A 127,948-nucleotide genomic window follows, 5' to 3' on the forward strand; every position below is an offset into this window, starting at 1 on the left:
CTAGATAGGGATGAGCTTCGTGTTCGAGTCGAACATACGTTCGACTCGAACATCGGCTGTTCGCCCGTTCGGCGAATTCCGAACGTTATGGGCCATTCGCGCCAAATTCGTGTGGCGCTCACGGCCCACAATGCACTGCGTCATCGCAGTGCATTGCTGGCTCATGATTGGCCAAGCATGCACTTAGACCCCGCATGCTTGGCCAATCACAGCGCCAGCAGCGAGGAGAGCCATGATTGGCCACAGGCAGGATGCCTGTGGCCAATCATAGCTCAGGCTGTGTAGTACACGCCCCACACTATATAAGGCCGCCAGCGTGGCGGCCTAGTGTAGTGTGTTGGCGTCTGAAGCAGTTAGTGGGTGTTCTGTGTACCTTCAACACAGTACACACCGATCGTTATCGGCCGATTTTCGATCTTGCTCTTCTGTAGTGGTTGTTGTCTGCTTGCCCTGACCGCAGTATACACCGCTATATTCACCTCACCTATATAGCTAGTGATCTATCTTTTATAATAGAGCTTGCAGTCAGTAGTGTTAGGAGCTTGTGCGTGCTGTCTGCGTGCTCTGTACCCAGTACACACCGCTATATCCACCTACCTAGCTCTTCTCTATTTGAGCCCACTTGCCATCTGCAGGAGTTATTGGAAGTTGTGTGTGCCTCCAGCACAGCACAGTATACATCTGTATATACCCCTTTATCTCTGGTGTTCTATAAAAAAGGCATCTGCAGGAGTTAGTGGGTTTTTTGTGCCTCCAGCACAATATACACCTGTATCTACCCTTTATTGCTGTTCTCTAATAGAGGCATCTGCAGGGCTTAGTGGGTGTTGTGTGACTCAATTACAGTATACCCCTTTATCTCTGGTGTTCTATAATAAAGGCATCTGCAGGAGTTAGTGGGTGTTGTGTGACTCCAGCACAATATACACCTGTATCTACCGTTTATTGCTGTTCTCTAATAGAGCCATCTGCAGGGCTTAGTGGGTGTTGTGTGACTCCATTACACTGCTGTTTTACCCAACTCCCTTCAGGCCATTACCATGTCTGGAAGGCCAGCAAGGAGAGGCAGACAGGCGCGAGCCGATAAAAGAGGGCAAGCAGGCTCTGTGTCTAGAGACAACAGTGCTGGTCGTGGACGCGGTGCATTGTCATCAGCACGTGGCCATGGGACACGCTTGTCCTTCTTTTCGGCAGCTGGACATGTTGAACCGCAACATGCCAACGACTTGGTAGAGTGGATGACCAGGCCCTTTTCATCCTCCTCATCCTCTCTCACCCAGTCTCAGGGTACTAGCAAAGCAGCTGCCAACGCATCGTCTTCCCTCCTCTCAATGTCATCATCAGTGACTCCTTCTCTAGACCCACCACGTCCTACTGAGGAGTCTCCTGAACTCTTTGAGCACAGTGTTGCGTACATGCTCCAGGAGGATGCCCAGTGTTTTGTAGGCTCTGATGATGACACTCAGCTAGAGGAAGGCAGTAGCGTGAGCGCAGAGAGAGGGGATGCTCAAGAAGGACAGCAATCTGGCAGTCATGTTCCACAAGCTGCAGCATACTGCCAGGTTTGCTACAGCGATGAAGAGGGAGGGGATGATGAGGGCACTGACTCCACGTGGGTGCCTGGTAGGAGAGAGGAGGAGGAGGAGGAGGCACATGTCCAACGAGGCAGGATGCCCTCCGGGGGCCAGCTTAGGGGCAGCACACCGACTGAATCACACCGCAGAGCTCCGCCTGTGCAGGGCGCTGCCTCTGCGCGTTATTCTAAAAGTTCTTTGGTGTGGGCCTTTTTTGAGACGAGTGCATCAGATCGCACCGTTGCTATTTGCAACATATGTCTCAAGCGTATCTCGCGTGGCAAAAACATCAGCCGCTTGGGCACCACATGCTTGACCAGACATATGTTGACCTGCCATGCAGCTCGTTGGCAAGCGTACCTCAAAGACCCACACCAAAGAACAAAGAACCAACCTCCTCTCCGCCCTCCGACAGGGACAACTGACCCATGTGCCCTGTGTAGCTCACGTCCTTAACCTGGTGGTGCAGCGGTTCTTGGGCAGGTACCCCGGCTTACAGGATGTCCTGAAGCAGGCCAGGAAAGTCTGTGTGCATTTCCGCCGATCATTTAATGCCTGTGCTCGGCTGGCTGAGCTCCAAAAGGAGTTGAACCTGCCCAAGAACCGCCTTATATGTGACATGCCCACCAGGTGGAACTCAACGTTGGCCATGCTGCAGCGGCTGCACACGCAGCAGAGGGCCATCAATGAGTACCTGTGCGACTATGGCACCAGAACAGGGTCAGGGGAGCTCGGTTTTTTCTCACCACGCCAGTGGGGCATGATCAGGGATGCATGCACTGTCCTGTCACTGTTTGAGGAGGCCACAAGGATGGTGAGCAGTGACAGTGCATGCATCAGTGACACTGTACCTCTTGTCCACCTCTTGGAGCATACGCTGCGTGGAATAATGGACAGGGCACTTGAGGCAGAACAGAGGCAGGAAGAGGAGGACTTCCTTGCCTCTCAAGGCCCCCTTTATCCAGACAGTGTTCCTGCTGTGCCACCCATCACACAGGAAGAGGATGAGGAGGAGGAAGAGGAGGAGGAGGATGATTGTGTCAGCATGGAGGTGGAGGCTGGCACTCAGCATCAGCAGCAGCAGTCTTGTAGGGATGATTTACAGTCCCAAGAAACACGTGGACTTGTACGTGGCTGGGAGGAGGTAGCTGCGGATCATGTTGCCCTTAGTGACCCAGAGGACTCCGGACCGAATGCCTCAGCTAACCTACGCTGCATGGCCTCCCTGATCCTGCAAAGCCTGCGGAAGGATCCTCGTATTCTTCGGATCAAGGAGAGGGACCATTACTGGCTGGCCACTCTCCTTGATCCACGGTACAAGGGTAAGGTTGCTGACCTTATCTTGCCATCGCAGAGGGAGCAGAGGATAAAACATCTCCGGGAGGCCTTGCAGAAAGGTCTGTGCAACGTGTTCCCAGAGACTGGGAGGTTACAAACTCCTGGTCCTGGACAACGTGTTGCTGAGGCATCGGTCAGAAGGAGCGGTGGAGAAGGTGGCCGTCTGACTGATGCTTTCAGACAATTTTTTAGTCCGCAGCCCCAAGGTATGATCGGTTCCAGCAACCATCGCCAGCGTCTGATTTACATGGTGCAGGAATACCTAGGGGCAAGGTCAGACTTGGACACCTTTCCCACCGAAAATCCTCTGGCTTACTGGGTCTTGAGGATGGATCACTGGCCAGAGCTTGCACAGTATGCAATTGAGCTACTGGCCTGTCCTGCATCCAGCGTTCTTTCGGAACGCACCTTCAGTGCTGCTGGTGGCTTTGTTACCGATCACAGGGTGCGCCTGTCCACCGAATCAGTTGATCGACTGACCTTCATCAAGATGAATCAGTCTTGGATCACCCACAGCTACCAAGCACCTGAAGCTGATGTAACCGAATAATTTTTTTTGAAATATCACATCCCTTCAAGACTGCCTATGCTGAGTGACTGTCCTGTTATGTTGATTGTCTATCCTCTTCCTCCTCCGCTGATATGTTGGAAGAATTCTGGCTCTGGGTGATGCCATCAGCCCATTTTTTCTGCCCCCGTTTAACAGGGGCGTTTAATTACAATTTTTGATGCAATGCTTTGCAGCAGGGCTAATTCCTGCAATAAAACAAGAGTATATGGGAGAGGTTGCAGTGTCGTGGCACCAGCACCAGTGCCTAAGGCCCAATTTTTTCTGCCCCTGTTTAACAGGGACTAGTAATTACAATTCTTGATATAATATTTCACAGGAGGGCCCGTTCCTGTGCCCACCCAGAGTAACTGTGAGGACTTATAGTGTTGTGGCACCAGCACCACAACCACCAAAGGTCAATTTTTCTACCACTGTTTAACAATGGCATGTAATTACAATTCTTGATATAATCGTTCACAGCAGGGCGCTCCAGCGCCCACCAAGAGTCACTTTCAGGGCTTACAATGATGTGGCAAAACCAACACCTTGTTCCGCCAGTTCTACAGAGCATATAGGGCAGGCCCCTACTTTCAAACATCCAACTTACAAACATCTCCTACTTGCAAACGGAAGGAGACAACAGCAAGTGAGATGAAAAGAGATGTACGACAAAACAAATTATATAGGGGTGATAACCCTTCCCTATGTTTTCCAAAAAGCTTAAAAATAGTTTTTTTGACTGGAGCTACACTTTAAAAATGTACCAGTTGAAAATTACAAACAGATTTAACTTAACACAACAAACCTACACAGTCCCTGTCTTGTTTGCACCGCCTGTATACTGCTGTTCTGAGTATATAGGGCCTGGGGGCCACACGCATTTCCTTTTTTTAATATGGGTACAGGGTTCCCCTTAATATGCGTACAAGACCCAAATAGCCTGGTAATGGGCAGGGAGGGCTACCCATGCCATTTTTCTCAATGATTTTCAACCATATTGCAGGAACCAGATATAACATTAAAACCGCAAGCAGTTTTTAATGGTGTTATTTCCGTTTAATGTCATTTTGTGCAGGGACTGTTCTAAACACGGGAAACACGTGGCACTTCACAGGCATACTACAGACACCCCCCAGGCACCATATTTAAAGGAATATTTCACTTTTTTTTTCACTTTAATCGTCATTAAAATCAGTGCTCCCGCCAAAACGGCCATTTTTAAAAACATTTTAGGCATTGACCCATGTCCCCTGGGGCAGGAGCCAGGTCCCCAAACCCTTTTTAGGGCAGTATCTTGCATATTAGCCGTTAAAATTAGCACTTTTAATTTTGAACGTTCTAGTCCCATAGACTTCAATAGGGTTCTAAAGTTCGTTCGAATTTGGGGTCCGTTCGAAAGTTCTGGCGCGAACCGAACCGGGGGGTGTTTGGCTCATCCCTATTCCTGGACCTGTTCGTGTGCCAAAAAAATCTACTCCACATTAGTCTTACTATTTTAAGTTTATTTTCTGTGTACTCAGGTGCAGATTCCACAGGTGACATGGATACTGGAAAATGAGACATCCAAACTGGGGTGAAGATCTTTCCAGTGACATGAATACTGGGAGGTAAGCTGTGTGTACTGGGTGCAGATTTCACAGATTTTATAAATACTGTTGGGGAGCATATCTCTCTAGTGACATAGATACCAGATAATAAGCTGTGTGTTCTGGGTGCAGATCTCATTTGTGATATAGATACTGAAAATGGTGCTTTTTGTGCTGAATTGCAGATCTTACCGATATAGCTGTGCATTCTATAGTTAATATATTAATAGGGAATGAGCAAAGTGTGTCCTAACATTTGGATACTGGGGTGAGACCTATGTGTGTCCTTGAAGCTAGATACTGAAATGAGCGAAAAGTGTGTCTTTGGATGTGGATACTGGTAGAGACCAATGTTTGTTTGTCTCTTGTAGCTGGATACTCGAGTGGACCAAAGTGTGTCATTGGAGCCATAATTAAAGCCTAACAGCTTAAACGCATTGGCGCGTCTTGGTTATTTTTCACCTGTATTTAATAAAGCTGCATGCATTTTTAGCCAATTCAGTAGTGCTCACCTTTTCCCTTTTCAAAGTGTGTCCTTGGAGCTGGATCCTCGAGTGAGATCTATGTGTGTCCTTGGAGCTGGATACGAAGGTTCGACCAATGTGTATCCTTGATGTTGGATACTGGTTTGAGACCAAAGTGTGTCCTTGGAGCTGGATATTCGAGTAAGACCTATGTGTGTCCTTGAAGCTGGATACTGAGGTTCAACCAATGTGTATCCTTGATGTTGGAAACTGGCGTGAGACCAAAGTGTGTCCTTGGAGCTTGATACTCAAATGAGACTTATGTGTGGCCTTTCAGCTGGATACTGGGGTAAGACCAAAGTTTGTCCTTGGAGCTGGATACTATGGTGAGACAAAAGTGTGCCATTGCAGCTGGATATTGGGGCTAAATCTATGTATGTCCTTGGAGCTGGATACTGGGGTGAAACCAAAGTCTGTCCTTGAACATGGACACTTAAATAAGACCTAGGTGTATTGAAGTTGGATACTTGCATGAGACCAAAGTGTGTCCTTGGAGCTGGATAATTGAGTGAGACCAAAGTGTGTCCTTGGAGATGGATACTCGAATGAGACCAAAGTGTGTCCTTGGACATGGATACTCGAGTGAGACCAAAGTGTATCCTTGGAGATTGATACTGAGATGTGACCAAGGTGTGTCCTTGATGTTGGATAATAGGGGGGCTACAAAGTGTGTCCTTGAAGATGGATACTCAAGGTGAAACCTATGTGTATTGTTGGAGCTGGATACCGAGGTGAGACCAAAGTGTGTCCTTGGAGCTGGTTACTGTGGTGGGTCTTTGGTGATGGATAATGGGGTAAGACCAAAGTGGGTCCTTTGGAGATGGAGTAGGATACTGGGTGGAAACCAATATGTGTGGCAGGAACATTATGCTGGATTTCTTTTAATACTATATATAAAACAAGGCACACGGTAGACCTCATAAAGTGTATTGGCGAGTTTTATATATGCTGCTCAATTTTCTAAAGCTTCATAGTAGAAATTCTTGTACATAGCAGATAGTAGAAGTAATAGAGGACTGTGTGAGATACCCTCTGGTGACCAGCTACAGTAAGTACATACAATACATTGAGATTCTATTTTTACATGTGTTTATTTGGCTTTACCTAGGTAATTCTCCTTGGGTAAATTGCAAGAAAGGGAAAACTACAGGATCCAACATGTTCAGCTTTAGGCAACTGTATTCTGAATTTAGGCCTTAGCTTATTGTTTCATAAAAATGTCTGTTAAACTACCCAACGTTACCTCCACCCACTCCCACCCCAGACTCATCACTGTTTAAACCTGTACATATGTTTAAATTAACCTCAGGAAATCTGCATAAATGTCTGTGTTTACTTTAGTAACACGGAAACTGATTCAAACCAGATGCATTGGGCAAGCACAGCTTTGCATCCAAGCCAACACTTTGAAATGAGATAGAGGGACACTTTTTTACGCCAAGCTTGTAACATAGGACACACCTCTGCAACACCGCCGATTAGGCAAACTAATAAATATTAATACACAAAAAATGGTTGGGTAAACCCCACAAGTGCCATTTTCACTGCTTCTTTTCCTTTATATTATTTAAAAAAAAATACTACGATTTTGAGGTGGATAAAGGGTTTATATATCATAAAGGTCTGTATATCAGAACAAAAAAAAAAGAGGGACAACTGAAAAGGAAAAGAAGAGCCACGGTGTATATTTAGCTTCTACCCAGCGACCAGTGCTTTGCCAAATACTGTACTTGTGAACTGTTCTGCCATTTTTTAATTAAATGCACCACATACAGTGCCTTGAAAAAGTATTCACACCCCTTGAAATTTTCCACATTTTGTCATGTTACAACCAAAAACGTAAATGTATTTTATTGGGATTTTATGTGATAGACCAACACAAAGTGGCACATAATTGTGAAGTGGAAGGAAAATGATAAATGATTTTCAGCATTTTTTTTACAAATACATATGTGAAAAGTGTAGCATGCATTTGTATTCAGCCCACTTTACTATGATACCCAGAGTAGATACCAACTAAAATCTAGTGGAACCAATTGCCTACAGAATTCACTTAATTGGTAAATAGAGGCCACCTGTGTGTAACTCAATCTCAGTATGAATGCAGCTGATCTGTGAAGCCCTCAGAGGTTTGTTAGTGAACAAAAAGCATCATAAAGACCAAGGAACGCATGAGACAGGTCAGGGATAAAGTTGTGGAGAACTTTAAAGCAGGGTTAGGTTATAAAAAAAATATTCCAAGCTTTGAACATTGCACGGAGCTCTGTTCAATCCATCATCCAAAAATGGAAAGAGTATGGCACAACTGCAAACCTACCAAGACATGGCCGTCCACCTAAACTGAGAGGCCGGGCAAGGAGAGCATTAATCAGAGAAGCAGCCAAGAGGCCCATGGTAACTCTGGAGGAGCTTCAGAGATCCACAGCTCATTAGTCATGCACTCCACAAATCTGGCCTTTATGGAAGAGTGGCAAGAAGAAAGCCATAAGAAGTCCAGTTTGTGAGAAGCCATGTGGGGGACACAGCAAACATGTAAAAGAAGGTGCTCTAGTCAGATGAGACCAAAATTAAACTTTTTAGCCTAAAAGCAAAACGCTATGTGTGACAGAAAACCAACACTGCACATCACCCTGAACACACCATCCCCACCGTGAAACATGGTGGTGGCAGCATCATGTTGTGGGTTTGCTTTTCTTCAGCAGGGACAGGGAAGCTGGTCAGAGTTGATGGGAAGATGGATGGAGCCAAATACAGGGCAATCTTAGAAGAAAACCTGTTAGAGTCTGCAAAAGACTTGAGACTGGGGTGGAGGTTCACCTTCCAACAGGACAACGACACCTAAACATACAGCCAGAGCTACAATGGAATGGTTTCAAAGCATATTCATGTGTTAGAATGGCTCAGTCAAGGTCCAGACCTAAATACAATTGAGAATCTGTGGCAAGACTTGAAAATTGCTGTTCACCGACACTCTCCATCCAATTTGACAGAGCTTAAGTTATTTTGCAAAGTAGAATGGGCAAACGTTTCACTCTCTAGATGAGCAAAGCTGGTAGAGACATACCCAAAAAGTCTTGCAGTTGTAATTGCAGTGAAAGGGGGTTCTATAAAGTATTGACTCCAGGGGGCTGAATACAAATGCTCCCCACACTTTTCACATATTTATTTGTAAAAAAAAAAAATGAGAACTATTTATCATTTTCCTTCCACTTCACAATTATGTGCCACTTTGTGTTGGTCTATCACATAAAATCCCGATGATATACATTAATGTTTTTGGTTGTAACAAGACAAAATGTGGATAATTTCAAGGGGTATAAATACTTTTTCAAGGCACTGTAAAGTGCCATGTGTAAACACGTGTTACAGTATGCACAGGAAAACATGCAGTTTACCATGGATTACTCAATACATAGGTGTGAAGCCAGTTTGTAACAAATGACACATTTGCTTTATGTAAGTCTTAATGTCACACAACATGCTAAGCAGCTGTATCATTTTTTATTGTTTTATTATAAATAGTGTACAAAATGGGAAAAAAAATAAAAAGACAAAATAGTTTACAAAAACACTATTAAGGCATAACTGTTACCATGTACCAATTGAACTTGTTTTCTTCTTGAATAATAAAAAATACAAAATGTCTAAAATAATTTTTGCACGAAAAAAAGGTGAAGATTACACACATAATACGATGGTGAGAATGTCAAGTTTTTATCGCTGTCTGAGTCCCTGTTGGGGGAGGGAGATTCGTCCTTTCTGACCCCTTTAGGTAATATCCCAAATGATTTCCCTCCCATGTGGACCCGAAGCTTTCACAAGACATTTTATCTGTAGTGCCACCTTCTGCTGAAATAGGGTATTGCAGCATGAATATTTAATAGCGCTCACTCTGACCTGAAATCACCAAGGACTGCTGTTGCACCAAGGAAGTGATGACCCAAGTGGCTCTTGCGCACAGGAAATTTAGATTTTCCTGGAAAGACATTCATTTTGTATATTAATGATCATAAAGCATATTAAACTTGGTGCTTGGGTACAAATTGTACCTTTTTTATTTTAGTACATTTGAGACCGAGTCCCTTGCAGAAGGTTGTACACAACAGTCCTAGAATTCCTAGATAAAGAGAGATGAGTTTATAATCCAATAGAAGAATAGTATGTACAACTATCACAGCTTTGTTCCTGGCTGCGGAGTCATCCTTTACTGTCCAAATATGGCAAAGAGAAACCAAATTGTCATCTTCTCGTAGATGATTAGTACGGTTGATTGTCTTTATCCCTGGATTAAAACGCCAGACGTTACACATCCAATACATTCCCATACGACATGGAAATCATTGACATCCAATTATACTATAAGGAAAGACCGTTAAGAGCTCACATATTTCCAGTACTCTGTTGTCTATAAAAGTTTACATCATATTTCTGCCAGCAAGCAGAGTCCTTTGCTGTCCTTTCAATAAGTTACATAGAATGTTCCTTTGAGATTCCAGAAATGTCTGTAGAAGACCTCCCATTGATGATAAATAAAAGTCATGTTGCACCAATAAACACGGTGCTAAAGGATGAGGAGGACCCACATGAATAATAGCAATGTAGGTAGGAGTGCTGTGACCCTGTGGGCATCTGATTTCCGATGTGAGTGTAGGACATTGAAGATGGCGTTTGTGTGGTTTGTTGGAACATCCACATTACAGATCATACCTTCACAACAGGCTATGCATTCCTACAAGCAGAAGAAAAGACATTAGATAGGATTATAGAGATGCTAGTAAAATCAAAACAATTTTTTAATACATTTTTTAAGTAGATATATATACACTATATTGTCACAAGTATTGGGATTCCTGCGTTTACACACACAACCTTTAATGGCATCCCAGTCTTAGTCCGTGGGGTTCAGTATTGAGTTGGCCCACCCTTTACAGCTATACCAGCTTCAACTCTTCTGTGAAGGCTGTCCACAAGGTTTAGGAGTGTGTCTATTTGCCTATTATGCCTACTTAGTCCGTCATACAATCCGACGGACAGTCCGTCATACTTTCGAATGAACGGACTTGACCACACACGGATGCACAAACAGTCCGTCGAAAGCTTGCGCGATGACGTGTACAGCACGTACGACGGGACTAGAAATAGGAAGTCCAATACACAGCAATGCACCCTTCGGCCGTGTAAATCCTTTCTGAGCATGCGCCATTCTTAGTCCGTCGAACTAGCCTATTGACGAGCGGATTGTCCGCTGAAACCAAAGTATGACGGACAGAATTACGGAAATTCCGAAATACTTAGTACGCCAGACTGCACGCTGAAAAAGTCAGCTGAAGCCCACACACGAGCGGACTGTCTGCTGAAATGTGTTTCGATGGACTAAGTAGGCCATACAGTCCGCCCGTGTGTACGCGGCCTATGGGAATGTTTGACCATTCTTCCAGAAGAGCATTTGTGAGGTCAGGCACTGATATTGGACTGTGCAGGCCAGTCAAGTTCCTCCACCCCAAACTCCATGTCTTTATGGATTTTGTTTTAGGTGGAGGAAATTGACTGGCCTGCACAGAGTCCAGACCAGTGGTGGCTGGTGGGCTTTTCTTCTGGGAAGGCGACAAGCAACCAGTACTACCACCCTCCCTCAGGGTGGCGTGGCACTAATGAACACCCCCCCACTGGCACCAGGGAAAGCCACGGGGCTCGCTGCACTGTCAGCCAGCATCCTCCTACCCCCCCCCCCCCCCCCAAGGAGGTCTGGCACTTACTATGCGGCGGGCTGTATCCTCCTCTCCTCTCCTGCTGTTTGCTCCTCTCCTCATGTGTCCTCTGGGCAGCGTCGGGTCCAGCGTGTTTCCGCTTCCACAGCACTAGGCATCCAATAGCATCACCTGGTGCTTGGCCAATCGGGAAACAGGTCTCACTGACCTGCATTCCTGATTGGCGAGGAGTAACTGTAGCGTGAAAATAGCGAAAATCTATTTGCTATGGTCACACAATTGGGTGGGATAGGGGCGCACTCTCTGCTCCCCAAGCCCATCCTATTTTGAAGCCTATTAGAGCCTCTGGGTCTAATCAGCTGCTTCAAAAAAACACACATAGGAATTCATGTGTCTGGCATCCTGAAAGCCACCCTTGGTCCGGACCTCAACTCAATAGAACACTTTTGGGATAAATTAGAGCGGAGACTGCAAGCCAGGCCTTCTCGTCCAACTTCAATGCCTGACCTCACAAATGCGCTTCTGGAAGAATGGTCAAACACTCCCAATAGATACACTCCTACATCTTGTGGACAGCCTTCCCAGAAGAGTTCAGACTGTTATAGATGCAAAGGGTGGGCCAACTCAATACTGAACCCTACGGACTAACACTGGAAAGACATTACAGTTCATGAGTGTGTAAAGGCAGGCGACCCAATACTTTTGACAATATAGTGTATGTTGACTCTGCACAACCATGCGTGTCTATGTGCTGGGCTGACACCTCCAGCATTATTCCTGGTAACAATGGTGAGCAGCTGGGAAAATTCCATTTGCCTAATAGACCTTGCCTTTAATGATCAGCCAGGTATGTCCGATGCAGTTGGAAAGTGCCCAAGGACATCACATTGTTTCTTTCCTTCTCTATCCTTCAGAAATAGGTGAAAAATTGCCTAGTACCTTAGCAGCACCCAGTATTAACATTTTACAAACTGCAACCATTTTTTTACTTTTTTTTTTGGGACATCGCTGTACAAGAGTGTTTTTATAACTCTTGGACTTGCATTGTTAACGCAAACCCTTACAATACCTAACAAGCAATATTTGAGCACAAGACCTATCAATGAGTATTCTGTGTGAGGGCCTTGTGTACCCACGGGTGTTCCATGCATCCCCATACAGTAGTCCCATTGATGTAATTTGGGATGCAGTGGCTGCACACACAGGCCCCCTGTTCTACCATATTGGGAGCAGCGGCCTTCTCTGCGCAGCCGCTGTGTCCCAGTTGATATCAATGGGACTGCCTACACGGAGGAACATCTGTACATCCCTGTGCAGGTAAACAGGGCCCTCACATGGTGTACACATTGATACCCCCCATGAAAACCTAAAGAACATGATAAACATAAAAATGATACAACTGAGGAAACAATTTACTGCAACTGGTAGAATGTCTAATATCAAAACTAATGGCAAAGTATCTTTTTTTAGTAAAATGTTCAAATGATCACCAGCTTGCTCTTCCATATTTTTGTCAATGTACAATGTCTTTACAGCATAGCCACTAGAGGGAGCTCTTGGTAGGGTAATGCAATTCTCTCTTCTAACAACAGTTAAGATAAGTTGTCAGAAAAACATAGGGGTTGATTTACTAAAACTGGAGAGTATAAAACCTGGTGCAGCTTTGCATAGAATCCAATCTGCTTCCTCTTTTTTTTTGTCAAAGCTTAAAGTGGTTATAAACCTCAATCATGAAATCTGAACAAAGCACATACTGTATATCTGAAGTGTTTACTTGTCTCTCTTCAAAGCTCTGAAGCTGGCCTTACATGATTCAAATCGCTAATGGGCAGGATGAATATACCAATCGATCGATCAACTTGGGTACAACCAGCCTGCCAGATTCTCTTGTGATTATCGCTAGCGGCTACTATAGCCGCTAGAGATAATCACTGTCTTCTCCCGGGGGGGGGGGGGGGGGGGGACGACAACTTCCCTCTCCAGGAACAAGCTATTGCAGGAGGGATTTTCCTGTTAGCACTGTCTGTGTTGATGGAGGAATCGTGCAAATTGAAAGTGTCCCAACACCAGAGATAAAATGGTGACGGGGGAGGAGAGCTCAGCACACAGCTTGTCTATTCACAACACAGCTCTGCATCGTTCCTTCATTCCTGTACAGTGTGTGGAGGGGGGCGTGTTTCTCTCCTCCAATCAGCTCTCACACACTGTACAAGAGCTCTAACTGCAGCACCCTGCCCCCTCCTCTGTGCTACGGATTGATGCAGAAGGATTTTATCTAAATTCAGCACTTTGAAGGGATGTAGAAAAGAGAAGACTGCAGATAAAAAAGTAAAATTTCCGTAGGAAGATTTGTTTCCCCTATACTTTTGGTCATAAAGCATATCTACAAAAATTTAATAGAATGTGTTCTTTTAATAAAAATATCTAAAAAGAAGAAATGCTTCAGTTCATGACATCCTCACCGTATGTCCTGAGTCCCGATGATGGTGACATCCCACGTTGTGACACTCTTCCCGACTGGCACATTTTTTGGCGACGGATTTACTTTTGCCATGGCTTGTGAAGTGGTGCACTGTTTTACAGTAATGTGTATCTGTAATATAAAACAAAGAATTGCTTGCATTAATGTGGTTGTAATCCTCTGTAATGAAAAACGAACAAAGCCTATCCCTTTAAAGTGTGTACTTGGCTCTATCCAAAGCAACAAGTGTGATTTCTGTCGCCTCTCTCATTTCTCTGCTATCTGCAGGGGTCAATTCTGGCAGTCTATGCAGACACCAGACAATCCTGGGAGACGGCCTGGCCCCTCTTCAGCACACAGCAGGTGATTGACAGCCTAGGCTGTGCATGTTTAGAGAGGGGGGGAGTCCATTTCCTCCACTCAGGTCTCAGTTTACACTCAGCTCTTTCCTCTATGCTGGGCTGTGTGTGAGATCAGATCCCCGCTCCCTGCCTTCTGAAATGCGGTGTAAATTCTGGACTTTGAATAGATGCAGCGTAAAAAGAGGAGCAGATAAACAGGTATAACTTATCTCTATGTATTGCCTGAGACCAGTAACTTCACTGGGCATATGTAAGGATTTACAATCACTAAGTATAACTTGGATTATTTAACTGCAGTTTTAGTCTTCGTTCTTCCTTTATTAGGTCCAGTGTTAATTTTGACATCAAATTTTGATTTAGTTTTAGTTATAGTCTTTTGACTAAAATGCCATTTTAGTTTTAGTTGTATTTTAGGCATCTGAATTGTTTTAGTTTTAGTCGTATTTTAGGCCACTAAAATCTCCAGTACATTTTAGTCAACTTAAATCAAATGGGGTTAGTTAAATTTTAATGCATTATTTAAGCATTTCTTTAGAATTGCCAAACTCCTTATATACTCCTGGAGTAAAAATCGAATAGAATATTACTATTTATGTATTAAGGTTTGAACACGCACTACAGATACAGATTCAGCTATTTTGATATACAGTGGAACCTCGGATTGCGAGTAACGCGGTTAACAAGCGTTTGGCAATATGAGCTATTATTTCTTATCGCACATCACAGGGCACAGAGCCATAGTAGTTACTATGTGGGTTATAGGCCACCTTCAGGTGACGGACGCTGGCACACCCTAAGACAAGAAGCCCACTCCCTATATAACCCCTCCCACTAAGGCGAGTACCTCAGTTTTTTCGCCAGTGTCTAAGGTGTTGGTCACGAGTAAAGATGTGCTGTGCTCCACTGGAGAAATCCTTGCTGGGGCTAGCCATGCAGCCGGATTCATTCAAAGTGTCTTTTAGGCTGAATTGAATGGTACCCGGGCCACGTGTCCAAAGAAACTAGTTTTTGGCTGCAAATGCTTCTCTTTTTAGAGAGCTGGACCCTGGGATCCAGTACTTTTGGTATTAAGGCCATAAAGTTTTACTGGCGGGATGCTATTACAAGTCCAGGATTGTGGGTTCCCCCAGGGCCCCCCTCGGCTCCTGAAGGTTTGTTAACAGAACCCATCGTGAAGGGTGAAGATTGGGTCTGTTGGTTTTACCACAGAAAACCCTGCAACAGGAAAGGTAAGTGGAGTTTTCTAAGAAATTTTTGAATTTTCTTATGAAATGTATCCTTTAATTCAGTGGTCCCCAACCTTTTTGGCACCGGGGACCGGCTGCATGGAAGAAAATTGTGCCAAGGCCCGGCGAGGGACTGGGGGTGATGTACGCACACGCGTAGGGGGGGGGGTTGGGGGGGTAAGCAAATTTTTCCGGCAATTTATCGGGCAATAGCTGGTGTTCGGCTGTTGGTACTTCAATCATCATGGCACCATGGTTGGTATGGTGTCAGAATGATTGAAGTGCATTTTTTCTTATATTACATTGTAATATAAATGAAATAGTTCAACTCACCATAATGCAGAATCAGTGGGAGCCCTGAGTGTGTCACTTTCCATGTCGCCTGCCACCAGATGAGAAATGCCACTTGTCACGCTGCCTTCCACCAGTTGAGGAATGCCACTTGCCACATCACCCGCCAGTGCCACCAGATGAGGATTGTCACTGCATTGGCTACACTGGTTCAGTGGTCTTTCTTAAATGAGGGCAGGAGAGCAGAGATGCAGGGCGGGCAATGAAAGATGATGTAATCTCTCTGCTCCCCGCCACACCTCCGACATTCCGCACATTGTGAGGGCAGAAGAGCGGGGATGCTAGGCGGGCGGAGAGAGATGTCATCTCTGCTTGCCAGCCCGCTTCTCTTATTTGTCCCCCCGGTTTCCTCTCTGATCCACCGGTGCCTTACAGCCTGCCGCGGCCCGGCTGCAAAGACGCTACGGCCCGGTAGTGGGCCGCGGACCGGGGGTTGATGACCCCTGCTTTAATTAGTAAATGTTGTCATGGCTATGTGTCACCACTGGGGGCTGTATGCAGCACATACCTTCTCATGCTTCCTCAAAAGAACATGCAGTGTCTGGAGCAGCAGGCTTCCTTTTTTCTCCAGCCAGCAGCAGACCTCCGGTAAGTCTGGGGGGGGGGGGTTTCCTCTTCACCAGACACCCCCCACCTGTGCTGTATTCTCCCCCTCTTCACGTGGAAGAGCGACAGGAGAAAAACGGGAAAAACAAACAGGAAAAACGATCAGCACGCCGCCCTACTCGGTGGCTTCCAGGCTCTCTCCTCGCCATTTCTTCCCCTCACAGAACGACCCTGTAGGATCAGAGTCCCGCTCGCGCGGGAAAGCTCTTTTTTTAAAAAAAGAGGAGGGGGCCAAAGGCGACTGAGGGGGGCAAGGCTTAGCATGGCATTGGCATCCTCCAACGTCCAGTGTGGGAATGTGTGTTTTTAAAAGCACCATTATTGCTGCTGCAAGCGGACGGAGGGACACAAGAGCAAAGAGCGGCATGAAAGAGGTTTGGTGACACAGGCATTCCTTTTGACACATTTACTATTGCATTAGGCTGAGCATTAATAGCAGCGGAAGGGCTGGACTATTGCTCAAGCAGTGGATGCGTTCCTTCTGGTAGTACCTCTGCTTTGTGCATCGGGCTATGGTAGGAGGGGGGTAAAAACACCTCAAAAAAGGGCTATAAAAATACTTCTACAGCCACAAGAAAGCCTAGAACCATCTCAAAAAAAGATGGCATCCTCCCCTGAGAGTGATATGGCTGGTCAGTGTGAGCCATCAGGGACGTTGTTTCTTGCAGCTGTTCTTAAAGTGGTTGTAAACCCGTTACAACCAATTTTACCTACTACAGGTAAGCCTAGATTAAGGCTTACCTGTAGGTGCTCGAAATATCTCCTTAAACCTCTACGGTTTAAGAGATATTTAGAAAAGAGACGAGCACCAATGTCTACGGCGCATGCGCCTTAGACAACGGTGCATGCTCCGTAGACAATGGCGCAGGTGCCCTGTAGACTCCTTTAGAAACGGACAGCGTGCCATTTCTAAAGGAGATCGTGTCGTGACTGCCAGCTCCCACTCGCATGCGTGGGAGTGACTTCATCGCGGCTCCAGCCAATCAGCCCCGATGCCGCGATACCCAGAAGAAAGATGGATGTATTGTGGAAGAGGGGACAGCATAGGCTTCGGTTTCAGGTAAGTGACACATAATGGGCTACTATGGGATGCATAGTAGCCCATTATGCTTTACCTTTGAAGGGAAACAAAGAGGAAGTAAAAGCCATCAAGGTTTACTTGACATATTTCTCTCAGGGGACCAGGAAGAGGCTGATGACTCCTCTTCTGAAGAGTCTAATACGGAAGGATTAGGTTCACAAGAAAGGTTGTTGGTACAATCTCTCACTGAATTGGTCCGCTCGCCTTTTTGCTGCCAGTAGTGGAGTCAGTCCATGTGCCCACTTCTTTATCAGGTTCGCTAAAGCCTCCCCAAGCTATTCATGTTTTTCCTATGCATTCATTACTAAAGAAGCTTATGCATTATGAGTAAGAACACCCAGATAAACAGTTTTTTCCTTCAAAAAAGTTTTCAATACTCTATCCTATGGAGGAAGAATTTAATAAGAAATGGGGGATTCCAGCAAATGACACTGCTATATCCTCTGTGAACAAAAACTTGACTTGTCCAGTAGACTATGCTCAAATGCTGAAGGATCCAACAGATAAGAAGTTGGAATTCCTATTTAAAAACAATATTTCTGAGATTAGCAGATTCAGCATAGCAACAGGGTGTTCCAGGTCAGGCTGGGGCGGATGAGTGACGAGAGGGCGTAACGTCCGCCCGAGGGGAGGGGCCGCCAGCGCTACAGCACACCGCACCGACGAACAAGAAGCAGGACATGGCTTGGAGCGGGGAGGTGAGAGACCCCAGCCCAGCCATGCGGGAGCCCACGGGGCAGTAGCTCGGAGCGGTGTAGCAGTATTCCACAGCCCTTGGAACAGAACACTACCTGACCCTCACAGCTCTCCGGATGGCCCCCCCCTCGTTCCCCCGCACAGCTGATTCCCTCGTCTAAGCATCAGGACTTCGGAGGTATCCGGGGATGTTTCTAGCAGGAGATACAGCAGAGAAAAGGACGGTAACTTCATTAACATCACAATGTCTCGGCAGAGTAATATATATGTATATAGGGGAAAGCAATCAATGTGAAAATGGAGACAGCTTAAGCTGGTAAGGGGAGTCTTGCATACATAGATGGTTAAAGCGTTTGATGTAAGGTGTGCACTAATGTGGCTGGGTGTTCCCGCTGAGTAGAGTTGAACCTCAAGTGTCCTAAAGGGAAGTTTTTTTTTGCATGGCCGGATAAACCATAAACAGGACTGCAGTTTTTTCACATATGCCTATATCGAAAGCTGCTTGATTTATTTTGAGTCAGGAACCTAGAAGGCAATGTCCTAAGACAGTGGTAGATCCGCTGGGTTGACACATTATTATCCCCGCAAGATAAAACTGATTAATACATCACAGACTATCCCAAAAATCGCATATGACAATTACACATGTGAAACAACACGCTGGAAAAGTCGCATGGTTCTAAAAATTATGGCGATAAACACATATTGACAAGGAGAGTCGCATATAGATATGTGGAGGAAGCCTCTGAGGGTCCACTTTTATCCTGTTGAGATTGCACCTGCTGAGAGAAGTATCCCCACCTGTGAGCAACATTGATTGCAAAATCAGTTTATACATATTAGAGCACGGACATAACGGAATGAGTTAGAAAAAGCATTTTTTTTTCCGCTCTTTTTTTCTCTGGCATGCTTGGAGGTGATCAGAGAAGCAAATCTGATTTAAAGAATCCTAGAAGAAGATATAGCAAGGATGAATAAACTGTAACGGGATGTATTCGCTACCACACATTTTTAGGCCCAAACGCATGGCTGGATATATCTGGGGCAGGAAATTTAAAGGTGCAGCCCCAAGATATTGATGGCTCTATGGGATAGATGCGTATTGTCTCTGCAGCAGACAAACTGAACAAAACAAGACAGACTACCTCAATTATACATGACATTGTACATCTTAAACAGCACGGTGAAAAGTCGCATGAGTTGATTCCGGGACCTGTTCTCAGATCAACGCGCATTTTCCCCCGGACCTCTTATATATCTAATTTTTTTTTTTTTTTTTCCTTTCTCTCCTTCCTGTGGGGTATACGTTTGAAATAAGGCTTGGGGGCCAATTCTTACAGCCTGTCTGTCAATTCTCCTTGTACTGGGCCTGGTACATCAAGATGGCACGTTGCTAAAGACACTCGATAACATATTCGGACGACTCTGCGCTCCCCAGGTTCCACAGGCCTATGCCTAGGGGAGGGTTGGCACAACACGAGGTCGCCCTTAGTCTAAGCAAAACATCCCCCCAGGATATATATTTATACCATTTAGAGGGGGTAATAACTTGGGGAAGCTGTTAAAGTAATAATAACGGGGTGCAGTATTAATCTACTGAGAGAGGAAGTCAACTGTGAGGGACCCCCGGGCAGTCAGCCAGTGGAACACAGGCATATGGTAGGAGGTAGGTTGGTAACCCCTAAGCAAAATTGGGGAGCAAAGAGATAAATAGGATTAATTAGCCACATAGAAGGCGAATCGCAGGAGGAAGCGACTTCAATGAGGATTCAAGACTAAAAGGAAAGAGTTACTGGGGTGCTCGGTTTCATATAAGTTTGAAATATAGTGAAATATGAGTAAATCAGCGAACAAGATGGCGAAAAGTGGAGCCTCACGAAATTTAAAAGATAAGAGCTATGATACGACTATTCAACAATATATGACACAAGGAGCAAGCCCCAAAGAATCGGGATCGGATAAAAGGCAACCAACCATCTCAGATTACAAGAAGGGAACAGGAAAACATAAGGGCGGAGGAGCACACCAGGACAGGGAGGACACAATAACACATAGCGAATGGGAGAGTAGTAAAATGGAAGAATCAAGGACAGAAGATCTCCCCCCCTCAAAAGGAGAAATGGCGGAGATGCTCTTAAAACTGGAGAATGCAATTAAAACAGATATTAGGGGACTTCGAGAAGATTTAGGAGGACTACTAGAGAGAGTAGAAGCTACAGAAAATCGCATCGACCTCCAAGCCTTAGAGTTAAACAAAGTGTCAGATCAATTAAAAATATTACAACTAACACAAAGGAATATGCTCTATAAATTGGAAGACCAGGAGAATAGAAGCAGAAGGCAAAACTTGAAGCTCCGCTCGATTCCGGAAACTAAAGGGGAAGATTTAAGATCAATACTAAATAGCATTCTATCCCCCTGCTGGGGAAATGAGACGGGAGCCCCCCTAAGGATCGATAGAATTCATAGAATCGGTAAAGCAAGAACTGGAGATTTGGATAGACCGAGAGATATAATTGTGCGGTTCACATTTTTTGATGAAAAAGAGGAAATATGGAAAAAGTTAAGGGGAAAAACCCCACTTGTGTATGAAGGTAGAGAAATACAGATATTTCCGGACATTGCACCCGAGACGCTTTTAAGGAAAAAACTTTTGAAACCCCTGTTAGTCGAACTGCAAGCCCATAACATTAAATACAGATGGGGTTTTCCTGCTTGCTTAATAGGGAACAAAGATGGTAAATCAGCAAAGCTGAGTTTCCCGGAAGATTTGGAAAAGTTCTGCGAGAAATTGGGAATATGCCCGCCTGCACTTCCAGGCTGGCAAGATGAAATAATTGGCTCAATGTAGGGGGAGGGGGGAAAGGGTTTGGGGAAAGGAAGAGGGGTGAAGGAGAAGGAAAGAAGGGAAGATATAAATCAAAACAAGGATGTGGAATTTAATACCTCCCGTCTCAGGGGAAGAGGCGGGAGAGGCGCAGGCGAAAAAGCCCCAAACCCTCATAACAAATAGATTAGGAGATGGTAGGGGTATGTACGACCATTAACCTAACAAGGGCCGATAATAGGCCATTGGGGTTGGGAGGAGGGGGGAGGGGGAGGGTTGGCGCGGGGAGTCAGGGGGGGGGGGGGGGGAGGAGGGAGGCGGGAGGGTGTAAGGTGGGGGAAGGAAAGTAAAGTGGAAAGAGGGGTTAGGGAGGAAAGAGAAAGAAAAATAATGTGGACCACCCAAATAAACATGAGACAAAGTACCTTTGCAGGGCTGGGGAGCACTAGGACAAATAGATGGGTAACAGCAAAATAGACGGCTTGAAATTTATGTCCTATAATGTTAAGGGCATGAATACCCCAACAAAACGCCATAAGATCCTAGCAGAGCTAAAACGGTATGAGGCCGACGTTGTATCCCTCCAGGAGACTCATATCTCCCTCACATCAAACATAAGGCTGTACTCTAGCAACTATCCGGTCTGGTATTATAGCGATACCATATCGGCTAGAAGTAGAGGGGTAGCGATAGGGTTCTCTAAAAGTACAAGATTTCAATTAAGTGAAAAAATGTGCGATGCAGAGGGAAGATATCTGTTTCTAAAGGGTACTCTAGAGGAACTGGAGTGTACTTTGGTAAATATATATGCACCCAATAGCAATCCAATCAGTTTTTTAAATAAGACATTAAATAAACTTATGAATTTTAAAACAGGTTATGTAATTATGATGGGGGATATGAACTTCGGCCTCAATCCGGAAGTAGATAGTTCATCGGATGTAAAGAAGATGAGAAGCTCTGCACATAAAAATTTACTACAAAAGCTGTACAAAAATCAATTAGTAGATATATGGAGAGTAAAGAATCCTCTGGTACGTGACTATTCCTTCTATTCTACAGTCCATGGGACGTATTCACGTATCGACTATATTTTCATAGACCATGGGCTATTGGAATATGTGACGGACACGGGGATAGAAGTTATGACCCTCTCGGACCATGCTCCGGTAAAACTATGCTTGAATATTTCAAGGATAGGAAGGAAAACCTCTACATGGCGGTTGAATGAAGAGTTGCTGCTTGGGGAGGAGGACAGAATAAAAATTGCGAGTGCGATCGAACAATATTTTATACATAACGACACAGAGGAAATCAAAAGCCATACGTTGTGGGATGCACATAAGGCCTATATAAGGGGGATACTGATATCTATGGGATCTAAAAAGAAAAAAATGAGAGCCGAAAAAATCAACAATTTAATGAGAGAGATACACCAGTTGGAACAGGTTCATAAAAAAAGTAGGTTACAAAAAGATCTGGTACTTAAAAAGATATTAACGGCAAGGATGGAGCTGAAGGACCTTCTAGACCAAGAAGCTAGGATGGTGTTTAAAGGATTGGCCAAGGAACAATATATATGGGGAGATAAACCAAGTAAGTTTCTAGCTAGAATGTTAAAAAAGAAAAAAGGGAAAAATTTTATTGGGGTAATTAAGAATAAAAATGGGAAAATGTTCCATACCACCAAAGATATAGCAGAAATCTTCAGATCATACTTTGAGGGGATATTCTCAGATAGTAAGGTAGGTGCAAATAACGGGGAGAAAGAGAAGAAGATTAGGGAATTCTTGGGAAAAACTATACTCACTAAAATTACCCCCACTGAAAGGGAGATGCTCGAAAGGCCAATCTCGGAAGAAGAAATAGTGAGAGCACTATTAAAATCAGCTATAGGAAAATCCCCGGGACCAGATGGTTTTACAACATTTTATTACAAAACATTCAGAGAAGCCCTTGTCCCCCAAATGTGCCGGTACATGAATGGTTTGGGAGAAGAATATGGAATGAGTAGGGAAGATTTAATGGCAACAATTACATTAATCCAGAAAGAAGGCAAGGATCCCACGCAGTGCACCAGCTACAGGCCGATCTCGCTGTTAAACGCAGATACAAAACTCTATGCTAAAGTACTTGCAGAGCGAATGAAGGATTTAATGACAACACTGGTTCACCCAGATCAGACAGGATTCATAGGGGGTCGGGAAGGGAAGGACAACGGAATAAAGACACTCCTCCTACTCCAGAAGATGCGACAGGGTGGAACCCCCAGTCTGCTTCTGTCGCTGGACGCACAGAAAGCCTTCGACAGAGTAGACTGGGGGTTTATGTTTAAGACACTGGAGAAGATGGGGTTAGGATCAAAGATGATACAGAGGGTGAAGGTATTGTACGAACACCCAAAGACATGTATAAAAGTTAATGGGTGTGAGTCAGAGTCCTTTGAGATGGAGAGGGGTACAAGGCAAGGTTGCCCGCTTTCGCCCCTCCTATTTGTGCTCTCTTTGGAACCACTTTTAGCGGCAATAAGGGGAGACCCTGGAATAGAGGGGGTGAAAGTGGGAAAAGTTGAATACAAATACTCCGCTTTTGCGGACGATATATTATTGTATTTAAACAACCCCAAGACATCTATGCCAGAATTATTAAATCTACTAGACCAATATGGGGAAGTGTCAAACTTTAAAATTAATAGGTCAAAATCGGAGATAATGAATATTAATATTAGCAAGCGAGAGGCACAAAGTATGCAGCAGAATTGGAAAATCCAGTGGAGGAGCGAACTGAAATATTTAGGGATAAAACTATCAAAAACAGAAAGGAAAATGTACCGCTGTAACTACATTCCGTTATTAGATGAGATACAGGCAGAATGTAAAAGGTGTAGTTATAGACCACTATCGTGGTTGGGGAGAATAAACTCATTAAAGATGATAATATTCCCTAAGATCCTATATAGGTTTCAGATGCTCCCAATACCTTTGTCCAATGTATACCTATCGAAATTAAAAACCATCCTAATGAAATTTATCTGGAAAAATAAAAAAGCTAGGGTGGCCTTCGCGACACTTCGACAACCAAAAAATAGGGGTGGAGTGGCAATGCCAGACGTGCAGACTTATTATGAAGCAGTTGTAGTGTCCAGAGTGAGTGAATGGAGTAGAAGGGATAACACAGAGAAAAGATGGGTGAGATTGGAACACGAATTATGCAGAACAAAATTGGAGAAGCAAATTTGGAACCCACCACATGAGAGAAGTGTATTTTTGGAAGGGAACAACATTACACGAAACACGTTGCGGATTTGGGATAAGATATATAGGCAATTTAATGGGAAATACAATTCACCACTTATAGCGTTAAAGCACAATAATTTTTTTTTACCAGGGTGTCAGGAGATAGGAGGAAACTGGGTCAAGGAAGAGGTAAAATTAAAAGATGTAATGAAAGGGGAAGGGATAGCACCATATCACGAGTTGGCACAAAAAAAAGAGATGATGATAATTGATGAGTGGAGGTACGCACAGCTTTCAAGTTTTATTAAAAAACTCCCCCCACAGATTAGAACAGCGGAAGATTTAACTCCTTTGGAACAATTATGTTCATTAAAGACATCAAAGAAAATTGTTTCGAGATGGTATAGAACGCTGGTGGAGGGAGTAGAGCTGGGGGTACCTGTGTACATCAAAAAATGGGGGAGGGAACTAGGAACACAACCAGATAACACAATATTAAGGAAAATATTTAAATTAGTGCATGGCTCAGCGGTAGATGCTGGAACTGCGGAAATGAGTTTCAAATGTATGACGAGATGGTACTACACCCCAGAGAGGAAAAGTAAATTTCAGCGGGATGGTGTTAGGGAGTGTTGGCGGGGATGTAAAGAGTTGGGCACGATGACACATCTGTGGTGGAGTTGTCCAAAAATAGAACTGTACTGGAACCAAATCCTAGCCTTCATTAAAGAGATTACTAACAAAGAGGTGAAAGCTGATCCCTGGGTAGTGTTATTCCATGGGACAAAAATTGGGCTCAGACAATATAAGGAATCGGTGATTCCCCATTTGCTGAATGCAGGTAAAAAACTAATACCGAAAAAATGGCAAGAGAAGGAGGCCCCGTCAATGTGGGAATGGGTGGATGCGGTAGAAAAGACCTATAAGATGGAGTGTTTGAGAGTCAGCTTGGAAGAGCGGAGTAATACACCAATCATAGAGAAATGGAAGTGTTGGGCAGATTTTAGGAAGAAATGGCTCATCTCAGAGGGGTTGAGAAAGCCCTAAAATAGGTGTAGACAAGATACAATAAGGTACAAACTAGATAGAAATTAAAACTCTCACAGGGAAAACAAGATAAGGTGGTCCACAGATAGGAAGGAGGGGGGGGGGGGGGGGGGGTCGAGGTAAGAACTAGAAGGGGGATAAGATGGGAGTGTGATACCGGAGGGATGATATGGTTATTATGAAGGTTGTTAGCCTGGCATTAACACTCTCAAAAAAAAAAAAAAAAAAAAAAAAAAAAAAAAAAAAAAAAAAAACTTGCCACTATGATGTGACTGCATGGAAGGGACGCTGAGCTGTAAGCTGAGGTGGTCCCATGGTTATTAAATTGATTTCACTGAGTGGTTATAAAAAAAAAATAAAAAAAAAAAAAAATAAAAAAAAAAAAAAAATAAAAACAATATTTCTCTGGCAGGTTCAGTGGTTCAGCCTGCGCTGGCAGTGATCGGGGTATGTCAGTCCTTAAAAGACCAGTTTAAGAAGGTGCTCAAGATTATTCCTGATCAGCAGGCCCAGGATTTGGCCGGGATATCAGAGGCGTGCCTTCAGTTGGTACTGCTATGGGGCATCTCACATAGTAACTACTTTGGCTCTGTGTCCTGTGATGTATGATAAGAAAATAGGATTTTTAAAACAGCTTACCTGTAAAATCCTTTTCTTTGAAGTACATCACGGGACACAGAGGCCCCTCCCTTCTTTTTCGTATACACATGTATTGTTTTGCTACAAATCTGAGATACTCCCAGTAGTGGGAGGGGTTATATTGGGAGTGGACTTCTTGTCTTAGGGTATGCTAGTGTCCATCACCTGAAGGTGGCCTATAACCCACATAGTAATTACTATGGCTCTGTGTCCCGTGATGTACTTCAAAGAAAAGGATTTTACAGGAAAGCGGTTTTAAAAATCCTATTTTTTTTTTTAAATCCTGACTCAGTTTGCGAGTGTTGTCATGCAAAACGAGCAGGATTCCAGACTCTGCAGTGTGCACTACCACATTTGGTCAGAGGTGCAGGGGCACTGGTGACACTCTGAGCCGTTCGGAAACACTCGGAAATACCTTCCGAGGGTTTCCAAGTGCGGCCGAGTGGCCTGCAAGTATTTCCGAATCTCTCTGGTGCCCCCCCCCCCACCTCTGGCCACATGCAGTATTACATGCAATAGAAGTCGATGTGGAACAAATTATCTTTGTTTCCATTGCGTTCTATGGGGAAACTCGCTTTGATATGCGAGTGCTTTGGATTACAAGCATTCTCCCAGAACGGATTATGCTCATAATCCAATATTCCACTGTATAACATCTTTATAAATAAAACCAAGTTTCATAAACAAACAAAAATATTGCTTTTTCACAAACAGAAGTGCAACTTGAAAATATCTAAAAAAACAAAACAAAAAACAAAAAAAACTTTATTGGCGGTAATGCCATTGCACATATTACCTGAATATATCACCAACATTAAATATTAAAGTGGTTGTAAACCCTTACAACCAACTCTGACCTACAGGTAAGCCTAGATTAAGGCTTACCTATAGGTCAAAGAAATATCTCCTAAACCTACACGGTTTAGGAGATATTTGCCAAAAGACAGGCACCGCTGTCTACGGCGCATGCGCCGTAGACAGCGGCGCGCAGGCGCACTGAGCGCGCCGCGGTCAACGGCGATATGCCATGAGTGGCGGCTCCCGTGCGCGGGAGTGACGTCATCGCGGCTTCGCCGAATGACAGTGGCAGAGCAGCGAGGCCCACCGAGATGGATGCGCCGGACTACAGAGGACAGCGGTGACTTCGCTGGCTCCTGTGTCAGGTAAGTGACACATAATGGACTACTATGCGATGCATAGTAGTCCATTATGCTTTACCTTTGCAGGGAATGAAAGCTTAGTAGATGTCCCTTACATATTCTTATGTGGTAGTGCAGTGTTAATTTTGATGTCAAATTTAAATTTAGTTTTAGTCATAGTCTTTTAGCCAAAATGCCATTTTAGTTTTGGTCATATGTTAGTCATCTCAATTGTTTTAGTTGTTTTTTAGTCTACTAAAATAGTATTAATTCAGTCGGCGGAAATATTTTAGTCTACAAATTTAACACTGATTAGGTCATAATGAAGTTTTAACTCTTACAACTATACTTCACAGTTAATTGTGGGGGGGGGGTCTGAAATCTGAAGTAAAGGGGTTTTGGCGGAGATTTTACCATAATGTAGAAATATGCATATTCTCATATTATGGCACATTTACCTTGTAAAGGTCCCCTCTCCAGCGCTGCATCGTCCATGATCTCCCTTATCACTCCATTGCCGGTGCCTCCATCTCCTCCCTGTTTTCTTTGGGTTTTGAAGTCTTCAGCCACCTTGATTGGCCAGGTTAAGATTATGCAATTGCCGCATTGTATGCAATGTAAATGTAAAATACTGCTAGAGGGCATGGGGAAATATTTTATGGCAGAAAAGACGGAGGGTCTCTTCTACCATAAATATCTTTTAGCAGTTTTTTCACATTGCAGGTCTAATACTGATGGCAATACCTTACCAATATCAGTGGATCCATAATATCTAAGATTAAATGTGAACTATCCAAAGTCAGCATTTCAAAATGCAGAAAATGGAAAATATAAGTTTTGAGTGACTATTACATTTAACTGGGATGTTGAATTGAATTTTAGAACTGTAAAGTTTGGGGTCCACGTTTTTTTAAAAAGCCCAAATTTTGTGGGGTAAGGTCCATTCCCAAATATAAATTGTCCCTAAACCTCTGACTCTCAGGCAGGTCTCCACCACTCAATCCATAGATACAATTTCCAGTGTTATTGCTATGCAGATAATAGAGAGGAGCACCTAGACGCAGTTGGCACCAGCTTATAAGGGCGGTGGGGGGGACAAGAAAGACTGGACAAAAATTCCTAACTGGTCCACATGACTGTTATAAGTAAGAGCATTGGTCTGTAGTATAGACACTAGTATATTTATTTATTTATTGCAAATAGTTCAATAGCACCTTCAATCTATGCAGAGCTTTACATACTGTTTATTTACATCAGTCCCTGTGCCCAAGGAGCTTACTATCTATGTCTTGGCCAGGATTTTAGGACCCCAGTGATGCAAGCAGTGCTAACCACTGAGCCACTATGCTGCACATGTTGATTATCTATCTGCCCTCTGCCATCTCTTGTCTTACTCTGATTTACAAGGTAACCATTTACAAGAGTAGCACTTTTCATCTAAAAGATGGTTTTCAAGAGAAAAGTGCAGCAAGAAAATTCTGAGAGTCCATTTAAAGAGGAAGTAAACCCTGATGGGTTTACTTCCTCTTTGATTCCCTGCAAAGGTAAAGCGTAATGAACTACTATGCATCGCATAGTAGTTCATTATGTGTCACTTACCTGACACAGGAGCCAGCGAAGTCACCGCTGTCCCCTGTAGTACCAAGCGTCCATCTTCTTGGTGGGTCTTGCTGCCTCTGCACTGTGATTCGCCGGAGCAGCAATGACGTCACTCCCGCGCATGCGCACGGGAGCCAACACTCGCGGCATATCGGCGCGATCTGCGGCTTGCCCAGTGTGCCTGTGCGCCGCTGTCTACGGCGCATGCGACGTAGACAGCGGTGGCTGTCTACAGGTAAATATCTCCTAAACAGTATAGGTTTAGGAGATATTTCTTGGACCTACAGGTAAGCCTTAATCTAGGCTTACCTGTAGGTCAAAGTGGTTTGTAAGGGTTTACAACCACTTTAAGGTTTCTCTTCCTTTCTCCAACCTCATCCTAGCAACATTCTCTTGAGGATGTTGTGAATAAAGAGAATAGCAGCTCTGTGTCTCTTTCATCCTACACTAAGGAAATGTCAGCTTTGTAAATTTGGCTATTGCCCTATAAAACTAATAACATCAGTAGTCACAGGTGTGAAAATGGCACTCACTTGGTGGACACCACTTGTCCTCCGCCCATCTGTTGCAGTTGTAATTGTCACTCGATTTCTCACACGTAAAACACTTGAAACTGTTTGGAAATGGGGAAGCTATAAAAAAAAAATATGCTTGTATATTAATAAATCTAAATAATAAACCTCAAAGTAGAAAAACTATCAATTGTTAAAAGGACATTACATACAACACTGAATTTGGGGTTTTTGGTAGATGCTTGAGGACTACACCTTCACTTTATGTCCCTTGGGGATGCTATTGGCGAGTTTCCAGATCTGCACACCAGTGGTGGCCTTTATGAAGGTCTCCCACTCTCTCTGCTGGATTTTTTTATTTATTTAAAGTTGAACTCCAGGTATGGTTGTTATGCATAGTTACATTAGTCCAGCATGAACCAATGGAAGCATACATTTCTTAGTCATACACCACGGTACACAGAGCAGCTTTACTATTCCTTAATAACAGGGTTATGTGCCACCTACAGGTGATTGGGCACTGGCAAAAAGACAGGAAATCCCCTCCTAGATATAACCCTTCCACTGTAGGCAGGGCCTCCAGTGTCTGAGGGTGATGGTTAATGATGTGTAGTTCTCTGCATTACTCTACAAGATTCTCAAATGTTTCAACGGGGATCAGGAGACTGGTTTTATCCAGATTCATTCCTAGAGCTATAATCGATCAGAAGAATGGTACCCGGAGCACACACTGAACAAAGCCTGGGCATAATGCAAGTCCTCCAATGTTGCCATCTGGCACTGGACCCCAAGGATGCACTGCCAAGGTGTATCCAATAGGGTGCTATACAGGTCCAGGGCAGTGAGCCTGAGCTGGAGGATCGAGTCCCTAAAGGCCCTCTGGGCGAAGTATGTCATGATGGGTGTAGATCCCCCCTGGAAAAAGTAGAGGTCCTGCAGCTGGAATGTCGAGTACCCAGGTAGCCCTGCTGTATCACCCGCATAGCTAGTAGGAATAGTAGGAATGCTATTCCTACTATTCAGGGGGTGAGTCTATCTTCCATGTCATACTCTCCCCCTGCCTGCTGCTTGAACATTGAAAGTACATAATTACGAGGATGAGATCTCTGCTCTGCCCACTCTGCTCTCTTCCAATCGGCAGACTCCAATTGTCAGACTGGCAGCACTAAGTGTAACCTATCTGGCTCAGGCTGGTGGCGTTCTGTCTCTCAATCTAAATAGCGCTGTGCTGGAGTTCACTGGAAGCCAATAGTAAAACAGATTCAGCTACTGAGAATGGCTTTGTTTAAAAATACATTTAAAGCCCAACTCTCAGCAAAGAAAAAAATGATCCCTTGCAGTGGGACTGTGCCCGCACTGCAAGGGTTAATTACTTATTTAGGTCTAGGGGAACAATAAAAAGGAAATATAGCGTATAACACGCACCTTTTTCCTTAAAATCAGGGGAAATTCGTGGGTGCGTGATGTACACCGATCCCTGATGTCTCTGAGGGAAGAGGAGCGAGCGCCGCTGAATTACATAGAGGCGCAATCTCCTTTGTACCCGGTACTCCGTCACTCACAGCCACGCCTCCTGGCCCCGCATTGGGCCACTGTTCTGTCGATCATATGAGCAGGGCCAGGAGGTGTGGCTGTGAGTGATGCAGCGCCGGGTACACAGGAGATCGCGGCTGTTTAATTCAGTGGCGCTCGCTCCTTCTCCAACACTGGTGAGGCTGCAATGATGGGAAAGGTGAGGCTGCAGATGGGCACTAAACAGGCTGCATTGTTGGTCAATTTATAGGCTGCAGATGGGCATAGAGCAGGGTGCATTGATGAGCTGATACCCTAATTTTGCTTCAAAGTTCTTTATATAAAATGGAAGTTTTTTCCGTTAAACTTCCCTTCTAAATTCGGGGTGTGTGTTATACAGCGATAAATACGGTATTTACATGATCCTCCGCTTCTGCCTGCAGCTAGACTGGGCCATGAAGCTTCTGCACCATCGCGCTTCTGTAGTCTAGAGCAGGGATCTCCAAACTACGGCCCTCTAGCTGTTGCGGAACTACACGTACTATGAGGCATTGTAAAATTCTGACATTCACAGACCTGACTAGGCATGATAAGAATTGTAGTTCCTCAATGACTGGAGGGCCATAGTTTAAAGACCCCAGGTCTAGAGTCTGACATAATCTAGACCAGTGAAGGGTCCATAGCCCTGCCCTGGATGTGAGGACAATGAGAGACAGTCCACCGCCCAGATTTTGGGGGAACATCTATAGCAGTGATGGCGAACCTTGGCACCCCAGATGTTTTGGAACTACATTTCCCATGATTCTCATGCACTCTGCAGTGTAGTTGAGCATCATGGGAAATGTAGTTTCAAAACATCTGGGGTGCCAAGGTTCGCCATCACTGATCTATAGTGAAGGGAGTAGAGGATCAGAGAAGTAAAAACGGTTTCTCCTCTCCACTGGATGAGCTATTAACCCTTGTAGTGTGGGCAAGGCTGGTGTAAGGAATTTTGACACCCTAGGCGAAACCTACTTTTGCCGCCCCCATTGGTTCCGCCCCTGACCCCACCCCCTTTGCCCTGCCCATGTGACAGAAAACAGAGCTATAGCAGAAGCATCGGCTCTGCTTCCTCTATCTCTGGCTCCAGTGCTGCACCTCTAATTACACTACCGGTCAGACAAAGCAGCTGCCTGAGACTGAGTTAGTTACAAGCTGCAGCCTACAGAGCATGCAGACGTGGAGGGAAACCAGCAACCGGGCGCCCTTAGGCAGCAGTGCACCCTAGTCGGCTGCCTATTTTGCCTAGTGGTAGCACCGGCCCTGAGTGTGGGCATAGTCCCCACTGCAAAGGATCATTTTTTATCTGCCCAGAGTTGGGCTTAAATAATATTTTTTTTTAAGACTATATAACAGAACAAAATGATGACCATTTAGGTCTGCCTACAGTGCAGCTTTACAGATCTTCTTTAAGGCAAGATCAAGGTGCTTCCTTTGAAAATTTTATGGAAAATATCAATTTCTGCATATTTTTAACAGTGATCTTGGTAAATTTGATTTTAGACAAGGGCAAATATCTCGCCAGGATCTCCCAGCATCCTCCGAGAACACCGGCACAGCTCAGCTCTTGTAACAAATCCCAGAACTGACAGATAACCAGTCTGAGTGGCTGGTGTTGTAGACAGGCTTTTTATCTCAGAGAATAGGTGCAGGTACGCCCCCCCCCCCTTCCAAGTCATCCCTTGTCTCCACCCCCTACCCACCTCCGAGCATTGTCCCTGGGTACTACCCCCTACCTACCTCCCAGTACCACCCCTTTTAGAGAATACAGAATCATGCATCATTGTAATTTGTAATTGTAATTTTTAGGAATGTGTTAATAACAAGTTAGGCAGTACAATAGCTCTCCTGAAACCAGCAACAATAGACCCCCCCACAACAAAATATCCCCCAAATACAACAACAGATCCCTCCATCAACACTAGAGCCGTAGCAATAAATTCCCCTGCAGCAACAATAGATCTCCTAGCAGCCTGCATCAACCTGCATCAGTAGACTCTTCCCTCAACAGTATATCCTGCCCAGAAACAATTGATCCCCCAATAACATAAGCCCCCCCCCCCCCCCCCAGTAACAATTGATCTCCCACCAACAACAATAGACTCGCCCAGCAACAATAGATCTCCCAGCAACTTGCAACAGTAGACTACTCCCTCAACGTTAGATCCCTCCCAGCAACAATTGACCCCTCAACATCATAAGACCCCCCAGCAACAATAGATCCGCCACTAATAGACCCCCCCCCCCCAATAACAATAGATCCTCCCCCAGCAACAATCGATCCCCCAGCAGCCAGCATCAATAGACCATCTAGCACACCCTAGCACCCAGTGCCATTACATACATTACATACCCGTTCACACCTATGCGAATTAGATGTGCGTTGTCCCGCATCTAATTCGCATAGTAGGAGAATGTGACTGGCTCCCTATGGAGCCAGTTCACATATTTCCGGGGCGGCTGCGGAGCGCACTGCAGAAAAAACGTGTGTGTCTTTGGCTCCACTTCAGGGCCGAATTCAGTCATGAAACGGGGAACAGGGATGCACAGCGCTCCTGTGCGTTCCGCGGCGGGTTATAGTGTGAACCCGGGCTTAATACTGGAGGTGCCAGAACTGCGTCTCCCCCCCCCCACATTCCTGCTGAAAAAAAGTCCTAAATTTTGCGCAACCAATCGGAATGGCCAGAAACAACAAAATTGACCATAAAATGTATATGTAACTATATTAATCTAAAAGTAGACTGGCAATAGCCAATAAAAAAGGCTACTTACGATCTGCAGGTGGTCTCACATTATGGAAATTGACATTTCTGGCAAAAGTGCTGGGTTTCAGTGTGATGAAGAAGTGGATGAGGCAGAGGATTAGGAAATTCAGTATAGGCATCCTGCCTTGTGGAATCTTCAGCTCCTGCGAATTGCCGACTTCTCACACCTGTATAAAACACAAGTGGACATCAATCGTTTATCAATACAAATTGACAAACTCAAATATTTCTGTGTCTGTAGATCTGCCCATCTATGGCAAGGTCTCATACTGCAAATAATTTTCTCTGATGTCACCAAGAACAGCCAAGTGGCTACCACCCTTGGTAAAAGGCTGTATCTGTGCTATGAAGCAGACAAGTATGGATGCACTATTGACACACAAAAGGAAAGATATCAACTAAACCTTACTCCCAATTGAACTTTCAATTTAAATAAGCTATAAACCGCAGTGTAGTGGAGCATCATGGGAAATGTAGTTCCAAAACATCTGGGGTGCCAAGGTTCGCCATCACTGTTCTAGGTGCTTCAAAACAAGGTGGTGTTCAATGTCTTATGCCGCGTACACACGACCGGACTTTCCGGCAGACTAGGTTCCGACGGACTTTTGGGGGAGTTCCGATGGACTTTCCGAATGAATGGGCTTGGCCACACAAGGACTAAATCCGTTCGTAAGTCCGTCCGTTATGAACATGATGACGTAAACTGGACTAAACAAGGAAGTTCAATAGCCAGTAGCCAATAGCTTCCCTTGCGTCGTATTTGGTCCATCGGACCAGCACACAGACAAACGTTTTTTCCGATTTTAGTCCGTCGGAATTGAGTCTGTCGGATAGAATTGAAACATGTTCTATTTCTAGGTCCGTCTGATTTATTTATTTATTTTTGGGAAAACGATCAGACTAGCCCACACATGATCGAATTGTCCGACGGACTAATCCCTTCGGACCTAGTCTGCCGGAAAGTCCGTTCGTGTGTACGCGGCATTACAGTTCCATTTTCTTTCTAAAGAAATTACAGCCTGAGTAGAGAAGCCTGTCCCCTGACAACAACTACAGAGTGGGACCCTTCCTCTTTGTGGGGAAGCGGTGGTCTCTTTTGCAGAGGTCTAATTACTAATGTAACCTCTGCCAAGTCAGAGCCAGAGTTCTCCAATACGCTGTCTGCTTGCCGCCTTCTCACTGTACCCTTACGGTGGACGAGTGTGGGGTGTAGCAAGATGGTGGGGACAGAACTTCCTTTACAAATTCTGACGGGTCGCCTAATCTGATGAAAAACACCTGCATGCTTGAGCTAAGGACAGATAGATTCCAGGAAGTAAATACTACAAAAATCATTTGCCCTTACTCAAGATGGCCATGGTCAGAAATGCTAGGGGGTTGTTTATCAAAGTGATTTCTCAACAAAATAAAGCATTGAGACATGGATGGATGGGGGAGTTTGCTTTGAATATAAAAAAATTAAACGTTGCTTTTGGTTTGTGGTGCTCAGATGCAGTGAAGATCCACTTTAAAGCGGAGTTCCAGGCTTTTTATGTTTATTAAGTCAGCAGCTACAAAAAGTCTAGTTGCTGACTTTTAATATACAGACACTTACCTGTTTCATGGTCCAGCGATGTGCCCGAACGGGGTGCCGCTCCCCCTCCTCTCCACCAGCGCCTACATTACCACTCTGGGCACCCAACCGTGACAGTTTCCGGCTTCACAGTCGGGCCCGTACGGCGCATGCGCGAGTCGCGCTGCGCTCCCGGAGTGGACAGGTGATCTCCTGGGACCTGTCACAGGAGATCGCCTAGAGGGAGGGGCCGTCTAAGGCGAAAGGAGGAGTGGCCTTGGCGGTCCCTGGGTGGAAGGAGGAAGTGGGACAGGAAGTCCCCCTCCTAATGAAGCCCCCACTCCTCCCCCCCAAAAAAATTACATGTGGCAAATGTGGCATGTAAGGGGGCAAAGAGTGCTTAAAGCGGTTGTAAACCCTTACAACCAACTTTGACCAACAGGTAAGCCTATATTAAGACTTACCTGTAGATCCAAGAAATATTTTCCGAAAGACAGGCACTGCTGTCTACGGCGCATGCGCTGTAGACAGCGGCGTGCAGGCGCACTGAGTGCGCCGCTGTCAACGGCAATATGCCATGAGTGGCGGCTCCCGTGTGCATGCGCGGGAGTGACGTCATCGCGGCTTCGCCGAATGACAGCGGCGGAGCAGCGAGACCCACCAAGAAGATGGATGCTCCAGACTACAGGGGACAGCGGTGACTTCGCTGGCTCCTGTGTCAGGTAAGTGACACATAATGGACTATTATGCGATGCATAGTAGTCCATTATGCTTTACCTTTGCAGGGAATCAAAGAGAAAGTAAACTCATCAGGGTTTACTTCCTCTTTAAAAGCAGAAGTTCCATTTTTGGCAGCTTTAAGGTAACTCTTTGATAATGTGCTAGTATGCGATGTGTACTAGCACATTATGCCTTTACCGTGCAGGGTGAAACTTTTTTTTTTAATTTAGATTTTTCACTTTAATAAAGAACAAACCCCTTTTTGGGATTTGTTCTGAATAGATGGAGCCATTGAGCTTTTCTGTATAAGGAACAGGATGCTATAAAACAATATATGGCCTTTGTGAATGTGAATACCCGATGCAGCAAGAAGAGTAAAAACACAGTAAATTATTTTGAGCAATAATTCAGGATGACTCTCCGATAAATACACAATCGCTCGGCTTCTCATCGTATCTTTTTGGGATGTTACAAATCTGTATCACACTTTCAGTATCCAGTAGCCGGTCACATAATCCCACATTCCTCCCCTCGGCTGGTCAGGCATAGCGTGGCTTTTGTTTGGACTGACATTGTTCGATTTTCTGCTCGCTGAACCCAGACAGCAGATCTCCAGCAAATATTCTGGGCGTTTCATTGTTTGGTCAGTGGGGGGCATTTCAGGAAGTCCACGATACCTTGGCACAGAACCCGTTTACTCAGCAGGAATTCGCAGGCCATTGAGACAATATCGCTGTGTACCCAACTGTATCCAACACGGTACACACCACCTGCCAATACCAGTGTGACTTAAAGGGGATGTATTGTCCTTGTACATGTCTTACATAAACATGCTATATGGTCAACTAAAGGAAATGAAGTGCTGACAATGTTGTCGTTTTTAAAACCTTGTTTGGTTTTGCGGAGCTGGTAATTAATATACATATTACCAAAAGTATTGGGACGCCTGCCTTTACATGCTCATGAAATTTAATGGAATCCCAGTCTTAGTCCGTAGGGTTCAATATTGAGTTGGCCCACCCTTTGCAGCTATAACAGCTTCAACTCTTCTGGGAAGGCCGTCCACAAGGTTTAGGAGTGTGTCTATGGGAACGTTCGATCAATCTTCCAGAAGCGCATTTGTGAGGTCAGGCACAGATGTTGGATGAGAAGGCCTGGCTCACAGTCTTCGCTCTAATTCATCCTGTGATAGATAAGAACTACAATCTAGTTCAAGGTTATCTGCTGCTGTTTCTAATTAGAAAGTATAGATATGCATGCACTTTTAGAAGTAAGCACACTCTGAGACACGTTCAGTTTGGTTACTTCTACACTTTTGGTTTATTCCTGGGCGGTGTTAATGTTTATACACAAATATACGTCATTGCTATGTCAGTCTAATGCCGGCTGTACACACAGCTGGAGCTTCCGATGGGAGCTTTTCATCGGATTTTCCGACTTTGTGTATGCCCATCGGTCTTTTTCTGTCGGCATTTCCGACGGTCTATAGATTGAGAGCCTGTTCTTAATTTTTCAGACGGAAAACCTTTCTATCAGATTTTTTGATCGTGTGTATGCAATTTCGACACGCAAAATTTCCGACGCATGCCCAAAAACAATTCAACGCATGCACGGAAGCATTAAACTTCCCTTTTATAGTGCCGTTGAATGTGTTGTATGTGGCGGTGTTATTGACTGTCGGAATTTGGTGTGACCGTGTGTAGGCAAGACAGTTTGAACGAAATTCCGTCAGAATTCCGACGGGAAAACCATCAGAGCTTTTTCCGATGAGAATTCCGATTGTGTGTACGCGGCATTATAGGTACATCTCATTGGTTGAAATACAAGAGAAATGGAGAGACTTGATGCTTGAAGTTTGGTTGAAGTTGGTTCTATCGGCATTTCCGCATTCTTCTAATGTGTGGGAAGCAGGCGGTACCTGCCATCTTTAGTTCCAAACAGAGAGACAATCTGTATACTTATATAATAAGTAAGGAGTTGCATAGAAACATGTATACGCATACGCAAATAGTCATTTTCTGATTATCAGTATGTACATTGCATTCCTTCACAATCTCAAAAGGTGTTCTATTGGGTTGAGGTCAGGACTCTGTGCAGGCCAGTCAAGTTCCTCCATCCCAAACTCACTCATTCATGTCTTTATGGACCTTGCTTTGTGCACTGGTCCAAATCGTATGTTGGCAGATGTGTGGGATACCATTAAGAACTGCACTGCTGCACGTTTGCAAAAGGACAGTGCGTTTCTGTACATTGTCAGAAAGCAGGTAATTTTGCTCGTCTTACTATAACACACAAATGTGAATGCAGCCATTGCACGAGAAAAGCTTTTGACCCTTTTGAGAAATCATGCACCAAAATGTCGGGTGCTACGGCACCATGCAGTTTGGCATGAGCTAAAATGCGCAGGTTTGCAGATGCACGGAGACTCTAGAATTAATGGCACCTCCGCACGTCTGCAAAAGGGCAGTGCGTTTCTGTGCATTGCAGGTAGACGTGCAATTTTACGCATGTTCCCACAATGCTGAGGACTGAACGTAGCGTTTTCTGAGTCTGGTCACAGCAGATGATGATACAACATGGCTGCACCCACAGCGAGCGTTGCATTGTCACTTTAATCTGAACACTGACAGACATGCAGGAAACATGTTCCTGGACTCGGAATGAGTGATCTGCTGCGTGTCTCTTTTTAATGACTGTCAACATAGAGAGACAAGAGTTATTGAGAATCATCTACTATATCATATGTTCCTGTAAGCATTGTGAAAAGTCAGAACAAGATTCTGCTTTACGGTTCACTTGAAGTCAAACACTGAACGGGTGAAGGTTTCATTGTTCATCTGCAATGATGGTAATTGAGTTTTTCTTCTGAATGGTCACACCTTGTAAGCTCCTGGCATTACTCTGTGTATACTATTCACGTAGATCGCAGGCAGCGCACACTAGACGTGGGGAACCGCAGGTCCAATGAGGTTACTGGAGCTACTCCGAGATGTAAAGCAAACTTTATGAATGGAGCCAAGGGCAGAGTTGGGGCTTCAGTGATTGACTGACGTCATCGCGTATTGGAAGTGAACCAGAAGTGTATACCATATGCCAGCTTGGTGACTCTTTTTTTTAATGCGCATTGTTTTTATCTTTATGTGAGTGTATTTTTAAGATAAATACATTTACTGATTGACATTCTACACTATGAGGAGTGTTTGTACGTTTATTTCTGCCTGAATTCATGCTGCTGAGAGATGTAATAAGGCCGATGGTGAGTGGTTCTTATAGGAGGTCCTAGGACATACGTGGATAGATACCATTTATGAATGTATATACTTATTGAGCATATAGTGACCACTCTGAATAAGGGGGTCATGCTGGTCTGCTAACCCCACATCTTGGACACTGTTGATGCTATTTGCACCATTTCTTCTGAAGAAGGAAGAGTTTTATTCTGCACAGTCAAGGGTTTTTTGTTTGTTTTGAGCATAATTTTTTGGACTCTTGAGGCTCGGTTCACACAGGGGCGTCTAGGGGCGACACGACTTTGGGAAGGCAACTTGGAGACGACTTGTGAATGATTGACAGCGCGACTTCGCACTACTTAACAGCGCGACTTGGGGCGACTTACAAGTCGCCCCAGGCCAGGCGACTTTTGCCGTGGTCAATCAGAGAATGAGCTCTGAAGGGGGAACTCCACGCCAAATTTCTGAAAAAATATTTGGCGTGGGTTCCCCCTCCGAGAGCATACCAGGCCCTTAGGTCTGGTATGGATTCCCAAGGGGAACCCCCTACGCCGAAAAAACGGCATGGGGGTCCCCCCCAGATCCACACCAGACCCTTATCCGAGCACGCTACCCGGTCGGCCAGGAAAGGGGGTGGGGACGAGCGGGCGCCCCCCCCCTCCTGAGCCGTACCAGGCCGCGTGCCCTCAACATGGGGGGGTGCCTTGGGGGAGGGGGGCGTGCGGCCCCCCCACCCCAAAGCACCTTGTCCCCATGTTGATGAGGACAAGGGCCTCTTCCCGACAACCCTGGCCGTTGGTTGTCGGGGTCTGCGGGCGGGGGGCTTATCGGAATCCGGGAGCCCCCTTTAATAAGGGGCCCCCGGATACCGGCCCCCCCACCCTATGTGAATGAGTATGGGGTACAATGTACTCCTACCCATTCACCTGTAAAATAAAAGTACAAAAAAAACACAACACACCAGATAAAATACTTTATTGCACAGCTCCGGGGGTCTTCCGTCTTCGGGGGTCTTCTCGCCGGACTCCTCCGCTATCTTCTTGTAGCTCTTTTGCTAGCGGAGGAGTCCGGCTTTCTTCCTCGCCGCCGGCCTCTTCTTCCGACTTCGGGGGTCTTGTCTCCCTCTTCGGTTCTTCTGCCGGGCCACCGCGCCTTCTTATAGCTCTTTTACAGGCGGTGGCCCGGTCTTCTGTCGCCGCCGTCGCCTTCCGTTCTTCTTCTCCAGGATATTGTTGACTCGACGCTCTCTCCGGCCGGAATGCCAGGGACGCGCTGCGCTGCCACTTATATAGGGACAAGGGGCAGTGTTACATGGGTTGATGTCACATGGGTTGGTCACATGGGTTGATGTCACATGGTAAGGGGGCAGGGTCACCATGTGACATCAACCCATGTGACACTGCCCCTTGTCCCTATATAAGTGGCAGTGCAGCGCGTCCCTGGCATTCTGGCCGGAGAGAGCGTCGAGTCAACATCTCCTGGAGAAAAAGAACGGAAGGCGGCGGCGACAGAAGACCGGGCCTCCGCCTGTAAAAGAGCTATAAGAAGGCGCGGTGGCCCGGCAGAAGAACCGAAGAGGGGGACAAGACCCCCGAAGTCGGAAGAAGAGGCCGGCGGCGAGGAAGAAAGCCGGACTCCTCCGCTAGCAAAAGAGCTACAAGAAGATAGCGGAGGAGTCCGGCGAGAAGACCCCCGAAGACGGAAGACCCCCGGAGCTGTGCAATAAAGTATTTTATCTGGTGTGTTGTGTTTTTTTTGTACTTTTATTTTACAGGTGAATGGGTAGGGGTACATTGTACCCCATACTCATTCACATAGGGTGGGGGGCCGGTATCCGGGGGCCCCTTATTAAAGGGGGCTCCCGGATTCCGATAAGCCCCCCGCCCGCAGACCCCGACAACCAACGGCCAGGGTTGTCGGGAAGAGGCCCTTGTCCTCATCAACATGGGGACAAGGTGCTTTGGGGTGGGGGGGCGCACGCCCCCCCTCCCCCAAGGCACCCGCCCATGTTGAGGGCACGCGGCCTGGTACGGCTCAGGAGGGGGGGGCGCCCGCTCGTCCCCACCCCCTTTCCTGGCCGTCCGGGTAGCGTGCTCGGATAAGGGTCTGGTGTGGATCTGGGGGGGACCCCCACGCCGTTTTTTCGGCGTAGGGGGTTCCCCTCGGGAATCCATACCAGACCTAAGGGCCTGGTATGCTCTCGGAGGGGGAACCCACGCCAAATTTTTTTCAGAAATTTGGCGTGGAGTTCCCCCTTCAGAGCTAGTAATTCTGTCAAAGTCTCCTCCATATAGACAGAGATCCGACTTGGAGGCGACCTCCATTGAAATCAATGGGTACAAGTCGCCTACAAGTCGGATTGAAGTAGTACAGGAACTTCTTTTGAAGTCGGAGGCGACTTCAGTAGCGTGCATTAAGACGGCTCTCATTCACTTACATTGATTTTTAAATGTTGTCCGACCTGAGGCGACTAGGGACGACCTCAAGTCGGATCGCAGTCGCCCCTGTGTGAACCGAGCCTGAGTGACATTATTTGTTTCACTATCTATAATAATTGTATAACTCATCGTTGTATATTAATGAATAATTTATTTATATGATTATACTTCATTTTGTTGATACAACTAATTTACACTATGGTAATTTTGAGCACAACACAGGTAGTTTGATTACTGGCAGAGGGTGAAGCTGTCGTCAGACGTCCAAGCTCATTTTGTTACCGTCAGGGACGAGCTGGCCATAATACATACACATATATGTATGTATTATGGCCAGCTCGTCCCTGACAGTAACAAAATTAGCTTGGACATCTGACGACAGCTTCACCCTCTGCCAGTAATATATATATATATATATATATATATTAGCAGTGGCGTAACTAGAACCTTCAGGGCCCCGATGCAAGAAACCACGAAGGGCCCCCCTGAACCCCAGCCAGGGCCCTTATCTCCGAGTCCAGCGGTGGAACTCCAGGGCGTGGTCACAGGTATGACCTTTGTGAGCCCTGTAGTTCCACCACTGGTATCAGTCGTATTTTTTAATTATTTTTTTTAATTTTTAGGTGCCCCATTGGGGGTCTGTCCCTAGGCAGGATGGGGTCCCCGTCCCCAGAAGAGATGAGGTCCTTTTCTCCAGGGCAGATGAAGTTACTGCCCCCAGGTGAGAAGGGGTCCCTGTCCCCAGGGGACGTGGGTGTCCCTGTCCCCATGTGAGAAGGGGTCCCTGTCCCCAGGGGGAGATGGAGGGGGTATGTAATGATGTGTGGTGGATGGGGTCCTCTCACTCACCATGACTAAGCTGTAGGCTGCGCACTCATCCATGTTGGCCTGGGCTCCATCCAGTGTGCTGGACGGGCGATCAGCATATCTCCCAGAAAGACCTTTCATCATCTGTGTATGACGGGGGAGGAGGGGGGCTGGCAGACAAGCCTGCAGTGTCCTCCGGGGGGCTCTCATAGGGCTGTACTGTATCTGTGTGCTTAAAGTTTGTTTACCCGGGAGAAGTATGCAGTGCAGTGTAGGCCGGACTCAGGGGGGGCGGCACTCTGGCTGGGGAGAACAGACATCGGACTGAGTGACAATGCATGGAGCAGGAGAAGGGTACTCTTAGGAGCCGGCCGAGGACACAGGTCATGCGGGGAATGCACAACTAAAGAGCAGCTAGTGCGATAGTCGAGCATGGAGCTCTGCTAGTCACCCTCCACCTCCAGCCACCCGTGTGCATGGTGCACTGGTACCCCTAGCTGCCTATGCTGCTGCCGGCCATACGTAGAGGGGGGAGGAAGGGGCCCACTGCATCACAGGGCCCAGTTGCGGTCGCAACTGCTGCACCCACTATAGTTACGCCCCTGTATATTAGGGCAATGGGCAGTGTCAGGAAAGCAGTTGGCAATATCAGTGGGGCAGAGATTGTCAGTAGTTTATTTTTTAATATACTCTTATTAGTACTTAATTACTTTTTTAAAAAAATGTTATCATCATTTCTTACAATTTTTTTTCTTTACAATAAATCTTTTATTTATATATATATATATATATATATATATATATATATTTATATATATATTTTTTTAGGGCTTTGGTAAAATATCAGGTGTCTAAACAGACCCCTGATGTCTCACTTTGAGACAGAGAAAGGGACTGAGGACAGAGATTTCCCAGCCCCTTTCTCTGCAGCCAGGCAGCAAGGGGAATCTGGGAAGCACAGGGTGATTAAGGTGTACCCAGGCACAGCTGGCACACTCTGTGCACACGCCTATGATCACATCTGTAAAAATGCACAAGTTAAAAATTAAACTTACACAATGTAAAATAAAACAAAATGTTAAAATAACCTAAAATGTGGGTGGTTAGTATTACATGTTTTTATTTAGTCCCCATCCTGCAGAGGTCTCCCATCCACCTGTATTTCTATCAGTGACAATGATACACATCCATCCGTACACAAGGCACCGCACCCTGTTCTCCACACTGCAGCCCATCAGCCAGAAATCTCAGCTGTGCAAATATGACTCTGGACAGGAAACACATTATCACTCCACAAATACAGCGTTCCCTTCATTCTAGGGTTATTTCACAGGTCTTCCAGGCTTCATAATACATGTGCTAATTCCACTTAAGAGCCTTTCCAATGGTTGTCATAGTAGAAACACTTCACGTGCTTACAATAGCTTTATCATTATCTCATAACTCAAGTTGAAAATGCAAACAGGCTCTTATACATGACCTGTCGTACATCACGCTGCTGTGGTGTCCCTAGGTAGCCTATCTTTATATCTCACACTAGTCCATACATTTCGCCCAAAACATACATAGAATTGAATAATCTATTATATTATTATATATATATATACCAACTGCTGATCAATCAATTTGAGGAGACCCTAGTGCAGGGTTTCTCAACCAGAGTTCCATGGAACCCCGGGGTTCCTCCAGGGGTTGCAAGGGGGTTCCTTGAGCAATGAGCAATTTCTGCCTCCCAGATAAGTTCCCACCATTGATCCTTTTAGCTACAGTGGAACCTTGGTTTACGAGTAACGTGATTAACAAGCGTTTTGAAAGACGGGCAACTTTTTTTTTTAAATTCTGACTCGGTTTGCGAGTGTTGTCTCGCAAAACAAGCAGAATTCAAGCTAATGGGGTGTGCATTACCGCATTTGGCCAGAGGTGTGGGGGCGCTGGTGGACACTTGGAACGGTTTGGAGCCATTCAGAAATACTCAGAAACACTCGGAAATACTCTAGAGTGTTTCTGAGCTCAGCCGAGCTGTCTCCGAGTATTTCCGAGGCTCTCCGGTGCCCCCACCACCTCTGGCCACATGCGGTATTGCATGCAATAGAAGTCAATGCAGAATTAATTATCATTTCTGTTGACTTCTATGGGGAAAAATCGCTTTGATATGCGAGTGCTGTGTATTACAAGCATTCTCCTGGAAAGGATTATGCTTGTAATCCAAGGTTCCACTGTATCTGTAAGGGAATAAATCTTCCCAATGATCACAAGTGTAAGGAGCATTCTTCTCGCTGACCATCACACTAATGTATCATGAGCTGTAGCTATAGTCACTTTTAGCAGGGGTTCCCTGAGGCCTCAAACTTATTTCAAGGGTTCCTCTGTGTTGGAAAGGTTGAGAAAGGCTGATCTAGTGAAACTTGTTTGAAAATGCAAGTTTTCTTTCAAATTGATGAGGTCCTGTCCTCCATTAAAGTGGTTGTAAACCTCAGACATGAAATATGAGCAAAGCATAACCCTCTATAATGTGTCTCAATCCAGAGCACTAAGGGGTTGATTTACTAAAACTTCATAGTTCAAAATCTAGTGCAGCTGTGCATGGTAGCCAATCGGCTTCAAACTTCAGCTTATTCAATTAAGTTTTGACAAAAGCTGAATTGGTTGATTGGTTTCTACGCAGAGCTGCACCAGATTTTGCATAGTTTTAGTAAATTATTTAATCATCATAGAATAATTTCTGTCTGCTGTTTTGTTCCTCTGCTATCGGCATGTATCACTTTTGACAAGTTTTTTGGACACCAAGATAAAAAAGGTGACAGGGGAGGAATCTTCAGTTGATTGGCAGCCTCAGCTCTGTTCCTGTGTGCAGGGGGTGTAGCACTTCTCTGCAATGAGCTCTCAGACTTCTCCCCGCTAAGCTCTGCGGTGTGTAATTTCAGCTCTCTGTCCCCTTTTTTCTGACAGCTCAGACAAGCTTTTAAATTCAGCACTGTGAATGGATGTAGAGAAGAGAAGACTGCAGATTAACGGGTATACCTTATGTAGGAGAGGATTTGTTTCCTCTGTATCACCTGGGGATAGTCACTTCACTGGGTATATGTGAGAGGTTACATCCACTTTAACTGTTTGGTCACAATTTTTTTGTGTGCAATCTATTAAATCTTTTTCAGGGTGTAAAACCAAAGTTTGCTGGTGGTTTGAATTACTTAAAAGTAGGTAGGTTTTCATTCTTCCAATCACTTTTTATTGTATCAGTGACCACAAGCTGGTTGATATTTCCTGACATCTATCCCTATGGCCAGACCTGTAGTCTGACAAAATATGTTAAAGAAGTTTTATTTTTGTTGTTCCTGTCCCCAGAAGACAAAGCGCAGCACACCATACCCACCATGAAACATGGCGGTGGCAGTATCATGTTGTGGGGATGCTGTTCTTCAGCAGGGACAGGGAAGCTGGTCAGAGTTGATGGGAAGATGGATGGAGCCAAATAAAGAGCAATCTTAGAAGAAAACCTGTAAGCCCTTGTACCCCCCGTCGGACATTCCGACGGAAAATGTCAGATCGGACCGTGTTGTCGGATAATCCGACCGTGTGTGGGCTACATCGGACTGTTTCTGTCAGAATATCTGACCGACAACGTTTTAGAGCTGTGCTATAAAATTTTCCGACAACATGATCCGATGGGACTTTGTGCTATCGTTTGTAGAGAATTCCGATCGGACAAAGTGCCACGCATGGTCAGATCAAATTCCTAGACCAAAGCCATTGGCTACTAGCCTGAACGTAGTCCCGTCATAACGAAATAACGTCACCACGTTCTGAATGATCGGATTTTCCGAAAACTTTGTCCAACCGTGTGTATGTAACACCAGTTTCGGGGAAAAAATCAGTCAAATTCCAATGGATTTTTTTTGTCCGAATGTCCGACCGTGTGTACAAGGGCTTAGAGTCTGTAAAAGACTTGAGACTGGGGTGGAGGTTCGCCTTCCAGAAGGACAACACAACCCTAAACATACAGCCAGAGCTACAATGGAATGGTTTGGATTGAAGCATATTCATGTGTTAGAATGGTCCAGTCAAAGTCCAGACCTAAATCCAATCGAGAATCTGTGGCAAGACTTGAAAATTTCTGTTCGCAGACGCTTTCCATCCAAACGTGGCTCTACAAAGGATTGACTCCGGGGGGCTGAATATTTATTTGTAAAAAATTTTGAAAACCATTTATCATTTTCCTTCCACTTCACAATTAGGTGCCACTTTGTGTTGGTCTATCACATAAAATCCCAATAAAATACAATTAAGTTTTTGGTTGTAACATTACAAAATGTGAAACATTTCAAGGGGTTTGAATACTTCTCAAGGCACTTTAAATGCATGTAACAATATTAGGCGCGTCAAGCGCTTGGGTGTTCATTAATTTCATTGGCCAGAAAAAAATATTATTCTGGCCATTGAAATGAATTAACGCTGAAGCGCTAAACACGCCTAGCGTTAAGGCACATTTAGTTGCGTGGACAGGTATTAAAGCGGGAGTCCGCCGTTTTTTTTTTTTTTTTAAAAGCCAGCAGCTACAAATACTGCAGCTGCTGACTTTTAAAATAATGACACTTACCCGCAGAGCGCGCCCGCGATGTCGGCACCCGAAGCCGATCTCCCGATCGTCTCTCGGGTGCTGCCGCCGCCATCTTGGGTATGGGAATCAGGAAGTGGAGCCTTGCGGCTTCATTTCCCGGTTCCCTACTGCGCATGCGCGAGTCGCGCTGCGCAATAAGGATGGTCCCCGCTGTCTCTGGGATCCGTGTGTTTCCCAGCAGACAGCGGGGGACCTTCGGAAAGGGGCGTAGATTCTGCAGAATCTACGCCGGAAGTGGGTGCAGATACCTGTACTGTACAGGTACCTGCACCCCCCTCCCCCCTGAAAGGTGCCAATTGTGGCGCCGGAGGGGGGGAGGGTTCCAATGAGCGGAAGTTCCACTTTAGGGTGGATCTCCGCTTTAAGTGCTTTTTCTGCCAAAATGCCACTGCTCCTCAACACACTGGCAGTGGGTTTTTATTCTGCCTTTAACCACTTCAGCCCTGGAAGAATTTGCCCCTTTAATGACCAGCCCATTTTTTGCAATACGGCACTGCGTTGTTTTAACTGACAATTGCACGGTCATGCGAAATTTTACCCAAACAAAATTGATATCCTTTTTTCTCACAAATAGAGCTTTTTTTGGTGGTATTAAATGGTGGTATTTAATCACCTCTGAGTTTTTTATTTTTTGCACTATTAACAAAGAGCAACAATTTGAAAAAAAACATTTTTTTTTACTTTTTGCTACATTAAAAAAAAAAAAATATATATATATATATATATATATATTTATATAAAACATATTTATTCACCAGTTTACACTGGCAGTTGCTGCAAAGCATCATTGGTTGCTAGGATGCTGGTGGTTGAGCTGCACCATAAAAACCAGTGGCCCAGCCACCAGTCTTACCATAGAATGCCACTGTCTGGCCCAGCCACCAGTCTCCTAGCAACCAATGAAAAGACAGAATGAGTGGAACGGGAACTAAGTAGGAGCCCTTTAGCTGACACACCCCCTCCTCTGGAAACTGAACTCACAATTAGTAACGCCCACAAATTGGGCTTCAGTTGAGGGAGGAGCAGAGAAACTGGAAAGCAAGGAATAAAGGGATTTTCTTCACATTTCAATACCTTTCCTTGGAGAAGCTAAATCAGGCATTTAGACCTGAAAGTATGGACCTGTATTTGAAAGTTCTTCAATGCTCATGAGATTTCTCCTTTAAACTAAGCTTTAAACTACGCACCAAATGTTTGTAGACTATAGCTTTATGTATCCCATAACCCTCTTTACTGTCCTGGCAGACCCCGCAGAAGTTTCGATATAAGCCTTCTGAAATTCAGCACTTCCACAGGCTTAGGAACTGAATGCGTTAATTATAAATAAGAAGCAGGAAGGCCGCGACTGTATCTGAAATCTATGGCGCTGCACCAAACTAAACACCGACATTGATAAGGAAAATCATTTCCAATATTTACTGCACATAACAAACAGAGCTGATTTTCTTTAGGAGTTATCTGTGTATGCAGGGTGATATCACTTTCACATTAATGTATCGCTGGTGTTGTGTTACTTTGTTTAATCACCTTGAAATCATTTGTTCAGATAAGATGTAGAATAAAAAAAAAAAGTGATAACTAAGGCTACGGATGACATGTCAGGTTATCGGGGTGTACCACCCTACATTATAAATATGTACACCATTTGTGAGGGAAGAACATCATCTAGTCAACACTTGTCTGAAAAGTTCATATCCTGAATTAAAAGAACTCCGCCACGGCTTCCTAGTACATAAAAAGTAATTGGTGGTTTTTACAAGAAGCTAAATGCTGGGCGTGCTTAGAAGAGCCGGCATCCTACGCACAAATAAATCCACACACAATTTAACCACTTCAAAACCGCAGTACGTCTATTGACGGCCTGGGGTTTCGGTGGTTATATCTAAATGATGCCTGAGTCCACAGACATCATTTAGATATTGCCATTTTCAGCCGGCGATTCCCTACACCATAAGAACGATCATAGCGGCTGTTCCGCCGCTTGATCGTTCTTACGGGCGGCGGGAGGGGACGCCCCCCCCCTCCCGCCGCCCTCCGGTGCTTCTACCGACTCACCGTTTTCATCGGTGAGTCGGTCACAGGATCCGCCGGCCCCAGGATGTGATCATAGAGATTTCCGGTGGACTAGATTGTCCCCGGAGTCTCTATGATCGTTCGGAGGCCGGGCGCGATGTTATGACGTCACGCCCGGCCTCGTTATTCAAATTAACGGCGCCAATCTGGCTAGGAAGCCAGGATCGTTTTTTTTTTTGTTTTGTTTTTATTCTGCCCAGCCTAGAGGTGAGATGTGGGGTCTTATTGACCCCATATTTCACTGTAAATAGGTCCGATCGTGCCATATTCCTATTACAAGGGATGTTTACATTCCTTGTAATAGGAATAAAAGTCATCAATTTTTTTTTTTTTTTTTTTTAAGTGTAAAACTAAAAAAATAAAAATAAAATTAACAATAAAAAAGAAAAAAACATTTTTTTAAGCGCCCCTGTCCCCGTGAGCTCGCACACAGAAGCGAACACATACGTAAGTCCCGCCCACATATGAAAACGGTGTTCAAACCACACATGTGAGGTATCGCCGCGAACGTTGGAGCGAGAGCAATAATTCTAGCCCTAGACCTCCTCTGTAACCCAAAACATGTAACCAGTAAAAAATTTTAAAGCGTCGCCTATGGGGATTTTTAAATACCAAAGTTTGGCGCCATTCCACGAGCGCGTGCAATTTTGAAGCGTGACATGTTGGGTATCTATTTACTCGGCGTATCCTCCTCTTTCACATTATGCAAAAAAATTGGGCTAACTTTACTGATTTGTTTTTTTTTTAGCATGAAACTGTTTTTTTTTCTGAAAAAAACGCGTTCTAAAAATTGCTGCGCAAATACCGTGCGAGATAAAAAGTTGCAATGACCGCCATTGTATTCTCTAGGGTCTTTGCTAAAAAAACATATATAATTTTTGGGGGTTCTATGTAATTTTCTAGCAAAAAAAATAGGAATTTTACATGTAGGAGAGAAATGTCAGAATTGGCCTGGGCAGGAAGTGGTTAAATGCTGTGTTAGCTGCAGTTAAAGTGTTACTAAACCCACAACAGTAAAATCAGTCTGTATATGCAGTAAAGCATGCTTGTTATACTCATTATGGAACCGAAGGGGTTAACTCTATGCATTGTGTAAAAGGGTTGTTTGATCCTGTTGTCTCTGATCTTCCCCTTCTTTTACTGTCCTCAATCCATCTGCTGATAGTACAGAGCCTTGGGGGCACTTTGCACATGCTCAGTTTGGTGTGTATGCTTAAGAGTTGTTTTTTTTTTTTTTGGGAGGGTGCATGTGATCAGCACAGGGCCAATCAGCACTGTCCAGACAGGGGGTCAGGGGTCCAGTAGCCTCATAGAAAAATCAGGGGAGAATGAAAACTCCTCCTACAAGCTTTAATCGGACACTGATCAAAGTCACAAGACTGCTATATACTGCTGATTAGAAAAGGTATTTAGCAGTTTGTATTTACTAAAATAATTGCATTTCCATGTTTTGTGTACTGTGGGAGACCAGATATAGTGAATGCCAGGTGCTGTGTTTAGTAACACTTTAAAGTGGTTGTAAAACCTTACAACACACTTTTTCCTACAAGTAAGCCAATAATTAGGCTTACCTGTAGCTACCCTTGATGTGTTCTAAACCTGAACAGTTTAGGAGATATCCCCTGTATTTGCATGTGTCGCGATGTCACGCACTGAAGCAAACTAAAGCAATGGCACGAACACGCCTCTGCTTCAGTGAGTGTGCCATTACCGGGCGGGAGTGACATCATCGCGGCTCCGGCCAATCACAGCGCCGGAGCCCGCGGTAACTCGGGGAGTGATGTCGGACGCCGGAGCAGTGTACGAGGACAGCTGCAGGGGCTTCAATCTCAGGTAATTCATAATGAGCTAGTATGCTATGCATACTAGCTCATTATGCCTTTGTCTGCATTTGTTTGCATTTGTCTGCCTTTGTCTTGCAGGTTTTTTTTTTTGTCCTAGGGTTTACAACCACTCTAACATATATTTTTTTATATTTTGCAATTTTGGATATAATAAATGTGAAAATATTGCCAAGTCAGTTTTGGGGTAGACTAATGATAGGCAGTTAAAATGTGTCCTTTAGAAGTCGGGACTGACATGCGGGAATGAAATCATGCAAGTTCAGATGAACTCGCACAATTTAACTCCTGCCGTCAGTGTAAACCTAGGCGTAAAACGGTATTGAACCCAAAACCAAAAATGTAATCTATTGCAGCTTACCAATCATCTGTTTTCACCTAGTGATCAGGCCAGTAACACTCCTCCTGTATTAAAGTGTTCCTGCGCTAAATGTAGGAACATAGGGGCTCGTTTGGTCAGCAGTATTGTCAGTCTAGGGGGAGGGGATTGTTAGAAATATAGTACTAGTAGATTTACATACACTAACTAGAGCGGTTACTGATTAAAATGTTCATGTTCAATTAATCGATTTTTTTTAATCAATTAATCGACTAATTTTAATTATAATTAATTCATTTTAGATGATCTCCTTGCACTGCAACTCTGCATCAGTCAGTGGTAAATGTGGTATACACTATATACAATCACCTGACACTAGTTAGTTTCCACAATCCATGACTTAGCTTCACAGTTCACACAAATGCAGGAAGGAGGTTGCGGGGGGCCATTGCTTCTCTCGGCTGAACAGAAAGTGGGTCCTAGGACTCCCTGGTCAATCAGGTCTCAGGACCCCACTTCCTGATTGACCGGGAGGAGAAGCAGGAAGACATTAGCGAATATTGATTCGCTATTGTCGCACAACTGGGTGGGTTAGGGGTGCAGTGCTCTGCGCTCTGGGTCCACCCTTTTTGAAGCCTATTAGAGCCTCAGGTGTTCTAAAAGAAAAAGAAAAAAAACCCTATTGGAATCCAGCACCCCACATGGAGATTAGGGGTCGGGCGCATAGTTTATGGGCAGGCCGCCACTGGATATTACCTTGTAAAAGTAGCAGTGATATCATAACAGGGCTGTATATAGCCTGTGCAGAGAGTTGAGTACAGTAGCCTCACCCACTACAGGTTTCCTACCGGGGGGGGGGCGGAGACAAGACCAGTCAACCTGCACAAGGAGAGAGAGCAGCAGTGACCGGTCTTTATTACAGGAAGCTTCTGCCCAGGGGGAAAGTTTCACACTGGATTACTGCACAGATCTGGGAGAAATACACCAAGGCGCTAGAACAATATGCAATTAGCGGAATTCCAGCTGTTGCAAAACTACAAGTCCCATCATGCCTTTGTCTCTGGGTGTCATGCTTGTGGCTGTCAGAGTCTTGCTATGTCTCATGGGACTTGTAGTTCTGCTACAGCTGGAGGTCCGCTAATTGCATATCTCTGCTCTATTAGAATACACATGATAAATGTATTCATAAAACATTTGCTTATCCCGGAGTTCAGCTTTAATCCAGCCTGTTTTCATCAATGGAACAAAATGACAGATGGGAGGGATCACGTGTCATTCTACATTATGAATGAGCATGTTGTTGTAAAGTTAACCCTTTCCCGCCGAGCGTACGCACATCTGCGTACTCGGCTTCCGGGGGTTATACCGGGATGATGCCCGCACCTGCAGGCATCATCCCGGTACCGTTTTTTACAGCAGGCGATTGGCTATCCAGGCATAACAACCGATGCGGCTAAAAGCCGCTCGGCTGTTATGCCGGAGGAGCGGGAGGGGACGTCCCCCCCTCCCGCCGCCTCTCGCCGCTGTTACCGGTGCTCCCGCTCGATCGGGAGCACCGATTAGAGATCCGTCGGCTCTGGCTGCTGGGGAGGAACTGGAACGAAGCCGTAATCGGCTTCGTTCCAGTCTCCTCATCGTAAACACGGAAGCGACGTCATGACGTCACTTCCCGTTTACTCGGCTGCCAATGGCGCCGGTTTTAAAAAAATATCCGGTATTCAGAATCGCCGTTTTCGGCGATCTGAATACATTGAAGTGTAAAGGAGGGGTGGGGGGTCTTTTAGACCCCCGATCCCTCCATAAAGAGTACCTGTCACTACCTATTACTGTCACAAGGGATGTTTACATTCCTTGTGACAGCAATAAAAGTGATCAAATTTTTTATTTTTTTTTTTAAACAATTTAGTCATTTAAAAATAAATAAAATAAATAAAAAAATAAAAAAAAAATTTTCAAAGCGCCCGCCGTCCCCGCGAGCTCGCGAAGCAAAGAAAACGCATACGGAAGTCGCGCCCGCGTATGTAAACGGTGTTCAAATCACACATGTGAGGTATCGCCGCGATCGTTAGAGCGAGAGCAATAATTCTAGCAGTAGACCTCCTCTGTAACGCTAACCTGGTAACCGTAAAAAATTTTTAAAGCGACGCCTATTGAGATTTTTAGGTACCGTACTTTGTCGTCAATCTACAAGTGCGCGCAATTATAAAGTGTGACATGTTTGGTATCTATTTACTCGGCGTAACATTATCTTTCACATTTCGCAAAAAAATTGGGCTAATTTTACTGTTTTGTTTTTTTTTTTATTCATGAAAGTGTCCCTTTTCCCAAAAAGTTGCGTTTAAAACACCACTGCGCAAATACCGTGTGACATAAAATATTGCAACAATCGCAGTTTTATTCTCTAGAGCCTCTGCTAAAAAAATATATATAATGTTTGGGGGTTCCAAGTAATTTTCTAGCAAAAAATATGGATTTTAACTTGTAAACACCAAATTCCAAAAATAGGCTTAGTCATGAAAGGGTTAATGAATAAACTAAATTGATTTATGCCACTGCGTTCTATTACTTAATAGTTCATTGTTAGCTGATTACATGTTAATTAAATGCAGCACATTAACCACATAAATCAGCACACACTATGGAAAATAAAAAGAGCTGCTTGGAATGAGGTATTACATTGGGAAAATGATACACAGAACCCATCATCATTATCATCATATCCTACCTAAAGGTTTTCAAATGTCATTATAACAGTGACTGTAAACAGTCCGATAAAATCTATCAATCCAACCATTTCATTGCTTGGGGACAATCAATCAGACTCTGCACTGGTGGTTTGTCTCCATGAAGGAATTGGTGAGGCTGATTGAAGAGCATAAGTTTCAGATAATGACCTATATCAGAAAAAAAATTGTCACAATAAATACACGATATTGTCAAAAGTATTGGTACGCCTGCCTTTACACACATGGCCTTTACTAACATCCCAGTCTTAGTCCATAGGGTTCAATATTGAGTTGGCCCCTTTGCAGCTATAAAAGCTTCAACTCTTCTGGGAAGGCTGGCCACAAGGTTTAGGAGTGTGTCTATAGGAATGTTTGACCATTCTTCCAGAAGCACATTTGTGAGGTCAGGTACTGATGTTGGACAAGAAGGCCTGGCTCGCAGTTTCCGCTCTTATTCATCCCAAAGGTGTTCTCTCAGGTTGAGGTCAGGACTCTTTGCAGGCCAATCAGGTTCCTCCCCCACAAACTCACTCACCCTGGACCAAATCATTTGGTGGAGGGGGGATTATGGTGTGGGGTTGTTTCTCAGGGGTTGGGCTTGGCCCCTAATGCAAACGAGCGGAATTTCCGTCTGAAAAATCTTGGATGTTTTTACCAACGGGATTCCACTCAAGTCTGGCTTGCATACACACGGTCACACAAGTTCTCGGAACTTTCGACCGTCAAGAAGGCGGTGACTTACAACACTACAACGAGCTGAGAAAATGAAGTTCAATGCTTCTGAGCATACGTCGAATTATTTCCAAATATGCGTAGGAATTTTCCGTGTTGGAATTGGTACAGACAATGAGAATTTCCAATCGGAAATTTTTCAGACTAAAAAATAGAGAACATGCTCTCAATCTTTTGCTGGCTGGAATTCCGCCAGCAAAAGTCCGATGGACCATACACACAGTTGCAATTTCCGACCAAAAGCTGTCATCTGACTTTTGCTGGCGGAATTTCCGCTCGTGTGTATGGGGTTAAGGGAACTTTTAAGGCGTCAGCATACCAAGACATTTTGGACAATGTCATGCTCCCAACTTTGTGGGAACAGTTTGGGGATGGTTCCTTCTTGTTCCAACATGTCTGCGCACCAGTGAACAAAGCAACGTTCATAAAGACCTGGATGAGCGAGTTTGAGGTGGAGGAACTTGACTGGCCTACAAAGAGTCCTGACCTCAACCCGATAGAACACCGTTGGGATGAATTAGAGCGGAGACTGCGAGCCAGACCTTCTCATCCAACATTAGTGCCTGACTTCACAAATGCGCTTCTGGAAGAATGGTCCCATAGACACACTCCTAAACCTTATTCCGTAGGGTTCAATATTGACTAAGACTGGGATAACATTAAAGTTCATGTGCGTGTAAAGGCAATGTCCCAATATTTTTGACAATATAGTGTAATTTAGTTGGATCAGGGCTTTTTTTTTCAGTGGGAACGCAGGGGGCTCCAGCACCTCCAGCAATTAAAGTATGTAATGGCAAAGAGTGATGGGTGTACTGGAGGGTCTATTGATGCTGGCTTCTGTGGTATCTATTGTTGCTGGTGGGGGGGGGGGGTTATTGTTGCTGGTGGGGGGGTCAATTGTTGCTGGGAGGGATCTACTGTTGAAGGAGAGGTCTATTGTTGCTGGCTGCTGAAGGGTCGATTGGCGATAGCTTGTGGGAGATCTGTTGTTGCTGATGGCAATCTCTTGTAGCATTTTCTTGTAGGGGTCCTTTGTTGCTGGGAGGGGGAGTCTATCTTTGTGTGTAGGATATATTGTTGCTGGGGGGGGGTATTGTTGCTGAAGTGGGGGTCTACTGTTGCTGACTGCAAGGGATGTATTTTACTGTCTTTCTTGTTATCATTAACAAATTCCATACAAATGACTAAATAGCACAAAATGATACTTGGTTCTGTATTCTCTAAAAGGGGCGGTACTGGGAGGTGGGTGAGGGGTGAAGCCAAGGGAGGATGCTCAGAGGTGGGTAGGGGGCGGAGACAAGGCTTGACTTAGAAGGAGGGAGTTCCTGCACCTATTCTATGAGAAAAAAGTAGGATAGAACTGCACTTACAATCCTCAATAGCTCAATCACACTAATACCACTACTGATTAAATAAGAATCACAAAACAAATGGAATAAATAGCTCCCTATGGTGTAGGCTGCATTCGTAGCACGTAGTAGAGATTAATCACAGATGATCAGAGCATTGTGCAATCATGTCATTTACTGCTGGTATGTGCTACTTGTTTAGTCAACATCATAACAGGCGTTTGTTCCTACTGTTTAGCAATTATCTTCTATGCAAGTGATTTTATTAGCATGAGTGAGCTACTTAAATTGGCCACGCTCTTCTAGCCTACAGAATAGAAGTCCCTTTAAAGTAATACATGTGGATGATGACACTTTTTTCTTTTCTTTTTTTAATAAAATAATTAAACATCTAAGTGCCTTTTCTCCTAATTGAAATAGAGCTGTCGCATGACCCGGATCTTTCCCAGCCTGTCTGCAGGGAAACATAAGCAGGAGGAGGAGCATTTAAATTGTCTGCTGCTAGTCACATGTTCAAAAAAAAAAAAAAAAAAAAAAAAACAGCCTTTGAAATAAAGAGTAAAATTAAATAATATCAATAAACAGTTTTAAAATTGTCATACAAATATATATTTGAAATCAAATCTTTAGTATTTTTTGGCAATGTCATTGTTTGGGCAGATTTCTGCCAGTCACAGGCTGTGTCACTCCTCTCCAGCCTGTGTCTAAAAATAAGAGGGAGGTGAAGCCTTTATTAATCTACATGTAATATCCAACCCCCTTTGTGTTTAGCTGGGTAGTGGGAATGGAGGAGGAGGGAGGGAGTGGGCTGTCATTCACCACTGTGCTTCAGTAGTATCAGTATGCCAGCCCCCCCCCCCCCCCCCCCATCACCAGCGGCTACCCCTGCTCGGCGGCCTCCCATTCTCTTGCTATTCTCCTGTGGACTCCCGTTCTCCGGGTCATCAATGCAGCGGCGGCTTCCGATTCCTCCTTCCTCCTCGGTGGCCAATTGGGAGTGTTCTCTTTTCAGCCAATTGGAAAACAGGTCCGATTGGCCAGATTGTGGATAAGTGTTTCAACAGCGAATATTCATTTGTGGTTGTAACACACCTGTTTGGGCTATGGACACATCCTCTTCGACCTGAGCCCACCTGATTTTGAAGGCTATTAGAGTCTGGCTCTAATCAGGTGCTTAAAAAAACAAAACAAAAAAAAACCTGCCGCTGTATTTCATGCATCCCCAATGCCCTGAAGAAGGCTGGACACATGAATAGGGGGTGGCCATGGCAGCCGTGGATAGATTCATGCTATGCATGAATCTATCCATTGCATATAGGGGGGTGGAATGAAGAGAGGGGCTGGCGCCTGGGCGCCCCTAATGGACAGGCTGCCACTGTTGTGTATACGCCCACATTTGTGATGCTAATAAATAAACGATCATAGAAACTCCAGCGACCATCTGGTCTGCCGGCGCATCCTGTCTCTGACTCACCGATGGAAGCAGCGAGTCGGTAGAAGCCCCGGGAGCGGAGGGAGGAGGGGCGTCCACTCTCGCTGCTCGTAAGAATGATCAAGCACGCGGAACAGCTGCTATGATCATTCTTATGGTGTAGACCAGTGATGGCGAACCTTGGCACCCCAGATGTTTTGAAACTACATTTCCCATGATGCTCATCCACTCTGCATTGTAGTGGAGCATCATGGGAAATGTAGTTTCAAAACATCTGGAGTGCCAAGGTTCGCCATCACTGGTGTAGGGAATCGCCGGCTGAAAAAGCCGATATCTGAATGATGCCTGTAGCTGCAGACATCATTCAGATATACCCCGCAAAGTCAAGGACATCATATGACACCCGGCGGGCAGGAAGTGGTTAATGAGATAATAATGAAGCTGCTTTGCTGGTGATACTGATGGAGTTATCGCAAACAAAATTTTCAAAAGCTGATTCACTGACAGCAAGACTGACAGGTTTTACCCCCTTCATGACCAGGCCATTTTTTGCTATTCAGCACTGTGCTACTTTAATTGGCAATTGCCCAGTAATGCAACACTGTATGCAAATGAAAATAATATTTTTTCACATAAATAGAACTTTCTTATGGTGGTATTTGATCATCGCCACTGGGTAGAGCTGCATGATTCTGGGCAAAATGAGAATCACGATTTTTTGGCTTAAAATAAAAAGATCCCGATTCTCACGTAAAATCTTTCACAGTATACAAAAAAAATTGGTCATCAAATAAAAGCAGCCGGCACTCCATACCATTTTTTTTATTTTATTTTTGTAACACCTTTTTGAGGGTTCATGGTTTGGTAAGGAATATTCAGTATTTGTACCACTGTTTATATCAGTTAAACCCAGTGTATTGATTTACCATAGGGGTTTACCTATAGCTATGAATGCGAGTGGGGTTCTGTCAGTACGGTTGGAACAGATAAAGACAGTCTCTTTGTAAGTGCTAAAGGATGTTTATCCTGTTTACTTTTTCCATCTTTTTTGGAACAGGATAGTATGAGGTTTAAATTCTATTACTTACCTTTTTCGTAATAATTGCGGGTAATTACAGTCCTCTTTTCCCATAGTTAAGATGGTGGATCTGTGTGCTGAACGGAATTCAGACCGAGGCTTGGATTAGTTGTATGGTTATTTAAGCGGTGTGTCAGGACGCCGCCCCGTATCCCATGACCACATCTTTGGAGTGACGAAACGCGTAGGGAGTAAGGCGTGCTGACACCACCGCATTCTACGTCAGTCCCAGAACTAACGGGTGGTAGTCGAGAGACGGCCGGCCGGCTCGTATGTTTTTATGGCCTTTTTTGTATCTGGATAATGTGAGTTTACATCTATGCACTATTTAAATAATATTTATTTTCAAGCCTTCACAGTGAGTGCAGTCAGCAGCAGACTAGTTTCGGCGATAAGCCTTGTTAACAGCACATATACAATACAAAAAAAATTGGGCTAACTTTACTAAGTTTTTTTTTTTAATTCATTAAAGTAATTTTTTTACAAAAAAATTGCATTTGAAAGACCGCTGCAAAAATACAGCACGACATAAAATATTGCAACAACCACCATTTTATTCTATAGGCTTTCTACTAAAAAATATATACATAATGTTTCGGGGTTCTAAGTAATTTTCTACCAAAAAAAATTTATTTTAACTTGAAACCAAAAAATTTCAGAAAAAGTTTTAGTGTTTAAGTGGTTAAACTTTCCTCATTTACACAAGTCTATTCCTTTGACAAATTGTTACAATGTTTATACTTAAAGCGGGAGTCCACCGGGAGTTCCGCCGTTTTTTTTTTTTTAAAAGCCAGCAGCTACAAATACTGCAGCTGCTGACTTTTAAAATAAGGACACTTACCCGCCCAGCGCGCCCGCGATGTCGGCACCCGAAGCCGATCTCTCGATCATTTCTCTGGTGCTGCCGCCGCCATCTTGGGTATGGGAATCAGGAAGTGGAGCCTTTCGGCTTCATTTCCCGGTTCCCTACTGCGCATGCGCGAGTCGCGCTGCGCAATAAGGATGGTCCCCGCTGTCTCTGGGATCCGTGTGTTTCCCAGCAGGCAGCGGGGGACTTTCGGAAAGGGGCGTAATCTATGCCCCTTTCCGCAGATAGCTATGCCGGAAGTAGGTGCAGATACCTGTACTGTACAGGTACCTGCACCCCCCTCCCCCCTGAAAGGTGCCAATTGTGGCGCCGGAGGGGGGGAGGATTCCAATGAGCGGAAGGTCCACTTTAGGGAGGACCTCCGCTTTAAGTTCCACTGCTAAAGAATGTTGATTCTTGGCAGACTGTTTTTTTTTTCTTCTTCCTTTCTTTTGAGGGCTGTTGCTTCAGAAGAGCAGAGAGAATTCTTTGCATAGAAAGAATTGTGAAACACTTTTGTCAAGAACGCAACTGGGAAAAACAATCGCAATAATGATTCCTGATGAATAATCATGCAGCTCTACCACTGGGCTTTTTTTTTTTTTTTTGATATATAAACAAAAAACAACCGAAAAAAAAGAAGAATATTTTCTATTTTTTTTATAAAACATATCCAATAAAATCTAAATTTCTTCATTAATTTAGGCCAAAATGTATTCTGCTATATGCCTTTGGTAAAAAAAGAATAAGAGTATATGGATTGGTTTGTGTGAAAGTTATAGCGTCTACAAACTTTGGGATATATATTTGGAAATTAATATGTCTGGGGTTACATTTAAATAGCAGTTCTGGACAACCTTTAATGTGTTTTCAAATGAAAAGAGTTGACTTAAAGGGGTGTTGCAGCGTTTTTTTTTTTTGTTTGTTTTGTTTTGTTTTGAAGTCAGCAGCTACAAACACTGTAGCTGCTGACTTAATAAGGACACTTACCTGTCCAGGGCGCCCGTGCTGTTCTGACTGTCCAATCAGGCTGCAAGACTCCTGACCCTCTCTCTGGACAGTGCTGATTGGCCCTGTGCTGATCAAATAAACACCAAACTGAGCATGTGCAGCCTGACTCCATAGACTCTGTGTTATCAGGAAATTATCAGGGGACACAGTGAAGGAGGGGAGGATCAGAGAAGACAGGATCAAACAGCCTTTTTTACGCAATGCGGAGGATTAACCCCTTAGGTTCCACAGTGAGTATAACCAGCATGATTTACTGCATATACAGACTGATTTTACTGTTGTGGGTTTAGTAACACTTTAATGATGGCCATAAAGAATGTTCCGACAAACAATTTTTCATAATTTCCGTATGAATGTTCAAATGAAGATCTATCCATGTCTGGCCAGCTTTAGGCTTCCTACAGACACTACAATTTTCGATAATGATTACATGATTATAAATGAGTGGATCAGATTTTAGAATATGGTGAGATTATATGAATATATATCAGTGTTCAATGCTGCTTTATCTTTCAGGTCACCGATGGGCTCCCCTCTCTATCTTCATAATACAAAGCCGGCCAGAGACAATAGAGATGGATCTTCTGCCCGTGTCCTAGGATTCAGGGTTATCTGGACTGTCCATCCCAGCAGCTGCCAAGAGTTTAATAACCTTCTATCTATTTATCTACAGGACACCAAATTAAATTCCGGAGGAAGCAATAAAACTTTATAACAGGAACACAGCGGTGCAATGTAACAATGGTCTCAGGATGAAAAGCTCGAGTATTTCCTCTACGGTCGTGAAGCTGAGAGTTGGGTCAAGCTGTTGAAAAATGTCCAATACAAGTCAACAATCAAATGTATGATCTATAGATCTCATGAAAGATCACCTAAAGAATGAAGAGTTCATGTTGCCCATAATACCCTTTTTTTACCCTTCACCTTCCTCTACTACTCTGAACATAATGATGAAGAATTCTGGTTGTTAGGATCAAACAGAATTGTTCATCCTTCTGAAAAATTGGGAAAGGTTCGGGAATCGTACTTTAATCACTTGACCTCCGGAAAGCTTTACCCCCTTCATGGCCAGGGACTGTTTTGCTATTCAGCACTGTGCTACTTTAACCACTTGCCACCCAGATCAATTCTGACATTTCTCTCCTATATGTAAAAATCATAATTTTTTTTTTGCTAGAAAATGACATAGAACCCCAAACATTATACATGTTTTTTTTTTAGCAAAGACCCTAGAGAATACAATTGTTGCAACTTTTTATCTCGCACAGTATTTGCGCAGCAATTTTTCACACGTGTTTTTTTGGGGAAAGAAACAGTTTTGTGCTTTAAAAAAAAAAAAAACAGTAAAGTTAGCCCAATGTTTTTGCATATTGTGAAAGATCAAGTTACGCCGAGTAAATAGATACCCAACATGTCATGCTTCAAAATTGCACACGCTCGTGGAATGGTGCCAAAGTTCGGTACTTAAAAATCCCCAGAGGCGACGCTTGAATTTTTTTTTACTGGTGATTGCTCTCGCTTCAACGTTCGCATCGATACCTCACATGTATGGTTTGAACACCGTTTTCATACTTACGTATGCGTTCGTTTCTGCGGGCAAGCACACGGGAACAGGGGCGCTTTAAATGTTTTTTTTTATTGTTAATTATACTTTTTTTTATTATTTTTTTTTTTTACACTTTTTTGGAAAAAACTTTTTTTTATCACTTTTATTCCTATTACAAGGAATGTAAACATCCCTTGTAATAGGAATATGACATGACAGGTCCTCTTTATAGTGAGATATGGGGTCAGTAAGACCCCACATCTCACCTCTAGGCTGGGAAACCTGAAATAAAAAAAATAAAACGATCTCAGCTTCCCACCCCAAGGCGCCGCCATTTGTTTGAATGCAGAGGCGGGCGTGATGTCATAACATCACGCCCGGCCTCCAAACGATCATAGAAACTCCGGCAATCATCTGGTCTGCCGGCACATCCTGTCTCTGACTCACCGATGGAAGCAGCGAGTCGGTAGAAGCCATGGAGGGCAGAGGGAGGAGGGGCGTCCACTCTCGCCACTCGTAAGAATGATCAAGTGCGCGGAACAGCACTGATCAGTGCTTCCAAGCCGAAGCGGCGCTGTTTTTTTGAATGCATAACATCATGCCTGGCCTCCTATGATCATAGAGACTCCGGCGACCGTCTGGCCCGCGGAAATCTCTATGATCAACATCCAGGGCCGGCGAATCCTCTGACTCACTGATCGTAGCGGTGAGTCGGTAGAAGCACTGGAGGGTGGCGGGAGTGAGGGTGTCCCCTCTCGCCTCCTGTGAGAATGATCAAGCGGTGGAACAGCCACTATGATCATTCTTATGGTGTAGGGCAGTGATGGCGAACCTTGGCACTCCAGATGTTTTGGAACTACATTTCCCATGATGCTCAGACACTCTGCAGTGTAGTGGAGCATCATGGGAAATGTAGTTCCAAAACATCTGGAGTGCCAAGGTTCGCCATCACTGGTGTAGGGAATCGCCGGCTGAAAACGGCAATATTTGAATGACGTCTGTAGCTACAGGCATCAGATATACCCGCTCAAAGTCCATCACGTCACATGACGGACGGCGGGTGGGAGTGAGGCGGTTAACGGTCAATTGATTGATAATGCAACACTGTCCACAAACGAAATTTATATCTTTATTTCACACAAAGACAGCTTTCTTTTGGTGGTATATATATATATATATAGATATATAGATAGATAGATAGATAGATAGATAGATAGATAGAGAGATATATATAAAAATAAAAAAAATTGAAAAAAAAAAACAACACAAAACAATATTTTCTACTTTCTGTTATAAAACACATCAATTAAAATCTAATTTCTTTCTAAACTTAGGCCAAAATGTATTCTGCTACATGTCTTTGATAAAAGCCAAATTGTGCTTTTGGGGACATTATACTATTGGGGAAACTAGTATAGTTCTGATCGTTATCAAGTGTTGCAATCTGTTAACGGCAGTGATCAGCAACTTATAGTGTGACTGTTATAGTGTGGTGGGCAATCTACAGTGAGAGAAAAAAAAAGTGTTTGATCCCCTGCTGATTTTGTACATTCGCTCACTGACAAATAAATGATCAGTCTATAATTTTAATGGTAATTATTTTAACAATGAGAAACAGAAAAACAAAAATATTTTTTTTTCTAAATTGTCTGTCTTTTTTTGTTTATAACGCAAAAAATGAAACCCGCAGAGGTGATAAAATACCACCAAAAGAAATCTCTATTTGTGGGAAAAAGGGACATCATATTTGTTTGGGTAAAACATCGCACAACTATTCTCAATTGTCAGTTAAAGCGATGCAGTGCCGTATCGCAAAAAATAGCCTGGTCATTAAGGGGGCAAACCTATAATTATACTTTCTCTCTTTATATATTTTTTTATATGGTTTTATAGAAGTGCAAGATTAGAAAAAAACAAATTATTATTATACAGGATTTATATAGCGCCAACAGTTTGAGCAGCGCTTAACAAAATTAAGGCAGACATTACAGTTACATTACAATTTGTTACAAGAGGAATCAGAGGGCCCTGCTCATTAGAGCTTATAATCTAAAAAGGAAGGGTCAATTGATACAAAAGGTAATAGCTGTGACGGATGAGCTGATGGAGGAAGTAAAACAGTGCATTAGTTAGAAGCAGGATAGGCTTCTTTAACCACTTGCCGACCAGTGCACCACGATGTACGTCGACAGAATGGCACGGGCAGGCATATTGGCGTACATGTACGTCCCTTTAAATCTGCCGCCCTGCCATCGGGAGCGCGCCGCCGCCGGCGCGCTTCCGCGCTGGTCGGGGGCCCCCGTGAGTCCGGTCGCGGGACCCGCGGACTCGATCGCCGCGGGCATCCCCGCGATCGTCTCACGGAGCAGCCGAATGGAGAAGTGCCGTTGTAAACAACATTTCTCCATTCTGCCTAGAAACTAGTGACGCTGATCTCTGCTCCATGTGATTGGAGCAGAGATCAGTGTTCACTAAATGAAAGCCCAACCCCCCCACAGTTAGTAACATGCCCCTATGAACACTTAACCCCTACACTGCCACCCACTGGTTAACCCCTTCACTGCCAGTGTCATTTACACAGGAATCACTGCATTTATATAGCAGTGATTACTGTATAAATGACAATGGTCCCAAAAATGTGTCAAAAATGTCCGATGGGTCCCCCACAATGTCGCAGTCACAATAAAAATCGCTGATCGCCGCCATTACTAGTAAAAAAAAAATAATAAAAAATTATTAATAAAAATGCTATAAAACTATCCCTATTTTGTAAACGCTATAACTTTTGCGCAAACCAATCAATAATCGCTTATTGCGATTTTTTTTACCAAAAATATGTAGAAGAATACGTATCGGCCTAAACTGAGGGGAAAAAATTTTTTTTTATATATTTTTGGGGGATATTTATTATAACAAAAGGTAAAAAATAATGCGTTTTTTTCAAAATTGTCGCTCTATTTTTGTTTATAGCGCAAAAAATAAAAACCGCAGGGGTGCTCAAATACCACCGAAAGAAAGCTCTATTTGTGGGAAAAAAAGGACGTCAATTTTGTTTGGGAGCCATGTCGCACGACTGCGCAATTGTCAGTTAAAGCGACGCAGTGCCGAATCGCAAAAAGTGGTCTGGTCTTTGACCAGCAAATTGGTCCGGTCTGAAAGTGGTTAAACAGAAGGTTTTCAGGGATTGTCTAAAGATGGATAGATTAGGGGACAGTCCGACAGATTGGGGTGGGGAGTTCCAAAGGATGGGAGAAGCTCTGAAGAAATGCTGTAGGCGAGCATGGGAGGAGGTGGCAAGGGAAAGAGCTGGAGATCTTGGGAAGAGAGCGGCTTGGTTGGTATTTTGAGACTAGGTTAGTGATGTAGCTATTATAATAATAATAATAATAATAATTAAAAAAATGAATACGCATACTTACCAACCTGCGACAGCATTGGTCTGGTGCTGCAAGCTGTCCCCTGCCAGCTCTAAGACCGAGAACTGAGCCGCACATGACCGCTAATCAATCGGCCTTCACTGAGCCGAGATCGGTGATTGTCACTCACTGGCTCTCTGCTCTGCCCCTCCAGTGCTCACTGGAGAAATGGGCAGGAAGGGGGCGGAAATGGCTGGCTCAGGCTGTCGGTGGTGTGCTGAGAGGCTGAACCAGCTGCCTATAAGGCATCTGGGTGGATTACAACATTATTGTTGGGATCCCTTCAGATTCTGGACCAGCGCTGTGACTAATTCTGAGTCACACAAGAGCACAAGTAAGTGCACTTGTGTGACCCACATGAGAAGTATGGGCAATAGAGAGGGTAAATCTTCCTAACAGGGGCACAGATGGCAAAAAAAAAAAAAAAAAAAAAACTTGACAGGGGTTCTAATTCCTCTCCACTCTATCCACAACCTAAAAAATAAAAAATGCTTTAGTTATTCTTTAACTTGTCCTGTCTTATTCTTCATAAAATGCACTAACCAGGTGGAACTTAAACCATGAACTTTTGACCCGACCATCAATTTCTCCTGATTCTAACACAGCCCCTGGCTAACATACTTGTGTATCAGGCCGTGCCATGCTATGCCCTACAGGCCTTTATTTGGAAGAAAGAAAGCGCCAGCCTTGATCTCCTGACCATTGCTCTGGTGGAGTGTGAGGTAGCACAAGGGACCATTTGTCATGGTCACCAGAACATCCAGATATATGACCTCCAAGTGTTACTATGCTTGTGGCCAGGATGAGGGAATCGGACATTTCTTCCGAAATCTGGACACTCGTCTTGAGCCCCTCCAGGCTAAGGACTAGAGAGCGAGAAACCATTTTTCTTCTTTTATTAATTAGTCAATTGAAAGAGCTTACTAATGACTCTCAATACCTTTTATGTGTCAGAATGGTGGAAGAAGTATGGCAGAAGAATGTAAGAGTGGAGGAATAAAAAAAAAAAAAAATGTTGGGTTTTTTAACACTCCTAGCACATCTTTTTATGTTTTATCTTTGTGGTAAAGTAGTTCTAAAGTTTGGGTGTTTTTATTTTACCTTAAACGGTAACTCCACTTTCGTGGGAAAAAAAATAATATAGCGTATACAATTTGCAACACAAGTCATATTGTAATTGAACATTATTAAAAATGACCTTTCCTTTTATTCCTTTTATATGGTTAGTTATTGGGAGTATCCAATAGGAAATCACATCTAAAAGGGATGCAGACCCTGTAAATTTCCCCACTAGTGCCCTGCAAGTGCAGTAGCTGATTGATAATTATGAAACCACTCCCATTAGACTCACTTTGCGCATGGACACAGAGGATCACACCGGGGTTTCTTCAGAATAACAAAAGGTCTGAAACAAAGTTTGTTAAAATCCTTGTAATGTACATAGATCACCCAGAGAGGAATGTTTTTTTTTTTCTCAACAAAAGTGTATTTACACTTTAATGCATTCCCGCGCATTTTTTGCATGGTCTCGCGGCCTTCTGGAACCTGTGATGTGCCCCAGAAGGCTGTAGGCAAAGGTGAGGGGGTCAACTTCCGATTCCCTTTAAACTTAGCTTTATTACACAGATGGAATACATATTTGAAAGCCGTTTTCCCTGTTCATCCAGTCCTGAAATGAACACAGTTCTGCCACACAGCTCTGGTCTGGCAGGGCAGGAGACATGATTTTTTTTTCTGATGCAGTTAAGGGATATTTATATGTCTCGTCTCTTCTCCAGCCTGTGACTGGACAGTAAAAGGAGAAGCAGCAAAGTGATAAACACATCTTCCTGACTCTCTGCTCTCTCCTCTTATATCAGCATGCTCCTTGTTAACACATAAACATTGGTGCCTTGTGCTGTTTCTCGCTCTCCAAGTTTAGGCTCTGCTGTACGGGGGCTTACGAGATGCTGATATCAGGTCTAATTCGGGTACTTACACTGCTTTTGTTTAAAATATATTTTTAATGCTATATTAATGAGTACAGAGCTGCATTATATATCTACCTGGTGTTCTGCTTAAAGTGATTGCAAGGGTAATTTTTTTTTTTTTTTCTTTTAATAACGTCATACTTACCTCCACTGTGCAACTCGTTTTGCACGAAGTGGCCCCGAATATCTCTTCTGGGGTCCCTTGATGGCTCTCGCGGCTCCTCTCCACATCAGATAACCCCCTAGGAGAAGCGCTCTCCCGAGGGGGTTACCTTGTGGGTGCACTCCCGAGTCCAGCATTCGGTGTCCAGAGATGCATTAAGGTGAAAAAACACAAACCTTTACAACCCCTTTAAGGCCTGGTTTACACTAGTGTGATTTCAGATGCGGCTTGGGTCGCACAGAATCGCATGACAATAGAAATGACACTGCAATGGTGCCTATTCACATTAATGTGACTCAGCATGGAGTCATTTTGTAAGTGCTGCTGCTCCAGAACGCACTGGCCCTGGGTTTTTTTTTTTTTTTCAGCTTGAAAACGCCTATGCCACTTACAGCTCCTAAAAGCCTGTGTGTGCATGGACACATAGAATAACATGGAGAGGCATTTTTGAGCTGTAAAAAAAAAAAAAAAAAAAAGAAAAAACGTCAGACGCTTCTAAAAGTGACAGTAAAAACGCTTTGTATGCATGAGGCCTTAAAAGGTAAAAATGAGCAAAGCATAGTCTTCTTCAGTGTGTACTTGCGAGAGATAGCTGCAGATAAACAGGTACTACTTATGTAGGAGGATTTGTTTCACCTCCAGGGGCGGACTGACCCATCGGTCATTCGGTCGCCGTCCGAGGGCCCGGACCCATTAGGGGCCCGTGGGCGGCCTAACGAGAGGCCCCTTAAAGCGGCTGTAATGATACCGCTAACAGCGTGCTGCTCCCCGCCGGCCCCTCCTTCCCTCCCGTCCGTCGCCGGTGCATGCACTCTACACTACATCATCTAGGACGGACGAGAAGAGAGGAGGGGCCGGCGGGGAGCAGCGCGCTGTTAGCGGTATACTTACAGGCATCGGGTTAGTGAAACTTAATTTTTTTTACTGGAGGGCCGCCATCGGAGGGAGCGGGCACTGCAATGGGGCCCGGGCCAGACTTCAGTGTGCTCTCCCCCCTCCCCACACTACCCCCCTGTATGCTCTCCCCCCAGTGTTCCCCTGTGTGCCCCCCCAGTGTGTGTCCCCCCCAGTGTTCCCCTGCCTGTGTGTTCCCCTGTGTGTCCCCCTCAGTGTGTGTCCCCCCAGGGTCCCCCTGTGTGTCCCCCCCGTGTTCCCCTGCCTGTGTGTCCCCCCCAGGGTTCCCCTGTGTGTCCCCCCCCAGGGTTCCCCTGTGTGTCCCCCTGTGTGACCCCTCCCCAGTGTCCCCCTGTGTGCCCCCCCCTGTGTGTCCCCTCCTCAGCATTCCCCTGTGGGTGTCCCCCCAGTATTCCCCTGTGTGTCCCCCTGTGTGATCTTCCCCCGTGTGTCTCACTGTGTTCTCTCCCCCCCCCCTGTGTTCCCCTGTGTGCTCTCCCCCCAGTGCCCCCCTCCAGTGTTCCCCTGTGTGCTCCATCCCCGTGTGCTCCCCCCCCACAGTGTCTCACTGTGTTCTTCCCCCCAGTGTTCCCCTGTGTGCTCTCCCCCCCCCACAGTGTCCCTCTGTGTGCTCTCCCCATGTACCCCTGTGTGTCGTCCCCCAGTGCCCTCTGTGTGTTTCTCCCTTCCCCAGTGTCCCCCTGTGCCCTCCCCCCTCCCAGGGTCTCCTTGTGTGCTCCCCAACCCCCGAAGTGTCCACTCTGTGTGCTGCCCACCCCCCACCCCCCACAGTGTCCCCCTGTGTGCTCCCCACCCCCCACAGTGTCCCTCTTTGTGCTCCCCACCCCCCACAGTGTCTTCCTGTGTGCTCCCCCCAGTGTCCCCCTGTGTGCTTCCCCCCGCCCCAGTGTCCCCATGTGCCCTCTCCTCCTCCCGTGTCCCCCTGTGTGCTCCACCCCCCACACAGTGTCCCCCCTGTGTGATCCACACCCCCCACAGTGTCCCCCTGTGTGATCCACCCCCCCCACAGTGTCCACCTGTGTGCTCCACACCCGCCACAGTGTCCCCCTGTGTGCTTCCCCCTCCCAGGGTCTCCCTGTGTGCTCCCCCCAGTGTCCCCCTGTGTGCTTCCCGTTCTCACCCCTCACAGTGTCCCCCTTTGTGCTCCCCACCCCCCACAGTGTCCCCCTGTGTGCCTCCCACAGTGTCCCCCTTTGTGCTCCCTACCCCCGACATGTTCCCCCTGTGTGCCCCCCACAGTATCCCCCTGTGTGCTCCCCACCCCCCACAGTGTCCCCCTGTGTGCTCCCCTCCCACCACAGTGTCTTCCTGTGTGCTCCCCACCCTCCACAGTGTCCCCCTGTGTGCTCCCCACCCCCCACAGTGTCTTCCTGTGTGCTCCCCCCAGTGTCCCCCTGTGTGCTCCCCCCAGTGTCCCCCTGTGTGCTTTCCCCCTCCCCAGTGTCCCATTGTGTGCTCTCCCACCCACAGTGTCTCCCTGTGTGCTGTGCTCCCCCCCCCCCCCATGTCACCCTGTGCAGGTGTGGCTTGGGACGCAGGGGGCCCCATGATCTTCTATTGCCCGGGGGCCCCATCAGTTGTCAGTCCGCCCCTGTTCACCTCTGTGTATCACCTGAGGCTAATCACATAACTGGGCATATGTAAGGGTTTACAACCCCTTTAATCTCCTCACCAACAAATGCTTACTTTTTTTTTTGCTAGCCAAATAGGAAGAAAAGGGGCCAAAATAATAAGAGTGTGAGTGCATATACAGTATACTTCATTGGAGGACCATTTTTCGATTTCCACCATGACGATCATCTCTTTCGCTTTCCAGTATGACATGCTGAGCCCTGGTGACTTTATCTAGGACCAATGTAACTGTATATTTCATAATGACTTTGTACAAAACACCACCCCATACTGTTGATGTTCCCCAACAAGTCTTCTGAGTACACCGGAGTCCTGTGAGAAAGGCGTCCCCACTTAACCTCGGCCTCCTCCGATAGAGGCCGAACATCTCTCAGGGGCTCCTATAACATCATTACAAGAGGGAACAGAAATGGGGTCACCTTAATGAGAAGTCCGATTACATCTCCCGCCCTCTGCTGCAAAATTAGTTAAGCCACCAACCATAAAGTGACCATTTCCCTGTCCCCTTCCAACAGAGCCGTCATTGTGCGCACCTGACAGTAAGTGAGACGCTTTCAGCCTCTTGCTAATATGGCTGGGAGAAGACTTCTCGAATTCCGGGCCCTGCAGCATTCCTGGACGAGAGAGGGGATAGCTGACAGCGGTGGCACCCGTCCAACGCACCAGAGCTTGTCTCTATTGACATCTATGCTAACTAAGCACAATCAACAGCTTGTGAGTGTGACTTTTATTCCCGTCATGCTGCATCTGTCATCTCAGAATGTCATAAAAATGCATACTCATCTATAGAACAATAAAATGCAAAAAAAAAGTAAAAAAATCGATTGTCCAACCCCCTTGTCAGTAACCCTCAGGATGTCCTTTGACAAAACGCGTGATTTACAAAGCCACCACACTATGATAAGTATTCTTATTTTCAAAAAGTGACAGGTATTTTCAGCTGACGCCAAGGAGATTTGATAATTACAAAATAAGCATATAATCCAGTTAAAAAAAATAAAATAAATAAAAATAATGTCCCATGTAAACTACTGGGAGGGACACAGTTAAAGTGGAACTTTATCCATAAGAGCCTGATAAGAAAATGAATGTTCTTTAGCAAGGAGCATACAAACCACAATAATAATGCTACCAAAGTTACTGTGTGCTGTAAATTGCCTCCAGCATTGCTCTGGTTTTTTGTTGCTGAAGGCTGCCATTTGTCTGAAGCCCAGAGCCCCTGAGCAAAAGTAAATCATAAAGCAGAACTAAACCCATCAATTTAATAGCTTCAAAACAGTTACATTCAAGGAATGTCGGGATTGCTAAATATCACTTGTGCTTGTTTCCTCAACCAAACTGTCAAACCATCAAATCACTGGTGTCATAACTGATCACATGTGCAGCACCATGGCAGTTGCAGATCAAACAGAAGCAGCTTCCTTGGGTGTACAGGATCAGAGGGTTTAATTCTGCTTTAAGGCTGTTAGCAGATCGGCCTCTACAAATTTGTCAGTGCCTAAAAATGCCTAATAATGTAGAGCAACTGAGAATGCGCAGAGCAGGGTGAGGCAGTGTATTCTTAGATTTTAAACAGAATAGATGCTTATTTTTTAGGTTTTAATGTGCTTCTTCTTGAGCCACTCCTTTGTTTGTCACTTACCTCTGCTAAAAGTACAGGCCGACTTTGCCACATTGCGGGGCCCATGGATGGGGTCATGTACTGTAAAATCTTGGATGAGAACATTCTTCCCTCAGTGAGAACACCGAAGATGGGTCTTCCAGCATGACAATGGCCCAAAACATACCAGGGCAACAAAGGAGTGTCTCAAGAAGAAGCACATTAAGGTCATGGAGTGTCCTAGCCAGTCTCCAGACCTTAATCCTATAGAAACTTTATGGAGGGAGCTGCAACTTTGAGTTGTCAAGTGACAGACAAGAAACCTTAAGGATTTAGAGAAGATCTCTAAAGAAAAGTAGACCAAAACCCCTCCTGAGATGTGTGGTAACCAACTACAAGAAACGTCTTACTTCTGTGCTGGCCAACAAGGGTTTCTACACCAAGTACTAAGTCATGTTTTGCTTGGGGATCAAATACTTATTTTACTCTTTGAACTGCAACTCAATGTATAAGTTTGCATCATGTGTTTTTTCTGTATTTTGGTTGATATTCTGTCTTTATCATTAAAATAAAAAAAAAATAAAAAAAAGGTATAGACCCTTCATTTCTTATTAAGTGGGCAAACTTACAAAATCTGCAGGGGATCAAATCATTATTTTTCCAACTGTATAAATTATTAACAGACTTTTAAAAACAAAAACGTGATTCTTTTGTGGACTATTCTCCAAATCTAGCTACCATACTGAAGTAAGGGATGGAAGAGTAGGGCTGGTAGTCAGGTGAGGCAAGACCAACCATCCATGGCATAAGTGCCGAAATCTGTTGGGGCAAACCCTACTTTGTGATATCAGATGCTCCTTGAAAAGACCGGCATGATCTTGTTTTTTTTTCAAAGAAGGATTGTGGGTGGTTGAGGTGACAATCATTTCCATGCAATCAACTTACGGTCAATAAAGAGAAGTTTGATTGCAGGTATTAGCACAGCTGGTCCCTCATCTAATATTCTTAAAATGTATTTACTTTGAATAAATTAAAAAAAAAAAAACAATTTTTAACATGGTAGCTAGTTGTAGAATAGAACCGGTGAAAAAAAAGAAATAAAGAAAAAAAAAACTATGATTTACTCCTGTAGAAAATATTTACCGGAATCACACCAAGATAATGCTCTGCTGGTATAAGGAGAGTTAGACCCAAACTTTCGGCCTAGCAAGCAGTATGAGGCCTCAGTGCAGGAACAGGCAGCCCATTCACTGCACACACCTGAGGGAGATTAAATGCTGCATTTAAATACATGTTGAATTATTCATTATGTGAGGAATGTTCCCTGTGAGGTGACGGATCTTTCTCACAACAAGAGCCGGATTACGGTTTAGAAAACACACTTGCCGCTCGGCGCAAATCACCTATATTTACAGATACAACCAGAGTGAATTTTTGACCCTTGTCTCGTTTGTGGTAAAGGGATCCGTGCCAGAACTTCAAGCTGAATGAAGCAGTCACACTTAGCCAAGCCCTTGTGTATTATGTTTCCAGCTGATTAATACCTGCATAGAAAATCCAGCTTTTGTGAGAAAACTAATCCAGAATTAGAGTGTTCTGAGTGAGAACACGTAACTCTTCGCTATAGGCCAAACATGAACATCATAACGGGTCCTCCTGAAGAGGGATGATGCTTTAGTCTTCAAACATGCATGGTACCACTTGCACATTCACATTTACAGCTCACACAGGGCACTGTACTTTATTTGCCTTGTTGCATACCATCCTCACAAAATTAAAACGAGCTTGTCATCTGGCATAGGCGAGAATCTCACCCAGTGCTGGGAGTAGAGTTGCCATCTCATCCCTTTAAACCCAAACACATATTAGGGTAATTACACAGGTTCTGTGGCTGATTAAGGTGGTAATTAAACTCACTTGGTGCCTTATCTGCATTTAATTAGCCTCAGAACCTGCATAATTCAAAGGTGTTTAAAGGGATGAGGTGACAACCCTAGCTGGGAGGCGCCAATGTTCAGTTCCTGAAGTTCTAGAACTGAGCACATCTCCACAGCATCAGGCACAGCGACGTGCATGCCCCTAACCTACTACAGCTACCAGGAGGCAAGGAAGTGGTGATGTCCAACGCTTAAAGCAGTGGCGGAATTATAGGGGTCGCCAAGATCGCCGGGCCCCTTGCTGCAGGGGGGGCCCAAGGGCCCCCTGCACTCTTCGATAGGAGTGAAGACTGAGAGGAGCTCCCCAATCATCAGCCGAACTGAAATCGGCACTGTGCAGGAGCTCCTCACATTAGGCTTAGTAGTGAAAGCAGTGTGTGCTCTTTGTCTCCCCCTAGAGTGCAGTACCCGGCAGGAAGAGCCAGGAAGGTAAATGTCTGCCGTTTTTTTAAATAAGACTATCTACTGTATTTGTGTTTGTATGTGTGTGTGAGCATGCTTGTATGTATGTGTGTGAACATGCTTGTATGTATGTGTGTGAACATGCTTGTATGTGCGTGTGTGAGCATGCTTGTATGTGCGTGTGAGCATGCTTGTATGTGCGTGTGAGCATGCTTGTATGTGCGTGTGTGCGTGAGCATGCTTGTATGTGCGTGTGTGTGTGGGAGCATGCTTGTGTGTGTGTGTGTGTGTGAGAATACATGTATGTGCGTGTGTGGGAGCATGTATGTGTGTGTGCGTGTGTGAGCATGCATGTATGTGTGTGTGCGTGTGTGAGCATGCATGTATGTGTGTGTGCGTGTGTGAGCATGCATGTATGTGTGTGTGCGCGTGTGTGAGCATGCATGTATGTGTGTGTGCGCGTGTGTGAGCATGCATGTATGTGCGTGTGAGCATGTATGTGCGTGTGAGCATGCTTGTGTGTGTGTGAGCATGCTTGTATGTGCGTGTGTGTGTGTGTGAGCATGCTTGTATGTGCGTGTGTGTGTGTGTGAGCATGCTTGTATGTGTGTGTGTGAGCATGCTTGTATGTGTGTGTGTGAGCATGCTTGTATGTGCGTGTGTGAGCATGCTTGTATGTGCGTGTGTGAGCATGCTTGTATGTGCGTGTGTGAGCATGCTTGTATGTGCGTGTGTGAGCATGCTTGTATGTGCGTGTGTGAGCATGCTTGTATGTGCGTGTGTGAGCATGCTTGTATGTGCGTGTGTGAGCATGCTTGTATGTGCGTGTGTGAGCATGCTTGTATGTTTGTGAGCATGCATGTGTGTGAGCATGCATGTATGTGTGTGTGTGTGTGTGTGTGTGTGTGTGTGTGTGTGTGAACATGCTTGTATGTGTGTGTGTACGAGCATGCTTGTATGTGTGTGTGTACGAGCATGCTTGTATGTGTGTGTGTACGAGCATGCTTGTATGTGTGTGTGTACGAGCATGCATGTATGTGTGTGTGTGTGAGCATTAATGTGTGTGTGTGTGTGTGTGTGTGAGCATTAATGTGTGTGTGTGAGCATTAATGTATGTTTGTGTGTGTGAGCTTGTGTGTGTGTGTGTATGTGTGTGTGTTCATATATGTATGTGTATGTATGCATGTGTGTGTGCATGTGTTTATCAGTGGCGGTGCATCCAAAAGGGTGCACAGGTTCCACCCCCTCTATGACCAAAGGATACACTCATGCATAGCATAGCATGAATCTATCCATGGCCACCGCTGCCACCCCCATATTTAGGTGTCTGGTCCCTTTTGGGGTGCCGGGTGCCTCAATTAGAGCGGCGGGGGGGTGTTTTTGCAGCACCTGATTAGCGCCATGGGCTATAATAGGCTTCAAAATAGGTGAACTGCGAGCGCCATGCTTGACGCTCACAGTCTACCCAGGTGTTTAGAAAAGTGAATTAATATTCACTTTCCTAACACTGAACAGCCTCTCCACCAATCAGGTGTGCGGGTCTTTTACCCATCACCCGATTGGCTGAAACGATAGACACAGCTATTGGACGCCCATCAGGAGGAGAGGACGGGAGATGAGGATGGCAGTAGCTGCATGGAGGACCCCGCTCATGGCCATTACCTGCTGCCCCACCAAGACAGGGTAAGTGGCGGGCAGACAGTGAGCGGGCGGTGGGGATTCACAGTGGCAGCATTTGATGGGCACACCAACAGCATTTGATGTGCACAGTAGCAGCATTTGATGGGCACAGTGGCATCATTTGATGGGTACACTGGCAGCATTTGATGGGCACAGCGGTGGCATTTGATGGGCACAGCGGCAGAGTTTGATGGGCACAGTAGTGACATTTGATGGTACAGTGGTGGCATTAGATGGTACAGTGGTGGCGTTTGATGGGCACAGTGGCTGTAATGGTTTCCTGCATCGGGGCCCTGAAGGTTCTAGTTACGCCACTGGCTTAAAGTGTATTTAAAAGTTTATTTTTTATTTAAGATAGAGGAGGAAGGATGAGACCCCCTGTCAATTTTTTATTGTCATTCGATGTTTCATGCAAATTCATCCTATTTCTGCTGACAACCAAGGTCATGAAAACAGAAAGTGAGGGTAAATCCCCTCACCAGAGCAAGAGTTGAGCATAAATAATCCAACAGAGGCACATCATTTAACCCACTTTTACACTTCTACTTTATATCAGAATTAAAAAAAAAAAACAATGCAATAATCTGAATGATACGTATTATTCAACGTTGTCAGTTAAAAATTTATTAATAGAGCTTTCCACACCAGGGCAAAAAAGAAGGACATTTCAGGGGGGAATGAAGGACGGTGGGGTTTGGTTCCAAAAGATAATGGATTACAGCAGTGTTTCTCAACCTTTTTTCAGTCAAGGCACCCTTAAAAATTATGGACAATCTTAAGGCACCCCATTCCAAAATGTAAAAATGATTCTAATAGTTTTACATAACGCAGCAACATCCACACACGTAGGACACCCAACATTAGAGGTGAATTATTCATCCAAAGCAATTACACTTTTGCAAACTGGTACTGATTTAGTATTCTAACGTTTCTCTTCTGCTTCAGTTTTTCTCCATCGCTCAGCTAATGTGACTCCAGCGCTGATGGAGAGGGGCAAGGGAGGGTCAAACAAGGAGGCCACTGGTCATTAGGGCTCTGGCAGCTAGAAGCTTGTAACAGTGCACAATGAAAACCTGTGGCTTTGTGTAACTAAAAGGTAGGCTTTATCCAGACGCTGGCTTGGATATCATTTTTGGGAAAATTTTAGGTATTTTGCCAAGGCACCCCAGAAAAAATTCAAGACACCCCCAGGGTGCCATGGTTGGAAAAGGCTGGATTACAGTTCCAAACAAGGGACAGCAAGAAGATCTGGTGATATGGGTTTCACTGAATGGAGTGACAGCTGAAGGGTGTAACAGTGGATTGTCCAAAGAAAATGTGAGTTACAACTTAGCAGACCTTAAAGAGGAAGTAAACCCTGATGGGTTTACTCCCTCTTTGATTCCCTGCAAAGGTAAAGCATAATGGACTACTATGCATCGCATAGTAGTCCATTATGTGTCACTTACCTGACACAGGAGCCAGCGAAGTCACCGCTGTCCCCTGTAGTTCCGAGCGTCCAGCGGTGGCTGTCTTCAGGTAAATATCTCCTACACCGTATAGGTTTAGGAGATATTTCTTGGACCTACAGGTAAGCCTTAATCTAGGCTTACCTGTAGGTCAAAGTGGTTTGTAAGGGTTTACAACCACTTTAAAGTACAACTAAAGACAAGCCTTTGTTTAGATATAGTGGAGAGAAATTAGAACACCTGACAATTTTTATTGTTGTCTGTGTCCCCCATTATGGAGATCCCCCTCTCTATTTGCCCTGTTTACCATTATCATTGAAAGTGAAAGTAAAGGAAAATCACAAATTTTAGGTTGTCACCAGCAAAGTAAATGGGAGGAAATTTTCCAATGGGGACACTAGTTCTGGTGACCTGGGGGTCCCCTAGGGATTCCCTTAATTTGCAGGGATTTCCTTTCACTTTCTGTTTTGGCTATGGGATAGGCAGTGAAGGGGATTCTCCCCAATGGGACACAGATGTCAAAAAATAAATGGAAGGGGGTTATGACCCTCCCTTACTCTATCCAAAATGAAAGTGTGTTAAACAAAAGAAAATTCATTGATTCTCCTATCCACACACTCAAGGTGGATGGGGGAATCCCTCCCATGCAGTTATGGTATTCTGACAGTGGGGAGACTTCCCCACTATCAGAATACACACATCAGTAACGCTGGCTATAGCTGGCGGCATTGCTCAAGCAAAAAATCTTCCAACAGGCTGGTTGTACAGAATATGATCGAGAGATTGACAAACTGTACAACAAGCCTGCCCAACGATGGATCAAAATTCAGCAAACACTTGTTGAACCAGCCAAATTTTTATCCATCTATGGCCAGCTTTACTGTCTTGAGGTGTCTCCACGCTGGACGAAAGAACAATGGAGACACATTTAAACAGCAGCATACGAAAATCGGATGGAAAAATTTGTACCATAAACTGTCTGCCGATTGTCGGATCATTAGTACGGTGCTTTCGACAGCCAATTTTGGTTTTTCGTCAGACAAAAGCTGGGTGTGCAGTCTATAACATTTCTGTCAGATGTGAACTCAACATCTGATTTTTGTTTCATTAGTATGGTTTTCGTATGAAAAAAAATTGGAAGAGCAAGACTACGCATGCTCAGAAACTAAAGAAATACATACAAAACTATTCAAAACGTTACGTCACTTCTGACGTTGTATTCTACAATACGAAAATGTTCATATTGTGAGTAACCTCTTCACGTTGGATATGAGACTAGCATGCCACAAAAAACTGAAGTTCGATCGTCTGAAAATCTAAGCGTGTGTAGCAGGCTTTAGTCTTGGGAGAGGGTAGTGTTAGATGCACTAGAAGATTAAGGCCGACCATATACGGTGCACGTTTCTTTCCTGCAACCATGATTCCCCCATTAACACAGGCAGTGTTGACAGGAGAATCAGCAATTGTTTTCTTCGAGCAGGGGGGAAAGCTGTCCCCGCCGGGAGAAGACAGGGATTATCACTAGTGGCTATAAAAGTCGCTAGCGATAATCGCAAGAGAATCTGGCAGGCTAGTTGTACCCAAGTTGATCAATCAATCAACTTGGTACATTCAGCCTACCCATTAACAGTTCGAATCTCGGCCGGTTCCCGCTAAAACAGGCGAGATTCGAACCATGTATGGTCACCAGCCTGCAGTAAGGTGGACTTGACTACCAAAATTAAAGTTGTCAGTGTTAAATGGTTTGTTTCAACCCTTTAACTGCTATTTTTGCTGGACAGCTTGGTCTATTAAAGGAAGTTGAAAAAAATAACAGACTTTCTGACTGGATCAGCAGTTGAGTCTGTATGATCATTTTTTGTTTTTGAGTTTAATACTGATTTCATGTACTTGCAGTTTGCTGGGCCAAGTCTTCTGCTGGCTTTTTTTTTTTTATTTTTTTAATGCAAGCAGTGCAAGTACAAGTGTTTGCCTTGGTATAAGCCTTGTTTAGTGTACTATACAACAGATCTCAATTAGCGGGAGGGGAGAAGCCACATAAACAGCCAATCAGGTGCACTTCAGTGAAAGGAACATTCTTTTAGAAATGAGAAAGCAGACTGCCAGAGAGATGATCTCTGATCAGTGTGCTGCTTCTCATTTCACTGTCTAGTCACAGGGTAAGATGGGGACTGCAAACAAGTGAAAGTGCAACTGCAGCGGAGAAAGATCAGGTCCTGCCAAACAGGACTGTGCTGCATGGCAGAGCTATGTATTCTCAAGACTGGATGGACAAAATACAAAACTCTTTGTCAGGAAAAACAGCTCCCATACATGTATTTTATCAAACTATTTAGTGGTTTGCTTGGAGTTCAACATTTACACTCCTTTCACACTGAGGCGCTTTACAGGTGCTATAGTGCTAAAAAATAGCACCTGGAAAGCGCCTCTCCTCTCACTCTAATGTGAAAGCCTGAGTGCTTTCACACTGGAGCGGTGCGGCGGTGCTGCAAGCAACTTCTTTGAGGCGCTTTAGGAGCGGTGTATACACCACTCCTAAAGCGCCGCTGCCCATTGAAATCAATGTCTAGCGCCGCCAATGCGCCGGCAAAGCGGCCCTTTGTGGTCACTTTTAACCCTTTTTTGCCCGCTAGCAGGGGTTAAAAGCTAAAAATAGCGGCGCTTTAACACCGACGCCCCCAATGCCACAGTGTGAAAGGGCTCTAAATGAACACATTACACAGAAATAATATGAAATTTGTGCTTTTTTTTCTCTCCTAAATTTAATCAAATTTGGAAAGAGCATTATTTTTGATAAGCCACTCCCAACAATGCGGAGAATTAGAACATAATTACCGAAGGCAGGTTTTGTTCTAATGGCTGCTGTTGACAGGGAATAGATTGTGTTCTATTCCGCGTTTTATCCCCCTTCATTAAATAGACAACAAAGCACCTAATAATACCTATTTTTTTCAACTGATATCTTATACCTTAATAACATGTTGCGGTTATGGGAATTAAAATCGCCTATTATTCTATACTTTTATATACTGCATTGTGGCTCAAGGTGGGCTTGACTACATGAACTCCCAAGGGGTTATTCACCAAGCGGCTGATCTGAGGCTCAATTAGGGTCAGGTTCTCAAAGGATGGTGACCAGGTGACCTCTAGGAGCTGTGAAACCTCCAGCCAATTATGCTGGAAACTGAGTAATGACGCCAATGCTTCTTCAGCTTCAGACAATTTTATGCGATCGCTGTGAGGGTGAATTCCTGGCCGCAAAACGGTTCAACAGAAATAGAGACCTAATATCCTTGATCAATTTATGTAAAGAACACTCCATAACAGTTTACATATAGTATTTAAAAATTTGTTTCTTCCCCTCGAAGAAGCTTAAGGCTCCATTCACACCTGAGCGTTCTGAATCGCAGGGGAGAAATCGCTGCGATTCTGCCAGTGATTATGAATTGTGGCATAAACACGCCATTATGTCATTATTTCTCAATAGCACCCAAAAACACGGCATGATTTTACAGTGACTGTCACACGACAAATCGCGGCAAAATCACGGCAATAAAATCTAACTAATCACGGCAACAAAAGGGAAATGTCCTTTACTGTGTGATAAAAATTGTCCCTATTTATCATTTCAGAGAGTTGGGAGGTAGGCGTTCACAGGACGCTACATTAGATAGACTTCACTGTTGCAGGGGACTAAAAGAAAAACATAAGCAGAGATGCACTAGAGCTGCATAATTAATCATTAAAAAAATTGCGATCTTGATTCAACCCCGCCTCACGATCTTAATCCAACTTTTCCACGATTCATACAGTGCAGTCGTTCTCTCACAGCTGTCCAAAAAAATATAAGCAAATGCCAGCAAATGTTTATTAACATTGTCAGTGCTGAGAGATAACTATAAACAAAGTATCATTTAGTTCTAAGATCAAAGGGATGAACTTCAGTCTATAAATGAGGTCAGTTTAACCACTTAAAATCTAAGCCTTTTTCTGACACTTGTTGCTTACAAGTTAAAATCAGTACTTTTTGCTAGAAAATTACTTAGAACCCCCAAACTATAAATATATATTGAAGCTCCTTTTTTACAGCCAATTGATAAAGTAGTTGTTCAGCGTTTCATGTCAGTTTTTGATCAGGATCAGGTCAGGTTTACATCCGGAATCAGGTCAGGATTTTATCCCGTTTGCAATGGAATGCATCTGCGAATCAAATGCGCTCCCATAGAAGATAATGTGCTTTCAATTCGCACTGCAATGCCCTGCAAATGCACATCTTTTTTGGATAATGCGGAGTGCGAATGCAACGCACATATGTGAACCAGCCTCATTCAAATGAGTGTATTTCAAAATGAATTGAATGATGTGAAAGCTGCATCCCATTGTCATAGGTGTGAACCCAGCCTTAAAGAAAACAAATGCAGTCATGGCATGTAGGTACCAATAAGCTGTAACATACTACATTTTTATTCTTGAGTGTCGTCACACTGAAAAGCAATGCCTTTGCTCCAGTCTAATGACTTTGCCTAGGCTCCGATGATGTCATCAGTCTGCTGGGGGCAGGAGGAAGCTCCAGTGATCATATTGCAGCATTGTAACATGGTATAGCAAGTCACAGGGCAGCACAGGGGTGATGTGTGTCAGACATTTGTGATAAAAGCCAATGCACATGCAGTTTACATGTATATGACTGTCATCTCTGAGCTGGCGTCTCAGTTGAGGAAGTAGACGCTAACCCAGGATGATTCCTGAACAAAGATGGCATTGTCCTTCTGGAAAGAAAAGCAGACGAAGGCATTGTTTAGGTGAGTACTGCGATCTCAAGTTTCTTAAAGGTGAAGTTCATGTTTTTTTAAGAATACTGCCTATCCATACAAGTAGGGTAAAATACAGTGTGAAATTTGTATCAAATGTTGTTTAATGTAAGTGCATAGCTTCCAACTGTCCCTGATTTGGAGCAATGTCCCTGATTTGGCGGGACTGTCCCTGATTTGGAGCAATGTCCCTGATTTCGCAGGACTGTCCCTGATTTGGAGCAATGTCCCTGATTTGGCGGGACTGTCCCTGATTTGGAGCAATGTCCCTGATTTGGCGGGACTGTCCCTGATTTGGAGCAATGTCCCTCTGTCCTCTTTCCTCCTCATTTGTTCCTCATTTTGGTCTGATCTATATAGATGTATATAAAATGCACTTTTTATCTATCAAAAAGTGTTTCCCAGCACTAAACCTTCCATCTGATTTCTAAATTGCTGCATTTGTAAATGCCAAAAGCCAATATAAAGGAATAGTAGTGGTGAAAAAAAAAAAAATAATAATAAAAAACTTGTGGGCTTAACCAATTTTGTTTTTTGTACAATGCTCCTTTAAGGGGGTGTAGCCAGGGGTGTGTCCTATGCCTGTATACTTTTGCTGATAGGTGTCCCTCATTCCCATTTCAAAAAGTTGGGAGGTACGTAGGCATATACTTATAGGCCATTTCCACCCCCAGGAAGCCTGGTCACCAAAAACCCAGATAGTGTTGACATGTCCTGGCTAAGTTGTGGGGCACTGCGGCCGTTAGGCGCTTACTTAGAGTTGCCACCTCATCCCTTTAAACCCGAACACATATGAATTACACAGGTTCTGAGGCTAATTTCATGCAGATAAGGCACCAAGTGAGTTTAATTATCACCTTAATCAGCCACAGAACCTGTGCAATTAATATGTGTTCGGTTTTAACCGCTTAACAACCGCCCTATAGCCGAATGACGGCTACAGGGCGGTTTCTTAACTCTGGGAGGCCGTCATATGACGTCCTCCCAGAATTCCGCTCTCGCGCGCCCCCTGGGGCGCGCACTCGAGAGCATCCGTGACTGCCGGGTCCGCAGGACCCGGCGCATCACGGATCACGGTAAACGGCCGCTCATAGCGGTTATTTGTACTTTTCTGGCATGTTAGGGTCTCAAGAATTGAAATAGGCCGTCAGTACTTCAGGTGTGATCAATTTTCAGATATTGGCACCATAGCTTGGGGACTCTATAACTTTCACAAAGACCAAATAATATCCACCAATTTGTACTTATTTTTACCAAAGATATGTAGTGGTATAAATTTTGGCCAAAATTTATGAAGAAAAAATTACTAATCTGCTAAATTTTATAACAGAAACGAAGAAAAATTCATTTTTTTACAGAATTTTCTGTATTTTTTCTTTTATAGCACAAAAAATAAAAAACCCAGCGGTGATTAAATACCACCAAAAGAAAGCTCCATTTGTGTGAAAAAAGGACAAAAATTTCATATAGGTCCAGTGTTGCATGACTGAGTAATTGTCATTCAAAATGTGAGAGCACCGAAAGCTGAAAATTGGTCTGGTTATTAAGGGTGTTTAAGTGCCCAGTGGTCAAGTGGTTAAAGGGATGAGGTGGCAACACTAGGCTTACTTCCAGTATCAAATATGCTTTTCCTCAAATCCACAAAGCAAAGCTGTGAGTCGGCAGCTGATGCCACCTGAATGGACAGCCGATGACACCTGGAGGGGTGGCGCACACACAGGCTTTTTCTTAGGGGTTTTGCATTGGAATATTTGAATGAGGAACGCTGCCTGTTCCTATGATGGCTCTAACAGCTGCAGTCCCAACACTTGGTCAGAGGACATGCCAACAACGCTAACTGGAAGTTTTTTGCCCAGGTTTTTTTTTTTGGGGGGGGGGGGGTAAGGTACGGTTTGGTTGGGGAGACAAAATTGGCCCACAGTAATGCATTTACATTAAAAAAACAAAAATGTACTTGCGTTCATAGGCTATTTTCTTAGAAAGGTGAACTTCTCTTTTAAATCTGAACTCCAAGCAGTTTAAAAAACACCAATTTGTGCAACATTTTGTTCATTTATAAACCTGAATTTTACTTGGTACAGTATCAGCTTCCTGCAATTCCTTATACAGCAGAGCTCAAACTGGGTACAGCAGAAGCAGTACAAATAGCCAATCACTTGTGCTCCAGTGCTTATATGCCAACAAGGAACAGCACGCTGATAGGAGGAGAGAGCCAATTAACAGAAAGATGAACACATCACCATACCTCCCAACCTTTTGAGATGGAAATGAGGGACACCTATTAACAAAAGTATGTAGATACACACCCCCTGCCATGCCCCCCTTAAAAAAATTATTGGTTAAAGCCACAAATACTATTCCTTTACACTGGCTTTTGGAATTTACAAATGCAGCAATTTAGAAATTGGATGAAAAGTTTACACTGAGAATTTTTTTTTGATAGATTAGTAGTGCGTTTTACATACTGCACTATAACGATCAGACCAAAATTAGGGACAACTGAGAACAAAAGCGGGACTTTGTTCCGAATGAGGGACAGTCCCTTGAAATCAGGGACAGTTGGGAGCTATGCTACTTCTCCTTTCACTTCACAGTCACACTTCGGCACTTGTCTGTATTACTGAAGTGGTTCTAAAGCCTAAACCTTATTTACCTTAATGCATTCTTTGCATTAAGGTAAAAAAATGTTTAGGCATCAATTTTGCCCTTCACCCCTCCTTTCACTTACCGGAGCCCTCATTCAATCCAGCGCCGTGCACATCTGCGGCTCTTCTCTCCCCTCACTTCCGGGTCTCACTGGCTTTGCTGGGGTACTGGGAGCCATTGGCTCCCGCTACTATCAATCAAAGTCAGTGTCGAGGGAGTGGGGGGGGGGGGGTGCGGATCGAGTCCTGCTGTGTGTGTCAATGGACGCAGCAGTGGGGCTCTGGAGTGAGCATGCATGAGTGCCCCCATGGGAAGCGGCTTCCTGTGGGGGTACTGGAGAGAGGAGGAGCCAGCAGCACCGGTGGGGCGGACCTGAGAAAAGGAGGTTTGGGGATGCTCTGTGCAATTCTATTGCACAGAGCAGGTAAGAATAGAGACTTTTTTTTTAACAACCTTTACAATCACTTTAACTACAGTGGATACAAATTAGTTCTCCAGATTTGCAGCACTGCCTGGTAAAGCTGTGTAAATCTCAGCACTGGATGAACAGAGATAAGGGTAAAACAGCTCACAAATGTATCTAGGGCCAAAACAACAAATCGATTAATGGACAACGAATCGATTATAAAATTAATCGATTAATCGGCCAGTATCATAATAGGGTTAAAGAGTACAAAAAGAGTAAATAATCGCTACTGTAAATATTACTTTCATTGTTGCACAGTAAAAAAAAAAAAAATGAGCCCCTTACAGTAGCGATTGTTTGCTCTTTTTGTACTATAAAGGGCTTTTTTTTTTTTTTTTTTTTTTAACCCCATTACGTTACTAAACGTCTTAGGCCTGGTTCACATCTATGTGTTTTTTGGTTCTTTTTTGCAGAAACGCACTACAGTTCATTTAACGTTCACATCTATGCTTTTTTCAGCTGCTGTGTATTAGGAAAGGGTCAAGGACTTTTTTCAATGCAAAGCAGTGCTTTTTTGATTCAACATACTTCAATGGAGAAGCTTCAGAAAAACATGTAATGCGTTTTTGCAACAAAATTTTTTTTTTATCTGCCCAACAAACTGGCCAAAAAAAGCATGCAAAAATGCGAATCGCAGTAAAATCACGTGTGCAAAAAACCAAACATGCACAGCAAAAAGCACTGCAGAAACAGATCAAAAGCAAAACTACATAGGTGTGTGCCGAGCTTTATGCTGGTCACATGGATCAATTTTCATTTACCACTGCATAGAGATATTTAACGGCTTCTTGACTGCCTCATGCAGATATACTGTGGCAGAAGGGCACTTACAGGCAGATTAACGTACCTGTACGTTGCCCTTTAAGAGGCAGCTTGTGGGCGCCCGTGCCTGCCGGAAGCTCTGTGACCGTGATTGTGGGTCCCGCGTACTCAATGTCCGTGGGCATAGCCGCAATCGTCTCACGGCGAGGAAGTTCTGCCTAATGACACTGACACTGATCACAGCCCCCTGTAATCGGGAGCAGTGATCGTTGTCGTGTCACACACAGCCCCTCCCCCCCGCAGTTAGAATCACTCCCTAGGACACACTTAACCCCTACAGCACCATCTAGTGGTTAACCCATTCACTGCCAGTCACATTTACATAGTAATCAATGCATTTTTCATTGAACTGATCGCTGTATAAATGTGAACGGTCCGAAAATCGCGCCAAAAATGTTCGATGTGTGTTCGCTGCCATTACTAGTAAAAAAAAAAAAATAATAATAAAAATGCCATAAAACTATTCCCTATTTTGTAGACGCTACCAATCAATAAACGCTTATTGCGATTATATGTAGAAGAATATGTATCGGCCTAAACGGAGGGGAAAAAAAATGTTGTAAATATTTATTATCGCAAAAAGTAAAAAAAATAAAAAAAAGTTTTTTTCACAATTGACGCTATTTTTTTTTTTGTTTATAGCGCAAAAAATAAAAACCACAGAGGTGATAATATACCACTAAAAGAATTTGTGGGGAAAAAAGGACGTCAATTTTGTTTGGGAGCCACATCGCGCGACTGCGCAATTGTCAGTTAAAGAGGCGCAGTGCCGAATCGCAAAAAGTGCTCCGGTCTTTGGCCAGCCAAATGGCCCGGGGCTTAAGTGGTTAAAGTACAACTAAAGACAAACCTTTTTTTAGTTTTAGATAGCATGGAGAGAAATTAGAACACTTGACAGTTTGTATTGTTGTCTGTGCCCCCATTATAGAGATCCCCCTCTCTATTTGTCCTGTTTACCATTACCATTGAAAGTGAAAGTAAAGGAAAAAAAATCACAAATTTTAGATTGTCACCAATAAAAAGGGAGGAAACTGATTAATCAAAAATAATTGGCCAACTAATCGATTATGTAAATAATCATTAGCTGCAGCCCTAAACTTATCTCATCGGTGTATTTAGCTGTGTGTCCCGATACTTCTGATACACATAATACCAGGTTGTCATTGCATAGTCTTCTCAAGGTCGGCCGGTGTAACCTGAAGACCTTCCATGAACCAAGAACAACCACAGGGAACAATGAAGATGGAGGCAGCAATACGTTTCTATGGCAAAGGCCACCACATGCATTCAAATTTCAAAAGATGCGAGGGCAGCGGAGGTCATAAATACCACTCCAACCCTGAGCAGGGCAAACACCTTGGTCTGCAGAGAAGGTTGGTATCTATTTATGAAATGTATGAAGAGGAAGGGAATTATGGGACCATGATTGAGAAATAAACTCCTATGTGTGGGTAATATTTTCATTTCTACCAAGAATTGTTTTACTCAAAAGGGCAATGCCTAGGAAATCTTCTCCAAATTTCAGTTTTCCTAAATCAGCTTTAGGCGAAGGTTTAATATGCATTATCATTTTTCAGGATTTTGTATAGACATTTCAGAATCCCAGCAACAGATTCCCATCCTCTATAGAGAGGTCATAGAATAGCAAGGCGTGTCCATCATCTCCGGCAGCACAAAGAAAAGGGGATTTTATTACCAGAAATCACACCACAAAAGGATACCAACAAAAAAGGCTTTGAGGCCAACGCATAACTGCAGTGCACTTTCCCATTCTAAAGAGCTATTTTGGTTTCTCTCAAAGCAGGCAAAGCTGAAAAGGTCGGGACGCTGACCACATTCTCTCCAGCAAGTCTGTGCACATCAGAATGCTTCCTCTGAGATGGGATGGGGTTGTGAGGATCAGGCTCTGGAGATCAGCAGGTTTGATCTATGGCCGCCATGCTACTGACCTGTGTGCACTACAGTGGATTTGTTTAGAAGTATACTAAAAGTCAGATCATGCATTGATACTTCAATCATTTAATACCTACGGAAATTTAATTCCCCAATCTTACTGTGGGGGGGCTACCTTGACCACCGACTTAACTTCTAGTTCAATCTATGCTTTTATTTAGATGTGGGGGGGTGTCTTTAACCACTTCATGCAAAATGATGTACCTGTACGTCATTTTGTTGAAGTGATTGTAGCGGGGTGATGCCTGGATCCAGAGGCAATTGACATGGTACATTTTTTTGGTGCTGGCAGTCGGTTTTCTCATGAAAACAACCGATGCTGCTAATAAACTGCTTGACCAATATCACAAGCAGCAAGAGGGGAAGTCCGTCCCCCCCCCACCACCACCACCACCACCTTCCGCCACTCTGCCCGGGTCTCACGTCCCACCGGGAGACCCGAGTGACCAACCGGCATGTCCGCCGGCTGGCCACAGACACGAACGAAGCCTGGAACCAACTTCAATCGGGTCTTCAATGTAATAACCCGGAGGTGACTTACGCTTTACTAGGCTGCCAATGGCATCGATTTAAAAAAAATGTCAGTACAGTGGAACCTTGGATTACGAGCATAATCCATTCTAGGAGGATGCTTGTGATCCAAAGCACTCACATATCAAAGCAAGTTTCCCCATAGAAGTCAATGGAAACGAAGATAATCCGTTTCGCACTGACTTCAATTACATGCAATACCGCAAGTGACCAGAGGTGGGGGGCATCGGAGAACCTCGTAAATACTCGGGACAGCTTGGCTGAACGCGGAAAGCCTTAGAAACACTTGAGAACACAGTATTTCCGAGTATTTCGAAACGTTCTGAGTGTCCTCGGTGCCCCTGCTCCTCTGGCCAAATGTGGTACTGCACACCCCATTAGCTTGAATTCTACTCATTTTGCGAGACAACACTCGCAAACCGAGTTTAGAATAAAATAAAAAGTTGCTCATCCTTCAAAACGCTCATTAACTGCGTTACTCGTAAACCAAGGTTCCACTGTATTCCAAAATGCAGATTTTGGCGTTTTAAATACTTTTAGGCTGGGTTCACACTATCTTCGCATGCAGCCACTGCATCCCCGTTCACCGTTTCAGGTCCAATTTCAGCCCCAAATTTTTTGCTGAATTTGGACCTGAAACGGACCAAAAGACAAAACAGGATTCCTGTGCAAATTCGCACCATAGAGAGCCGGTCAAAAATCTCCTGCTATCGCACATTCTCAATAGTGTGTTCCCAGCCTTAAGTGTAAAGGAGAGATTTGGGGGTCTTTTAGACCCCAGATTTCTCCATAAAGAGTACCTGTCATTGCCTATTACTGTCACAAGGGATTATTACATTCCTTTTGAAATCAATAAAAGTGATGAGATTTTTTTAACTTTTTTTTAAAAGGGACAGTGTTAAATAAAAAAATAAAATAAATAAGATTTTTTATTTTTATTTTTTTTAAAGTGCCCCTGTCCATGTGTGCTCGAGCACCAAAGAAAACGCAAGCATAAGTCGTGACCGCAATTGTAAACGATGTTCAAATCACACGTGTGGAGTATCGTCGCGATCGTTAGAAATAATTCTAGCAAAAGACCTCCTCTGTAATTCTAAACTGGTAACCATTAAAAAAAATTGTAAAAAATTGTAAACGTCACCTATGAAGATGGTCAAGTATCGTAGTTTGTCGTCATTCCATATGAGTGAGTGAAATTTTAAAGAGCAACATGTTAGGTATCTATTTACTCGATGTAACATCATCTTTCACAATATGCAAAAGAATTGGGCTAACTTTACTGTTTTCTTATTTTTTAATTCAAAAAATTTCAATTTTTCCCCCCCAGGACCCTGTGCAGACCAGTCAAGTTCGTCCATCCCAAACTCCGTCATCCATGTCTTTATGGACCTTGTTTTGTGCACTGCTGCGCAGTCATGGTGGATCAGGAAGAGGCCATCCCCAAACTGTTCAAAGTTGGGAGTATGAAATTGTCGAAAATGTCTTGGTATGCTGATGCCTTAAGAGGTCCTTTCACTCGAACTAAAGGGCCGAGCCCGACCCCTGAAAAACCACCCCACACCACAATCCCTCCTCTGTCAAATGATTTAGACCAGTGCACAAAGCAAGGTCCATAAAAACATGGATGAGCGAGTTTGAGGTGGAGGAACTTGAGCGGCCTGCAAAGAGTCTGGACTTCAACCTGATAGAACACCTTTGGGATGAATTAGAGTGGAGACTGCGAGCCAGACCTCCTTGTCCAACATCAGTGCCTGACCTCACAAATGCACTTCTGGAAGAATGGTTAAAAATTCCCATAGACACACTCCTAAATGTTGTGGACAGCCTTCCCAGAAGAGTTGAAGCTACAAAGAGTGGGTCAACCCAACCTCTGAACCCTATGATCTAAGACTGGGATGCCATTAAAGTTCATGTGCGTGTAAAGGCAGGCATCCCAATACTTTTGGTAATATAGTGCATATCATCCATGTCTAGGCAAGAAATAAGGAAGTGGGACCAAGTTCCACCAAAAATGTACTCATTCCCTTAAAAAAAAAATACCAATGCCTAATAGGCTGGGGTAGAAGAATTGAGGGATGGTAGCTTTAATTTTCAGGTGATGGTCTGCTTTAAGAGCTCTACTAAGCATCATGGGCACACACCTATATACAATCATATGATAATATTGAATAAACTATATGTTTTTATATACATCATGACATCCTTGGTAGTCTATATTCCAGTGGTGGTCAACTTTGTTGATAGAGGGCCTCAGGTGTGGCCCCTGGCATCCAAAGATCACATATAATATTTAGTAAATGTGATGCTATAGAAAGCTGCAGACAGGAGATTGTCAAAGATTACCTGCTTGCTACAAGAGATGGTCAGAGACCGTGAGCATGCTATAGTCTCCTGAACATATTACATGAGACTGCTAGAAATGACTACTACTACAAAGCAATAGGGAAACACAGACTACTGTCTGCAGGGGCCCCAACAGCTGCACAAAAGTGCCAAAGGGTCACATGCAGCCCCTGGGCCTCAGGTTGGGCACCAGGGCCATTGTCAAATAGGTCTGAATTTAAGAAAAAACTCAAACTTCATAAAGCTACAAGAGATTTTCCAGCTTTGCTACATGAGACTCGCTGTCAATCAAAAGAAGAAGGTGAGGGGTAAACAGAGACATGCAGGTGAAAAAGCCAGACATGGGTTTAAATACAGACCGCTCCTTATAAATTAGTCTGGAATTTTTTTTTTAGCTTTAAAAAAGGACCAACAGGATCTGTTCCACCAAGTATGATCTGAATATGCAACCTAAAGAACTAGCATCTCCATCACTTTCAGCAGATACCACATCAAGCGGAGACAGATCAGGTCAAGAATGAGTATGAAAAATTTCTGGGAAGAGGAAAGGTCACAGTGTTGTCAAGCTTAATCCTTTCTCTGCTTGGGGGCCTTTTACGAGGATTGTTCTGTCAGGTTGCTAGCTTGAAAAAAATACAATTATCTTTCTTGGTGAATTTTAAAAAAGCCCTTCTTTCGCTCCTTATACTGCCCTATTCTTAAAAATTCCCTTCGTATAGATATTTTTTCCTTGGGTCTCCTAGCTGGTCAAGTGATGTCTTTGGGTTTTCTTCTGGCGTTGGCAGGGGTGGTCCTTAAAGTAGAACTTTGGGCAAAACATTTTTTTTCATTTTGGATAGAGAACAGGATGGTTATAACCCCTGTCAGAGTTTTTTTTTCACCATTAGTGTCCCATTGCGAGAGTTCCCTTCACTTCCTGTCCCATAGCCAACAGGAAGTGAGAGGAAATCTATGTAAGTTAAGGGAACTCCTTGAGGTCCCCAAGGTCACCAGAACTAGTTTCCCTTATTGAAAGATTTCCCCTTTTTTGCTTTTCGGTGGACAAGCCAAAATTTGGATTTTCATTCACTTTCAATGATAATGGTAAACAGGGCAAAAAAGAGAGGGTGAATCTCCTTACCGGGGGGCACAGACAGCAATAAAAATTGACACAGGGTTCTATTCTCTCTCCACTCTATCCAAAAACTTAAAAAAAGTTTTGCCTTTAGTTATACTTCAAGGCTTCACCTATTCCTTGGCAATCCATCACAACATTGATCATAGGAGGCTCATGATAAGAACTTGGGGGTGGCCTTGGGGTGGTGAGGAGGTAAATGTAGATAAGGCCAAGCTCTCTCCAGATAAAATGTAAATAATGGCAAGCTCCAACCCGATAAATAGGATAAAGAGATAGGACCATATAGCTTAATTCCATATAACCAGTACAATTTATTAAAAAGTAGTATCAAACTTACATTTTAAAAGTAGCTTCAATCGCTTTGTAAATCTAAAATGGTGGCAGTGGAGTCCTCCAGTCGCGTTTCGTCTCAGTAGACTTCGTCTGGGGTGTCCTATTTATCTATCGGTTGGAGCTTGGCATTATCTACATTTACCTGGAGAGAAACTTTCCATAGGTTTGGGGAGGCAATGCCAGAAACTTCACTTATCTGCTGAGATTATAAAGCGTGTGTGACCCATAGAACGTACGTTCCTTTGGGTCTGAACCATCTGGTAAGCCCACATCTGTAGAGGTGGTGGTATGGTCACGTTGGTGGTTGCACGTTGCACCCTTAGATTTGGTGGTTTATTCATCATCCAGCATCTGATTCAACACTTGGGACTTTTTTTCTTTGCGCTGAAAGGACTTTTTACACAGTTTTATTTTTATAAAATGTTTTGGGGTTTTTGGTGTGATGTTAATTTGTTTGGGTACATGCAAATGCAGTGTATGCGGGTCTAATGTTTTATTATATTGGCCATGCTATCACTAATTAAGCACAATATATATTTGATATCATAGATTAATCATTATATATTCACTGGTATATTTTCTCCCACATATATGTCGTTTTTGGCACTGATTTAGTTAGGCCACTAATTTTGATTTAGCGCTAAACTTTATGCAATCCTTCCAGGTTACCTATGCTGAATAAGGGCCAGACACCAAAAGTCAACTCTTAATTCTAATACCAGGCTTTCAAATGTCATTACCCAATCAAATATCGAGGATCCTACAGTGAGAAAGATCTCCTCTTCCTGTGTAATCACACACAAAGGAAATGACAGAAGTGTGTTTATGGGGGATTTTGGAGTCTTACAGTACATGGGGCTTCCTATTCACTGCATCAGTTTCCAGGCGTGAGAAAACGCAATAATCTTTATGAATTTACTTTACTTAGTGTCTAAGTGTTACATTAAAGCAATTACGTTGTAAATGCTAAAAGCTTTACAAATTAAAAAAAAGTAAGTGCAGAGAGAGACAGAGAGAGTACAGTCCTACTATTAAACAACTAGCTGTCTCAGCTTCAAATACAGGGGAGGGTGGTATCGGCCATTGAGCGGTATGCACACAGCGCGACTTTTATGTTACGTTTGCAGTGCAATTAAACAAATCAAATATTGACTTATTTTCTATGGGTCTGTAAATAGCTGCATTTTTTTCAAGCCCTTTCATACAGATGCGTGTTAAAAACACATATTTAAACGTGTTTTTTTAAGCATATTTGTCCTGTTTTTAGTGCGTTTATATTTCAAGAATTGTTTTTAAAGTTCAAGATGTTCTCTAGTGCTTTGTTTTTGCTTTCTAGTTTTTTTTATGTTATACATTTTAGACCTTATACTTTTATCTCTCTCTCTATAATATATATATATATATATATATATATATATATATATATATATATATATATATATATATATATATTATATACATACATACATACATACACACACACTAAAAAAAATATATATATTTTTTAGGGTGTGCATTTTTGGACTTTTTAAATATTATCTTTTGATGTGTGTGTGTATACTGTATATTTATATACATGCGTGTGCAGAATATATAGAACAGGCTTTTCAAAGCATGATCTATCCCTAAATCCTTATATCAGGTGTGACACTTTGACATTGATGGCAAAAGGTTGATGTGGTGGCCACTTAATTTAAAAAAAAAAAAAAAAAAAAGGGAAGAAGATGGTGGAGGTGGGCTTTAAATATGTTTGGGCAGACTCCATGGACAACTTTAATACACAAATAATCCTGGATGGCTACACTCTTATATGCTTTTTTAAGAAGTACACAGAATGGACATCACAAAGCAGTAGAGGAAAGAGAGTGGATAACGCGTTTCACCGCGCTTTATCCATGGACAACTTTTTTTTTCCTGCCATCAGTCCTCTATTTCTATAACCTACTGAATGCATGTTGGCCATTTTTGTGAAACTGCACAATCAAAATCTTGATGAGTACACTATGTCTAGGTTTGGCCTTTCTGGAACCGTCCAACACAGAAGACAGATGTTTTATAATGAGTGGGGCTCCAATTACTGGCACTGTAAAAATCTGCTCAGCAAAACTGTTCAATGCCAAATGATGGTAAATAGAATTTTATTGAAATCACTGTGTGTGGTGGTCTTTAATTGTATCCTGAGGACAATATGCAAAATAAGGACCAAAGAGCAGTGAAAAAGTTTGTGTGGGGCTAATTGCCGTCACCCTGTACAATTGCCTTCGGCATGTTCTGCCCATTTAGGTGTACCACCTCTGATTTCATGCATGTAGTAGTCAGGAAATATAAATCAAACTGAGTTAAGGGTCAAAATTAGGTCTTCACTGAGGCATGCACAGGTAAATTGAAATCCCCAGGCACTAAATACAAGTGCACGTTTGCGAGGCCTAAAGGTAATCATACGCAGTTTGAATTTCTTCTGATTCTTGGCGATTCGGCCTAAAATTCGAGCCTTAGGTGATCTTTTCAGCATACTAAAAAATTGACTGAGCAGAGTAGAAAATTGTCTGCCAAACGGTGACTGAATCCTTTTAGATGTTCGTGTATTCAGGCAGTTGAAGTCAGATACAGAAGCAGTTCTGTAGCTAGCCAGAAGGATTGATCTTTATCCTACACTGGCCACCAATGTTACGGGGTGCTGTTCCACTGATCCCTAATGTAAGAGGTCCCTTCTCCCATTGACCACCAATATAAGGGGGCCATTCCCCCTGATCTCCAATGTAAGGGGTCCCTTCTCTCAATGACCACCAATGAAGGGGGGCATTTCCCTCCGATCTCCAATGTAAAGGAGTCCTTAACCCACTGACCACTACTGTAAAGTATTTCTCCCACCAATGTAAGGAGGTCTTATCCCCCTGACCACTTTTGTAAAAGCCTCTCTTCTCCACTGACCACCAATGTAAGGAGGTCTTATCCCCGTGACCACTATTGTAAATGCTCCCTTCTCCATTGACCACCAATGTAAGAAGGTCTGATCCCCCTGACCACTATTGTAAAGGGTCACTTTTCCTTTGACCACCGATGTAAGGAGGTCCCCCCCAACCACCATTGTACAGAGTCCATTTTCCATTGACCTTCAATGTAAGGAGTCCCTTATCTCACTGACCACCACTGTAAAGTATCCTTTCTTGGATGACCACCAATGTAAGGAGTTCCTTATCCACTGACCACCATTGCAAATTGTCCCTTCTTGATTGATAACCAATGTAAGTGGTCCCTTATGCCACTGAACACCAATGTAAGCGGGCCCTCTCACAGACCACCAATATAAACGAGTACGGCAATCTCCACTGTCTGCATATTATTTTCACGGCATACTTATTGATCACAAAAGTAATTTTTCTGTATAGATGAGAGGAGGTGTTAAAAATCAATCATTCACCCCAGGAATCAAATACTCATGGTATGTCACGTTCTTTTTATTTAATACATGGGACTGTAGGCCACACCTGCCCCCACCTACATACCCAGATACAATCATACCACCCAAATAAAACACCATATAAGTTGGCAGAAAATGGCAGCAGCACTTTATTGGTTTAACATATTTACATGACCATATAAATCAAACACTTTTAATAAAATACACCATAAATCACTTAACCTTGCCCAGTTATTGGAACTCGGGCAACTTCACTAAACCAACAATGAATATGTCCCCCCCGGATTCCAGGGTGACCCTACCACATAAAAATGCCACGACGGGAAGGGAGGGAGGGAGCTTCTTTTCTTCACCAGGTCAGCTGCAGAGGAAGTACAAGACCCTCTGCAGCCCCTTATATAGAGACTGTCTAGATGAGGAAACTGTCCCTAGCTCACACATTGGCTACCCCAGACCTGCGCCTGCTTAAACCCTAGACTACCGGAATGAGAGGCTAAGTGGCCACATTCCCAGGAAAGCAGGCCCCAATGCTTTTGCCCGCATTTGCATTCTATAAGTACTGATCATGCTGATGTACATTGGACTGTAGATATAATATTTTTTAGATGAGGTTCCCCGAGATCTGAAAATGATTTCATGGGCTCCCCAATGGTTAAGCACTTGGGAAAGGCTGCTAAAGACTTTCACTTGAATGACAGCTCAGAGGTTGCTGACTTTACATCCAAGATGGGGGCACCCAGCAGCAGTCTCGGGGGGGGTGTGTACAGGGAGGAGGCTTTTACAGGTAAAATATGTTAAGCGCATATATAATCTCATGGGTGGAAACTTGTTGAAATAAATTATATGGCGACAGGGTCTCTTTAAAGCACCCTTCAGATCTGGATTTAGGGATCTTAGCAGACTTCACCGGCTTTCAACTATTTCTAAAATCCTGCTGATGCTGGCTGATTGCTTGCCAAAACCTGCAAGGAGCTTATTTAAAGTGACAGCCAGCCTTATCCATAAAAATTTGCGTTCAATTTCCCCAAAACACAGACAAGTGCTTTAGAAGCTTCAGGAAAGCTGTTTAACGCTTTGAAATGATTTAACAGTTTGTATCGACTTCTCTTATACAATGTAAAGCCCATATGCATTATTTATTTTTTATTTTTTTTATTATAAAATTATAATAATATCTTCTTACATTGTACGTGACTTTGCTTTATACATTCCAATGAAACATGATAATAATAATAGATAAATGATTGAAATATAGGGCAACATGTGGTTTTGGCTTATGTTTTAATTACAAAATAAAATTCTACATTACGATTACAGCGGCTATTAAAATGTCAGCAACATAACATAATTTACTGAATCCACCAATCAGGAATTTAAGGAAGGAAACTGTCAGCGCTGATTATATGACAGTTGTGCAATAAATTAGACACACGATCCATCTTTTTCCGGTCTATAAGGAAATTCTGCGTTCTAAATCTGAACTTGACACCGCAGGTGGATGCAAAGATCCAGAAACAATGAGAGCTTTAACATTTAAAATAAAAAAAATAAAAAACATTCCAGCAAATGGGCTAATTTACAGTTAAAGTAACATGAAATAAATCTTAAAAAGTGGATCTATATCCAAAACTTTTTTTTTTTAAGTGGAACTTCACTCTCTTAATCAACATTGACTATATTGCAGCTCAACCGCGCATTTTGATGCCACCTCAACTGCAAGTCTAAACGAGGCCTAACAGTGAGTTAAGCTATTGTCTGGAGTTACACTTTAAATATTTACATCACTTTAAACTAAATTTGATTCCAGTTAGCCCTTGTACACACGGTCGGAGAATCCGTCGGAATGTGTCCTATCGGACCGTGTTGTCGGATAATCCGACTGTGTGTGGTATGCATCGGACTGATTCCATCGGAATATCCGTCGGACCCAATTTTCCAACATGTTGGAAATATTTCCCGACCAACTGGTTCGATCGGACATACTCCGATCGTGTGTATAGAATTTTGATCGGACCAAGTGCCACGCATGCTCAGATCAAATTCCTACATCAAACCTATTGGCTACTAGCCTGAATATAGTCCCATCGTAACGAAATTACGTCATCACGTTCTGAAAGATCGTATTTTTCGACAAATTTGTCCGACCGTGTGTATGCAACAGTTTCGGACAAAATCCGACGGATTTGGTTGTCGAAATCTCCGACCGTGTGTACAGGGGCTTAGACAATTTTAAAAATGATAAAAATGTAAAAAACATTTAGGCTGGGTGTACACTGTTTTGTGTGTATACAGGGTAATATACACTATATTTCCACAAGTATTGGGAAGCCTACCTTAGCCCGTAGGGTTCAATATTGAGTTGGCCCACCCTTTGCAGCTATAACAGCTTCAACTCTTCTGGGAAGGCTGTCCACAAGGTTTAGGAGTGTGTCTATGGGAATGTTTGGCCATTCTTCCAGAAGTGCATTTGTGAGATCAACCACTGATGTGGATAAGAAGTTCTGGGTCAGAACCAGTCAAGTTCCTCCACCCCAAACTGACTCATCTATATCTTTATGGATCTTGCTTTGTGCACTGGTCCTAATCATTTGGTGGAGGGGGGATTATGATGTGGGGTTGTCTTTCAGGAGTTGGGTTTGGCCCCTTAGTTCCAATTAAGGGAACTCTTAAGGCATCAGCATACCAAGACATTTTGGACAAGTTCATGCTCCTAACTTTGTGGGAACAGTGTGGGGTCAAGTTCCTCCCTGCATAGAAACCAATCGGCATCCAGGTTTTATTGCCAAATCTTAATTGAACAAGCTGAGGTTACAAGCCGATTAGTTTCTCTGCAGAAATTAGCCTGATTTTTCACTCTCCAGCTTTACCAAGTAAACCCCACTGTGTGTATACTATAACATATACATACATACATACATTATATATTATATATATATATATATATATATATATATATATACATATACACACACACACACACACACACAGTATCTAAAAAAAATGAGTACACCCCTCACATTTTTGTAAATATTTTATTATTTCTTTTATCTTTTCATGTGGCAACACTGAAGAAATGACACTTTGCTACAATGTAAAGTAGTGAGTGTACAGCTTGTATAAATTCGCTGTCCACTCAAAATAACCCAACACACAGCCATTAATGTCTAAACCTTTGGCAACAAAAGTGAGTACACCCCTAAGTGAAAATGTCCAAATTGTGCCCAAAGTGTCAATATTTTGTGTGGCCACCATTATTTTCCAGCACTGCCTTAACCCTCTTGAGCATGGAGTTCACCAGAGCTTCACAGGTTGTCACTGGAGTCCTCTTCCACTCCTTCACGACATCATGGGGCTGGTGGATGTTAGAGACCTTGCGCTCCTCTACCTTCAGTTTGAGGATGCCCCACAGATGCTCAATAGGGTTTAGGTCTGAAGACATGCTTGACCAGTCCATCACCTTTACCCTCAGCTTCTTTAGCAAGGCAGTGGTCATCCTGGAGGTGTGTTTGGGGTTGTTATGTTGGAATACTGCGGCCCAGTCTCCGAAGGGGGGGGGGGGGGGATCATGCTCTGCTTCAGTATGTCACAGTACGTGTTGGTATTCATGGTTCCCTCAATGAACTGTAGCTCCCCAGTTCCGGAAGCACTCATGCAGCCCCAGACCATGACACTCCCACCACCATGCTTGACTGTAGGCAAGACACACTTGTCTTTGTACTCCTCACCTGGTTGCCGCCACACATGCTTGACACAATCTGAACCAAATAAGTTTATCTTGGTCTCATCAGACCACAGGACATGGAACAACAGCCATGCAGACCAATTTGATGTAGCGTATGGTCTGAGCACTGACAGGCTGACCCCCCCAACCCTTCAACCTCTGCAGCAATGCTGGCAGCACTCATACATCTATTTCCCAAAGACAACCTCTGGATATGACGAGGGTCTTGACAATCTTCTTAAAACCTAGGCCATCTTTATGTAGAGCAACAATTATTTCCTCAGAGAGTTTTTTGCCATGAGGTGCCAAGCTGAACTTCCAGTGACCAGTATGAGAGAGTGAATGCGATAACACAAAATTTAACACACCTGCTCCCCATTCACACCTGAGACCATGCAACTCTAATGAGTCACACGACACCAGGAAGGGAAAATGGCTAAATAAGCCCAATTGGGACATTTTGACTTTGGGGTATACTCACCTTTGTTGCCAGAGGTTTAGACATTAATGGCTGTGTGTTGATGTATTTTGAGGGGACAGCAAATTTACACTGTTATACAAGCTGTACACTCACTACTTTACATTGTAGCAAAGTGTCATTTCTTCAGTGTTGTCACGTGAAAAGATAGAATAAAATATTTACAAAAATGGGAGGGCTGCACTCACTTTTGTGAAATATTGTATATATTTTTTTGGAGTATATAAAAAAAATCAAAAAGAAATCGAAAAACGGAAAAAAAAAGGAAAAAAACTTTGTTAACACTGCACACTTCCTTTACATGATGAAACTAGAATGAGTTTCAACTGATCTTGCAAAAGTTACTTTTGGCAAAGCTGAATACAAAACTCAGGAAGCTGAATGTATTTATGACTAAACGACCGAGTAAATACTAGAGAGTGAGTGAGGAAAGGCCAATGAATGCACCTTCACAATGCTGTGAATAGCCCAGAAACTGCCTGACACAGCAAACATGGAAGAGAGCCAGGAAAAGATGGCGGGAAGAGGAATCCCTGCAGGGGATCATGGGAACTACTTATATTTGCTAACAAGCCTGGTGACACAGCCTAGAGGAATTTATTACTCAGCTTATATTTGAAGGAACGCATTTACAGCTATCAATTACAAAAAACACACTGAGATATACATGTGGTCTGCAGGGATGCTGCTCGGTGAATGCGATCAATCTATACTCCTGTAATAACAAAGAAATCTTTCAGGGAAACAAGTTCATTTGAATCCAGCAGCATGCTGGAGAGCCGGACCGCTGCTCTCACACACAATGAAGTAGAGCGGGTCTCCAGCATCCTCACATGACCCCTGCACACTGCTCCAATGAATGGTTCCTTGCTCCTCAGGAAGCATGATAGATGATTGGAGCAGTGTGCAGGAGGCATGATGGACTGTTATGCCGTGTACACACGAGTGGATTTTCCATCAGAAAAATCTTGGAATTCCGCTCAAGCTTGGCTTGCATACACATGGTCCAACAAAAGTTCTCTGAACTTTCGACTGTCAAGAACGCGGTAATGTACAACACTACGACGAGCCGAGAAAATGAAGTTCAATGCTTCCGAGCATGCGTCGAATTGTTTCCGAGCATGCGTAGGAATTTTGCAAGTCGGAATTTGTACAGACGATGGGAATTTCGGATCGAAGAATTGAGAACCCGCTCTTAATCTTTTTCAATCTGGCTGGAATTTGGCCAGCAAAAGTCCGATGGAGCATACACACGGTCGCATTTTCCGACCAAAAGCTCTCATCTGTCTTTTGCTGGCTGAATTTCCGATCGGGTGTACGCGGCATTAGAGACCCCCGGCCATTTTTCCACCCACAAATAATTTTTTTTTTAAGTCAGCGGCTAGAAACACTGTAGCTGCTGACTTTTAATAAGGACACTTACCTGTCCAGGGAGACCGCAATATACCCCCCCCCCCCCCCGAGGCCGATCTGTCCATTGTATCAGGTGCAGGCGCCGCCATTCTAATTAAGGGAAACAGGCAGTGGAGCCTTACGGCTGCACAGCCCGTTTCCTACTGCGCATGCACAAGTCACGTGACGCTTTGTGACTGGCCAGCTGTGTGTTCCAGAAGACACCCGGGGAGCTCACGTATATATATATGACGCCCTGCGGCGTGGACCGGATGGATCTGAAGTATAGGCTGTACTTCATAAAAAGGTAAGTTAGAAGAAAAAAACAAAAACTTAACTAGTCAAAAAAACGAGCCGTGGAGAGGTGGTCTTTCATTTAAGACCACCTCTCAAAAGTGGGCGGAACTCCACCTTAAGTTTTGACATAAAAAAAAAAAAAACCCTGGAAGCTGATTGGTTTCTATGCAGAGCTGATGAATACTACTTCACACTGAGGCACTTTACAGGCGTTTTAGCACTACAAATAGCGCCTGTAAAGCGCCTCTCCTGTCACTCCAGTTTGAAAGCCCGAGAGCTTTCACACTGGGGCGGTGCGCTTGCGGGACGTTAAAAAAAAGTCCTGCAAGCAGCATCTTTGGGGCGGTTTAGGAGCGGTGTTTACACGCCTCCTTCACTACCCCTGCCCATTGAAATAATTGAGCACCGCTGCCGAAGTGGCTGCAAAGCAATTCGGCAGTGGTGCTTTGCAGGCGCTATTAACCCCTTCTTTGGCCGCAAGTGGATGTTAAAAGCGCCCCACTATCGGCCGTAAAGGGTCACTAAAACAATGGTAAAGAGCCGCTAAAATAAGCGTGACTTTATCGCTGACGCTCTCACCGCCCCAAGTGCCTATAATGCTGAACTCAAGGATAAGGAAAAAATGTTCTCCCCTTGCTCTCGCTGTGCTCCGGTGGTCACAAGTCCTCTAATGCAGTGTTTCTCAACTCCAGTCCTCAAGGCGCCCCCAACAGGTCATGTTTTCAGGCTCCCAATTATTTTGCACAGGTGATTTGATCTGTTTCACTGCCTTATTAATTACCACAGTTGTTTTATCTGAGGGAAATCCTGAAAACATGACCTGTTTGAAGTGCCTTGAGGACTGGAGTTCAGGAATGCTGCACTGGAGATGAGGACATTGAAGGAACTGCCAGAGCATAATGGAGTAGAGGAGAGCAGCGGCTTGCAGGGGTGCTGAGGATCATATTACCAAAACTGATGTTCCTGGTCTCCAGACCTAAACAAGCATTTAATGCGTTATTAAACCCAGGACCCTGCATTCACTATATCTGGTCTCCCACACTACATAGAACATGGAAATGCAATTATTTTAGTAAATATGAACTGATAAATACCTTTTATTAGCAGCAGTATATAGCAGTCTTGTGACTTCTATCAGTGTCTGGTTAAAGCTTTTTAGGAGGAGTTTTCATTCTCCTCTGACTGTCCTCTGAGGCTGCAGGGCCCCTGACCCTCTGTCTGGACAGTGCTGATTGGCACTGTGCTGATCACATGCATCCTCCCAAAAAAAAAAAAAAAAAAAAGCTCTAGCAATACACACCAAACTGAGCATGTGCAGAGTGCCCCCAAGGCTTTGTACTAGCAGCAGATGGATTAGGGACTGCGGAAGCAGGGGAGGATCTGAGAAGACAGGATCAAACAGCCTTTTTAACACAATGCAGAGGTTTAACCCCTTAGGCTCCACAGTGAGTATAAAAAGCATGCATTAATGCATATACAGACTGATTTTACTGTTGTGGGTTTAGTAACACTTTAACCCTTGCAATGTGAGGCCAACCCCACTGCAAAAGGAGGATTTTTTTCCTTTCCCTGGTGATTGGCTTTAATCCATGCTGCAGCACTTAATTAGAAAAAAGTAGACAAGCATATTTATTACTGTATGGGCAGCCTGACTGCATTACTGTAATGAATGCCAAGGTTTTAAAGCAAATCTAAACCAAAGAAAAAAATTGAATCCAGCAAGTGACACATTTCCCACCATAGGGCTACGCTCACTCCTCCACTGTATCTATGGAGCAACAGAATATCCACCTTGGACAGCAGCACCATTGTCAACCTGTGTAGGGGGTATTGTTGGATGGCTTAGTGGCCGAAAGCCAGCTAACTTTTTTTTTTAACAGTTAAAGCAAACAGTTTTTATTTCCCTTTTGGGATAAAGATTTTACGTAAATGAATAAACGCTGATCATTATAAGTACCATTGCCAGTGTTAAATGGTTTGTCTCAACCCTCTAACTGCCACTTTTTCTGGACAGCCTGCTGACAAAATTAACAGGTAATGCAACTATGTTACAGGGCGGATTCAGAAAAACAGATTGTGCAGTTCGTTTTGCACAGAGTGGCTCTGATCTTCAACTTCTGGGTTCCCCCGACGGCGCTGGTAGCTCCTCCCTGTATCGTATAGCCCCCTAGAAGCGCTCTCCCGTGGGGTTACCTTGCGGGTGCGCTCACAAGTTCCAGCATTTGTGTCTATAGACGCAGAATGCTGGACTCAGCCCCGCCCCCACATCATTGGATTTGATTGAGAGCAGCGGGAGCCAAGGGCTGCGTTGCTATCAATCTATCCAAGAGCCAAGACAACGGGCAGAGGGGAAGAGTGCATCTCTTGCGTGGGCATTATGGGACTCATTATGGGGCTGGTTAGTGACAGAAGTTTTTTCACCATATAGCATAGGATGCATGAAGGTGAAAAAACATGAAGATTTACAACCCCTTTAATTGTTTCTCCTAGACCAGGGATGGCGAACCTTGGCATCCCAGATGTTTTGGAACTACATTTCCCATGATGCTCATGCACTCTGCACTGGAGTTGAGCATCATGGGAAATGTAGTTCCAAAACATCTGGGGTGCCAAGGTTCGCCATCACTGCTCTAGACCGTTTTAGAAATTAGCTTACAATCTATGACATACTGGATGTTGTGATATTCTGTGTACAACCCCCTCCCACCCCCTAGACCCCTTTCACTGCTAAAGCGCCGGTCGTTATTTTTCGATGCTTTAGTGTCGCTTTTCGAGCCCTAGCGATTTGCTTCTTTTTTTTTTAGGTCACGTGACAACGTGACCATTAAAAGCCCCAGAAAAGACGAGTTTTGTGACACTTTTGAATAGTTTTTAATGCGATTTGGAAGCGCTGCCCATTCATTTAATTGGGTAGGGGTATTTTTTTTTTTAAACGCTTATTACAGCACTCCAAACACGCCCCAAAGATGCTGCTTGCAGGACTTTTTCTACCGTCCCGCAAGCGCACCGCCCCAGTGCGAAAGCCCTCATTCAAATGAATGGGAGGCAGTTTTCAGGTGCTATTTTTAGCGCTAAAATGTCTGAAAAGCGCCTCAGTGTGAAAGGGGACTTAGAATTCCCATTTACTGCTTGGGTGAATAGTTCACTGACCAATCTTTACATAAAGCTCCATCCAAGGTAAAGGGGTCATCTTCAATGGCGGAATCATTTTCCCCAACATGCTGGACGATGCTTCTTATCAAAACACATAGCTGGTGATAATGAAGGCAGACCCTCCCATTAATAGTACATTTGGAAAAGGAAATGGAAAGGCAAATGTCAGATTCAGGATAAAATATTAAAAAGATACAATTGCTAAGATCCTTGCAATAGTTCATTTGGTGAAGATGCATAAAAAAAACACTAAGATTACACACAATATTTAACACGCATACAGGATAAAATGTGCTGAATAATTCCCATAGGCCCCAGTCACACCTGAGCCCCTCATATCAGAGCCCACCTTACATCAGAGCCCCTCATCCCAGAGCAGTTCTTACATCAGGGTTCCCATCAGAGCCCCTCATATCAGAGCCCCCCTCACATCAGGGTCCCCACCAGAGCCCCTGATATCAGAGCGCCCCTCACATCAGGATTCCCATCAAAGCCCCTCATCCCAGAGCTATTCATACATCAGGGTAATAATTCCCTAAGGCCCCATTCACACCTGAGCCCCTTATATCAGAGCCCCCCCATACATCAGGGTCCCCATCAGAGCCCCTCATATCAGAGTCCCCATCAGAGCCCCTCATCTCAGAGCTCTCCTTACATTGGGGTCCCCATCAGAGCCCCCCTAAGATCAGGGTCTCCATCAAAGCCCCTCATCTCAAAGCTCTCCTTACATCAGGATCCCCATCAAAGCCTCTCATATCAGAGCCCCCCTCACATCAGGGTCCCCATCAGAGCCCCCCTCACATCAGGGTCCCTCATATCAGAGCCCCTCCTCACATCAGGGTCCCTCATATCAGAGCCCTCCGAACATCAGGGTCCCCATGAGAGCTCCTCATCTCAGACCTCTTCTTACATCAGGGTCCCCAGCAGAGCCCCTCATATCAGAGCCCCCATCACATCAGGGTCCCCATCAGAGCCCTCCTCACATCAGCATCCCCATCAGAGCCCCTCATCTCAGAGCTCTTCTTAAATCAGCGTCCCCATCAGAGTCCATTCTTACACGGGAGGGCTGGAAAAAAATTACAATGGGCCATAGTTTGGAGACCCCGCCCTAAAAGAAGCCAGAAAAAATTAAGGCTGCCACTGCTGACTTCTCCTGAAAATACTAGTTCCGTGGCTGCCATGCTAATCCAAAGGCTTTAATACTTTCTGTGGCATTGACCTGTAATTGAATGAGAACAGGGCAGCTCTCTGCACCAAATACAGTGTGAATGAAGGACGCCATAGTGATGCTGGACATTTTGTGGAAAAAAGGTACAGGGGGGGGGGGGGGGGTTGGTTGCCCAAAAATAAAGGAAGCAATGCAGCCTGGTCTTTTTTTTTTCCTTTTTTTTTGTTCTTGCAAACCAGAGATTGGCATGAAAGAGAAACTTCAAACCCCCCCCCCCCCCCCCACCCCCTGCTTATTTTTATTACCTGTACTACATCTTATGTTTAATTCTGGGTTGTCTATAATAAATATACTCACACATCCAGCAAATCCAGGGTTGAAAGGTTGTGATCTTCCGGTCCACACTGCACACCAGGACCCGCTCCTCCACCTTTTCCTCCCCAATGTCTTTGGGAACTGGCGGTCTCTCCTGGGTATTTGCAGCCAGCCCCCGATGATGTGCTGTGGGGTCCTCCCTCCTCCAGCACTATGCCTCTGCAGATGCCTCTTGGGATATCCAACTTAGACATCCCAGAGGCTACAGGACACATCAGGTGGATGTCAATCTTGCCTAGGCCAAAATGAAAGATGGATGTACCATAAACACTTAAAAAAAAATAAAAAAAAGGAAATAAATAAATTAATAAAAAGATTCACTTTCTAAGATTAAGGAGGGGGAGGATAACAACAGGGCAGAGGGGTATTTGTGGAGTGAAAGGTTCCTTAAAAAAAATTCTTTTTTTTTTCTTTCACTGTCCAATCACAGGATTTTCTCTCATTTGTACTTCTCCAGTTTTATCTGGTCTGATCGTCTTCAACAATGCGAAGAAAAGCAAACAAGATCAGGGCGCAGAACAAACACGGCATGTGACAGTACAAGGTGATAGAAAAGGCAGATTTACAAACTGTCACTTCACCCCGGTGTCATTGCACTGGCGCCCTGCACACAAAACACCTGGAAGCCGTTTACGTGACATCTTTTGTGCACATTTCAACACTTTCTAGAATTATTGATTTTCTCTCTTGAAATTCCACAGAAAAAAAATGATTTATACAAAGATTACCATCCAACACGTATGATGATCTAAAAGAGGAAAGTGGAAGCTCCACTTATCAGCCTCCTCTCCTGCTCCGGTGCCACATTTGGCACCTTTCGGGGGGAGGGGGAGCGGGCACCTGTTATTGACAGGTACCCGTTCCCACTTCAAAGAGAAGTGTAACTGCTGACTTTTCATTTTTTTTTAAATCCACTCTTCTTTTAGGCCTTAGAACCACTTTAACACTGGCTTAATTATCGCGTAACGAAATTCAAAACGTACAGGAGCCAATTTACTAAAACTGTAGAGTGCAAAATTTGGTGCAGCTATGCATGGTAGCCAATTAGCTTCAAACTTGATATTGTTCAATTAAAGTGGTTGTAAACCTAGTTATACCACTTTTACCTATAGGTAAGCCTATATTAAAGCTTACCTGTAGGTACTGCACAGTTTAGGAGATATAAACCATATATACTTGCGACATCACCGGCGCATGCGCACTGAAGAAAGGGCATGATCGTGACCAGCGGCTCACGCGTACATGTGTGGGAGTGACATCACGCGACTCCGGCCAGTCACAGAGCCGGAGTCTGCAGCCCCGGAAGGAAGAGGGGTGTAGATGGATGCAGCCACTAGCGGGCACATCGTGGGCTTCATTTGCAGGTAAGTGCAACATAATGGGCTAGTATGTGATTTATACTAGCCCATTATGCTTTTACTTTGCAGGGAAAAATAGAGGAAGTAAAACCCATCAGGGCTCACTTCACGGTTTGACAAAAGAAAAAAAACTGAAAGCTGATTGGTTTCTTTGCAAAGCTGCACCAGATTTTTTACTCCCCAGTTTTAGTATTTTAACCCTGCAATGTACATCTGTGGTTGAAGGAAAGAAAAGTGCGTAATGCATGACCGGGAGAAGACAATGGCCTGGCAGGAGGGATTCTGTTTATGGGAGAATCAAGCTAATTTTTTTCCTGCAACTTGTGGTTGCAGGAAAGAAATTTACCCTGTGTAAGGCCAGCCTTATTCAGGAGGGAATCCGGCCCAAGACCACACAATGCGATAGATAGGAAGAGACGTTTTCTACATTCAGCCTATAGCCACAGGCAGCTCAGGTGTTTATCTTTCCTTTATCTTTGCAGATAGTGATTTATTCTTTTCTGGATTTTAAAATGTGTTAAGTGAGCAGTGTGGCGGTCTATAAATAACAGGATTTCTTGGAAGTGGAAGTATAATTCTACCTTTTGGGCAAAGAACATGTTTAAAAGGTACAATGGTTATGTATAAATCACCAAATTCTTAACTCACAAAGAGGAACTGCACTAACTCCCTTCCTATCCCCTCACTTACCTTTTTTCTGGATTATGCACATAAAAAATAAAGGGCTCTCGCATGACTAGGGTCCAGCAATTTCTCTTGGGATCTTCTTCTGTAATACCATCAGAATACCATCAGAAGCCAGCTGTCTCTTCCAGGTTCTTGCATCCGACCCCTCACTAGAAGCAGAAAGAGAGAGACAAGCTGGTCCCCTGATGAAGCGTTGTGGCACATGTGCAATAGAGTATCCCGAGGTCTCCTGGGATGCAAGATCGAGGTATCCCAGGAGTTTGCAGGAAACAGGCACCAGTGTGGAAACCGGACCACTGGCCGCAATTGGCCCGCGGGCCAGACTTTGGACATGCCTGGTTTAGATCAAAGCATATTCATGTGTTAGAATGGTCCAGTCAAAGTCCAGACCTAAATCCAATTGAGAATCTGTGGCAAGACTTGAAAATTGCTGTTCATAGAAGCTCTCCATCCAATCTGACAGAGCTTCAGCTATTTTGCAAAGTAGAATGGGCAAAATGTCACTCTGTAGATGTGCAAAGCTGGTAGAGACATCCCCAAAAAAGACTTGCAGCTGCAATTGCATCGAAAGGTGGTTCTGCAAAGTACTGACTCAGGGGGGCGCCATACAAATGCACGCCACACTTTTCACATATTTATTTGCAAAAAATGTGAAAACCATTTATCATTTTCCTTCCACTTCACAATTATGCACCACTTTGTGTTGGTCTATCATAAAAAATCCCAATAAAATACATTTATATTTTTGGTTGTGAACGTTTCAAGGCACTGTAAGACCAAAAACGAACATATCCCGATATTGCTGAAATTCATACCATTTTCCAATAAAGTATAGTCAGGAGAGGGGTGTTGGTAGGGGTGGAGTTACCACTGAATTCTTTAGGGCTAAAAACAGGAGCTGATGCCCCAAAAAGGGCACCTGTACTATTTTCCCAACGCACAGCAGCACAGACGTGTTATCAGGCCCCATAGAAAGGAATGGTGATCCTCTTGCCGTGCGATATCAGGCGTCATATCACACAGTTGTGGACGGGGTCTTAAAAAATTTCCATATTTGTCATTTTTGAGATACAGTTGGTAGGTATTCTAAAAATTGTACTGGATGATGTCATTATTTTATGAAGGCACACTTCTACAACGTACACACAATCCCAATATCAGACGACAGATCGTACGCGTTTTTTCGCCTAATAGTCGCAAGTAGAAATTGAATAGGTTACTAAAGTCACAAAAATTCTCGTACGACAGAAGAAAAAATAAATAAAAAAATCACAAGCGGTGATGTAATGTATTTGTATTGTATTTTCGGATGACAGCTGTACTGACTAAACAAAAATCATGCGATCTGGTATCGCACGAGGAACATTTTTGTGTGATCGAATAATATTGGATGAATTGCCGTGGTCGGCTCTCCAAAGCTCTGTACTAACGATCCAATCATCATACGATCACGTCAAAAGTAGAGCTGCACAATTAATCGTTAAAAAAAATCGTGATCTCAATTCAACCCCCCTGATGATCTCTATTGCAGAGTTTGCCGATTCTTTCATATAACAAGTGGAGAGACTTATCTGCTCACTCAGCTGTCAAAAGAAAACATCTGGGCAGCCTGCCAAGTTTGTAAAATGAAACATTGTAACTAAATTCCTTCTTAGATCAAAAGGGAAACTTCTGTGTGTAAAGTTTTTAAACAAGGTGTAAAGGCAGGAAGTTTAACCACTTAAAAAGTCTAAATATTTTTCTGACACTTGTTTCCTAAGGTAAAATCAATATTTTTTGCTAAAAAATTACTTGGAACCCCCAAACATTATATATATTTTAGCAGAGACCCTAGGGAATAAAATGTCAATGGCTGCAATATTTTATATCACATATTTGTATTTGCCCAGCGGTCTTTCAATCGCAATTTTTTGGGAAAAAATACACTTCAATTAATAAAAAAAAATAAAAAAAAGTTAAGTTAGCCCAATTTTATTTTTTTGTTTTAATGTGAAAGATGATGTTACGCCACGAGAATCGTGATCTATCTTCGTGATCTATCTTCTAAGCAAAAAAATTGTGATTCTCATTTTAGCCAGACTCGTGCAGCTCTAGTCAAATGCGTTATTTTTTCGTCCGATTTTCGGATGGCGTGTACGGGCCACAACACTGATACATATAAGAAGAGTTTCCTTTCTTTCTTTTAGAGTATACAGAAGATACGGGAAGTTTGTGTGTGAATTGTCCCCAGAACAGACAATTACCAGCTTGAAAAGTACACGGCACAATGTACAATAAGTGGGCCATTCTTATTCCAGTCACTCTCTGGATCGGGGTTAGAAATGAGCGTACATAATGTGTGCATAATGAGAGTAGTCACAAGTGTCGCAGTGAATGCACCCTGACTGCACCAACCCCCTGCCTTCTGACATCCAGTGTCATGGCAATGGTGGATGAAGCCAAAAAACATCAGTAAAAAAACAAAAAAAAAAAAATAAACAATTCATATTTCTAAATCTGACCATTCATGGCAGATCCTCTTCAATACCAAATAAGCACACATTTAGAGGAGTCTGCTTCTACCTTTTATGCACATCCATTATTCTGTGCTTGTTGGTTTATCACCCAATAACAGCCGTGAAGGCAATAATGGAGAGTGCCAGGATCTCTCAGAGGAGATAGAGATGCCGGGGAAGAATTCTATCGACTGATGTCTAGCAATGCCTGCATCTCACAGTCAGCTAGTGCCATTGTTTATGCTCCATATATTGTGAAATTATCACTTAAAACATAGCTCCCAACTGTCCCTGATTGTGAGGGACTGTCCCTGATTTGGAGCAAAGTCCCCTCTGTCCCTCATTTTGGTCTGATCTATACAGATGTATATAAAATGTACTTTGTATTTTTCAAAAAGTGTTTCCTGGTGCCATTGGCGTCGCTAGGGGGAGGCTCTCTGGGGACCCTGGTTTTAAGGGGGAGGCTCTCTGGGGACCCTGGTTTTAAGGGGGGAGGCTCTCTGGGGACCCTGGTTTTAAGGGGGGAGGCTCTCTGGGGACCCTGGTTTTAAGGGGGGAGGCTCTCTGGGGACCCTGGTTTTAAGGGGGGAGGCTCTCTGGGGACCCTGGTTTTAAGGGGGGAGGCTCTCTGGGGACCCTGGTTTTAAGGGGGGAGGCTCTCTGGGGACCCTGGTTTTAAGGGAGAGGCTCTCTGGGGACCCTGGTTTTAAGGGAGAGGCTCTCTGGGGACCCTGGTTTTAAGGGAGAGGCTCTCTGGGGACCCTGGTTTTAAGGGAGAGGCTCTCTGGGGACCCTGGTTTTAAGGGAGAGGCTCTCTGGGGACCCTGGTTTTAAGGGAGAGGCTCTCTGGGGACCCTGATTTTAAGGGAGAGGCTCTCTGGGGACCCTGATTTTAAGGTAGAGGCTCTCTGGGGACCCTGATTTAAGGGGGGGGGGGGCTCTCTGGGATAAAAACAGTATTTTATGAAAAACCAAAGACACAGGAATTGTTTATGAGACTCAATGATTAAGCAAACAATGTCATCCAATTGGTGTTTAGATCTACTTTAAATGTGCCCCCAGGTTCTCTGACCCCAATTACATTCAAACCTTCACTGCTCTATTTACTCGTAAGGGCAAAGACAAGAAGCCCTATATAGGTGACAAGTCAGTCTGTTTGGAATGCGCACAAGGCTCTCTCCCCTCCCCCCATGTGACGGTTGACAGTCCAGGCACCCAGCACTGCATTTGTGTGGTCAGTACGTGAGCGGAGTTTCAGACAAGATTGGGATCTTATAGTACACATCTGGGACCAGAGATGGGCATCAGATCTTAAAACAGTTCTAAAAGCTAGACTTTTTTTTACCTTAATGCATTAAGGTAAAAAAAAAGTCACAGTGTTAGTATTGCCCTCTCGCCCCTCCGTATACTTACCCGAGTCCTCTCTTGATCTAGCCTTGTGCCAATCTGCAGTGGCTCTCTCCTCACTTGATCCAGCCTTGTGCCCATCTGCAGTGGCTCTCTCCTCACTTGATCCAGCCTTGTGCCCATCTGCAGCGGCTCTCTCCTCTCTTGACCCAGCCTTGTGCCCATCTCCATCGGCTCTCTCCTCTCTTGATCCAGCCTTGTGCCCATCAACAAACCTGGATGAAGAATTTCCAAAAATTTGGAAATTTGAAAATTTGGAAATTCGAAATTTCAGAAATTGAAAAATTTGGAAAGTAACGGATTTGTCATAATCACACAGGAATGCGAAGCAGTTTTCTGTTCCATGTACAAGCAATTTGGCGTGGTGCGATTTGAGCCCATTCATTTTCAATAGGCTCAATTCACCCTGAAAATCACTGCACCCAGATTGCATGGTACGTTCAATACTATGTGATCCGGTGCAAACAAAACACCTACGTTTGGGGCATCATCAACTTACCATTGACACCCCCTGCAGATTGCAACTGTAGTAGGTTTTGAAATGCACGGATCACGGGTTTTCCTCACCGCTTTCTAGTGTTCCACATTACAAGGGAAAAAAAAAAGGAAATTCCCCAATTTATTTTGTAAACATATTTGGAAATGTTACAAAGTAAATATACGAGCCATAGAAACTCTCTCTCTGTTTGCAGTCTCCGGCCTCATTTGCAGAGTGCACAGTGATGGAAAACAGCGCCATTTCCTGCAATCCCTCATGGCTGTTTTTCGTAATACCGCGGTGCCACTATGAAAGTACCAAATGTGAAAAAAAAAACAGCAATAAACCCGGGAAATAAACATTATTGATTGAGGACAAGAACAAAAAAAAACCCTTCCATGGCACAATGTCCGCTCACAATCCAGCCGGACTTGTTTGGTGTAAGGGAGGGTCAGGCTGGGGACAAAGACAAGTGACATCATCTGACAAAGTATTGTGGTGCCGTGTACTCGGGAAATGACTGTTAACCCTTGTATGGTCCTCCAATTCTCCTCCGCACCTCTCAACACTCAGCACCCAGGATGACCAATACAATGAAGGGATTTTTTATGTAGCAACTTACTAGATTTAGAAAAAAAATAAAATATGTGAAAATATAATTAAAGGCAAAACTTTTTTTTAGTTCTGGATAGAATGGAGAGGGATTAGACCACCTGTCAGTTTTTATTGTTGTCTCACCCCTATTAGGCTCCAAGCACACCTGAACTACTTTGACCTCTGGCTGTGGAAAAACACAAAACAGGGCAAAATAACGCAATTTTGTGCGTTTTGCGCCCAGCGATCAAAAAATTCTTATCCCAAACACTAGTCTTCCGCATTCAGGAGAAGGAAGTTAGGGGAGGTTAAACCTCCCCTAACTGCAGCAGCTCCTAAACAATTCTAAAAGCCTATGTGTACATGGACATAGCGGGGGGATTTACTAATACTGGTGACCTCAGAATCTGGTGCAGCTGTGCATAGCAGGCAATCGGCTTCTAACTTCAGCTTGTTCAATTAAAGTGGGGTGCCCCTTAAAAAATAAAATTCAAATACAAATACTGAAGCTGCTGACTTTTAATAATCGGACACTTGCCTATCCCAGGGTCCAGCAATGCTCGGGAACGAAGCCCTGCTCGTTCCCCGCTCGGCGGCATCGGCATTCTTACTGTGAAGCCACAGCCGGGCACCCACTGTGCATGCTGAATGGCACAGCGATACGCTGCGCAGTCATCTGGGACCTGTCACGTGTCCCAGATGACTGACTGCGCCGAGGGGAAGTGACATCAGGTGCCTGGGCACTGAAGGAGGCAGACTACGAGGGACCCCCTAGCAACAGGCATTTAGAGGTGAGCTTTTTTTTTTTGTAGGAATTTTAACCCTTTCATGACTAAGCCTATTTTTGGCATTTGGTGTTTACAAGTTAAAATCCATATTTTTTGCTAGAAAATTACTTGGAACCCCCAAGCATTATATATATTTTTTTAGCAGAGACTCTAGAGAATAAAACGGCGATTGTTGCAATATTTTATGTCACACGGTATTTGCGCAGCGGTGTTTTAAACGCAACTTTTTGGGAAAAGGGACAGTTTCATGAATTAAAAAGAGGAGGTCTAGTGCTAGAATTATTGCTCTCACTCTGACGATCGTATCGATACCTCACATGTGTGATTTGAACACTGTTTACATATGTGGACGCGACTTCCGTATGCGTTTTCTTTGCTTCGCGAGCTCGCGGGGACGGCGGGCTTTTAAAAAAAAATTTTTTTTTTTTTATTTATTTTATTTATATTAAAATGAATAAATAGTTAAAAAAATTTGATCACTTTTATTGCTGTCACGAGGAATGTAAACATCCCTTGTGACAGTAATAGGTGGTGACAGGTACTCTTTATGGAGGGATCGGGGGTCTAAAAGACCCCCCACCCCTCCTTTACACTTCAATGTATCCAGATCGCCGAAAACGGCGATTCTGAATACCGTATATTTTTTTAAAACCGGCGCCATTGGCAGCCAAGTAAACGGGAAGTGACGTCATGACGTTGCTTCCGTGTTTACGATTAGGATACTGGAACGAAGCCGATTACGGCTTCGTTCCAGTTCCTCCCCAGCAGCTGGAGGCACCGGATCTTGAATCTGTGCTCCCGATCGAGCGGGAGCACCGGTAACAGCGGCAGGAGGCGGCGGGAGGGGGGGGGACGTCCCCTCCCTCTCCTCCGGCATAACAGCCAAGCGGCTTTTAGCCGCTTCGGTTGTTATGGCTGGATAGCCAATCGCCCGCTGAAAAAACCTGCAGGTGTGGGCATCATCCCGGTATAAGCCGAGTACGCACATCTGTGTACGCTCGGCGGGAAGGGATTAATAATATTTTTATTTTTATTTTTTGGGGGGGGGGGGGGTGGGGGGACCATTTTAAGCTTTGGTAATAAAACCTGGAAGCCGATTTCTATGCATAGCGGAATCAGATTTTGCACAATGCAGTTTTAGTAAATAACCACCACAGGCTTTTATGGAGTTGAGTTTAGGAGCTTTGGCAAAGGAAAATAATAACCGGACTTAAAGCGAAAAGCGGAAGTTTCATTTTTGTGTGGAACTTCGCTTTAAGTCCTGTAATTATTGGGGCATCCATGGACTTATTATTTTTTCAGCAAATCCCACAGATGGTCGGTTGGATAGGGATCTGGAGAATTTGAAGGTCAACACCTCAAACTCGTGTTCTTCAAAATATTCCTGAACCATTTTTGCAGTGTGGCGGGGTACATTATACTACTGAAAGAGGGCACTGCCATCCGGGTGTACTTGGTCAGCAACAATTTTTAGGGAGGTGGTACGTGTCAAGTAACATCCACATGAATGGCAGGACCCAAGGTTTCCCAGCAGAACATTGCTCAAAGCATCCCACTGCCTCTGCCAACTTACCTTCTTCCCATCCTGGTGCCATCTCTTCTCCAGCTAAAAGAAGATGCACCCGGCCATCTACATGATGCACAAGAATATGCGATTCATCAGAAAAGGCCACCGATTGCTCAGTGGTCTAGTTCTGATGCTCATTGTAAGCACTGTTGTCTGTGGACACGGGTTAGAATGGGCACCTTGGCTGGTCTGCGGCTACACAGCCCCATGCACAACAAACTAGGATGCCCATTTTTTCTGCTTTCAATACGTTAACTTCATGGACAAAATGTTTACTTTCTGTCCAAGACATCCCACCCACTTTCAGATGCCATTGTAACAAGATAATTAATGCTATTCATTTAACCGGTCAAAGTTATGGCTGATCATTTTGTCCTTTCCTATTTGGTGCATTGGGCACATCTTGCCAGACCGCACACCAGCTGCTGTGTTGTAACAGTAGGTGTCCCAATACTATTGGTAAAAAATTAGAGATATAGATTATATATATATATATATATATATATATATATATATATATATATATATATATATATATATATATATATATCTCTATCTATCTAGAGACACATACCTCCTCCAGTCCCTGAGCACAAGATTTGGGAATCCGCATTCCTTAGCAATGAATCACTGCCACCTACAGGTTCAAGTATGCAACATACATCCAAGAGGCGGTCCCTGCATTGTCAGGGTCACTAGATGAACTTAGCCAACAGCTTGTCACTGGAAAGGCAAATGTCACACTGAACAAGTTCAAAGCGATGAAAAGAACGTGGGATTCTAACAAGAAATATTTACTTGCGGCAAGCCAAACTTTTCTCCATTGTTCAGGAGGCGCAACACACAATGCATCAATGGACAACTTACAATCATGGCATATAAATGTGACAGCCATCACCTGCATTTCATGGGACTATTAATGTCTGTGAACATAATGAAAATAATTCAATCAATATACATTCTTGTTTTCAAAAATCCTTGGTATAATAATCTGTAAAGCGATACCAGGACATAATCCTATGCCATCCAATCAAAATGGCTAAAGTGCCCCCTCCCCCACCCTATGAGCTGTGAATTATTTTAGCAGCGCAGGGTGCAGGACCAGCCATTTCTGCACCCCTCTCCTGCTGAAGCGCCCAAGGCGACTGCCTCTTCTGCCTACCCCTTGGCCCGGCTCTGCTGTAATTATTTCCATACATGGCAGCCATATAAACTCTATACACATATGCTGCTACAGCTAGCAGAATTGTCATTTTCTTGACAGAAATCAATAGACCCAATTATATCTCTGCAATTGTTCTTTTGGGCTAATGATAAAAAAACATCACAAGTTGTGTAGCAACCAATCAGGAATAAGCTTTCAGCTGCAGGTAAACCAATCACAACCAATCATGACCTTGTGATATTCTTCTTTATTTATAATCAAACATTAGCTATTGTGTTAGTAAGAATGTATTGTTGGATGTGAAGAGTTCAGAGCCTGAAGGATATTTTACCACCCGGAGCCCAGACAACGCCCACACTAATGCAGAATACCAGGGAACTGTCATTATGTCATTCACTGGGCAGCCCAGGGCTCAGGGTGCGCTTTAAAGTTTAAAGGGACTAAGCTGAACTTTAAAGGGACGGAGCGCTTTATTACTCTTTCATGGGATTACAGACATTACCTGTGTGAAGGATAAACGCCGACAATCTGCCCCTCCCCCATCGAAATGTGTCACTTACTACCAGATCATCACACATGACAGGCTTCTCAACCTTATCCACCCAGAGGAATGGTGGGAAGATGTCTCCGGGTAAATACCCACATGGAACATACCCCAGGATTTATACCCAAATCACAGAACATTTATACCCACATCAGGGAACAACCGCCAGTATTTATACCCATATGAGCAACCCAAGCAACATAGCCTAGTATTTATACCCGCATCACTGAACATACCCCAGTATTTATACCCACGTCACTGAACATACCCCCAATATTTATTTATACCCGCATCACTGAACATACCCCAGTATTTATACCCGCATCACTGAACATACCCCAGTATTTATACCCACATCACAGAACATACCCCAGTATTTATACCCGCATCACAGAACATACCCCAGTATTTATACCCGCATCACAGAACATACCCCAGTATTTATACCCGCATCACTGAACATACCTCAGTATTTATACCTGCATCACTGAACATACCTCAGTATTTATACCCGCATCACTGAACATACCCCAGTATTTATACCCACATCACTGAACATACCCCAGTATTTATACCCGCATCACAGAACATACCCCAGTATTTATACCCGCATCACAGAACATACCCCAGTATTTATACCCGCATCACAGAACATACCCCAGTATTTATACCCGCATCACAGAACATACCCCAGTATTTATACCCGCATCACTGAACATACCTCAGTATTTATACCTGCATCACTGAACATACCTCAGTATTTATACCCGCATCACAGAACATACCCCAGTATTTATACCCGCATCACAGAACATACCCCAGTATTTATACCCGCATCACTGAACATACCTCAGTATTTATACCTGCATCACTGAACATACCTCAGTATTTATACCCACATCACTGAACATACCCCAGTATTTATACCCGCATCACAGAACATACCCCAGTATTTATACCCGCATCACAGAACATACCCCAGTATTTATACCCGCATCACTGAACATACCTCAGTATTTATACCCGCATCACAGAACATACCCCAGTATTTATACCCGCATCACAGAACATACCCCAGTATTTATACCCGCATCACAGAACATACCCCAGTATTTATACCCGCATCACAGAACATACCCCAGTATTTATACCCACATCAGAGAACATACCCCAATATTTATACCCACATCACAGAACATACCCTAACATTTATACCCACAATAGGGAACACACCCCAACATTTATACCCAAATAAGCAACCCAAGGAACACACCGCAACATTTATACCCACATTGCCAACTTGTGGAACACACCCCAGCATATATACCCACATGGGCAACCCAAAGAATATACCCCAGCATTTCACCTGCATAGAAAACTCAGAGAATATAACCCAATGTTTATACCCACATCACAGAACATACCCCAATAGTTATATGGACATGAGCAACCCAGGGAACATACCCACACTTATACCCAACTCCTGGAACACACTCCAACAAAAATACCCATTATATTATTATTATTATTATATTAGAGAACATACCCCATCATTTATACCCACACACGTATCTCAGGGAATACACCCCAGCAATAATAACCACATGGGTGACCCCCTCATCTTTGTCAAGGAAGATGCCAAAAGTTGCCCACACTGTAGACGTAGAGGTTGGCACACTCCGGGTTCTATAAACACTCGGACAATGTTCCCATACACAGCTGACAGTGGTGTGAATATCGCAGCACACAGGATCGGCAGATCGATCATTATCGGTCATCTGTACAGATCTCACCGATCAGCAGATCACACGCATCAATATTACACCCCTCCCCCTTCTTCAGGGATCTACAACTTGTACAATGCTCACAGTTATTCTACACAATCGGCCGATCCTCCGATCACACCGATCACAGTCGATGGGCAACATTCATCACAAACCTCTCCAGAGCCGATCATCGGAGCCCCCAGCCCGATATAACTACACCGGGACCGGACTGACCCCCCTCCGCTCTCATACACCGCTCACTTACCTTATAGACACCGATCTCCGGTACGCACACCGCCTTCCTCCGCCCGATCCCCGCACTGACCGCACCGTCCGATCCCGGGGAGAACTCACTCACCCGAACACCGCAGCAGCGCTCTGATTGGAGGCAAACACTGGCGGGGGCGTGGTCCCAGCACACACTCCCTGTCTGTGATCATCACTATACAGGACATCAGATTGTTACATTGTATCCATTTCTTCTATAGTGACCGGAGTGTGTGTGTGTGTGTGTGTATGGGGGGCAGGAGATCGGCACCCTACTTACCCTACTAATTCCATTATACAGTAAGAGATAAATATAAATATATATACACCAGTATATATATTTAGATTTATGTACAGTATTTCACAAAAGTGAGTACACCCCTCACATTTTTGTAAATATTTTATTATATATTTTCATGTGACAACACTGAAGAAATAAACAAAGATTTGGAGGGGGGGGGGGCACACCCTAAAAGATGCATTAACCACTTAGGGACCGAGCCTCTTCTTGGGATTTGTTGTTTAACAACAGTTTTGTTTTGTTTTTTTGCTAGAAAATTACTTAGAACCCCCAAACATTATACTTTTTTTTCTAACACCCTAGAGAATACCGTATTTGCGCAGCGGTCTTACAAGCGCACTTTTTTTTTTGAAAAAGTACACTTTTTTTAATAAAAAATAAGACAACAGTAAAGTTAGCCCAATTTAGTTTTTTTATATTGTGAAAGATAATGTTACACCGAGTAAATTGATACCCAACATATCACGCTTTAAAATTGTGCCCGCTCGTGGAATGGCAACAAACTTTTATCTGTAAAATTCTCCGTAGGCAACGTTTAAAAAAATCTACAGGTTGCATGTTTTGCATTACAGAGGAGGTCTAGGGATTGAATTATTGCTCTTGCTCTACCGATCGCGGCGATACCTCACGTGTGTGGTTTGAACACCGTTTTTATTTGCGGGTGCTACTCACGTATGCATTTGCTTCTGCGTGCGAGCTCAGCGGGAAGGGGTGTGTTTAAAAACATATTTTTTTTACCTTTTATTTTTTATTTTTACACTGATCTTAAAAAAAAATTAAAAAAATGTGTCACTTTTATTCCTATTATAAGGAATGTAAACATTCCTTGTAATAGAAAAAAGCATGACAGGATCTCTTAAAGCGGTAGTAAACCCGCTATTTTTTTATTTTTTTTTAACACCTGCAAAGCAAAAGGCATAATGAGCTAGTATGCACCGCATACTAGCTCATTATGAAATACTTACCTTAGAACGAGGCCCCGACATCTGGCCCGATCCACGCCGAGGGAGCTGACATGCTCCCTCTGCGTTTCTTCCGGGTATCGCGGCTCCGGCGCTGTGAGTGGCCGGAGCCGCGATATCGTCACTCCCGCGCATGTGCACGGGAGATTTCATTCCGGCCCGGTGGCCACTGCCGGATTTTCAGGCCGAGAATCCCCTTGTGCGCATACGCCGCTGCAGTCAGCGGCACATACCGAGGGGAATATCTCCTAAACCGTACAGGTTTAGGAGATATTTTTTTTACCTACAGGTAAGCCTTATTATAGGCTTTCCTGTAGGTAAAAGTTAAAAAAATGAGTTTACAACCACTTTAAATGTGAGATCTGGGGTCAAAAAGACCTCAGATCTCATATTTACACTAAAATGCAATAAAATAAAAATAAAACAAATGGTCATTTAAAAAAAAAAAAAAATTGCCATTTAAGAGCTATGGGCGGAAGTGACATTTTGATGTTGCTTCCGCCCTGCAATGGTATGGAGACAGGTGGGGGCCATCTTCCCATCACTCGTCTCCATACCCAGCATGTGAAAGGATCCGATCGCCTCCACCACTGCCGACGGCTCTGGTAAGCGGCGGAGAGCACCAGAGCGCAGCGGGAGGGCCACTGATAAAAGTGCTACCAGCTGAAGAAGAGGAGACCAGGGTTATGGCGGCTAGCAGCTGCCATAACTAGGATATTCCTCTTTAAAGTTAGAACCTACATCGGCGTGCAGCGGTCCGTAAGTGGTTAAAGATGGTGCAGACATAAGACCATATAAACAGAAAAAAATATTACAGCACACACATGCAAAAATTTACCTCCTGCAAGGCTATTTAAAACACCTGAACATTCCCAAAAAATACGGGGATTTAGTCACTCCATATGGCTATATGGTTCTTAAGCCCAATACTGCATCAAAGTGCCCCATTATCAGTGATCCTACGCTATCCATGGACTGGAAGATCCTGCTTCTCTATACCATGGGAGAAATACACTCCTCTATATGGGTGAAATAAAAGGGCTCCTCCTAAAACACAGCCGGACATTAATATGAGGCAATGATGGGGGAGTGGGGTTCTCCAGCCTAAAATGATTTGGTCAGAATCCATACAATAGACAAACAAAGATTTGGGGGGCACACCCTAAAATATGCATTAAAGATGGTGCAGCCATAAGACCATATAAACAGAACCATTTCTCCCATGGTTTAGAGAAGATGGATCTTCCATTCTATGGATAGCATAGGATCCACTGATAATGGGGTACTTTGACGAAGTAGTGGGATTTAGCAGGGCCGTTTATAAGGCAGGGCAAAAGGGGCAGCTGCCCTGGGCCCTGTCATTGTTGTGGGGCCCAAAGCAGCTACCTCATACTTGCCAACTATCCCAGTTTAAATTCCCTTGTCCTTTGAAGTTTTAGTCCTGTGCTGTGTGCCGCTAGCTCAGTGTGAAGTGCTGCTACTAATGCTGCCCAGCTCTGCCTTATTGTTGTGTACAAATGACTCACCTGCAGACCCTGTGTTTACATGTAAATAACTGGCATTCATATGTAAATAGCAGCGGCCAGTGGAATTGATATGTAAATAAAGGAGGCATTCATATGTATATCATGCCCCCCTGCAGTGAAGAGATGATGTGCTGTAACCTCTAGCAACCAATCAATGAGCAGTAATACTGTACAGTAATCTTTAGCAACCAATCAACATGCAGAAACCATTTGCTGTAACCTCTAGCAACTAATCAGTGAGCCGTAATGTGTGCTGTAACCTTAAGCAACCAGTCAGTAAGCAGTAATGATATGCTGTAACCTCTGGCAACCAATCGCAATCGCTGCCTGATCTGATATAGTAAACTGATTTTAAGTCTAGCTGCTATTTATTGTATGTCTCAGAGCAGGTGGAAAGTGAAATTGCATGGGGGGGGGGGGGGGCAAGAAAATGTTGGCCCAGGGTCCATTCAACATTAAAGACAGCCCTGGGCTTAAGGACCATATAACCATATGGAGTGACTAAATCCCCGTATTTTTTGAAAATGTTCAGCTGTTTTAAATAGCCTTGCAGGAGGTAAATCTCATTTTTGCATGTGTGCGCTGTAATAGTTAACACTGAAGAAATGACACTTTGCTACAATGTAAAGTAGTGAGTGTACAGCTTGTATAACAGTGTAAATTTGCTGTCCCCTCAAAATAACTCAACACACAGCCATTAATGTCTAAACCATTGGCAACAAAAGTGAGTACACCCCTAAGTGAAAATGTCCAACTTGGGCCCAAAGTGTCAATATTTTGTGTGGCCACCATTATTTGCCAGCACTGCCTTATCTCTCTTGGGCATGTAGTTCACAAGAGCTTCACAGGTTGCCACTGGAGTCCTCTTCCACTCCTCCATGATGACATCACAGAGCTGGTGGATGTTAGAGACCTTGTGCTCCTCCGCCTTCCATTTGAGGATTCCCCACCGATGCTCAATAGGGTTTAGGTCTGGAGACATGCTTGGCCAGTCCATCACCTTTACTCTCAGTTTCTTTAGCAAGGCAGTGGTTGTCTTGGAGGTGTGTTTGGGGTTGTTATCATGTTGGAATACTGCCCTGTGGCTCAGTCTCCAAAGGGAAGGGATCAGGCTCTGCTTCAGTATGTCACAGTACATGTTGGCTCCCTCAATGAGCTGTAGCTCCCCAGTGCCGGCAGCACTCATGCAGCCCCAGACCCAGTGGTGGTGTTTACATAAAGGCGCACAGCGCCACCCCCTCTCCCCAGCTACCCCTCTATCACCAAAAGATAGATTCATGCATTGCATGAATCTATCCATGGCCGCCGCTGCCACCCTCTATTCAGACGCCTGGTCCTTTTTTGGGTGCCGGGCGCCTGAACTACAGCGGGGTATTTTTATGAAGCACCTGGTTAGAGCACCTGGTTAGAGCCATAGGCTCTAATTGGCGTAAAAAAATGTAAACAGAGAGCGCCATGCTTCGCGCTCGCAGTTCACTTAGCTGTGTTAGGAAAGCGAATGAATATTCGCTTTCCTAACACTGAGCCACCTCTCCACCAATCAGGTGCTTGGGTACTGTTATACAAGCTGTACAATCACTACTTTACATTGTAGCAAAGTGTCATTTCTTCAGTGTTGTCACAAAGATATAATAAAATATTTACAAAAATGTGAGGGGTGTACTCACTTTTGTGAGATACTGTGTGTATGTACAGTCATGGCCAAAAATATTGGCACCCTGCATTTCTGTCAGATAATGCACCACTTCACCCAGAAAATTGTTGCAATTACAAATGTTTAGCCTCCGTTCACACCTGGGTGGGTCCAAATCACAGCAAATTGCAGGACGTGTGTGCGATGCCATTTCTTTTGAATGGCACCCCAATCACGCCACAAATCAAGCTGCAATCGCACAAATCACAATGTGCAAAAAGGAGCAGGAGCTTCTTTGGAGCAACAGCACTGCGCATTGCGATGTATCACGGCGTGATTGGGGTGCTAATAAGAAATAATGGCATCCAACGATTTGCTTCAATTTGGAATCGCAGCCAGAATTGCATCAAAAAATGCCCAGGTGTAAACGGAGCCTTATCACATGACAATCGTGGCGTGATTTGGGTACCATTAGGCCTGATTCACACCTAGGCATTTTTAGTGCTTTTTGCATTTTGCAGATTTGTACTACAGAACGTGTTCCATAGAAAACCATGTTAAATGGACTGTAGTGCAAAACTGCAAAATGCAAAAAGCACTAAAACTGCATAGGTGTGAATCAGGCCTAAGAAGTAATGGCATCACACACCAGTCCCACGTTTTTCTGTGATTTGGAATCGTAGGAATTCCGCCTGCAATTCAAATTGCCTGGGTGGGAACAGAGCCTTTGGCATTCTCATGTTTATTTTTTTTGTTTGTATTGGCATTGGGCAAGATTATTGGCACCCTCAATTGAATATTTGGTAGCACACCCTTTAGAGAAAATAACTAAAATCAATGATTTCCTGTAACCATCAGGGCCGGCGCTCCCGCTAGGCAAACTAGGCAGCCGCCTAGGTGGCACTGCCTCATTTTGCACCACGCTTCTTTTGCCAACTGCTGTTTTGAGATCTCTGCACAGGCACTCTATGGGATTTAGATGTGGACTCTTTGTTGGAAAGCTCAGTACTCTCCAGCGCTTTGTCTTAAACCATTTCTGGGTACTTTTTGATGTGTTCTTTGAGTCATTGCCCTGCTGTAAGACCCATGATCTTTTGACGGAGACCCAACTTTCTGACACTGGGCCCTGCATTGCAACCAAGAGTTCTTTGGTAGTATTCAGATTTCATAATGTCATTCACACGGTCAAGACATCCAGTGCTTGAAGCAGCAAAGCAACCCGAAAACATCAGTGAACCCCCACCACGTGTGACTGTAGAGATCAGTGGCAGCCCTGTCCATTAGGGGCGCCCGGGGGCCGCCCCCTCTCTTCGCCACCCCCTATATGCATAATGGATAGATTCATGCATAGCATTAATCTATCCACGGCCACTGCAGCTAACCCCTATTCATGGGCCTGGCCCATTTCAGGGCACCAGGCGCATGAATTATAGCGGGCAGGTTTTTTTTTAAGCACCTGATTGGAGCCAGAGGTTGCATCTGAAGCCCACCCAGGTGTGTTAGAACAGCGAATGAATATTCACTGCTGAAACACTGATCCTCAATCCGGCCAATCAGAAGCGGGTGTGAGACCCTTTTTTCTGATTGGCCAAAAAGAGAAGACTCTCGATTGGCTGCCGAGGAGGAGGGTGGAAAGGGAAGCCGCTGTCGCCGTGATGACCAGGAGAATGGGAGGTCGCTGCCTGTGATGGGGTAAGTGCTACATACTGACCGACTGACAGGGGTGGGTGTTTGGCATACTGTTTGCCAACCCCCCAAGACATTTTTCCACCAGCCGTCACTGGTAGGGACTGTATTCTTTTCTTTAAAACCCTCATTTCATTTTCTGAAAACAGTACAATGATGGGCTTTACCGAAAATCTGGAACTTTGTTTCGTCTGTCCCCAACACATTCTCCCAAAAGGATTTTGGCTTCCTCAGGTAAGTTTTGGTAAACAGCTGTTTATGTTTCTGTGTCAGCAGTGAGGTCCTATTGGGTCTCTTACCATAGCGTGCCTTTTCATTTAGATGGTGACGTATAGTGCAATTTGACACAGTTGTACCCTGTGGCGGACTCTACATTCACACCTATGCATTTTTTTGTGCGTTTGCACTTTGCAGACATGCTCTACAGTCCATTTAACATGGTTTCCTATGGTACACGTTCACAAAAGGGTCAGGGAAGGCCCCTCCTCCCCTCCTAAAGACTCCTGTGATTTATGACATCATTTATCCTAGAAACAAGGAAGCAACTGAAGAAATGTTAATAAAAAAAGTTTCAAACAAGTAAATATAATATACCTTCCTTCTACGTGTGATCAGTAACGGCTGCTGTCAGTGTATGTGACCGTGTGAAGGAGGCCTATTTAGATGGGCACACAGCAGCCATATTGTTAGTGTGAGTTGGAACTAGGGTTGCCACCTTTTCTTCAAGCCAAACCCGAACACTTTAGCAACACGGGGCACATTTTTATTCGTAGTATACACTATAGGATTATAAAAGACCTGGGACACCTTTGGGTGCCCCAAGGAGAGTGGTAATGCAGCATGCTGCGGCAAACAGTGGGTGTGGCCAAACTGCTTTTGCTGACATCATGCCCCCCCCAGTGATGCCAAACCTGCCCCCAGACAGCATCCCGCTGCTCACAAATGGCAACAGATTTTTGTGTCACTATCTCAGTTACTTGAGGAGCCACAGCTCAGTCTAAATAATGTGTCCGGGTTTCAGGCAGACTGAAACCCGGACACAAGATTCCAAACCCGAACTGTCTGGGTGAATCCTGGACAGGTGGCAACCCTAGTTGGAACTGTTAGGAAGAGCTAATAAATATGTGTAGACAGAAGTATATTTGGGCAGCACAGTGGCTTAGTGGTTAGCACTTCTGCCTTGCAGCACTAGAGCCATTGGTGTGAATTTCAACCACAGCATGTTTGCATGTTCCCCCTGTGAAATTGTGGGTGTCCTCCCACGCTCCTAAGACATACTGGTAGATTGATCAGCTCCTGTGTAATCTGCGTAATCTGGCCCTTAGTATGTGTATATGAGTTAGGGACCTTAGATTAAAAGCTCCTTTAGGGTAGGGACCGATGTCAATGTACAATATGTAAAAAGATGCAAAAAAAAAAAAAAAACAACTAAAAAACTGTCAGTGCAATATCAATACCTGTAATATATGTATATTTATTTTAGTTTTTGCCATTTGTACATCACCCGTGGCAGTGTCTGGATTCCCAAGCCTTTTCATTTGACAATAGCTTGCTTACCATTGCCACCTGAGCTGAACGCAATGCCGCGTACACACAGTCAGATTTTCTGACGGGAAATGTTGGATGTGAGCTTGTTGTCGGAAAAAGTCCGACCGTGTGTATGCTCCATCGAACATTTGCTGTCAGACTTTCCGCCAACAAATGTTTGATAGCAGGTTCTCAAATTTTCCACCAACAAAACGTTGTCGGAAAGTTCGATTGTGTGTACTAAGGATGAGCTCAGGTGTGTTTGCATACTCCACGTGCAGAGCCCGCCAGGAAGTCGCCGCATCGCTGTGCTAATCATAGGCAGTGAGACACTGCCCTGATGTGCGGCTGCAGAGATCGGGCAATGTCTCACTGCCTGTTATTAGCGCAGCGCTGCGCCAACTTCCTGGCGGGCTCTGCACGTGGAGTATGCAAACCCGCCTGAGCTCATCCCTAGTGTGTACACAAGTCCGTCGCACATAAGGGCACGCATGCTCGGAATTAAGCAGAAGGAGCCACACTGGCTATTGAACTTAATTTTTCTCGGCTCATCGTACGTCTTGTACGTCACCACATTCCCACATTCGTAATTGTTGGCCAACATTTGTGTGACCGTGTGTATGCAAGACAAGTTTCAGCCAACATCCTTCGAACAAAAATCCACGATTTTGTTGGTGGAAAGTCCGATTGTGTGTACGTGGCATAAGGCTGGGTTCACACCTATGCGAATTGGATGCCGGTTTCCCCCGCATCAAATTTGCATAGCATGAAATTGTGGTCAACTCTCTATGGAGCCGGTTCACACATCTCCGCTGCGGCTCAGAATTGCACAAGAGCCCTGTGCGTCTTTTGGTAGTTTCAGGTCATTTGGGCTGAAATCGGACCAGAAACGGTAAACGGGGATGCACTGGACTCCTACTGTGAGCCGCTGCATGTTCTAGTGTGAATCCAGCCTAAAGGTGTGAGTTGTCATCAGGTCAGGAAGAGGGGAAATCTTCCAATAAGGATACTTGTTCCAATGACACCTGTCTTAGCCCTTGTACACACGGTCGGAGAATCCGTCGGAATGTGTCTTATCGGACCGTGTCGTCGGATAAGTGTGTGGTATGCATCGGACTGATTCCGTCGGAATATCCGTCGGACCCAATTTTCCAACATGTTGGAAATATTTCCTGACCAACTGGGCCGATCGAACATACTCCGATCATGTGTAGAGAATTTTGATCGGACCAAGTGCCACGCATGCTCAGATCAAATTCCTACATCAAAGCTATTGGCTACTAGCCTGAACGTAGCCCCATCGTAACGAA

The 127,948-nt window shown here is 44.1% G+C and overlaps 1 protein-coding gene across 1 annotated transcript; it reads right to left on the reverse strand.

The window, feature by feature from the left end:
- Window positions 1-9,066: 9,066 nt before the first annotated feature.
- Window positions 9,067-119,146, reverse strand: LYPD6B (LY6/PLAUR domain containing 6B). Its single transcript, XM_077447729.1, has 5 exons — window positions 119,002-119,146; window positions 33,386-33,545; window positions 29,084-29,182; window positions 13,743-13,873; window positions 9,067-10,301 (listed from the first exon to the last, which is right to left on the reverse strand). The coding sequence occupies exons 2-5, from the start codon at window positions 33,495-33,497 to the stop codon at window positions 10,134-10,136; spliced, it is 510 nt and encodes a 169-aa protein (XP_077303855.1). The 5' UTR covers window positions 33,498-33,545; window positions 119,002-119,146; the 3' UTR covers window positions 9,067-10,133.
- Window positions 119,147-127,948: the final 8,802 nt, after the last annotated feature.

Source organism: Lithobates pipiens, unplaced genomic scaffold (genome assembly GCF_037356315.1).
Source record: "Lithobates pipiens isolate NorthernLeopardFrog02 unplaced genomic scaffold, aLitPip1_a1.2 Scaffold_22, whole genome shotgun sequence".
Taxonomy (NCBI): Eukaryota; Metazoa; Chordata; class Amphibia; order Anura; family Ranidae; genus Lithobates; species Lithobates pipiens.

Excerpts from the sequence above, each read along its gene's own strand:
- LYPD6B (XM_077447729.1), bottom strand. The coding sequence starts at position 33,497 with ATGCCTATACTGAATTTCCTAATCCTCTGCCTCATCCACTTCTTCATC. Across the intron at positions 13,874-29,083 it reads GGACAAGTGGTGTCCACCAA|ATACACATTACTGTAAAACA; the intron begins GTGAGTGCCATT and ends TTTATATTACAG. Across the intron at positions 10,302-13,742 it reads ATCGGGACTCAGGACATACG|GAATGCATAGCCTGTTGTGA; the intron begins GTGAGGATGTCA and ends TTCTGCTTGTAG.